Source organism: Notothenia rossii, assembly GCF_949606895.1.
Source record: "Notothenia rossii genome assembly, chromosome: 2".
Lineage (NCBI taxonomy): Eukaryota > Metazoa > Chordata > Actinopteri > Perciformes > Nototheniidae > Notothenia > Notothenia rossii.
Window position 1 is genome coordinate 18,782,258 of NC_136904.1, and position 144,179 is coordinate 18,926,436.

Genomic DNA, 144,179 nt, shown 5'->3' on the forward strand with positions numbered 1-144,179 from the left:
CATTTAGCTAACACAAGACATGTTTTCCGACAGTTTTCGCTTGGATGTCTTATTTGTTTCAAACCGTAACACCTGGATTTATGCTGTGTCTCTTACTACAGTCTCTCATCTGAGATAGACCTTAACCTGTCAGTGTGCATCATCATGGCAAAAGTAAGTGTCTCTATATTTGCATACATGTATTCTATTTAAAATGCAAATAAATAAAAACTCAGACGGACAGATGAAATCACTTTCTGTGATATATTCGCAGAGCAGAATAATCAGTCTTGCAGTAAAGCATTCCTGAACTCCTCACACTGCCTCCGAAGAAGGCCCAGATTTACTTCTGCTGTCATGAGCAGCAGGGGCCCACTGTCACTGATTTAACCTGACTGAGTATGTGATTACGACGCTAATCCTGTCAGCTCAGGTTATCAGGGTACTTACAGACTTGTCAACAGAAGATTGTCTCTTAGCTGTGAGTCTGTATCATTTTGATTGACAGCAGTATTGTCAAACTAAATAATTATCTTTCTATGTCTCCACTCGACAATAAAAATGTAAACAGCGGGACAATAAGCAGTGCCATAAATTGTGTAAATAAGGAGTGCCCAGGTAGCTAACCTGGTGGAGCACTTTTGCAGTGGCCCGGGTTTGAATCCGACCTAAGGCCCTTCCCCTCTCGCTTACACTTTTCATGTCTGTTTTAAGCTTTTCTATACAGTGTCATGGTAACCAATTTAATTATAGTCAAACCCAAAAAAAATCTGATTCTAAAAAGTCAATAGAAAGTATCTAACAATTTATATAAAAAATAATAATAATTCCTGATGGTTATTTCCCAGTTGTTCCTCACAATCCCTTTTCACCTTGGTATCTTAGCGCACTTCCTACCAAAAAAGAGCAGGTCTTAAACAATGATCTCCATGGTTGTGTGAATACAGCAGTGGAAATGACTTGGCGTAAAGGTACAGCATATGTTTTGGGAATTGGGTATTTTGTTAAACCTCGTTACCCACATTGATCAGTTTATTGACGCTACCATCACAACACTGGCGTCAGCAGCTGATTGGCTTACTCAAGCAGGGACAGCCTGACAGAGTTAGAGAGTACATTGAGTTAACCAGATCTAGATCCATTCAATCTATTTTTAGAGGGCTTTTATTAATGGGGGAAACACTGGCCATGTTTTTGTTTACCATATTTTTGTGTACAAAATAAATCCCTATTCAAAAATGTAGAAATACATTTCATTTAAAAAACCACTAGATGGGATATTGTTCTTTATTTTGAAATATTTGCAATGGCTTCGTGCCTTTCAGTAATTTGTTGGGCAGGTGACGTGTTACTAACATATTGTAGCTATTGTTAGGCAAAGAAAATAATGTAAATTGGCTTTTAAGAAAGACTAATGTCCCAATGATTAACATATTTTTATTGAAGTGCAAGCATGATTCTGGTTCACCTTTCTGTTTTAGGCTTACAATAAGACCAAGTGAAGTATCCAAGTGAAAAACGGCTCATAGCCTGCATAATCAATTGCCATTTGCCACACTGTTCAAGTAAAATCATTTAATCTTAAAGTCACATTTTAAAATTGAATATTCATTCATATTCAAGACATTGTGAACAGGATTGGTAATTCCTAAAAAGGTGCCTGAATTCACAGTTTCTTATGATTTTATTTCTGAATGTCAGAACCTAAAGCCTAATAGCATAATTGCCCATGTCATATTTGAATGTTGTTGGAAAACAAGAAAAAACTAAACTTTTAGCAAGCACATTGGTATTTTTTATTGATTTTGTAACAGTAAGTTCAACCAGATGTGTGAACAAATTTGCACACAAAAAAAGACACAACATCAATTGCATAACAAATAAAAATGACTTAGGCAGAATGTGCCATGACTTAGGCCATTTTTCTTACACAACTTTATTTACACATTTATACAAACATAACATAGAAAAGTAGTTTTACTTTCCTAAATATAACCAAGTTGTGTTACCTGTCTAACCTTAACCAAGTTGTTCTAAATGTCTGACCTTAACCAAGTTGTTTTACTTGTTTAACTTTAACCATATCCTACTCAGGTGCTGTGTGAACTCGTTTTCTATTGATGAGGGAGGTTGTCGTAGTACTGGTGGGCCACTCTTGGTAGTACTGGTTTCATTAGCTGCAAGTCATTGTATTTCCTGAGAGTAATTGGCAATTGGGCAGGAAAGAGTGACCCAGTGGACCGGTTCTTCGAGGATGCTGAGTCGCTGAGGTAGGTCCTCCCAGTCAGACTCAAAATCCAACTTGTGCCGGATTTGACCATCTGCCAAGTACTGGAGAGCCCGAAGGTCATGGACTGTGGGGTTGCCAACTTTTCTGCCTGGTCGAATTTTGGTGACATAGGCCCCAGATAACTTCATGAAGTCACTGTGGTATAGCTGGGTCACCTTGTATGCCGATGGGTGCAAACGTGCAGTCTCAAAGGTGACAATGTAATCACGTGGAGTGTGAATATCTTTGATGGTACGCCGTTCAATGAGGCTATGCATGGAGTCACACTCCATTTGTGTGTGCCCTGCAACCAGAAACTTTTGTTCTATGGTGACACCATGCTTCATGGCCAGATCTAGGTACGCATTTGTGATGGTACAACATCGATATTGATAGCCGCAGCCATCACTCCAGACTGACCTTTTCGATGTTTCGGTTGGCATCTAGGACTGACTCAAAGTGCTTGTACTGCAGATGGGCAAAAACCTCGCTGCTGAGGGAGCCCTCATGCTCCTCCCAGGCGTAACAATACCCATCTTTGTTACCCAGGTTGAAGCAAGTAAAGTTGTGCATCTGTAATTTAGTTTTGTAATACATCTTGCTAGCTTTTGTTTTGGGACACAGAAGAACGCTCTGAAGGTCCATTGTCCACACTGAGACCTAGTCACTGGATTCCTGTTTATCCTTAGCTTTTTCAGCTTGAGCTTGAGCCTTTAATTTCATGTGAGTAGTAAGGGTATCCTGATCTATATTTCCCACCTTGGCGCCGATACATACATCACACTGGTCTTTTTTTGGTACGAACACAGAGTATTTCTGCTCACTGAACACTTTTCGGAAATATGTCTCACTCACAACACGTGCTCCACTTTTACCAGCAGCTTTCTGGTATTCCTTGTGAAGGTCACTTAGAACTGTTCCCGGCTCCACAAACGTCTTATCCTGATAAGAGGGAACCTGACGGCAGTAATGGGATGGAACAGTAGGCAGCCCAGAGAGCCATTCTTTCAGGAAGGTCTGGTCAGCATCTGATATGGGCATATGTGGACCAGTCTTATTGATCTTGGGTTTGGGCGGATCAGTTTTGGTTTTCATGTCCACAGTTAACCATGATCCGATGGTTCTGGGGGCAATGCCAAGGGTTGAACAGAAAATAATCTCACACACAGGTAGTTTACATCTATCTGCCAGTTGCAGGTGGTATGATAAGGACGTTTTTCTCCTTGATGCAACACCACCTTTCTTCTGCTTTATAGGCACATTTTCCACTAAAGTCTGCATATACAGCGTGCGTGTCTCCCAGGAGGGCATGGACCAGAAATGGTTGAAGATATCCGTTCTCTCTTCTTCACTCAGCAGTTCACAACTTCGTTTCTCCGACCTTAAGCAGTGCTGTGATGTGCAGGGTGGGCCCATGGTCTTTGGCTGCCTCTCCTGTCGCGTTGCATTCTTGTAATTCTCCCCCTTAAGGCGCTTCTCTTTTATCACCTGTCGCTTCCACATATGTGACCTTGGACGCTTATGACGTTTAACAGCGGGAGCTTCAAGTGCAGCCTCTTCTTCACTATGTTGAGCCGTGTCTGCATCACTATCATCATCTGGGCGGTCATCTTTCTTAGGTCTATAGTCCTCATCCAAGACAGAGTCATCGTGTTCACTTTCTGACCATGAATCAGGATCAGAATCAGCTCTGGAGGCTTCATCGGCTGTTTCTTCTTCAATCCGTTGCCCGGTGTCTATGTCATTTCCTTCTTTCTCACATCTACTGTCATCTAAATCCTTCTCTGAGTCCTTCTCTAAATTGGTATCAAGTTCATTTCCTGACCCTGAAGCAGAAGAAAATAAAGTTGCTGAGTGTTGCTACTTCATCATACCTTGTCGCAGAAATGTGATTAAAATTTTAAACACACAGTTCCTAATCCCTTTGATTGACTGAAAGTACATTTAGTGTCTAAAAAGTTGAAGAAATATGAACTAGCTCACCAGATGAATCAAAAAGAAGAGCTAATGCTTCACTTGTGGTCAGCAGAGCCCTCTGTCTCATGCGGTCCGCCATCTTTGTATGTAGCGTCAAAAATGCCCAAGTCAAAGAGATGAATTAGGCAGATAGTGATTTTGGACTCTAAAATGTGTTCTGATAGGCTGAGGACATAGGCAATAAGGCAGGGTGATGCAGCAGTGGTAGGAGAGTAAAGTTAGGCAGATATCACAATTTGGCCAAAAAATGACTTAGGCAATTATGCTATTAGGCTAACGATATGTAACCAAACAGTATACATAAATAAATAGTCCAATTTCTCATCCATCACTTTTATTTCCTTTTAAAACATTTTTGAAAAAATCTGTCTGATCTATTTGAACACGTTTTTCAAATGATTCAATTCATACAGCCATGAAACCAATCTTTGCAGTTGTACCCATATTATCTCACTAGATGGCAATAGAGTTTCAGAAATACACTACAAGTTTTGGACTGCAGTAATTGGCTTGTCCAGTCAAATTAAAAGAAAAGCAGTATCCAGTCAACAACATTTTAAATACTAGTGGTCACACTTTTACTCAATATGAAGTGCTGTTACTTCAACGGAAAAGTTAATCATGATTTCATTCAGTTTCAAGCTTCTCTTACAAGTCCTGAATGTTTTCACTCACATTTTTTGTAAAAGAACATCCAGTTTAATGATTTGAGTACAGGCGACACCAAACAAGATGCAATTAATGTCTTACTGTACACTAAGGATACAGTTATTCTGACTTAAAACCATTCAATACATTTCTGATTTGATCTATTGTAGTTTAATTTGTTTATGTGATATGTTTAAACATTAAACATGTAAATATATGCAATAGGGAACAAACTAAGTTGTTGGATAAGATGCCAAGTCTGGACTATCCTCATGGTCCATCATTCTTCATTTTATCTCATACTACATTCCCAAAGTGACAAGTGCACTTGTGTCAGTTTGAACCCTTTGCATTGTGGGAATGGTCTGAATGAAAAAATGGAAAAGGAAAACAGCCAAAATAGCAATCTGCTATATATATGTCTTAGGTTGAGAGGTCTGAACTTCTAATAAATGTAAAGGAAGTGGGGATAATTTGTAAAGTAGAGAGGTCTGCAATCTGTCAGTGCTGTTCATTCTCGAGGGGGCTCTGCTTGAATGTGAAGGTCAGGATCACTGCTTTAAAGGAGAAGTTTTTGTGATGCTCTCGCAGGAATGTAAGCCCGGAACCCCCCGCATCGGCCTTCTCGTGTCCAAACCATTGAATACAGATGGAGCTAAGCCTCAGCCTCTTCTGATGGCTTTAGGGCTGCTCTGTGGCGAGGGGTGAGACAACAAATATGAGCTGAACCAAGCAGGAATGCGCCTGGCACCCTGTCTGCCCTTTTTTTTTTTGACAGGGGGGGGGGCGCTCATAACTAGGGGAATGTAGTGAGAGGCGGGGAAGCTCTAATGAGACCCTGTAATCACTTAACAGAGACCAGGTGCTGTGTCTTGCTGTAGCCGTGCACTCCAGACAATAGAAAGCCACTTTCAATGTATAAGACACATGAGCAAGAAATCTCTGGACAAGGTATAGATTTTGTATGCAAAAATGTTTATTGAATAGCAATGTTATTGCTTTGACACAAATAAGATAAAACTGATTTACAAATATATAATATACATATAAAACAAATATCCTATTACCACAGTTTACAAAAGAATAATGGCAAATAGCTACAATGCCCATATATATATTTCTTCCTGTACAAAAATAGTTCTATCCTCATAAGTACTTTAATGTAACCTCTATATAAAATTTAAATAAAGGAATTCATATATACATATACCTGCAATAAAAAACTATATATAGATTGCACATGTTTTTGTACATACAATAACAATTTCAAGTATATTTCAATCCATTGTGGACTGGCACATATCTCACAGAATCCAAGGCATTTTCCCTTATACAGTGTCCAAAACTTGATATAAACTGAGAGCTTCAGAGCTCCGTAGCCTATCTTCCTGTTTGGCATTGTGATGAAGATGTTTTTTCCTGATGATTCATTTGACTTTAAGTCCAAATGGAAAAGTGCAGACAAGTACTGACAGTTTGGAACATGGTATAATCCTTAGAGGATAGCACTTATCAGAGTTCTGGCCTTGAGGAAGAAATGTGTAAAGTCCCAGAATGAAAGAAGAGGGATCCCTCTTAAGCCAGAGGATGCGTCCACTTTGCCAGCTATTGGCACTCTTCAGTTCCCTCTGCCAAGCAGAAAGCAGCACCTGTAGTTAGCTCCACGCTGTGCCATCCAGTGTCTGTTCGCCAGCTGCAGCTGTTTGCACGCTCCACATCGCAGAGCTGCAAGGCTCAGCCTTTAGAGAAGCTCAGTGCAGCCAGTCTTGCTCTGACTCAGTTCTCATGCCTTAAAAGTAAGTGCCTGGAAATATTTGGCATACATATTAAGGCATTTGGAGAATTTTAGAACAGAGAGAGGGCACTATCTCCCTTGGTTTTGTTCCCAACTCCTCTTACAAAGTCCGGCTCATGTCCGTCTGAGGAGAGCCTCGAGCTTGTGAACTTGTGAGTCCTTTATGCTCCACATGGGCCTCAGCCTGCCCTGCTCCAGCCGGAGTGAGACTCTGCGCACTGGAAGAGAGCGACGCCTCCGTCCATATCCGTGCGCGCTGATCTTCTGACGAGGGGCAGTCCCAATCTTCGACTTGTTGTTGAGCATGTGCAGGCGATGTGCGAGGTCGTGCACAGTGCAGGTGACAAGAGAACAACCTTGTCCTTTTGAATGGTTGGATGAGTTCTTAGACCTCTTGGTTCGGACATTGGTGTGAGTGCTGGAGGACAGAGGGAAAGAGAAGAGGAAATTAATCCATGATGTTCAATCTATGACAATCAGAATATGATGCAATAGTTTGTAGAATTAGATTGCATTTTTAGTGTCATACCTGGAATGTGGCAGCAAAGTATCCCTGATATCCTCTGGTCTGACAAAGTACTCCGCTGTCTTCTCCACTGATACACTGTTAAGATCCCGTCTCAATCTGCTTCCAAGCCATGTGCTTAACCTTTGAAGGGAAGAAAAAGGTCCATTAGTCTTAGGTAGATAATTCAATAAAAGGGTAAAAGCTGTCACAGAGTTGCCTGAGTGTCAGATGTTATATCAAGCATTTAGATTACTCAGTGAATCACTCACTTTTTTTTCAACTCTGGATTCACTTCAAGTTCCACACAGTGTACTACTGTCGCCAGCAGACAGCAAGAGAGGAAGGACTGGAAGATCAATTGCATTTTGACTCCTGTAGAGAAGAAATTAAACATTTGTCAGTTGTTTATTCATGCCATAAATTCATATTGAACTTTTAACATGCATTTCATATTGTCCCTAAAAGTATGTAAACTCACTCAAACAGTATTCCTACAAGTGCCACACTGCTGCTGGCTTACACAAGAGTCCAAAAGCCAAGTAATTTGCACTTATCATTCATTTATTTAAAAAGTTAAGCTAAGGTCAGATTTTGCTCGGTTAAGTAAACCTACGACCATGCTTTGGGCCCCTGGCCAACGATCCGAAGGACAGTCTACCCATGAGGGGTCCGAAATTGGCTCAGCTCAGAAGTCAAACAAAAACTAAAATGCTATTCAACTCAGTCACCTAATTAAAAATACACCAATCAATTGCAACTAATTAACAATTTGTGAGGTACTGTCAGATGCTTTTCTACACCTTCAAGCAGTTCCTTCTCAGACGCACACATTAAGAGCTGAACTGCTTATATAATGAGACAGATAACCTGTCCTTGTCTCTACACTTGCTCTGACCTCAAAAAAGAAAGGATAGAGCCATCAACTGGCAGCAGAGCAAACCACAATACAAATCATATTTAAAAGTAAGTGCACATACCTGTCATTATCTGGTACTTCAGTTGGATGAGAAAGCGCTTCTTGTCAGCTGTAAAGAATACTCCACAGGTTTCTTGAGTTTGCCACTGTAAGGCAGCTGTGTCACTCTGCTAATAGCTCCTACACACCAGACTGGGAGGCTTTATACAGGAGGTGGGAGGGGCTCATTGACTGACACACACAGTCTCTCATCCTTTCCCCCCACCCCATCCCGTACACTGCTGTCGTGCTGCTGCTCATTCAGTACAACAACGCAATACAGTAAAAAGATAAGGAATGAAAATAAAAGTAAAAATGATGAAAGGAAAGTAATTTTAGAATAGTTGCAATGCAGCCAGTTTGTCATGCCTTGACAATCATATTGAGATAAAACATTACCTTTTTTCCACATCAGTAAAAATTATACATTAACAAAAAATGTAAATTGGTATAATATGTTGTTTTGATTTATTTCAGTATGTGAATATAATGGCAACACATCGATGGTTGTCAGTTATGCAAGTCCCATTGTGCACTCATTGTCTCAGTAAGAGAAAAATGTGTTCATCTCAGCCGGCTGCTTTCTATAGGGGTATTATAAATCTTAATAATGGCAAAAGAAAAGATTTAAACATTCATCTTGTTTTATTTGATCTTTAAGGTCAGTTAAGTATAGTTTTGTCAACGTTCCTTTCAGTCCAACTAATTAATTGTGTAAAATGAAATTTGAGGAATGTTTCCACAGTCTGCTTTTCAGGGCACTCCCTGACACAGTGAAGTTCCATGTCCACTTGAAAGTACACTGGATGATGAATATGATATTTTGAAAAAGACAAGCATTGAGTAACTGATTAAATATAGTCAGTGTGCCCAACTGTTAACACAATATACTCAAAGTATTTGTTTGTACAAGGCAAATATTTGACTCCGGACTTACCTTGTCATTTATTTTGATATTTTGATAAATGTGAAATGGAATTTTACAATTTATCTAAAAATAAATCAAGAGTCATGAAATGAACTTGAACAACAATCAATGACGTACAGTATGAACGATATTGGCTTAGGCATTTCCTTTAAATTGTTCAGCTGATTTGTTGCTATTATAATTTACAAGTAATATGACTTCACTTTTGCCTCAGGAATGCAAGAATCCACTAGGATATAATAGAAGAGCCGTTGAGTCTGCCTGATTGTCTCTCCCTCTCCCTTTATTGGACTTCATCGGGTGGTGAGTCACTCTAAACCTGCATGCCGCACGTTTCACATGGCCACACATGTCCATGTTTAGGATCAAACTTAATAAGTGACAGCAATACAGAAATACAATTATATATATTTTTTTATGATTAGTCTGTAAGGCTCAAAACAACAACAGTGCCAGTGGGGTTTATGAGGCAGATGTTGATAACAAGACCCTAGGGGGTAAGGAAAAGGAGGAAAAAAACATCACATAAAACACATTGAGGAGCTTACAACTTCTTGTTTATCACAGTTCTCCTTTTTCCATAGAAACTATAGATATATGTCCGTTTTATATGAGCATATTGTTATGAAGACATAATCTACGCCTCAGAATTACTGAGTATGTAATGTCAAACAATTTTAAATCATAAGCCAAGTGTATGAAATTCTGTATATACCAAAGAAACCCCATCTCATTTTTTTTCTGCACAAAAATTCCACTGCAGAAATTTCCTAAATTAGTTTTGTGTAGGAAGAAATGCTTTCACTTTTGATTTTGTTTCAGTTTCGACAATTGGGGAAACGATCCCTTGAGTTATTTAAACATATTTTTAGAAATACTTAAAACTTGACATTCCACTCTGACATTATCGGCATCCTATAATTCATAACTTATTGTTTTTAGCCCACACAGAACCTTCCTGTGTGTATTTATATCTCATGCGACCCAACTCAAAGAACACAAAAATGTCAAACACATGTGTCGTAAACCAGCAAATGTTTTGTAAGCACTTTGTAATGATAATTGCCTCCGGTGGACAAGTAATCCCCTTAGTTTACAACAGGAGATTGTGCAATCACGGCAACAAAAATTCTGCCGTTTCTTTTTGGCTCCTTATATAGAAATTGTTTGCTCGTCCTCAATACATTTGATAGTCGTAGTATGACTGACAGTGTGACTGACAGTTTTTGAACAACCTTATACTGGTATAAGCAAGTTTGTGTGACAGGAAACCTGAGCAATAATGCCAGGAAATAGAGTGTCAACCCCAAGGGCACGACTGATGATTCATAATAATTATAAAGCCATGATAACAGCATGGTTTGGCACCTGAAAATGTTTGATTCAGGTGCCATGATTTCCCCATCACTTTTTGGTGTGATTCACACTTTTTAATGTTTACCTTAATGACTACCTGGGTTTTTGCCTTTCTTTTACTGTTAAACAAAAAAGAAAAATTAAAGAGATGTTGATAAAATAGAAAAATAATTCCAGTAAAAATGGCTTGCAGTGTTCCTACTATCCTTGACAGTAACAGTGTTTACGCGATCCTGACCCTCTGATTAGCTAGAGACTGATTTCCCTGTGCTCTTCCATGAGAGCTTTCTTTTTTTCATAAATTCAAAATTGTGCACACACCCCATGAGTTTACCCTGCCCCTCACGTAGTATATCAAATTCCAACCACATTCATCTCAATAGTGACTTCAGAACAAGATATTTGTCTGCGGCAGTAACTATATTGATTTTTCTTTTGTTGCTCTAAACACAAAATTGAAGTGAAATGCGTATTAAAAAAAGTGCTGATGTGTCCCAGGCAGGTTATCGCTTTGTTTAATCAAAATGTTCATACTGAAAAATAGGATGGCATATAAAAAAAGGGTAGGCTATATATATTTTGCCTTCTGAATTTAATACTTCATTTTCCAAGTTGCTTTTACATTTATTTATTTATTAAAAGTTTATTTATCTACCTGTTAATCGTCATTGACCAAACTTGATGGAGATTTAGCTTCTGAGGTGTGTCTAAACAAATGTGGTAGATTTCCTTTCAATTGCATTAACCAGGCAGTATTCACATGAAAAGATATGTTGTCAATACATTTCCTACAGATGCAGTGAAATACAGTATTTTCTGGTGTGGGGCTGTAAAAAAGTTTGGACCCCCTGCTGTGGAGCCTGGAAAAGCCTCTGTTGGGGGACACAGAGCTGTATTTGTAAACTCGAGGGCCCACGCCCATGGATGTCTCCCGCTACTGCACGCAAGCGCAGTGACACTCCTTCTGTCAAACATGGCTGTGCTTGGGAAGCAGGAAAAATGCTGAATTGTGTTGGTATATCTCGGGAAAAGCAGCAGACATGGCTAGATTTGCTGACTATTTTATTGTCGTGGGATACGATCATGAGAAAGCCGGTAAGTGTTGTGGTCGATGTGTGTGCGCAGGCCGACAGTCAGTGTGTGATGATGTTGATGCTACATAGCTTTGCGCTTAGCTTTAACGTTAGCCACACAGCTACCAGGCGAGAGTAGAAACACTTTCCTTCCCCCCCCCTCATAATCCGGCCAGATAGTGAATACGATCTGGCGGACATGTGTTTACAGATCAAACACACTTCTGATGGCAGGTCATCAGTGGATATTTACCCACGACAGGTTGCGATATTTGACTTGGATCAATCGAAACTTTTCAGGGATTCAAAATCTGTCACATCCTGTCCCTGTTGATCGTGCTCCTGTCAGGTTTAACTGCCAATGTAAGGGACACAGTCGCTGAATAATGCTCACATAAGCTCATTTAAGATCCAAATATTGTGCCTCCTTAATCATATTAGTTTTACTGACACACGTAATGACAGTATTGGTAGCCAGTGTTTGCATCCACGTTTTGTTATTTGTTACTCCATGTTTTGTATTTTTGCTACTCTTGCTCTGCTTTGGGTCTATTTGTACCCACAACAGCCGCACTTGTCTGTGATTTGTTGTGTTATTTATGTTTTTGCCGGAAGAGTGCACTTTTTCATGATGGGCGTAACGTTATACAGCTGCGAGGAAAGGCAGTCCTTCTTATGCTCAGCGAGATCCTCTTCCCTCTTCTTCCTCTCCAGTTGTTCTTCCTCACTGGGAGCTTCCCATGCTTCCTCTCCCATGTTATGCCCGAGGCCCAGCTTCACAACCTCTTTTCATCTAAGAGAAGGGTGTTGTTACACATTACATACATCAATAAGCAGACACAACCCTTTTGTCATTGCACATATGTTTACTCATCACATGATCCATAGGATAAATGCTTCTTTGTACATACCACAAACCTCTGCACTGTTGCTCAGCGAGCAGCATGGAGAAAGCTAAAGTATTCGCCTAATCTGCCATAAGGGGACAAACAAAGTTCTTAGCCTCTTTCAGTGGCGTCCATCCAGCACCATGTAAGTCAAGAGCAGCTGAATCCTCTTAAGTCACCACAGTTTGCTATGCACAATCGGTAAACAGTGTATTTCATTAGCTCTGCACATCTCAGGACCATCTGCAAATTCATTTTTTATTTTTCAGATACAAAATATTCCTGGCGTCCCCAGATAGGTCTAAATGTTTAGCCAGTCTCACCACAAAAATACACTAGTTATTATTCTCCACTGGTTATGATAATGAAGTTGATTGTTGAGAGCAAGCAGTACAAGTTTGCCATCTCAGATTGTGGTTTATTTAGGTGCTATGAGAGGCATTTGTCTCATCAACATGAGACCCTTGTTGTAGGACACAACTCCTTGTTGAATTATACTTACGAGTGTAGTGCATACATTGTTTCGTTTTTTGTTCGAGGCATGCAGAGATACAGTGTTTGTAAGTAAGTGAAATAGATTTTCTCACAACTTGAAAATGAAAATAATTGTATATCTGATATCAAGAGGATAATAAAATGATGTGCAGTGAAGTTGGCTCATAGAAAAAAGTCTGATCACAGCATGCAGGTCAAGACATCAGATTTTCCCGTACACTTTGCATGTTATTAACGAAACCAGGGATCCCTGCACTGGCTTTTGCTCCACTTGCCTAACCCAATTCTTCTTCTTCTTAGATTTCTATGGGATTTCTATGTTGAAAATAATGCTAAGCATGCAATCTGTTGAGCAATAGGCTGAGTTCCACTAGAATAATAATATCACTGCGGAAAGTAAATCAGTCCCAGTAGTTCCACATCTATTCTTTTTGATTGTTAACACAGAAAGTCGAGTATTGTTAATGTAAAATCTAAATGTTTGCAATAATCAAAGCATTGCTTTTATACTCGGTAAAATAACCGTATATTTTGAATACTGCGCCTAGTAAAGGAAACAGTATAAAATAGTGTTGTAAACTTCCTCTCTGGTTATGCACCCAGCTTCATTGATTTGTTTACATTGGTCTTTGCAATGTAATACTTTTGTCCTATTCCCTCCCTATTAGAATGAGTAGAAATCTACAGTATGTATAATCACCAAAACACTGATGACATTTCAACAGTATTTCACATTGTGCCTGTTTTCAGTCCTTTTAGTGCTTTACATAAGTACAAATTGTGAAAATGGTAAAAGTGCATGACCCTTAAGGCAGACTCCTCCATTAGAAATTGGACATGCTTCCCTGGGGGCCAATGTCATGAACCACAAATGTTGGAATTATTTTCATGAATAATACTGAAATGTAAAAATTCTGCTTTAGATGGATGCAGTCTGTATTGAGCCTGCACTCTATTCTGTATTTTCATTTTGCAGTAGGATGGCATTTCTCTTTATCTGTAATGGGTTATATATTGTCTGGCGTGCCGTTTGCCATAAAATGTTGTTTGCCAAGTGAAAAAAAGGAATTTGCCCAGCTGCTTTCCTCAAACAGTTTATTGGATGGATATCATCAGTCTTTAATGATTCAAACTGCTTTTGGAGAGTCTTGTGGACGTGTCTCTACTATCTGTAACTTTATGGTCTTCATTTCCTGGTCTGGAATCCAGAAACCGTGTATTCCTTTCAAAATAACAAAAATAATTCTACGAAATGTCCAAGGGCAATAGTTTTCCATCTGCAGATACCTTTTGGCTATGTGATATTGTCACAAGATGTCCAACTGAGATGCAAGTATGAAAGCTTTAAATGTGGGGTTATTTCGTTATCAGATTAAATGAATAATGCCTTTTTAGGCATACTTGTAAAAGCTGTACCAAGAATCCTCCACACAAGGTTTTAACCCTGAAACCTTCATGAATTGACTTTCTGTTAAAACTTCTCAAAGAGTGTTTGTTTTTATGCTGCCTCTCTTGGCACACCCACAAGGAAAACACCCTTTCTTAAACAGCAAAACCAGCATTTGGACGTGTAAAAGTTCATGTTTGTGTCTGCTATTTTTTGCTTACTTATTACATCTGTGTGGAAATACTATGGAATTTGGTGTTTCTGAGGTTTGTTTTGATGGTAGTCTCCCTTCTTACTCTTGGCTTTAAATTGGTTTTGAGCGTGTGTTTTATTCTCGTTCCACACATAATGAAGGTCATACTTACATTTACCAGATCCTTTTGCTTAGTTTCAAGTTCTTTTAAAATCACAATTGTTTTTGCTTTGGGCTGGCTTCTGGCCATTTGCAATGGTCTCTTCATTTACATGTAAGGGACTGCCTACATAGCACAGATTGTATGACATATTGGGCTATTTCTTGCATTTTCAGATGGCAACATAAGATTGCATTTGAGATTCTTAACTTTTGTTTAAACCAGAAGTTTCAGAATATACTTTTTATTTTGTTCAGTTTGATAGAACGATCCAACTCGGTTTGATAACACCACACAACTCCTTTGTCTAAAATGTATGAAATAGCCAGAACGTGTTCACAAGATAATAAAGTGTTGTTTATGATGATGCCTGGAACCTGAGGCTGCATTCTTGTATTTAGAAACTCTGTAAACCTTTATCTAAAATATGTTGCATAAACAAGATTTAACAAATCCTTAACTCCTGATTAACAATCCGAGATTATATTTGCCAACTGTTTATCTCTGCTATTTTAGTAAGTACTACATTTGTCAAAATAATTCCATAAAGTAAATATTGTTTGCTTACACTGACTTGGAAAACCAGCCCTTCCAACAGCTGGAGATTTATTTTTGTATATCTTGAATTGCTGCCTTGTGCTGTGGTTTGTTTTCTAAATCATTAGTTATTCAAGTTGTATAGTTTGTTTGGTTTTATTGGCAGTCATATAAACATGTTGTACATTTAGTTTACTTAGTGAATAAGATTATTAGCTGAATCCATAAATCATACAACAATTCATAGGCTATATTTCTATCAGCTGTTCTATACTTTAATATTGCATTTTTAGCCATAGACTGTGTTGATAAAAACAAATCTTTAAGATTTCAATCCAAGATTTCTGGCGATGTATCATTTACAAAACGATATTAAAGTACAATGATAACCTTGGTTATTCACACTTGTAATATTAACCATTTCTATAATTTACTTCAAAATTACAATATAAGTACATCTATGATTTTAAAGGCAAAGAGGTGAAAATTAATGTAGTGAATAACAAGTGTACTTAGTCGGCTGATTAAAATGCTTCGCCCCTTTTTTGTGTTTGCATTTAAACTCTTCATACTGCAAAACATGGATTGTCACTTTATAACAGCCACTGCAAATCCATTATTCTTTTTAAGTTATCCAACAGTGAAAAACGTTTAGTTTTGCACATCTATCTATTCAGCCCTGTATTTCATTTATCATGATTCAGATGTTGATGTCAATCCTGGTTGAGGTCAATCCTGTTCCAAGTCCTGGTATTACTCCAGCACAAAAAGGCTACATTAAAGTTGTTTCTGTGAGTAAGATGGCAGATGTTGAATTGTTTCGCCTTTATTTTACATCTTGGATTTTCCGCCTCCATTGATTGTTTTCTTTTGAACTTGGCAGCTTCTAGTTTGGATTCAGACTGTGGTGAAAGGCATCCTGACCACAATGGAGGAGTTCCTTCCTCCCTGTTGTAGAGTTTAAAACCGATATGTAGGGAAACTCCACTGGCAACAGTTACTTTTCCAGAGTGTTGATAAGGTGTTATACTATCAGAGCTTTGAGATTTCTGTGGTTATGCAAAATATGCTAAAGTTCATGTCAGGAAACATTTAAGTCATAACACTTTAGGAGGCAAGAATACAATTACAGATGGGATTAGTTGGTGGAATTCAATAGGGACAAATCCAAATAGTCCTGTTCTCTGAAACCATTTCTTTAATCTGATGAGACTTAATGACTGCAATATCTAAAGACTGATAAAGAGTTGGACACGGATATTGTTCTGAACTCTGAATATCACTTATACGAATATAATGTAACCAGATCTGTAAAATAAATTGCATTTAATCAATTGCTGACCAAGGGAGATTCATTTTTTGGATGAACTGTGAGCCAATATATGCACAGTTGCAGCTGAGGTTCACAAAGCGGTGCAGACGTTTTAAACCCTCTGACCGAGTGATGACTATATGGCATCAATAGTGAGCAGCGCAGGTTTTGTTTTTCCTTGAGTTAAGAGAAAGAAAAAGTGATGAAAAGATGATTGATTTGTTTGTTTAAAGATATTAAAGTTGATCATGGAAACCCACTTGAGAAGTCAGTGAAATGTCAAAATGTGTTTAATTTATTGTTTTCAATGGAAAACTATTTTAGGGGCGGCTGAAAAAAGGTCTGCCTTGTCTGTGATATGTTCATTTTGTGAAGCTCTTCTGGCTGATATGTTTTATTTTCTTCAACATTATGACCTGGCCATGACCTTAGGGTATTGTCCATTATTTTACATATGTTTCTGCCCTGCCGCAGTCTTAGGAGAGTGGAAAGCTTCCCGAATTTGACACAAAAGGCTTTGCTTATCTTTGATAACCTTTTGGCATGCAAACCTTTCTTTGCATATCATAAGAACAGCCAGAACAGGCATGCTTCCTGACAATGGTGACCCATGAGCCTAACTGGGATTGACTATGCTTAAAGATGAAAGGCAAAAGGTCATCTGACATAGAATTTACATAATGTCTTCTAAATTTGTGAATTTGAAACAGTCCTTTAACTCAGCACCAGAGTGAGGGACTGGAGTGATGATAACAATGAGACAAATGGAGCTGCTCCAACGTTATATAATCGACAGCTGGAAGCTCTGCATTCAACTCCATGTGGATTTATATCTTAAAAAAATTTCTATGATTACAAAAGGAGGGTCACTAATTTGGTGTCAGCAGATGTGAAGGCATCTTCCATGTCCTAATGGCTGAATTGGCTTTATTACTTCAGTTTTTTGGTGGATTTTCCCTTTTAACTTGGGTCTTAATATTGGCGTGGAGGAGAGTGTATAAGCTCTATCCGTTAACTTGTTTCCAGAACAGTCCACCTGTGTGTACAACTGGGCCAAAACCATGCTTAAGGCTGACGTGAATGTTACGTCAGCTCCACTGGTGGCCTGCCCATACTTGGTAAAAATGAGCATTTTGCTGCGTTAATCAACAGAAACAGCAGGCAAATAAATCAGGAAGATGAACAGAGATTTATTTGTATTCCAAGAGGAGAAACATCTGCTCTAATCAAGAAAGACTAACAACTTTTCCTCTGGTTTTTACATTTTTGATGAGATGCTATGCTAAATCACACCACTCAGCAATAAATTATTAAGCTCATTCAATCTTTCAAAGTAGAAGTCAGATATTTTTCTGTGTGTTCAGACGGTCCCAGTTGGGTTTCTATGACGGGGAAACGATAAATTCAGAATGCATCAAAAACTTTCAAAAAACTTTCTTTCTTTTTTTGTTTCTTTGTTTCTTTATTTTAGTATTTTATTAGCTTGTGACATTTGCTTTTGTAGGGGAGGCACTTATTCCGCTATTGTGTTGAAACCAGATGCTGCCAGCTTATATAGGCATAGTTTGTTTTACATATTTACCAAATACTTTCTTTATTTTCAAAGCAAACAAATCAAAACTTGTAAAAAAGATTGTCTTGTTATGTTCTTTATGCCATCATCTCATATTAACCAAATCTATGGACAGTTTTCTTAAACACTAGAACAAACCACTAGGTTAAAAGGTGCTACTAATGCAGTCAGAATGTTTTATATCCGACTCATGTTTCCCAAAGGTTGTGTTTTTATAAGCTGTTTCATGACATAGAACAAGCCGCAAACCTCAGCAAGAATTTATGTTATCAGTTCAAAATTGGTCCTGGACCCTTGTAAATGAACCTTTCTTATTTTAGTAATAAGAGAACATTTATGAAATGCATAGCAGTTCACAAAAATGTGTGCAATACACTGTATTTACTAATAAAATAAAGTTAAGTCTGTGCATACAACACTTCATACTGTAAAGGAAACCCAGTGTTTGTACTGGACTCTGCAAATCTCTAACGGCATATATTAAAGGCTGAAGATTAGCCAATAGCTATTGTGCCTGAAAAAGATGTCCCTGAAGCCATTTCAGGAAAAAACTTCAATATGTACATTTATATATATCGAATTTCATTAGAAAGCTGGAGATACAGATCCATTGTCCAGCTGAACGAGACACAGGTTTTTCTCCATTCAGCTGGAAATGAGCCGCGCTCTTAAACATTTACACGCTTGCCGTGGGGTTGAACAGGTTTGATCCTGCTGTTGAAATTGCCTCTGCCAAAAAATAAATAAATAAATAAACTTGATTTAGGACTTTTTCCCCCTCCCATATTGCTAGCGGATGCCCAAATTAGCATGTTCCTCTTCAGGCCTGGGTTCTATTATCCCCTTTGATGGGGCTCTTTATAGCCATCAGGGGGGTAGTGTTTGGAAGCATGGCTTGTTTTAATATAACACTGTAGCCTTGTGGAATGAGAGGAATTCTGTCATTTATTTTCATTCGCGGCTGAAAAATTGAACTTGGAGCAGTTGGAGCATGTGATTTCAATTAGAGGAGCTGTAAAGACCTGAGGACACGTAAGACAGAATGGTTTCCTACTACCACCACGCACACGCTCTGCTTGCCTCTACAGGTAAACAACGGCAAACATATAACCAGCAGCCAGCTCCCTTCTGTGTAAACAAACAAACATGCAGTCCCACAACAAGCCTTAGAGCCTCATCATGCTTACCTCATGAGTACTTTTCCCAGGAATAGATCCGATAGTTCATGGGATTTTGCATTCACACCAAAACCTTTTCACCCCTTTTCAGTCCCTACTAGAGAGGTGGTACTTTCCTGGGGAGGAACAGGTTCTAATTTGCAAACCACGCCCCGTAAAACTCTGAAAAGTGTTTTGAAGCCGCCATTTTATTTGCTCGCATTAGCATTATTAGCGTTAGCCCAGCGCACCAACGGAGTGAGACTAACTTATGGCAACACAAAATAAAACGTGGGAGTGGTGGAGTGATGAGGAGGTGTCGGTTCTTCTGGCGATTTACCTGTGACTTCAGGTGGCAGTATACGCCGTGAAGTTGTTTGCGGCCTGCCAGTAAACCCAAAGCAGCAGAAGAAGAAGAAGTGACATCAGCGGCTTCATTTGCGTAATCCTCCCTCAGGGACTTCGGTGTGAAAGCGATCTACTAGATAGTTCCGGAACTAAAGAGTTCCGGAACTAAAGAGTTCCAGGGAATCATGTTCCGGAAACTATTCCTGGGAAAAGTACTTGGTGTGAAAGCGCCTCTTGTCTCACTTTGACAGAGGTTTCAAGGAGTTGTTGACAGCAGGCTTAAGGCAGTTGGTGCAGGAGGGCTGCAGCTGACCCTGAGGACCTCCTGTCATTATGATGATGTGAAGAACTTCATTCTCCTGTATCTCTGAAGCAATTCACCTTCCTTGTGCATGGCCTCTGACCTCCACACTGTGAAATAGGGGTTCTTATATCTGCTAACTACTTTACTGAGTGATGGCTTTTGCCTGTGTTGAGATATAGGACTGCTGACATGGAGTGATTAGCAAAAACTTAAGTAACAATTACAAGTGCCACAATATTTTAAGTTATTTGAATTAAAAATGACATCTCCTGCTAGCAACGTTAACAAGCGCTCAAAAGCGCCAGTGAAGATTACTTTGTGAGTCTTCTAGATATTAAGGGCAAGCTTACGTACAGTAATATCAGCCTAACCTTTCACTGGCTTTTCCCAAAGAGACAAACACAAATTATGTTGCCTCACAATAATGAGTCAGTTTTAAACTATCATCTATTGATAAACTATTATTATTAACTTTCTATTCTAAAATTGACAGGTATCCAATAAAAGGATTGTAGGATGGTTGAGATTTCTGCTAATCATAAACTCTTAACACTAACTCCTACATTTAAAAAAGCCATTGTGTGCTTCTAATGACGACCAGTCTCACTGTCTTCTTGACAGAACAGTTTCTGTTCAGGGTTTTAGTTTAGTCCAGCACCGCAGGAATTAACCTTGCTATTCATGCTAGGCTGTGCGGCCCTGTGTTTCCTCACACTTTGCCCCTGATATAGAATATCCTTACAAGCGTCTCTGCATGCCTTTTAATAATGGAGAAGGTATTTATAGTTTTGAGCCAAAGCTTTAGGTTACAAATGATATTTTACAGGCACAGGAGGTTATGAGTATGTTGATTTTAATTTCTCTGACCAATAAAGCAATTTGACCTGGGTTGAGTACCAGAGCTAAAACATGTGTAGAGTAAATCAAATATGCAGTTTTTTCAGATGGTAAAATTCACATGAATTCCAAATATTTTTGAATGCGGTATTTGATACAAACAGATGATTAAGACTCCTCAAAGGCTGAACATATTGGCAGCATGCAGTATGTGATTCTTCAACAAAGGTCATATGTAATCAAAATGCTTAGAAATCGAAAGTTGTGCTTTCATTGATTGCGTAAACAAAATCCCCATATCATTATTTATCCAAATGACTTCAATGATTCCAAGAAATGAGCCACATGTATTCAATATGTGTCTCTTACTTTCTTTATTAGAGAACATTCCCTTGGCAGATTAATAGAAAGTGTGTCCTAGCTGTCAAAGAGTGACTAAGCGTTTAAAAATAACGTTGAGATGAAGTCATTGCGACAGACATCAAAAGAGCATATTGTGAAATGGATATTAAAATGTAGTTTTTGGCATGTTAAATTATGGCATTCTTTCCTAAATTAGATAGAGTTTCCATTTATTAGCTATACAGGTTGCTAAATAAGAATGTTGCAGTCATATATCAACTCCTAAATAGATATTGTGTTGTGTTTGCACTCATTCGACATGAATTATTACTGCCAATTTGGGCTTTTTTTGAGTTTTGCAAGAAACAGCCATATGGGGTCTTGAGGGAAATAACTGAGGGATTTATTTTGCTGGAAAAGCTTTCGATGGTTAACCTCGAAAATCTGTGTTCGCTACACCTGCTATACATCAGTATCCAGCTGTCTTTCTCTCACTAACTACATACTGTCAGTGTGCACGCCTTTGTGTTACACATACTATACATACATAACATGTGTATGACGCATAATAAATACTTTGTAGTAAGGCTATTTAGATTGCCCTTGTCCTGTTTGGTTTACTTTGACTCTGTATCCCCTCGGTAATCGCTCGTCAGAGGGTTCTCACAAAAAAAGAAAATGTTTTCTCTCTACTCCAGTGGGGTTTTTGTTTTAGTAGTGTTGGTCCTTTATCTCACACTTTGGGCCACATTCCTTTTGGTCCAGCTTGAGTTAATCATTCCCACCAGGATTCTACCGAGATTTTTTTTTTCTTCTATTGTGGCAATTCACTTACTGACAAATCTCCTTGTCTTTTTATCTGCAGGTTCAGGGGAGGGATGCGGAAAAATTATTCAGCGATTCCCCAAAAAGGACTGGGATGGAACTGCATTTCCTCAGGGGGTGGAGATGGTAAGTGATAACAGCCTCTTATAAACTCATAACAACTAAACTGAAGAAAGATTGGTTCCTGGGTATTTCAAAGAACACAACAGGAGCACAAAGATGTTGCTGTCAGGTGACATTAAAATGCTTTTAATCAAAATATAGTTGTAACATGTTGGATATGATTCAGACTGGTTCAGAATACCAGGGGTTTTTACCTGACAGTGTTACAGCCTTTTATCAAATGAGAAATACAAACATCATTACTTCCTCGTTATAAAAAGTGGATCGGTCAATCATTCATAATTACTAAGACATTTTTTGCTTCTCCTTACAAAAGTACTACATTTAAATCATTTAATTAAGAACTTTGTAATATTTAACCTGCCTATCTTTTTGCATTATTTGATTGGTTAAAATTCTAAAACTCTAAGTATTATTGACAGACTGGCGTTTGACAGGTTGAAACATTATTGTATCTTTGGCCTTTCTGCGGCTGTATTGACCGATATCACATCACCCAAACATCCTTTTTCATAACAGGAGGGCAGACAACATCTCTGGAACAAGTACATTTTTGATGTGCCCAGGTTGTACAGTGTTTTTCTGGTTAGTGAGTGAGTGTCCTTGTCTATGTTTCCCTTACCCATCACCAGCTTCCTGATATGTTAGTTGAGAATGTTTTTTGCGTAAAATAGGAAATATTTGTCTCAGAAAAATGGCTGGCTTTTTCAGTGTTGGTGACAAAATGACAGATTATTCCCCCGGGAATGTTCATGTTTTTAAACCCATTTGCCCCAGCAGATATTGGCATTTCCTGTTTCAGATAAATGCATAATGATTGTTTACTCAAAGGTTTGTTTGAAATACTTTACATCTTCCCTAATTGGGGACCCTCGTCCACAGAATCTTTTTTTACGTCACATTGAGCGTACTATCTGGTCTCTTATCTTCCTCTTCAGGAGTATTAAGGGAATATTTGCTTCTCTTGCTGCCTGGAGGGCGACCCCATGGGGTCTTTTGGCCTTATATGGACAGTGCAATGGATGGCCAAATATTTGCTTATCAGGACTGGGAAAAACTGTCAATCTCTTGGGCAACATTAGCAGTTAACAGTGTCATACTGCACAGAACATTAGCGCCTGCGTTGTATCTGTTTTTATTAATTTATGTTGGCTTCTGCAGATAAGCTTTTAATGACTAAGCAGAAGGGTTTTGGCAAATGACAAGAAGAGAAAACAGCAGAGTGGCTTGAGATCCCAACACAGTGCTTGAACATTTGGAAGACCTATCCAGCACATACTTCTGTAGAATTACATTTACATTCTGCTCTTCTCATTACAGCACTAAAAATGACACTCAAAAATCCGCAAACAGGGAATTAGGGATGTCCCGATCACCTTTTTTTGCTCCCGATCCGATTCCGATCATTTGATTTTGACAATTTGCCGATACCGATTTTTCCCGGTCCGATCTTTATGCAATGCATTAAGAGAAAAAAAAGCATTCAAGTTGTCCCTTAAGGTTATTTTTGTATTTAAATTGGATATTCTATCCAACATGGATATAGCTTCTTTCTTTCACAGCAGCATTGGATCTGTTCAGTTGTGCAGCATTGGATCAAAACAAAATAAAGCTTTCAGTACTCGTTAGCTTACTGCTACAATTAGACACAGCGCCCTGCCCACACTGTTGCCAGATTTGAGAGAAATAAGCAACCAGGTCTATGAAAACAAGCCCCAAAGAAGCAACACATACACGATGTTCTGTAATTTGAAACCAAAACTAAGGCCTCAGGATGACTTTAAGACTTGAACATGGTCATTTTTGTTTTGTAACATTGAATACAACATTTAAAAAAAGGTATTTAAAAAAAAAAAATCCCGATCCCCGATTTTTTTCCTCCCGATTCCGATCTTTTGAAAATGACGTGATCGGCTCCGATCCCCGATCACGTGATCGGATCGGGACATCTCTACGGGGAATATTTACAGCATCCATACTGTAGCTGTAGAGGATTGTAAATGCGGTGCCAAAACAAATGCACATCTTCTTTTTTGCAGTTGATTGTATGTTTTGTGTTTGGTGAAGTTCATAGGTAGATATTTGGGAGCCAAGTGATACAGAGCACAAGCAGGTGTAGAGGCCAACTTGTTGCATAATATGGGTCAGATATCTAAGCCAAGATAAATGTGAAGAGTTGATCTAAATAACAGACAATCCTCAACATCTCTTATGAGGTAATTGTTTCACAAAGACAGGATACTTTAAAGAAAAGACAAATATAATCTATATTTCAGTATTTGCAAATGTAGAAGTTTAACATTAAACCATTTAACATGGTTTGGAAATATGTTTTTTTTAATGAATTCTGTATAAGGTTTTGTTTGCCTTTTTTATAACTGATTAACACTAGAACCGCCAACGGGTCAATTTTACCCGCAGCTGTTTCTTGATTGTATGCAACTTTCTTTCAACAAAATATTCAAGTCTCCCAGTCTGTGACTTTTCCTGAAAGTGTTATGTAGCACCCTCTGTTGTTAAAAATGGTCAATATGAAGTCAGATTGAAAAAATTAATAACAATATTGCCATTTATACCCATCAGCGCCGGCGGGGTAATATTTACCTTGTAGAAAATGCAGTGATTTTCACACTATTGACTCGCGCGTAGACATAAACATGACGTGTTGCTATAGCAACGCCTGTTGTTTACTGTGGTTCCTTATAGATAGATAGATAGATAGATAGAGAGACACTTTGCACATAACTCACATTATGTGCACAAACTAGATATACTATGAAAGCTGAGAGTCCACAGATTCTATTGGTATACGTTTCATCCCTGTGCGATCAAAACTCACTGTTAACTCTGTGTTCTAGTATGATAAATAAAATAACATTGTACCTTGAAAATCAATGCATTCTAATGGCGGGTCAATTTTACCCGTTGGCGGTTTTAGGTATACAGCGACCCCTGGCAGTTCTAGTGTTAAGAATGGCCAAGTGTAATTCTAAATGTAGCCGAATGATTTTGCCTGGTGCAGAAACAGTCCAAAAACGACTATTATACAATGACCCTTGTTTGTGGTATTAATAAGGCAATTCTTCTGTATGAGGACGCAAGAGTCAAGAGTATCTTTTAGACTTTTAGAGATGAGCAGTATTTCTATAGAAGGTATAACATAGTGTACCGCAAAGCCAACAAACTGTACTTGTGAATGCTTAAATAAAAAATCAAAGTATATCCTGTCTAGATAAACTGTTGTCTAGAGTTTTGGAGATTGAATGTGTTGTTGATATGAGGCGGAAACCCTAGCGTTGATCTTTGATCTTGCAGTGACTCTGAAGGATGAGCCATGGTGGCTGTACTCTCTCAGCATCATCCCTCAAGTATCCTGTTGTGGTTTTATAGAGTTTAAATATAGAAACACCACCACAAGTTTCGCTAATTCTATTAGGTTAGTGTTTCCAGATGTCATTTATGTCCTGCATAGCATTTGTATTTCTGCCTGTGTGGGTGTGTGTGAGTGTGTGCATTCTTTGTATTCCATCCCACTGAAGTTAGAGCTTCATCATTATGTGTCAGCCTAGAATGAAATTGAGACATGCTGCAATCCCAAGAGTACAGAGAAAGCACAATGCATGATGGTTCTCATTGAAACAGTAAAACTAAGTTGAAACGAGAGGATGCATTCAATGCTACGTGTTTTTTGGCCAAAACCCCACATATTTGTTAAAACTGTTCCTCTGAGATACAACTATATGGACAGTATAGAATATTGGATAACATTGAGTTTTCTCTATGATAAAGCACCCAGAAGACTGAGCAAGGACAGGAAAGAGGGGGTTGTTCTTGACATTTTTGCTTTCCTACTATGCTGTGTGACTAACTTTGGTCTATAGCCAAATTACTGAAATTCCAGCTTTGAAGCTTTAATGAAGATACACCATAGTGTTTAACAGACCCACTAAGCAATTAGCATTTCGGCTTTGTCTTGCTCTGGTATGTAAACCATTATTATTTGCAGATTTTCTCTACTCCATGAAAAATAAAATGACTCATTTACAAACACTAAGCCACACATCTGTAGAAAACAGTGGATGAAGCTGAGCACGAAAAGCATTTTGCGGTCACAACAGGCCCCCAGCAAACTAAATAACCACAGATGAGGAATGCACCAAGAAAAAGCGTTTACAACTTGTGCCAGGAAAAATGTGTTTCTAATCTTTTCAGGCAAGTGATGATGATAGGAACCAGCTCAAATCCTCATCTGTTATGGATGAGCCAGGTCTGTAAATGTAGATGGAGGTCAGTAAGTTTTGCCCCCAGTATATTTCCATCACCTCTCCCCCAGTATCAAGACACAGTCCTCGTGATATACTGTAAACAGACAGCGGCACTTTAGATAGTACTAGGGATGTAACTATATATCGAATATCGCGGTAAATAAATGTCTCAATACCGTCGTGAGACTGACAAAATCTACCGCGATTTACATTTTTGATATATATATTTTTGAATTTAATTTTTTTTTTTAAACCTTTATTCAACCAGATGGTCCCATTGAGATCATTGATCTCTTTTTCAAGGGAGACCTGTCTAACATGGCAGCAAGTATAACACAAAAGGACATCGTATTTATAGGGCTACATGTACATACCTAGAGACATTGACAAGTACCAACAGTATATTTATATCTCGCCCTGTCAATAAGCCTCACCTTCTTGGCAAAAACTGTATTGTTTTTGAAGTGGTGGAGAGACAATGCACAGTTTTACCCACTGCTGTCACCCATGGCCAAAGCATATCTCTCTGTTGCAGCAACATCAGTACCAAGCGAGAGTTTTATATACTCACTAATTTTTTATATATAGATAAGACACATTTCAGAAAGGAAGTTATTTAAAAAAGCTTACCAACTAAATGGAAGTAAAATATTCCAAACTATGGTTAGAGAATGGTACTTACTCCCTAATCCTGTGCAAGGTTTCCCTTTATTCCGTCTTGTATTGTTCTTTTTAGTTATTTCAGTTTTTCCTATGACTCGCAGCAGGACACGGTTTATGTGACAGACAAAAGTAGCTGAGCTCTGGTTTTCTAAAATGATTAACGACAAAGACAAAAAGGTTGACCTAAACATGAATCAGAGTTATTGAGGCTGTTTGTATTTTATAATTATTTTCTTAGCTTATTGTACTCAAGAGTACAATAGTCAAAAATAGTATGGTGATCTCTCTTTCTGTAGTGAGGAGAGTTTTAATTTTGGTTTAATTGCATGGGCAGTTGTGTCTGCTTTTTTTGCCTTACAACAAACGTTTTATAGTTTGCAACTAGCCCACCAATGCCTTGAGTTAACACTGACCGGTCATGCTCGTTTGACTTTAGACTTTTAGCTTTAAGCCTACGTTATTGAGCTAGCAAAGCCATGAAATGTGCCACACAAATGGCAAAGGAATTCCTGGAATTACTTTAGTGTTCACTGTTTAATTGCAGAGTCTGCTTGTTTAATTACAACACCATCTGTTTAATGCTTTAAGTATGTGACTGTTCATAACATCCGCTGTTTGTAGACAACATATTGGTGTCAAATGTAACTTTGTGAGTTGTAGACTCATCCTTTGTTATTACTTAATCTCTCGAGCGTTTGTTTCAAGGATTATACTCCTTCATATTTAATGGGGGTTATAAATTGCATTGCAAGTATAAAGTCCACATTCTAAGACAACCAGATGAACATAAGGTTTTTGAATCTATCCAGCGTAATTCCAGTGTTGGTTGCGGTTTATAGAAACAAACACCAGGTTTTTTGTTTAAGCTTTTTCACAATGCTTACCAGCAAGCTGAATAACACATTTGACCGTCAACTTCCCCTCAATGAAACCTTCATGCTTCTTATTTATACACAGTTGGAGCAATATGGGTCAAATCTATGCCAGAAAATATTTTGTTGAATTGTGTTCCAACAGACATATTTACAAACAGAAATTGATAGCTGTTTATGTTTATGCTTGGCTTGGCCTTCAGTCTGTACGTATATATATGTTTGTTTGTGTGTTGGGTGAAAATATATGCCTTGACGTCAATGCCCGAGAGGTTACACACATTCAAAAGAAAGGTCCAGTGTGCACATGAGGGTCAGACCATTACAAGTAGCCTACAGACAGTCAGCAGACCCATTACTGCTGTCTCCACTATAGTCATGTTCCTCAGCAGGTTAGCAACTCTGTGTTCAAAGCCTACGGCCTTAAAAATGTGAAATGGATTTCAGTTGCTACATTACAATCAGCTGGGATCAGCTTCGCTAAAGTGTTAAAGACAAGTGCACAGTGTACAGTAAGATGCCATGTATCTAGACAGGAAGTTAAAGATGGGAAGCTGCTTTAATGACAAAAAACACTTTGACGAAAGCTAAGGGTTGTGCATTTTATATTTGCTGGTTCTATCTCTGCCACTTGAGGATTTGCTGCTTTTTGTATGCATCTATACCAGCAACAGCCGTGCCCCGAAGCATTATGTTTAGGGGTGTCCGAAGTTTGAAGTCGACCTGACCTCACCTTGTACTGTAGGTCACCAAGTCATCTCACCAGGCTTGTAGCATTTACAATCATGTGACAGTGAAAACAGTGGGAGGCTCATCCTAATAATCAGACTATCTCTTTCTCACATGTTGTGGCTGTGGGCGAGACGCTGCCCCGTTGAACAATAGTAATCCTGTGCTGCTCCAGTCCGACACACAGTATGCGGTGTGGGTTTTCTGTTCCACTCAGTCAGCTCGGCAGGCAGAGTTGTTTCTCTGACCGCATACCAGGCCGGTCATTTGCTTTTTTGTCCCACAGCATGCTCAAATATATACAGATAAACATAATTGTTACTGAGAGAAAGACATTTAGACATGTAGACACCACAATGGCCAAAAACGAACGCAAATATGGAAGTGCCCTAAGTGCCCTTCTCTAATAATAGCCACTGCTTGCTTCCCTCTTCCCTTTTTGATTAAAAGACATTTAAAATGTAACTTTTTTTGAAACTTTTTCACAAAATACTTAGTTTACAATAGATGTCTTGGTGCTCTGTAAAAGAAGAGGGTGATGTTTTTGAGTGTTTCATTAGATACCTTACTTACTGCTCTCTCATCCGTCCAGAGTTCCTCTGAGACTCTCCGCTTTTCACCCAAATTAGAATTGTCAGACATCGACATCTGCCAAAGATGGTGGTCGGTGGTTAACCCAAATCAAGTTTTTAAAACAATCTTCCAAAACCAGGCTGACAACATGGGCACAATCTATCATTTGTATAGGGATATGTCTCACTACGGTAAAAAATGTGTAGATACTGTTAAAAAAGAAAACCCAAAGGCTACTTTTCATGGATTTTCTCCCATTTTCCCTTTTCCTACTTTAGCTGTGTAGCTAGTCAGTTAGCAGTCGGCTACACCCGAGTTAAAGCGTTTTTTATATGACTTCCAAGCGTAATTATCCATTTAATCCTCAATGTGCATTTGATAAGTCAGAAACTAACGATTGCAGCAATATATGTATGATGCCAATGTGAATGTTGACATCATCTATTTCCTGATGAAGTTTGTTGGCTTTTGTTAATTGCCTCTTCCAATTCAAACTTTTGAACAGCAATGGAAACGCCCATTCACCATCCAATCAAACACAGCAGGTAGAAATAAATCACATTTGCACCATGCTAACCCGAGGACAGTCTAAAGTTTGTTCAGTTTATAGTAGGCATAGTTTGCCTGCAGTACATAAAGAAAAATAATTCAATTTCATATACTGTAATTGTAACATCTGATACTGTATAATACTCCTTGTTTCTCTCTGACCAAATAGTTGTTTTTCAAAAATGTCCTCTTGGGTCCCAACTTCCTCTGATAAAAGAATTTCACCCGACTTGACCCGACTCTAAACATTTTTGTAATTTCTCTTGTCTGGAAATGTGACTTCTTGAACTCCTCCATTTTCCCCCAATTCCTGTAATGCGGAACGTGGCTGAGCACTTCCGGGAAGGATGTCTGAGTAATTCAAAAAATGTGTAAACCGTTGGTGTCATGTAGGTAGTCAATATGACTGCTGAAAATTTAAATAGGAATTTTTTCAAGACGTATTGTCTCAAAACTAGAATATTTCAGGGCTCCAGTATGACCTTAGCCTCTGGACCTAGGTCAGTTTCAGTTCACTTGAGAAAGAATATCACTTATTGCTGCGAGGAGTCATTTATCTGACCTTGTTCTTGCAACAGGTTGAAAAAGCAAATCATGACAAAGCTTAACTGCAGTGTTCATAATCAACATTCTTGATTACTCAGTGCGAGGCTCTGGGCCAAACGACAAACGGATGAAAGAATGTTGCCTAATTATATCACTTGATGGATTAACCCAAGCGACCATGACTTGACATGTCACACTGCACGTCGTTCTTATGATGTTTGTTAAACTATAAGGGAACATCTAAACAGTGCATTCCAGCAGGATGCCGTCCCAGCCTGGGGGGTGGAGAATGTGATCATGTGTTTGTCAGGAAGATCCACACATGAGTAATCAATGCTTGTGTGCCAGTGGAACTAAACACATCAAGAAACAAAGCTGGAGATGTCAAGCCAGCAGGACTTTCCACACTGAAAAGCACTGAGAGCTCACCAGGAAATGGGAATTCACTGGATGAAATTGAAGCTGCATTAAGCTACATATTCACACTTTTGGATGAAGTACATTAGAAGCTTTTTTTGTTTATGGTCTGTTGTTTATATGTCATTTTCTGGGGGGGATTAAATGTTTTTCCCTTGTTATTCTCTCATATACACACAAATAATGTTATTTCCTGTTAGACCAAATTCTTGAGAGTACAAAGAAACAAAACACCAAAGGTGCGATGACAAGTGATAAGTTATACTGTGGCCATCCAGGAGTTATGCAAAAATATGTAGTTGTGAACCATTGCCGGTATATGGGAACACGTCCAATAGCAGGTTTTGGGATGCTCTCCTGTACCTTTCCTTCCTCCCATTTAGAGAACTGGCTGCTTCCAGACATCCCTCTAGCCGGCTACTGATGAAAGCCAATGTTTCTCATATAAAGTGAAGGACTGCTACTGACACCAGGGCCAGAGACTTCTTACACCTACATACATACAGTATATATGAGTAGTAATGCAAATACTAATTATCTCCATGTAATAAATCTCAAATGTAATCTTTCCCATTTATGTTGGCATTCGTGAAATATGGTCTAAACTGCATGCTGAATGCTGAACTTGCTAATCCTCACCTAACAATAAGTACTTTATTGATATGAGCTGGTGGTTTGAAGTTGGGAAATAGTCAGATTTGTTAAAGCCGTGTTAGCCACAGACAGCATATTTCTATGATGCTGTTATACATTACATTGCTGTAATCCATTGACATTTGTACCCATGATAGTAAGAGTGAGTGTCTCTTTAGATGGCAGTGTTGGTCAGTGTTGGTTACTTGTCAAACCCTATACTTTTTTAGTTTTTGAGGAGCTTTATGACCTCTTGAGGACGGATGTGCTCTGTGGAGTCTTACACTATTTACCACTAAAGAAACAAATGGATGTATATATTTAAAATTATACATTTAAAAAAAAGAGTGATATGGTTATGGGTAACCAGTTACAGATTGAAATGTGATGTGATGTACATCTGTGTTAATTTATGAGAAATAACAGTTGAGTAGGAACCATTCACAGTATACATGTAAGTAACCACTTCTCTTTTTCTTCTAACTTTGACATATTTTTAAGGACAAGCAATGTTACTATAGAGCCCCTGAAAAAATAAAAGAAATATAGTTGCTCAGAGTGGCCCACACAGAGGTCCAGCTGCATCGTTTTACTTTGATAGTTTTCAAATGTCCTCTGTAAATCTTTAAAGAAGTTGTTACCATGAGGATGTTGCATATTAAGACATGTTACCATCAAGGAGCTTACTGTGTGGACAAGCAGGCAATCTTAAGTTAACATATTCATTACTGAATAAACAAAGTGTCTCATCACAGACAATTGTTTGAGGGTTAAGGGCGTGAAGCTTTCGGTTAGTGTTTTCCTCTGCATTAACACACTCTCTCAACACACTGACACGTACTGCACTTACCGACATTTACTCCTCACACTGCATTAGCCTATTTTCAGTAGAGGAACAAACCTTATTGTGGTTTGAACTGAGCTCGTTAAGGGCAAAAGTGAGACTGAAACCTGAACTGAATACTGTAACTGATCAAGGGCCCCCACAATGTGGCAGAGGAAGCACCTGTTGCACAGCCAGGTCATTACCAGTTATTATCTGACTGTTCTCTAAAGGCCAGGGCTTTGTACTGATCTACAACCTCAGGACAAAGCTGTTTACCTTGTTCTTTCATTCTTCACGCCATGTGCTCAGAAATGTGTTTACTTCTAACAGAATAGATGAAAATAACAACCATGTTTACCTTCCGTCAGCTGATAAAAGTAAAACAAATTGTCACAATGTGGTAAAAGATAAATAAAAACAATGGCAGGAGCTCAGTCGATAGTGATGTTCAAGTCCCCAAACAGACAAAGTACTGCCCTTTATTATTGTGTTAAAGGTCCTCGATTATACTGTTTTTCATCAATATATAATAGGTCTCAGATGTATACAAAACATGTCTCTGAGGTGGGCGGGCGTTACCTTGGTTGGTTATTGGCTAATGGCTACACAAGCCAAAAAATCGTTATGACATCATAAAGTGGCCAAAATCTGATCAGCTCGTTTTCAGAGAGGTTTTTATATAAATGGATCAGGACAACAAGTGGGTGAATCTTTTTTCTTGAAACGTTCAGAATCTCTTTACATAGAGGGGACACATGTTGATGTATAAAGAAAAAGTGGATTTTGCATAATAGGTGACCTTTAAAGTGGACCTATCATGCTATATTTGAATAATATAGTGTAGTACCATACCTATATAAGGCATATTTATACTTTTTATTTTTCAAAATACCAAACAGATCATGCATTTTAGCCATTCCTCATTTCGCTCAATTTAACACTGTCTTTGCACGGGCTGATTCTGTGAGAAAGGCACCATCTACAGGCCAGGCATATGTACTACAGCGTCTCCAGCGCTTTCGAAAGGCAATGTCCGTGGCTGTCTCCTCCTGATTGGTGGAGTTGGCCCAATAGCCGTAACGCCACTTCTGTGACGTCACAGAAGTGTTCAAATCTGGATCAGTCTGTATCCGATCCGTTGCAGCCCCTTTTTAAGAGATTTGGGTATGGAGGAAAATAGAGAGGGTTGTGTTTTCGGACACTTGGTGAGTTCCCTGGAACACCGGGGACACATATTCATGAATAAAAGACGTACAAAAGTGCATTCTGCATGATAGGTCACCTTTAAGTTAAATGAAGGGTCAAAATGTCCTGTCCTGGGCACTGCCAACGGGACCCTTGAGCAAGGCACTTGACCAACACACTGCAACCAGAGCACTGTATATATATTAAAGCTTCCCACTGCTCTTTGTGTGTGTTAAATGCAGAGCCTACATTTCACTTTGCTGTGAATGTGTGACACTAAAAAGAGGATTCAAATTTCCATTCCTTTCAATAACCAGAATACTGCATTAAAAATAACTTGGACCTCCCAAGTGTATAATGCATATTAAACTTAATATATCTGTAAATAGAGCCAATGTGTTAAATTAAACAATTTCTGAATTTTCTGGCGCCCCCTCTGTTTATATATTAATTGTAGCAGACAGGAATGCCGCTTACCCCCCAAGGTTCTAACCTGCACTGCATTCAGTCTGCACTCAGCGCTAGGTACCTCTCATTGTTCTCTGAGCTGCAGGAGTACAGCTCCACAGACATGCAGAAGCAGGTGAAGGTCGAGCTGCAGGGTGTCTAGGGTTGGAGGCCAGATGTGACCCTGCAGCAGGTCCCGGGAGGCGTCATGGTACTTATTGTAGTGCAAAAGGGCACACTTAAAGCCGTCAGAGCTTATCGCCTTTTCAAAAACGTAGTTATTAGGAGAGGCACAAGCACAGACAAAGATAATGGTCGGTAATACTGTTAAGGGGTCAATTATATAAGCTGCACTAATGGAAAAAAAGTTAATTGTACCATTGGATTCATTACCACTTCAATTTGCTTGCTGTTTATCATTCAAAAGTGATGACTGTATTTCAATTGGATTAACTTTTGTAGTTGTTATTTAGGTGTATATTCTTGGCATATTAATTAAATTCTGACAAAGCGTTGATTGTTTTATTTAATAATATTTAGTCTAGCAAACAGTTATTAACAGGTGTTGTTGAGTCAAACTACCAGTTTTGCTCAAAGTCTCCATCCTTCACTTTCATGCCTTTTTAAATGTTAGAGGAAGGATGCAACCACAATGTGTGTGTTTCATTTTCCAAGATCAGAAAAAGGTCTGTTGGAGAAATAGTACCTGGCCTGTTATTCTTTACATCAGCGGTTGTCAAAGTTTGAGGCACGCCTCCCCTGGGGGGCGCCAGAGAGCTTCAGGGGAGGCGCAGCGTGAGAAAAAAATAACGAGAAACAGTGAAGTCTAGCTAGTTAACTTCAGCTAACTTTATGCGAGCGGCAACATGGATCAACTTTTAGTGAAGTTACCGAAAGTGAATGAGGAGACAGCGTCTGGCAGAAAATGCAGCTTTGTTTTGAAATAAAAGTTGTGGCTCATCAGACATTTATGAGAGAAAGTCTCTAATGTCCGAGTGCAAGTGAAGGCAGCACAAGACGCGAGCCGCCTTGTAACCCCTCCCCCGGCCCTGGCGCGAGAGAGGAAATGTGATTGGCGGCGATTTCATTTGAAGGGGGCGGCGCATTCGGACCAAGTAGGCTACACAGAAGGAATGAGGTATTTGCGGTTTACAATGACAGAGAAGAGACTGTCAGTGTAGCTGTACTCAGCATTGAATCAAAACGCACTAAAGCTTTAGATCTTAATAAGTTTGTGAAGCGTTTTGCTGAACAAGATCGTAATCGCCGCATTCAGCTGTAATAGGCATGCCAAATTGATGCTCTGATCACGGATGACACGATGAGCATAACAAACTGTTAAGATGATGACCTCGGACCTTACGTGTGTAAATATATGTTTTTCTTTGTGGGGGTCTTCCCCCCAAAAAAATGTTTAAGTCCTGAGAAAGTCAAATAAGACGGTGTGTAAAACTACACTGCCCAGCCAAACAAAAGTACCGGTAACCACTTTGATTTAACTAGGCTAGTACGTAAGGGCATTCCACTGGATAATAATACCCCTGCATTGTAGCAACAACAACAATAATAATAATAATAATAATAATAATAGCAATAATAATTGGGAGGGGGGGCGGGGCTGTTCTTATGTTCTCTGAGGGGAGGCTCACCTTCCCACATCTTGAAAACCCCTGCTTTACATTCCTTTGGACACTTGCTTGAACTTGTTATTCCACTTGTCACAGTGTAAGATCTTACAAAGTTTTTTATTTCTCTTCGTGTAACATGACATGTGTTATTCTCAATAGTCATTGTCACTTATCTACTTTAGCTAAATTCATAATGGCTTACTTTGCAAAGCCTACTGTGCCTTCTTGCCAGAATTCCAGTTTAATATAACTCACCTCGCATGAATTGTGAAACTCTGTAGTTAATACTTTTAACATTTAAAAAAAAATGTTGTTGTTAAACTCTCAGGCTATGATTAACGCAGTTATATAAGCATGCAAATTCACACATGACAGACCGTGTCCTTCAATAATCTTTACACAGTTTATATTACCACTCCAGTAATTTATTGGATTTGGCTTGTTTTTATTATATACAAGTGTTTTTAATATCAGTGTTACCTCAAGAAAGCTGTTGACAGTGCTGGGAAAATCCATGGACTTTTCCTTGGATTCTTAAAGGGAATTGTTATACTCTTGTATTCCACACCAGATCCTTACCTAACTATTATCCAATTTGGAAGGTATGGTGTTTGTGAACCTACTTTTCACAAAACAAAGACATAATAAAAATCCATTTGATGTTTGGGACGGCCGTGAACATCACATTGACGCTCTGGGTTAAATGTAAGGGTTAAAGCTGAGAGAATGAATGTGACAGGATAGATTTTAGAAAAGGAATGTCCCATTCTCTGGAGGGTCCTTTTTATTGGCCTCTTTATGCATTTCTGTTATCCAAGTTGCATGTGGCGAACTGTCCGTATGTTTTTAATCAATGCTGTGTTTTGAAATAAGCCCAAGTATTCGGCCTGGAATGAACACATCTTCCTGAGGGACGTTTGGGGTTCAGGGGAGTTGTCCTTCTCAGTTTGTATCTTGACTTTTCGTGACCAAAACAAATGTTTGAACTAAAAATACATCTTGTAGTAGGTCCTTTTATCAGGTGTTACATTTCCTACACATGTGGCATTTATGAGGCTCAAAATCTTGAATAGGGAAGTTTGCAAATGTTCAACCCTTTCCTGTTTCACTAGACTTTTTCTTTTAAATTACTATGGTCTATCATAGTCATCTAAAAATATCTATCTCTAAAATGAACCATATGTGTCAGGTATTGCATAACAGACCGGCAAAGTGGAACAAGAAGTGTTGGTGACAGTGGGGAAGCAGTGTTGAGGAATGGGATTTTAGGGGAGATTCCACCTCAGCCGAGTGCCGAGTGACGGAGCCACGCTTTGACTCAGTACAATCAATCACTGCAACCACTAAATGTTATTTGGATTACAGCACTATTATGGTTATTTTGTTGACAGTTTTGTTTCTTGTATTCATCACACTGACCTTGAGCTAAGGAGATGGTTGAGAGGATGAGGTGGGGGAGAGGGGGGGGGGGATGTTTGTGCGCCAAACCGCTCCACTGGACGGCCGTCTCTGGTTGTTTTGTCCGCCGCTCATCCTGCAGACCTGATAAATTAGGAGCTCTGGGCAGGCGGCACACCATTGACCTTCTCACCTTTTAGCCGGTTCCTCTGCTCCCTGACACCTCACTCTCCGTCATTGTGTTGTCTTCCTGGAATGCGTCTCATCCACATGAATGGGGACAAGGAAGAGGAACATTGAAGTGCACGTGTACTGCACATCTGTTGCAAAGTTTTCCAGTCCACATTGTTTTTGCCCTCAGCCGTTGCTCCATGTTTTCGTCTTACGGTCACTATTATTGTCTAGAAGTTTAGATGAGGATATAGGTGGATTTAGAATTTGTGTTTCTATTATCTGCTTTACATTTTGAGATTGTCATTTTATGTATGTATTTTTTTTTTTTTTTGATATATTATTTATTTGATGAACATTTACCAAACAGAAAGCTGTACATTATAGTCAGGAGAGTGTGGATAGAGTTCTGTTTTCCTGTCCTTCACTTTAGATCATCCTTTCTCAGATCCGAGTAAAACTGCTAAGTCTACGCACATTTTATTACTGTAGAGCGAAAACATGGAACAGCTTTGTGGCTGATTTTATTGGTGTTTTTAACCCAACCAAATTATTAAGTAAGCTCCTCTCCAAAAGGATTTGCGGGATTCAGCTCAATTGTGGTAGCGGGAACACTTTAAAGGTTTTATGATCTTTTGAAATGGGTTTGCATTCCCTAAGTACTCGACTTTAATGTTTGGGTCATAATAAAAACAAAGAATTCCTGTTTCCAGTCATGTTTCAGCTGCATAAAACATGACTGACACAACAGAAAGACCAAGCTGACTTTAAAGAGACTGTCCGTCTATTTCTCCTGAGTCATCTTCGGTAATGCTGCTCCAGTTATATCTGGCCTGCGGCAGCGTGACCGGGCATTAATCTCTCATCACGGCGTAAGAATGCAGCAATGTTCTGATCAGGCAAAGCCTTTGTGTTTGGAGTTTGTTTCTTTTCTTTTTATTGGTGCTGCGCTTCTGCTGTGACGATGCTCAGCAGGTCAGGCTGCAGATCCAGTGTCAGTGGCTGAGGAGGTGAAGAGTGCAGTTGGTTGGGAGTCAGTCATACCAGGGTGCAGCACATGATGGGATGCAGAGGGTTTTCTCGCCTCTGACATTAATAGAGCAAGTGTGTCCCAGAGTTCCTTTGTCACTTGACTACGATCTTTTTTAGGAACAGGAGATGTCCTTTCTCTCTGCTGAGAGTGTGTGTGTCCTGTATAATAGTGTTGACCTTTGCACCACAGTGGATTTCCGTCATGATAAAGCTGAATGTTCAATACAGCTTGTTTCTGCCACTGGTTTTCACATCTTTGTTCGAATTGCTAAAACGACATCTAAAACGTCACATCTTTATCCATTCTGCCTCCTAGGAGTAGTCATGTCACTAATGTGTTTATATTCACTCTAAATTCTGTGTTTGACTGAATTGCAAATGACATAATTTTACAAGTTTAATATCTCTGTTTACAGAAGGTTGTGCACAGTTACATTCAACATGATAAACAACATTTGCAGAGAGCTGCAGGGATTTTCCTGCTTTTGCAAAAGTTATAGAAACTGCAGTGCAGATTCTTTCAAATATTAACACGTTAACGGCGGTAATTAATTTTTTGAATTAATTGCGTCAAAATATTTAACGCATGTGCAGAATGACCCGCCCCATACATCCAACCAGTGGCAGCGCCAGGGTATGGGGTAGGCTACAGCCATACCAAGAAATTGCTTAGCCCCACCATGAAAAATGATGTTAAAGTAAGCAAAATAAAGTCCGCCAACTCGCGCCGAGTAAATTGCACAGACGGCAGTTAGTAAGATTGATTTCAGTAGCCACTTGTCTGGAAATACCGAAGACTAGAAACGGTTCTGAAAACCTTTCTCACGTAGTGATCCAAATAAGATCACGATAACGGCGTGGTGTTGTTGCAGGAAGTCCCGACGGAGAATACTTTTGCTGTAGTACATCTCTATACATCAATACAACATTAGGTGTTGATAGAAATCAACACGTAATGAAATAAGACCCCACGGTTTGATGATTGATAGGTGTGTGGGCTGTCTTTCATTTTGACACACAGAACAATGTTATAATAAACATACATACATACTGTAAGTTAAATGGATATATCCGCCTTCTTTCATTTATCTTTCCATTCCCACAACAATATACATAAAGAAATGGCATATTTTGGACATAGTTCGAATGGTGATTAATCATGATTAATTAATTTTTAAGCTGTGATTAATCTGATTGAAAATGTTTATCGTTTGACAGCTCTAATATATATATATATATATATATATATATATATATATATATATATATTCTCTTTTTTCCTTTTTTTTTCTCACTCAAATGAATAATTATAACAAAGTACAAAAGAAAAATAATAATAAAAAAAAAATAATAATAATTCTCAAATAGTCTCTGTCATGTTCAACAGGGGCAAGAAGAAGTTTTAAAAAATTGTCCTACCCCCTCTAGCATATATTTTTCTTATAAATAAAATATTAGGTCATCGTCATCAGCGACATGTTTGTCTTGTTCATTTGTTTGCTTTTTGTTTTTTTAAAAAACAATCAGAAAGAAATTACTTTTACAATTACAAGAAATAACAACAAATGGGATTTTACACGTCCTGTTCATAACCATTAATGATTTGGTTCCTCAATAATACTTTCAGTTTAGATAGACTTGTGCATCATTACAGTTATTCCACAAACTAACACCTTTTGATGAGGTGCAATGAAGTTTGGCATTTGTTCGTACGGGTGGTTTTTTGAATATAGTTTATTCACAAGCAAAACCCCAGACATGAATAAACACATTTGTGCAGATTATGTTGCATAAGGATTCATTTTTTCCTTATTAGATCTGGCTAGACCAATTGAGTCAATCATTCATGTTTTTGTTAGACAGGTGTAAGTTGTGTGTAAAGTGATGTCAGAAGTCTGGATGCAAAGGTCCCTGAATAAAGTGAAGTTTACTCGACACTGAAGTGTCTTTGAACCTGCGCCAGCCCTCAAGTGTTTCTCAGCAGACCTACAGGCGAGACAGCCGCTTAAAGGAAACACTGATTTAATATTGGGGAAGTCAATTAATTCAACCCTCACGTGCATACACACACACACACAGAAAAACAACAGAAACACACACAGGATATTATATCTCCTGTGATCGCCATTGGTATACAGGCCCAAAGGTGTTTATCTCTGTTTTTAACAACAATGAATGGCATAGTTGGAATAGTTTGGGACAGGATCACGGTTATCTACACTCGTCCTTGAGTCCTGTACCAATACACACGTGCACACACACACCTCCCCACAAAGCACGTTTAACAGCTTTCCTGCAAGCTATTGTGTCTGCTGGAAGATGGGGCATCCTGGTCCGAACCACCAGGTTAAACAAGCCACCATCCCTCTTTCCTCCCCCCCTGTTTCTCTCTTCCTCTTACATACATATCTCCCTCTCTCTTTCTCTTCTTCTACTTCTCTCTTCCCATCTCTGTTTCTGCTCAAGAGACGCTAAATAGTATATTTGTCTTTGGCTTCAGACGGATCCATCTGTCCATCAATCCATCTGTTTTTGCCCTCACCTAGTCTCCTCTCTTCCTCCATGTGTCTGGTGATCCCCGAGTAACCCCTGAGGAGCGTTCTGAAAACTGTTTTCCGAGCTCAGTTGGGCCTCCAGCAAAAGCAGAATGAGACGAGACACAAACACCCATCCCTCTCACCAAATGCCTGCCAGCCGCCAGTGTCTTGTCTCCCAGCTAATTAATAACGTATTCATTTCTTCACACTTGCCATTTTCTTTCTTTGTTCTAAACCCATCCTGCAGAGGTTTATTTTATTAGTGGCTTTTAAAGTCAAATGTGTATAGGAAAACAATATTGTTTTTGTTCTGGTTGTGAATTAGGACATATTTGTGAAACTATAACATCTATTTATTGATAAACTACATGTGTAAGAGAACATTGTGACAGCTGTTCTTTTTTTCCACACATGCAGATGTTGTGTCAGGATTGATTATCATGACTCACGCTGGTCCTTTGAGACTTTAACTCGTTAGACATGCTTTTTCTTATGGTAACAATCCCTCTGAATGCAGACAGTGTGCACACAATTTGCTAAAAATGGCTCATTTTGTCCTGCATCATTAATTGTTGTTTTGTGCACTTCTTGGTTTCTGAACAAACAGTGCTTTGAAACATGAATAATACGTTTCACCAGGAATATTTTGGATTTTCTAGGTTGTGGAAAATCACAATTGTTTAAAAAATAAATAACGTCTACTTCTATCATTTGTCAAAGTTCAGCCAATTAGTGTGAAAAACAATCTTTAATTCAGCCAATTAGAATTTAGAAAATGTCTGTTCATGGTTCCGTTCTTCCTCAAGTTTCTCCCACTTGTTTCCCCTTAAAGGGTTTCCCAGTGTTTTTCCAGATCTGAAGCGAGGGTCTAAGGACAGATGGTGTTGTATGCGGCACAGATTGTAAAGCTCCATGAGGCTGTTTTATCCTTGGGATATTGGGCTACATAACAAAACTGTCTTTGGTTGATTTACATTCCAATTCGGCAGGATATATTACTTTATGATTCTCTCAGTTAACCTTTATTTGTTCTCCTGTACCAAATTGTAATCAGCTGGTATGTAGATTTAATCCGTTTTTCCTTTTTTGTCTCATTTAAGAGGTTTCCTTTCCGATTTGACCGTTAACGAGCTCAAGCAGTTTGTCCTGGCACCTCCGCTGATGACTTTCAAGGAAAATAAATACTGAAAATGTCACTTCCTGCTCTGATGAGCAGATGTAATTACCCCACTGAAACAGGACATCCTGTCCACGCTCTCTACGGGGGAATTAGGATTAGACCAGTTACAGTAATGTGCTGTCGATGCCCTTTCCATTTAAGGTTTGAATGTGTTAGCAGCAGAAAGTCTCAGGGGACATAACAAACCACACGGCTTTTAACATATTCAAATCTTTGACCATCAAAATGGAAATGTTTTAGATTTTAGAGCTTAGGTCACAGTAACACCAGACTTTGTTTGGTGAGTTGCCCTGAATGATTTTGTAATGCATATTTTCAAATCAAATCAAATCCAGTTTTATTTATATAGGACATAAAACGATTTTTGGCCGAGCCAAACTGTCGAGCCACTGCACATACAGTAAAAACACTTTGCAATAAGGAAACTTTACAACAAATATAACAGCAAAGTTTGTGCAGAATATCAGTATGAGAAAACGACATATATATAAAACATATTTGAGGATGAGGAGCCTGCAAAAAACAAAAACGTATTTTGTTTTAAATCTTTTCAGTTCAGCCAGCCTGGAGGTTGGAGGCTGTCGAGGGATCGGAAAGCACCCACCTTCTTCACCGTTGTGCTGACAGATATCGAATCAGACCGGCACTACTGCTCCTGCCTCACTTTCTACGAGGCTGAGGTCAATCTGCAGGTAAGACTGCAACACACACACACACACACACACACACACACACACACACACACACACACACACACACACACACACACACACACACACACACACACACACACACACACACACACACACACACACACACACACACACACACACACACACACACACACACACACACACACACACACACACACACACACACACACACACACACACACACACAACGGCTCATTCGCAGGTGAATACTTTCGAGAAGTGAACTGTTCTTGAACATCTTTGTGCGAGTGAATATTTTGCTCTTGTTGTGCATTTTTTGCTCATGTATTGATTTATTTGATCATTCTCTAAAAGCTTCATCCTTTCCAGTATCACATTGAGCTGTAGCTTCTCCCAGAATTCAGAGGTTCAAATGTTTCCGTTGATCACAGGGCCAACGCATACAATCACAGCCATAAGAGTCCCCAGTCCCCCTGATGTACAGCTGCTTTAGTACTGTTTGAGTAAACCACATGAAAACCCACAGGAACGTACTAATGTGTAAACTGTACACAGGACGGATCACTGCGAGGGAACATGGCTAAGCACTGAGCCACCATGCATTACTCATTAATCCTGATGTAGTGAGCCTGAATGCACAAATACAGTATAATAGTTTGTAAAACAGTTGTGCATCACATCAGTGTGTGCAGCAGGCTCCTCATCCTCAATAAGAGGCTCCTCATCCTCAATAAGAGGCTCCTCAGATCATCATAATGATAATCCTGCCTGTGTTTCTCAAAATGATTCTTAGAAGCCATCAGGATCTCTCAGTTGTGGTGGCTGGTATTTTCTGTTTTCCATGTTCAGTAAATTGTTCTTTGGCAGTTTATTTTGTAACTTGTAGGAAATGTAATTCGTCTTCAAAATGTGTAGGCACTAGTAGAAAACAAAGGCTGCTAATAAATTGTGAGCTGGCTGAGTGATGCGTTTATAAAGGAGAGGAAGGGCATCTTCTCCCCCCCCCCCCCCAGGGCTTTTCATTTGATTTACTCATGCATAAAACATTGTGTTTGATTTCACATTAGTGGTCAAGGCACAATGTTCAGAAATCCCATAAATTATTCGCAACAACACATTTATTTGGATGGAATAATTGTTATACCTATGAATGATCCCGTTAATGTCCCTCCCTGCCAAAAGCTCACAGAATACCAGGCTAATTGTTTCACTGTGTTCTCCTTTGTTAGAGGCCTTAAATGACTCCTGTCGCTCTGCCCGCCGTGACTTCACATCCTTTAGCATATGAAAGGCAATATGCGTCAACCTTCAGAGGCACTTTGGTGAACTTTCAGAATCAGTGTTGTATAGTTGATCCGTTCATCATTACTTCCCCATCTCGGCTTGTTGTGTGAATAATGACACAAACATTCCTCTGATTGCACAATTTATTTTATATAAACTAGTCAGAGGAGAAGGAATTTAGAACAAAGTGTTCATCAAAGAAAGAAATGAACTGTAGCTGTGTGTATTTGTTGTGATGTTTTAGTTTTGATGGCACCTTTTAAAAGCGAGAAGCTTTTCTTTCTTTCACTGTACATTTATAATGACATTAAATGATTATATTATATTCTTAACCAAAAATAGCTGGTCGGTGCCTCAGCTCTAGACCTGTGTATGGAGGCAATCTGGTGTTGCAATACGTATCATGATACAGATGTAATTACTTAGTATATTGAGATACTGAAAGAAGGGCTACATGCAATTTAATAACATCTAATTTAAGTTAAAATGTCCTAATATAAATAACACTATGCCAAATAAAAAGAAAACTACTTTTTATTAAATCAGAAAGTGGGATCTGTGTTCCCTGGTCGATTTTCTTTCCTCACACAGGCTCATCCGAGAGAATATGAGTTATCAATAGCCGTGTTCACACCGGAGTACTTTTCCCACAATAGTTCACCAGAACTACCATATATTTGCGCTCACACCAAAAAGCCCCAGGAACTAAATTAGTTCATGAGAACCTTTTTACCCCCTTTTCAGTCCCTGCTAGAGAGCAGAGACTTTCGTGGGAGAAAAAGGTTCCTATTTCTGATTGGCTGGGCGGATTGCAAACCACGCCCCGTCAAACTCCCAAACACTTTTGTGAAGCCGCTATTTTATTATCCTCGCGTTGCATTATTAGCATTAGCCCAGCGTAGAAACGCAGAGAGGCTAACTTATGGCAACACAAAAGAAAACATGGGAGCGGTGGAGATGAGGAGGTGTCGGCGTTCTGGCGATTTACTCGGAAGGCTTCAGTAGAAGCTCCGGGGACTTTCGGCCGGGGACTTCGGGTGGCAGTATACGCCGTGAAGTTGTTTGCAGCCTGCCAGTAAACCCAAAGCAGAAGAAGAAGAAGTGACGTCAGTGGCTTCATTTGCCTAATCCTCCCTCAGGGACTTATTCCGGTGTGAACGCGATCTGTACTTAGTTCATGAGGACTAAAGAGTTCTGATGAACTAAAGTGGGAAAAGTACTCCGGTGTGAACGCGCCTAATAACACCAGATTTAGATTATGGGCCTAATGTTTTTGTTTTTGTGTCCTTCTTGACTGTTAACACATTGTAACATAAGTTTAAAGACACTTGTTTCATATTTTAATGAAAAAAATGTTGCCTCAATAAGAAACACTAAATATACTCTTCTTTTTTCTTTTTTTTTTACTAATGTTTGTTGTATTTCTACTTCGTCCTTTTGTTAGTGTAAACAGTCTTGGGCTTTCACTCGCTCCTGGTTTATAAAACAAGAAGATTATCCCTGGCTCTGGCACTGCATCATACTTAGATGAATACATCTGGAGAATATGTATTGTGTTTTGAGATACATAGTTGTGTTTGTGTTATGGTTCAAATATCTCAGTTTATGATATGTTTGTCTGTACCAAAAACACACTTAACCAACAAACTTGGCAGCTTTTTCTGATTTTAATGCTGTGTTATTAAGAATTATATTTCATAAACGTAATCTTTTTTTTGTCAGCCTCGTTTTAATTATTAGATTAGGGTGTTTCTTCAAAAATAAACACACCTCCTGGTTTCAGTGTATGGAACTGGGGAATCCAGACAGGCAGCAGAGGAATGTATTTAGTCTAATAATTGAACCAAATCCTAAGAATAATGTTAAAATCGGACCAGCATTCTGAATGGGATATTTTGATCCCTGACTCCATGTTTCTGAGATACTGAAGCACTTATGGCATGTTTTTACTGCCTGGGGAAATAAACCAGATTGTGATAAGGGCTTTATTAGGAATGAGCACGGGGAGGTCAGAGTATCAGTGCTCCGATAGCCCCTGAGGATCCACCATAGAGACTATTATAACCAGGTCGAGGCTCCCGGGCGAGAAGCCTGTCTGGATCTGGGGAGACGTAGATAACATGTTAGATTACATTGCAAAAAATACTTTACAGGGTTCCTTTGATGTGGTTTCTAGTCAAATGTGCACTGATAATGCCGGCATTGTAACGCTAAATATCTAAATGCAGTTCTCTTTAAGAGCATAACTCTGCTTTCCTACTGTTCGTTGTTTCTGTTTAAATGTATGCCAACGATTGCAAGCTTTAGAGTACTAATACGTTTAGAATAGAGGTGGTTTTAAGGTCTACAATAAATACACTTGTTTCGACATCACAACGTTTTTTAGCATATTTTGTATTGTCTCAGCATTTATTCGTTTTTTTTATGGGGGAGGAAACAACATGAATCTTCTAAACTCTTTTTGGCTCTTCTCCATTTATACAATGTTGTCTGTTTGTCAGCAAGATCTTGTATTAACCTTATCAAGATTTTAGAAAATCTGTGTTTATTAATGGCTCCAGTAGGATGAACAGCAGTCCTACAGGGGACAGATGGTGAAATGAGATAAAGGATAATCCAACTTTTAATAATGTGTTTCCCCTCTGGAGACAGAAGATTTTTTTTGTTTCGTTTGATGCTGTGACCTTTTTCTTCAAGAGTTTCACCCTGAATGTTTTTGTTTTGTATGACGAATTACTTTCAGTTCAGCCCTTTTCATGAACCACCTCTCAAGTGAAACACAACTGAGTGTAAGGAATTGGGTGTCCATCCATACAAATTTGAGCAACTTTGTTAATTAAACTGTATTCGAGCATACATTACTCTACTGAGCACTATGTTGGAACACATCTTTTATTTTTCCTTGAAGAATAACACATGAGGGTGTTTAGTTCATGCCAGACGCGTGCTGGACAGTGTGATGCGTTTGAGGCACATGATGTATTCACAGGCTAAAGCAGGAGCTCAGGCAGTACATTCACGGTCTCTACTCCACCACGGCACTGTGCTGAACTCTTCAACTGAAATAGCTTATCTTCTTTTTTTCTATGTTTCAGGGATCAAAGAGTATTGAGGCTGATGGGGATGACGATGAAGAGGCGGAGGAGAATGGCCTTATCCAGCCAGCTCAAGTGTTTGCCCCAAAAAGTCTCATTATCGTGTCCAGGCTGGATTATCCCGAAATATTCCGGGTAATAAGACGCCACATGATTCAATCTTGATTAGTTTTATATCTTCTGCAGAAAAAATACTTTACATTTTTGTCAAATCACAGCTTTCATGTTTCAGCTCTGAGATGACGCTTATCTGCTTTGTACTGTCTGCTAAAAAGGCCTGAGTTTGCTAAAGTGTAAGCACACAATTCAGTAAAGTAAATGAGACATAAGCACCTCTGAGCTTTTCATCACAGACTCAGTAGATCACAGTCATGAAGATTCAAGGTCAACCTTGCTATTATTGTTCAAATGTTCTTCTGTAGGTGCTTTTAAAATTAAGCTGCCAGACATTACCTACAGTACATGTTACAGGCCATGTGTTTAAACGAGCTGTAATATTGCCATCTATGAAGAGTACTTATCCTCTGTCGGTTCCCATGTGTAATGTTTTGGTTTTGTCCTTGCAGGGGTGCTTAGGGCTGATCTACACGGTGCACATCGATAGCCTAAGCTTCCCTTTAGAGGGTCTGGTGTCCAACCTTTTCACATTCCAGGTTCCTGTGGCTGGTGGATCTCAGGTGAGTCTTCACTGAGGCGAAGCTTGTCAAAGTACCAGAGTCGGTACTCGCTGCTGCTCGCCTGTATTTAACGGCGCGACAGGTCAAGGTCAGATGTCCAAAATAGTTATGTCAGTGCTGCCTGACTGTGACCTGCCTGACAATGATTGTTAGTGGAGGCTCGATGTTGCAGATACTAAAGTGATTTATGTTGTCTGCGTGCAGCCAATCAAGACAGTCGTGTTCAGACGGTGCCAGAGATTGTTGTCTAGCCACAGGCAGTGATTTTTGTCTAAAACATACTTGTCATTTTTTCCATCACTTTGCGTGGAGCAAAACACCTCGGCCTAGATTAGGACATCAGCGCCTTTAAATTGTTTTTATGACAGATTAAAGAAATGTATATTTAAAATGATTGACATAGCTTTGGTCGGAAATAGTCAGAAGATGAGGCTTTAAATGCTGTGATTACTTACTTACACCACATGAAAAAGCTACCCGAAGCCAAAATGTGCTTCAATGTTATTAAACTATTAAAGTACATGTACTGCCACTGGGGAGAGGTCCTCATCACTCGGCTATAAATCACACTTTGTTTAAAAGACGGCTAATGTGTTGTAAGAGGGAAGAGTTTTGGCTTGTTCCCCAGCAAGACGCCACTTAGATCGTGTGTCCTTGAGTGTGGCTCCAGACAGATAGCAGTGGAACAGACTCATTTGTCAAAACAGCACCTAGTTAAACACCTGGGTATGTCAAGAATTTAATGATTGGAGACCTTGAGATACCTCTCATTTTTCTCTTGACTAAGGAATTTCACATTTACTACTTGCTACATCCAGAACGTCAGTACCGCCCACTTAAACTTCCCAGTAATAGGGATGGGACAATATAGGATTGGCAAAGATAAGTTGATGGTGATGAATTTCTGTTATTGGGATAATTGTGCATACAAATGCATGCAGGAAGCTGTCAAACTTGCTTTCCTGGTGGAAGAGAGAGAATAGAGAGTAATTCATGACTACCTAATTAAAGAGTGTTTATTTTTCAAACAAAAAGGGACTAAAAAAGATTTGTAGCAAAACAATGATATGTTTCTGTTTAAGTTAGAGTGATTTTGGTTGGTTGTTACCATACAATACCATTTTAATAACATGTAATCAAGGTTTTCTTTGCTCAATGACAAGATTTGGATAATTCAGTCGTGTAGCTGCAGTGTGAAGCACAGAATAGCATGTTCCTTCTTCATGTGATACTGCAACAGCACACGCAGCTATAAATCTCAATGGATGACTTTCAGTCGATGTGCTGCTCGGCTCTTTAGAAGCGAAGGGCCGTAGACAATTTCCACAACTGACCTTTCCTGCTTTTGTTTCTCTTTACAGAAGCTGTTCAGCCTGGGCGCGGGGGACCGGCAGCTCATCCAGACGCCTCTGAACGACACACTGCCCGTCACAAGCAAAAGTGTTGCTCTCCTCTTCCAGCAGCTGGGTGGGTCCACGGCTCTTTAAAAAAACTGCTAAGTAGTGATCATGAGCAAGGCAGATTTATTCAGGCCATGACTTGTTTGTGAATCTTTAACTGTATCCCAGCCCTTGCTGCAGTTTGTCACGTCTACATAAAGTCCTACTTTGGTGTTCAGACATTTTGTGTTGTTATAATCTGACAGTTCTGACGCTCAGAGAGCATTATTCTTATTCATACTAGCAGCATCATCGTCTTAGTTGCTTTAATTAATCCTGTCTTAATCCGTTCTGGTTTATTGAGGCTTTGTTGTACTTTGCTAATCATGTGGTGATAAACACAAGCACTATAGGACTCCTCCCAACAGGGGAATTTCGCAATGAGCCTTTAAGAACTTGGATTAATTCTACACTAAATGTGTTTAAGGAACGATTATGTGGTTTTCTCTTTGCCCTGTAGAGTTTCTGTAGTTTTATCTGGGCTGGAAAGAGCGCATGATGAAGATTTGATTCAGTTTACTGGTTTCACGTTGCCTTGTTTGCCCAATATGTTTACAGTTAAGACCGTAAACCATTTGCTAAGGCCATACGTGCTTTGTCCAAGATTTAACATGCCTGATTGATCATGACTCATGGTGTCATTGTACCTATCACTTTCCTCAGACTTTCAAAATCACAGTTTGGCATAAATAATAATATGAGCTATTGTGCAAATTATATACTTTTAAATGGAATATAATTCACCTGAAATGTGATTTGTAATGGAAAGTTGGCCCTCATTTATCCTCATTTGATTAGAAGAATGTGATTCAAACCAGAATGGATTTTATTCCCTGAGTGTATTAACACCATCCTCTGTTTGTTTGGACAATGTGGTGAGCATGCACATGGGGGGTACTCGCACGATACACATGTGATCAGGGTTATGTGGAAGTCATAGACTTGTTGCCAAACTGGATACACAAAACAAAGCAAACTCGACACAAAACCCAGCCATGGGTCAGCCTGTCAGTACACATAAGACTTTAGTTTAGTGCATTCTGTTTTAAGGATCTTTTATTATCATTCTTCTAAAAGGCATCACAACAGCAGGCAGTTTTGGCCTGGTCCATGTATGCTACAAGAAAAAAACATGACAATTCTTAACAAAACAAACGGTACATAACAACAGTCTCTGATCCCCTATTATCTTATCTTGTTCTTCTGCAACCGGACGACAAAAGTGCTCAAAATGCGACAATATTGTTAAACAATGCAGTGCAAAACAAGAAAACACAACTTACCCTTTTACTCATTTGTGTACACAATGGATTTTAACAACCAAAAAAATATATTACGTAGCTTCTTAATTAATATTCAAAAGATTTCTTTAACTTTCTTTTTCCTTTTGACCGAGCCCTTTTTGAACAAGCCAAGCTACTGTATGCTTATCAACTCCTGGCTATAAGGCTTATATTAAGTTTACAATAATGACACTGGTATCATTCTTCTCATCTAAGTCTTGGCAAACAAAACTCTATACGCATACTGCAGAGGGTTGAATCAGGACCGTAGATTTGAAATGGCTCAGTCTATCTTCTGATGGTGTGTAGTTCTCTGTCTGTTGTCAGTGCTCCTGCTGTTTGAGCAACATGTAGCAGATGGTAATATCTTGCTGTTGGCTTTGTCCTTCATTCCACTTTAATGAAATGTGCACATATTTGTTTTGCACTGTGTGGAAAAACAAATGTCAGCAGGTGTCTCTGATTGAGAGTCAGGCCATCATGGTGAAAGTGACCGACGGAGTTAATCATTTCTCCACCCTTAAAACATGTTCCTATACACGCTGACAGGAAGGTAAATAGCTACATGTTAGCGTAGACAACAAGTGCATCGTTTCCACTCATTAGGTCATCCTCATGACCAAATAAGGAAAGGCCAGTAGCTGTACAGGTCTGAAGATCACTGTGTGTGTGCACAGGTCAGCCAAATCACCAGACAGGAATGTGTGTTAAACATGTCGCACTACACAGGAAGTACATCCCACCCCCGCGATAAAACCGGCCATCAACAGCCCTGTTGTTTGTTGTTTGTCGCCTTTGTCTCTTCTGTTGTCCGGGGATGTTGCTGTCACTTTTTATTTAGAGCTCGGAAGTGCGTTGCTGTTTCCATAAGATAAGTAAACACCTGAACCTGAGGTGTGATTGCAAAACAGTGAAAAGAGCGCTCTAATTTACAGAGCATTTTTACAGAATTTGAAGTTTCCATGTCTGTAAAAGATGAAAGAACTCATTTAGTTTGACAAGCCTGTTTACCCTGAAAACTGAGATTTTGTTGAGGCTGGTGTTCGGTTTCCTGTTTATCACTGTGTGCTTCACGCAGGCAAACATCCAGACCCAGCGCCCCCAGTGGTGCGGATGTGTCTGCCAGGGTTCCTCTCTCTTTATCACTCCAATGTGCGATGAATTGCTCAGTTGCTTGATGGGAAACAATAACAGGAACTTTAAACTTAGAATTCTTTCTGATTGGAATTTGAAATATTATCTTTATACCTACCGTATGAGAGTATAATTTCCTTTGTTTTCACAGATACGTTTCCTTTAGGTTTATAGTCGGTGTTTAACATAAACTGAACCGTTTTAAAGTGGAAATGTCTTGTTTTTGTCATCATGAGCCAGGAGGTTTTAAGGGGACACATGGCAACTTAGGTCAAATCATTCTCACTCTAACTTTTTAGACCCCAGTGGTGATCAGTGGAAGAATACACTGTAATAGATTGAATTAATCTAAATCTTAAGAAAACTGAACAAATTTGAAGGAGCCAACATAATTTTGTTGGAATTTCTCAAAAATGCGTAAACTGTTTAGTATTCCTGAAGACATGTTTTTGCCATGAACTGTGTAGAACAGAAAGGCAAAGCAGGCCTCACCTTTTACAAACAAAGATCACACTACAGAGGAATAATTTACAATGAAACTGAATGCAATACATTTAGTATTTATGCTCTCAAATAAAGGGTTATTTTCTGCCGCAATTTCGGAACAGACTTCATAAATCAATCCAAGTAGCACTGCAACCTTCTATATAAGAATTTTTTTATTCTGCATAGCATTGCAAAGAATTAAAAAAACATTTTCACAGAAGATTGTCTTTGAAGCTGGTTTGGATATGAACAGAACTCCCAAATGAACATTGTGTGATGTAACGTGTGTTTGAAGTTTGAAATCCTCCACGAATAGAAACAAATGTTTGATGGATGATCTGGAACAATGGGGCTGTCACATTCCAACAAATACCTCATCAGTTTTGTTCTGTGTTGTTTTTCGTTTCAGGAATCCAAAACGTTCTGAGCCTTTTTTGTGCCGTTCTGACAGAACACAAGATTCTGTTCCACTCCACCAGCTACCAGAGGCTCGGAGAGGCGTGTCGCGCCCTGGAAGCACTCATGTTCCCCCTCAAATACAGGTAAACGTGTGTTCGAGCCCCGAAGTTGGGAAGAAATTGTCATGTGTTTCTAACAAAAACTTGGCTGGTGTCATGCCTTCCATCATGGCATGATATTGGGTCAGTGTATGTTTTGGTCATTGGATTTTCTTTTCACAAATAGATATTCAAAAACAAAAAACTACTGGATATTTAATTTTCGTTTTAAAATTGAAAAACCAAAGTTGAAGAAAAAAAACTACAGTTTTTTCATATTCTGCTACCGGAAGTTACCTTACAAAATAAGAGCGCAGACGAAACTCACGGAAGTGATTTCAAAAAGGTAGTTTTTTTTGTTTCTGTGTTCTAGTGATTTTATTTTTTGTTTTGAGAAGTAGAAAATGAAAATCTTCCAGTTTTTTAAATTTAGTAAATCTTTTTTTGACCATGATAAAGAAAAACGCCTTGTAATTCAATTTTGGTTTTTCAATTTGAAAACGAAAATCAAATATCCAGTCGTTTTTTGTTTTTGAATATCCATTTGTGAAAAGAAAATCCAATGACCAAAACATACACTAACCTAGATTAATAGACTTTGTTGATCATTGTATTAATTTCTAGAAACGGATATACAGTATCTGTTGGATAAGATTAAGATTAACCTCAAAGGGTTTTTCCACCCAATTTTCAGTGTGCCTGAGCAGTGGTTAACTTCCTTCCCCTATTGAAACTGATTTGAGGAGAAGTAATTTTTCTCCCCTTTATGACTTTTTTTCTTCATACAAATTGCTTGACACATTTACATTAGCTTTGCTAAATGACTCGACTAGTGAGACATGACAAACAAGAAAGACAGGTGAATAAACGGTGTCAAACTGTGAGGCACACACGTTGAGACAATAGCCTGTTTCCAAAGCAGCCCTGTCATGTAGAAAGAGCACAGGCATGAGTTTGTGTTACATCATTTTGATAAGAAGCACATCCAAGAGTTTTTCTGACTTTTGTAGTGCAAGAGTTGTAGCAGTTCTCTTGACTAACAATCAGCATTTCTTTTATGCGTTCACATCCTGTGAAAAGAGGAACTGCAGTAGTCATCATTATGCTGTAAAAGTATTGTGTAGTCATTCTTATTTTGTCCATGTTGCACAGTTGTATTTACGGGAAGATGATGATTATAACTTTCCAAAGCTTGTAAATGATATCGTTGCAAAATGTATGAATGTCATGAGAATGCCGCGTGCCGTTCTTATCTTTATTGCTAATGTTTGTTTTCATCATTTTAGATATGACATTTCATAATAAAGTACATTTTGAAGTACCATTTTTGTTGCCCACTCATTTTCCCCCTTTCTTCCCCATCCGTCTTTCCAGTCTTATTTTTCATACATATTTATACTTGTGGTTATGTCTTCTTGTGTGTTTAGTTACCCGTACATCCCTATTCTTCCCTCGCGGCTGCTGGAGGTGTTGAGCTCGCCCACTCCCTTCATCATCGGAGTGCACTCCATGTTTCAGACTGAAATCCAGGATCTGGTGAGTGCAGATGAACTTGCGGATCATAAATTGTTGAATTCTGTCAAACACCTGTGAATCATTACCGAATATTGGAGCCTTTACAGTTATTTTATGTTCTAAAATTAAGGTTGCATTGTGATAGACTGGGACCTTCTACTAATCAGAGAGCCTCTTGGTTTCAGGATGTGTTAACACACAAACATTAAGTAATCTGCCCTTCAACAAGATGTTTATTTAACTGGTTTCGGCTGAACTTGGTCAGGCGCACGTGTCATGCCTCACAGTACTCCCTCCAGCTGCAAACTCAACACTTGACCTGTCTGTGTTTTATGTGTGTGCAACCAGTTGGATGTTATTATTGCTGACCTGGACGGAGGAACAATAAAGATTCCTGAATGCATCCACTTGTCCCCGCTCCCTGAACCTCTGCTACACCAAACACAGACTTCCCTCTCCCTGGTAAGCAACAACATGCACACACGCCCACAGTCATTCCACCATGTTATTCAAATAATCAAAGTATGATGACATTCATTTCATTTCAATCTTTATTTCGAACAGATTAAAAAAATAACATATACAAAATAACAAATGTGAAAAACAGAATACCGTATTGTTAAAATACAGTATTTATCCACATTCATGATATAAAAACTCTTCATATTAATAATATTAATACAAAAATCATATGTGTCCGAAAGGGAGTAGGAGGAAGCAAATGCTCATGAATTCCCACTCCTTACTGGATCAATGATCATCCTTTAAATCATTATGCAAGTTATTCCTACTTACATTTACATTTACACATACATAATATAATTTCTCCTCTCTTCATTCTCATAGTTTTCCAAAAAAGTGTCCTTTTAAACTGAATTATGCTTGTGCTTCGTTTGAACTCCTCTCCAAACCATTCCATAAAATCACCCCACAGATTGTTATACTCATACTTCTCAGAGTTGTTCTGACCTTGAGTTGTTTAAAATGTAAATTTCCTCTCAAATGATACCCACCATCTCTGTCTATGAACAATGTTTTTAATTTCCTAGGAAGTAGATTATGTCTGGCTCTGTACATGATTTGTGCCGTTTAAATGTAACCAGATCAGTGAACTTCAATATGTGTGACTTCAAAAATAACAACAAGATAACAAGATATCCAACATTATTGATAACTCTCATAGCCCTTTTTTGTAATGTGCATAACGGCTGTAGGTTGGTTTTGTACGTGTTTCCCCAAATCTCCACACAGTAAATCAGATATGGCAATATTAGTGTGTTATATAGAGTATACAATAAGTTGTAGTCCAGAATGTGTCTGGCTTTCCCCAATATTGCGATAGTCTTAGCCAGTTTTGCTTTTACATTGGAAGTGAGCAAGCAAAAGTTAATTAATTCATGAAATAATTTAACTTTGAACAGTGCACAAATCTGAAAGTAATATAGGGTTTTTCATAATCATGCTAGGCGACTGCTGGTAGAATTAAAATTCCTGCTTTCCTTTCTTAAGGAATTTAAATAGAAAACATTTTAGGAAAAAAATATATGTGCCCCCTTTTTTCTGAATTACCGGTAAATAGATTATTATCACAGGATTTTTCATGTGGGAAAAATCTGCTTTTGTTTTTCTGATACAAAATCCCTTCAAAATTCCTAATTTACTTAAGAGCTCGATTTTAATTGAAGCAAACATGTCCCTACTGTTTAGTTTTACACACTTTTCAGCAAAACCATTACTGTCTCCTGAGTCCATGTGGACTGCCTGAATTCATATCAGATGCATTATCATATTCTGTGTCCATGTAACATGCCCTGTCAGTTCAAATCATCCTGGAGAAATATGTCCAGCAGATTAGAATGGACTTTACAAAAAAGCTTTCCTAAATCACAAACAATTGAATCTGTATTAATAAAAGATACATGTAATTCTATCTTCAAATGTTAACCAAAACAAAACTGTATTAAATTAAAGATGCAGGACATCAAGCTCTCAAGTAAATAAGAGCTTATCATTGGATTTTACAGCATCTTTGTTCCTTCAGAAAAATAAAGCAGGATGTTTTTATTTTTGAGAAAACGTTTCTCAGAATTCTTTAATTAATGATCTTGTTTTGACTTTCTTTATTATTAAATTATTTCACACCTTTTATTGTATGCTGTATAGTGAGGTCACTCATAGTAGACAAGGCATGTTCACTTAAGTTGTTGTTGCAATTATTTCAATTTGCTCCACATAAAAGTGTTTGTTGAATCACCTCGAGAAAATCATCTGGAAACGTATTTTTCTCCGTAGGTTTTGCACCCTGATCTGGAGATAGCAGACAATGCATTCCCTCCGCCTCGCACTGCCCCCTCCAACCTCAAGTTGTTGGTAAGTCAGCATCACTATCACATGCCCTCCTTTCATTTGTGACTCTCCGGGTGAAGGCAATAATGTCCTCCTTATGTGGGAGAAGGGCATGACTTCCTTTACCAACAAACAGGCTCTTATCACCTAAAGGGTAGCGTTGGAGTGACGGTTACCTTGTATACCCTCAAGACAAAACAACATAGCAGTTGCATAATTAACTTATCAGACTGCATTTGTGGCATAGTTGTTTGATGAGTCGTGTGTGTGTGTGTATTCCAGGACAAGGAGGTGCGGGCCGTGTTCCTCAGGCTGTTTGCACAACTCTTCCAGGGCTACAGGTCCTGCCTGCAGCTCATCCGCATCCATTCTGAACCCGTTATTCACTTTCACAAGGTAAGATAACGACATGATGGAATTCCCAGTGGTGAAATTAACATATTTCCAAAACCCTTTACTTTCCAATATGTGACCTTAGATTAAACCCTGTTTGGCAATTGCTCCAGAGCAAACATATTGTTCTTTTTTATCTGCCAAAAATGTTTAAACCCGGAGTCCAGAATTGCGTAGGAAGACTTGACGGATAAACCTGTCAGGGGCGTACAGAGTGTGTGTTTGTGTGTGAGCATGCTTGTTGTTTTAGATGTGTTATTGAGGCCCCCATGAGTCTTCCTGGATGTGATCCTTTTGTTTATGCAATCTTCAGACACAGTCCCATTACCTTAGGCAAGGCACGACAAATAGCCATATGAAACGTATTAGGTTTACATTTTTGTTTTGTGCCGAGGTTTTTGTTTGTTCTTGTCTGTGGTGTCTCCGTGGTAACCCCTCTGCACATCATCCTCAAAGTACCCCACATGGATCACATTATAAACAAACGCTCAGCTTAGTCGCCTGGAGTGGGGGAAGGCTGGAGTGAACTGCGTTTTATCTCCTCTTCCCACAGGCACAAATAATTATGCGTAAAGTAAATTAAATTCATTTGCATGCGATTGTTTGTAACAAGATTTATATCCCTTTTTCTACATGCTTAAGAACTAACTTATGATTTGAACAATAAAAGATGCCGAAGTCAGGCCCCCCTGCAGAGATATTTTTAAACTTGTTCTAAAAATGACTGAGATCACTCAGCTTGTTTTTCAGTCTGCAGCATTTCCATATGCCCAGGATTACATTGCTCCCATCTGTGTGGGGTTGTAACTGATCTATTTCTGACATTCTCCAGACTGCCTTCCTGGGCCAGCGAGGCCTCATCGAGAATGATTTTCTGACCAAGGTTTTGGATGGCATGGCCTTCGCTGGCTTTGTCTCGGAGAGAGGTCCGCCTTACAGAGCCTGCGATCTCTTTGATGAGGTACAGTACCATGATGCTCCACTTAGCTTTTCAGTTGAGAAAATCATACACACACTAAAGCCACTACGGAAGAGTTTTAAATGTGACTACTCTATCAGTTGTGATTGTGTCCTCATTATGCTGCTTGGATACTTTTGAATGTATTTTCCCGATTATCCACCCCGTTAAAAGTGCATATTACTGTTTTGTTGTGTGTCTTGTAGCTGGTGGCCTTACACACTGACAGCTTTAAAGAAGAAGAGATCACCCCTGCCAAACTGCAGAAGCACATCAGATCGTTCTCTGAGCAGCTATACAGAAATGTAAGACTTCATGCCAATAACTACATCTCCTCTTTTGTATTGTTGTTGTACCGTATTAGACTTAAGCAACTCTGCACGTGTTTTGCTGTATCCACTGTATGTACAGCTGTGAATCCTATTAATGCATGTTTTTCTCTGGTGGGTGTACTATAGGAAAACCCAAACCCCCACATGGCATTCCAGAAAGTGCCTCGGCCGTCGGAGGGGTCCCACCTGCGGGTGCACCAGGTACCCTTCCCCGTGTTGGATGACGAAAAGGTGGAGAAGATGCTGCAGGAGGCCGTGGTGAAGCACAGCAGCGCACCTCCTTCTATACGGCTGGAGAAGAAGTGTGTTGTACCTGCCGGACCCCCTGTCGGTACGGCCCACCCTGAACTGCTGTGATAAACAATACTTACTGATCTGAGGAGGCTTAACATACACGCAGGGTTTTGTTTACTTTAAGTCTCTCGCAGTGTTTAATATAACAGGTTTTTGAAGCAACGTAAAAAATGGAGTCTGAGGTTTGCATCAGCGGTAGCTTCAATGAATTTCCTGTTCTTCTGTAAAAATATCGTTTTTTTTAATTTAGTTTATTACGTCTGGTTCTAATAGGTTTGCATCACTTATATTAAGTCATATTATTTTATGTTCTCTATACCAGCGGTTTTCAAAGTGTGAGGCGCGCCTCCCTGGGGGGGCGCCAGAGAGCTTCAGGGGAGGCGCAGCGTGAGAAAAAAATAACGAGAAACAGTGAAATTTGTTGCAAGTGGCAACATGGATCGTTTTTTATTTTATCGTCTGCGAGCCGTTAACGGCCGGCTCGGTTCGCTGACGGCCGGCACCGCCCTTTATTTTAATTTTAATAACACTTACTTTGACCAAAAGCAAGTACCGGTCAAGGCTGCAGCCAGAGGATGATCTGCTTTTATTCCTGTCTACATTGCATCCCCGCATCATCCACCTATGCGCATCAAAGACGCAGACTCATTGTTCCCACTAAAGCAGGGGTGAGTGTAATAAGGAGGCAAAGTTGATGTTCAGTGTGTTGCCGGGAGCATATAAGGATTTATCCACGATGTTGAAAATGTTAAAAATGTTTTAAAAAGTTGTTGTTTAATGTTTTAAGGAGGTGACGCTACTCAGCCAATCAAATCGGTGCAGTCAGTGAGTCAGCATGATAGATTCAAACAAACACACAGAGACGAGACAAGAAGAGAGAAACAGTCGAGTCATTTCAAATGGTGTGCTCCAAAAAGACTTACTGGACCTCTTTGAAATGCAATTAAATACCCCTGCATTATAGCAACAACAACAATAATAATAATAGCAATAATAATTGGGAAGGGGGGCGCGGCTGTTCTTATGTTCTCTGCGGGGAGGCTCACCTTCCCACACTTTGAAAACCCCTGCTCTATACCACTGTAAACCTTTAGGAGTATTTGATGGAGGCTTTGAATGAGCCCAGCGGGTTTTTCTGCCTCTTCCTGCACTGTATATAAATTGTAATCTGTAATGTTTTTTTAATTGTTCAAATAATCTGTTTTTCTGTATTCCAGTGTCCATTATGGGCAAGATGGGCTCCGTGTTTAACAGCGCTCGCAGGCTAGAGGTGGTGCGGGGCTGCATTTCCTTCATCTTTGAAAACAAGACCCTGGAGACTGAAAAGGTGATGCTTTATGTCTTTCATCAGGGGAGCTCATCAACCTTTAAACCAGCACATGATCTGGGGGCATCTCAGTGTTACTTCCCCCCCCCCAGCAGACCGTTATGGAGCTGTGGATCTCTCCACACCTTCATCATCCTAATATCTCACAGCTGCCACACAGAAATAGATAAGGCCTGTAATCAAACACTCATGGAGGCAAATCAGTTAATGTCACTTGTTTATCGCCTCTTTAAGCATCTGCACTACACAAAGATGTCCTTCATTGTGGCCCCATGTTCGTGATTCTACACAATATGCGTACAATGCGTTTAAAATGGGATCCTTGCCAGTTACTTCTTGTATCCCGCTGGCTTCATATCTGTATATAATTCAAACCTGCATCTCTGTGCAAAGAATGCATAGCATGTATCCTCTGAACCCCCCGTGAGTCTGTAAATCATTCGCTGCCAAATGGTCATCTACCATACAGCAGGTCAGAGCAGTTCCTTGAACCACTATCTTGGTGCATAGTGTTAATGTAAAAAGTGAATGGATAACCAAATCAAATTACCCCAGTGTTTTTTCAAAGTTTCATAAAACAAGGGCCTGAAAATCTCAGGAAGCAAAGTTGTTTCCCATTCTTCACCCTCACTCACAAATTGCCCATTGTCTTCTTTCTGTCTCTCAGGTCAGGTCAGTGGTCTTATTTTGGATCTTTTGTATGCCAGTATCAGCAATGGCGATAGACATGATCTTTTCAGGTGGTCTGAACGTACGTAGGGTGGCATCCTACTCTCTAGAACTCAATATTTCAGGGAATTTTTTCAAATTCTACACAAATGTTCACTTGGACTTGATGGTCAATAATCATGGTCACTGCAACTTCACAAAAAGATGTGGCCATTACTCAAGAATCTATACATATATATATCTATATATATATTTAGACAGAGATGGATGTAAACTGCAGATGTGTTCCACAGCAGGGGGGTTATTCTGTTTTATTTTCTAAGACCTCCTTCGTTCCACCTTCACAGACGCTGCCGGCTGCTCTGCGCGCCCTGAAAAGCAAGGCAGCTCGTCTGTGTCTGACGGAGGAACTGAGTCTTCACGTTCAGCAGAATCGCGCCATATTGGACCACCAACAGTTCGATTACATCATTCGTATGATGAACTGTGCCCTCCAGGTGAGTCACACGACAGAAAGACACAGACCTTTTCCTCTGAATCAGTACTGTAAACTGAAACATGTACAAAACTCCATGCAGCTATGTGTATATCATTGTTAGTACTTTAGAGAGAGAGACAATTTTTTTTCGATAATCAAACTTAAAATATATGTATCAAGCATACATTGTTTGTAGCTCCAGCTTTTTAAATGATATATTTCCTCCTCTTCTTTGTTTTATATCAATTTAATTTGATAGCTTTGGGTTTTGGACTGTTTTTTAGGATGTCCCCTTAGACTCTAGAAAACGCTGATGTCTCTGACTTATGGCAGATTCAATTGATTAATATATTTTTTTATAAAGAATCGAACTATAAACCCATCCAATGCAAAACAAGCATGTAATTGCATCATACCTTAGCATCCGCAATTTCTAAGTAACCGTGTCCTTCCTGTCAAATGACACGGGTTTCATAATGTTGATAAAAAAAATGGAAACTTCAAATCTTCTGATCCAAACAGGAATTTCACTAAATTATTGCAGCCCAGTGTGCTTAACCCAACGGTCAATCTTATTTCTTATTGTGCGATTCTTATAAGCATAGCAATGTGTAAGCGTGACAGTAGTACACGTGAACATGTATTGGAAAAACCTGTCCATCCTCTTCAACTTCTTTATTTATTTAAACTATCTGGCAGCATGTGGTAAGACTCAGCCCCATATCAGTCAATATGTTTGTCTCTTGCTGGTGTCCTCATGCCTCAGCTACTTGTCAAAGTGAGTAAGTAATGTGTTTTGGTGCAGCTCATAAAAAGTCAGCGAGGCTTCACTCGACCAGCCAGCTCTTTATTGGTAGTTCCTCATGTTTTACTACCTTAAATCAGCCCTTTCTAAGGATTTAAATAATTTTAAGCGGTCCTCAAAGAGTGCAGCTTTTTATGGACTGACTTTAGATTCCAATCATTCCCCTGAAAGAAAGAAAATAAAGCTAATTAATCCCACCGTATGCCAAGGACATTTGACGTGTCATTGACAAAATGAAGACATGTGCCACTGTAAGGTCTACCTGGCAACGATGCTGGTTAGATTATTTCATGCAGGAAGACGTGAAAATGAGAGCTTGTTCCCTTTTATGTTGCGAGATGACTGACTTTGTTTCCAGGAACATAAATGATGAGCTCTGCGCAGTCAGTGGTTTGTCTGTGATGTGCTTTTGTTGAAAGCCAAAAAGTGTCGAGATGTCTGCATAAAAGCACCATCTCCTTTGCATGACCTATTTATTCAACCCTTGAATTATATTTGAAGTCTAAACTAATGCAAAGATATTTTCTGTTTTGTTGTTGCATTGTCGTGCACACAGCTGATACCCAGGCCATCAGTGCGTCTTTCTGTCTTAAAATGTAATCCTGGTGGGATGTGTTTGAACCTTTTTTGAAACAGATTGGGGAGACTTTTTTTTAAATATTCAAAATTCTGTATAACAGGTCATTGTCATGCACATCTGGAAAAATGAAAAGAAAAAAGTGTGTGAGGGTTGTTTAATTTTGACAATTGTTTTTTTGGTTTGATCAGAATATAAATTCCTGATAACATAGCATCTTAACTTTCATATTTCTACAACACAAGATGAGTCCCTTGATTTCCTCTGGCGTTCAGCTAAAAAGCAAATGATCCACAGCCACACACCGGGAAAATGATAATAATTGTACACATGGAGAAGAGATTTAAAGTGGAGTGCACTTTTGTCACAACTTGGGGTAAAATATAGTCAGCCTTTTTCCAATTGCTTTTTTTTTGTGTGTGTGTGTGTGTGTGTGTGTGTGTGTGTGTGTGTGTGTGTGTGTGTGTGTGTGTGTGTGTGTGTGTGTGTGTGTGTGTGTGTGTGTGTGTGTGTGTGTGTGTGTGTGTGTGTGTGTGTGTGTGTGTGTGTGTGTGTGTGTGTGTGTGTGTGTGTGTGTGTGTGTGTGTGTGTGTGTGTGTGTGTGTGTGTGTGTGTCATCCTTAAGGCTTAAAGCCAAGGTGACCTACTCAGTAAAAAATGTTTCATGTGCTCTTTATAAGTGACAGCATGATGCATCATTAGGATTGCTGGCGCCCATGTTGCTGTGCACATTGATTTTCAATGACATCATCATTATGAGGCCAATTACAGCATTTATCGTCTAACTGTCAACTTCAGGCTAAGTGACAGTTCGGTTGTCTGGTTGTAATCAGTGTTCGCAGGGGAGCCTGCAGGAAGGGCTATGTAATGCAGAAATGTGCAATAGGTGAAAGGTTAGCACATTAGAATCAGGTGGTACTGTACACTGTTAGTGCGTGCTCATTCTTTCTTGTTTTTTGAGTTAAAAATGTTGATACATTCTTTGAAATTATTTGGAACGTTTACAGTGCCTTTTTTTTTAAACATCTGTTGTAATCCTTATCTGTTTTGTTTTCTGCCCTGAATCACACACAGTAACGACCCTCATAAAGGTATTTGTGTTAATTGCGCATTTATTTAGTGTGAGTGTATATGTGCAGTGGTTAGCACTGCAGCTTTTAGAAGTAAAAGTAGCGCAAGCCATGTGGGGGAATGAGCCCTGCTGTGGATGTATCCTGGCATCCCAACCATTTCCTGTCCGATTATGAGCCCTCTGTGCTCGGCTCACTCATTGCCGAGGGCCTCATGATGGTGCTCAAAAATACTCTGAATGGCAGTTTACTGTGAGAGGGGATTAAGGCGGGGGGTCCATGGGAAGCGGCCGCAGCGGCATGGAGTCCATGAGTTCCGCATGAGCTTGATGTGCAGAAACACACGTTACACACAGATGTTGGAGAGTACGAGGCTCTTTATCTGACATGTCTGAATCATACAACTCCTGAGTCTGTTCTCTGTCCCTCTTAAAGGCTGCCTGCTGCACTTTAATCAGTCTAAACATCTCCTGCTTAAGCTAAACAATCAATCTAAACGTTATTAAACACTTGGTGACCAGATAAAATACATTTTATAGAATGCATTACAGTACGTAAAAACGGCCAATAAAAACTTGTGGTTTTAGAAGGAAAATAAATCAGTTTCACATAAAGAGATATCCATACCAATGTCTCCACAGCTGGAGAACCTCATGGTTTGATAAGCGCAAGATGCATTTTAGGAGTCATTAAGCCCGCCATAAATGCATACATGAGATTCCTTAGGAGAATTTGCAGTAGTGACTCCTGCAGCCACAAATATTTCACTTGCACTACAGAATCAAGGTCTCTTCATCATTATACTGCAACTACACGGAGTCTCTGTACATGACTTTTCTACATTTTTAGATTTTTCTAGATCATAAATTAGTTTCTTACTGTGAGAACATGGCCTCTGTCTGCCTTTGATGGACTGCCTTACATAACGTGGCCACTGGGAATCTTAGCTGGGTATCATTCCCATGTTCAGTTTCTCTAGGAAGTCCAGCAGTTTGAGCAGGTAGACAGCACAGAAATCAACTATGAGGCTTATTTGTGATTCAAGCCGTGATTGACATTAATAGAGTTGAGACTTTCTTTGTTTTGTCTCTAGATAAACAAATATCCATAAGGGCCACAAGTGGCAGTTCATTCCCTCCTGGAAAGCGTTAACACAAACACACAGGATGCTGCTGTTTGTTCACATCCTCCAGTGTTTCTGTCACATGCTCATGTTTTTTGTTTTTGCCCGCTGTATACGTGTCTGAAACAGAATAGCAGTGTGAGTCATCACAGCTATGATAGCTCCTGCCGCTTCAAGAACTAGGGAGAATTGGTAAGACTTACTGTAAATAACAGGAGGAAAGGAAAACAGCAGGGTATCATTTCAAAACAAATGTGGGGATACACAACACCCTCCTTTACCCAATTCTTGAAATCCAAAATACAGAATTTCCCCTCACTCTGCTCCATGTGGCTTTGTTCAGCTTACAATGATAGAGGCCTAAATACAATAATACAGACCCTTAAAGCGTCTCATGTGATGCTGATGGACAAGAAACAGCTCAGCTCGACTCATCAGGTCTCACTTGTCATGTCTAATCCCAGGCCTGCTGCAGATTTCACTGCTTATCGGTTCCCTTTGTGAGTTGACGTGTATGCTTTTGTAGCTGTCACTCAGCCTATCAGTCTGCTAACAGGAGATTAAGTGTTTACAGGTGATATCAAGTGTGGCTTAAGTAAACCTGACACTATATGAGATATGAAGCGATGATGCAGCCGAGGGACAAAGCTTCTCTTCACCCGACGCATGAAAAAATGCATTTCGTTATAAGTTTCTGTTTCAAAGAACCAATGGTTATGCTTCGCTGAGTGTTGGAATAATACCGGTTTGTCAATTATTCACTCTTTTTCTGCCAGTGCTTTTTCACTTGTTGTTGTATTTTGACTGGGGTCCATGAACTCCTCTGACCCGCTGGATTGTTAGGGATGCTTCTAAACAATGCTTTGGTGCAGCTCCAAGCTTGGACGTTTCACCACAGCCCAAATAACTTCAAGAAGAAACACAAGTGACAAGAGAAATAAAACCGAAACTATGTTGCTTATTCAGTGGGGGGCCAGGCTTTCATGTGTTGCTGTGGAACTTGTGTTTTGCATTTTCTCCCCTCTTCGCATTCTTGTGTTGAGGCCCCCATCTCGAACCACTATAAAAAAAAATTACGTCTTTTCTCCCATCTCTCCCGCCAAAACTACTACTCTGATAAGACTGTTAAAGTTGCATAGTTTCAGTCGTAAATGTAAGACTTCTGTTCAGGTGTTTCGGTTTTCACAGAGAGAAGTGTGTTGTTTACACATTTTCTGGGTTTGAGGTCCCACTGAGGGTCTTGGCAGAATCAGTGTCCATGTTTTTACTTGGTCTTAAATCGAGTTTCCCCGAGCCATTCTCATTTACAGAGTCCCGCAAATAAATCCCAACAAAGCCCACATGAGACAAGTACCAATTTCCTGTGAATCAAGTACTTTTACTCCAAATTGCGTCCTTTTCTTCTATTCTCCTGTTCTCATCATTCTTGGTGATCTCTGCAAGAAGAGTTTTCTTTGGGCCCCTAAGTCCCCCACTTTAAGCCTCCTAATGTACTATTCACCTTAATACCGTCCTCTAGAAAGCGCCATTATGCGTCGCCTCTTTGACCTGGAACAATCCCATACACAAAGATTCTTTGGCATGGTGAGTAAATGTTAAAGCGGGAATATTTAGACTCAATATAAAAAGAGAATTAAAGGCTAGTTGTGGCTTATGATAAGTGGCAGCATGAGCATGTTATGGCCAAAAAGACTGGAACTTTTTGCGTTGCTCTGCTATTCACTTGCAATTTATAATAATAGCTAATACATTGGAGGCCGGAGTGCTCTGATGTTTATGTCAAGGCAGGGATTATATAAGAGTATTGAAAGCACATGTCCTAATATTGAAGCAGAGCAGAGTCTGTGGTTGTTTCTTTTTTTGCTTCTCCTGACATTTTGCAGGACAGCAGTGTCTTTATGTAACAGGAAGCTACATCTGAAGATTGACTCTTTGGTTGTCTCCAGGTCACATCTCTGCATTGCAAGTTCATCAGTCATGCAATAAAGTTATTTCTTATTGTTTGTTAAAAACTAGATACGGTATTGCAGTAAAACGATGTTACCCTTTGGCCTTTTGGAGTGTGTGACCTCTCTGTTGAACGCCTGTGCTGCTTGTTTTGGGACTCCTGTGAAAAAGAGCTGTGTAACATGTCTCCTGCTGTGTCTGCACGGGGCTCACTTCTCTCCTGTTGTTTGGCCCTCAGGACTGCTCCAGCTCAGAGGAATACACCGTGGCTTCTGCACTGCTGCCCCTGTCCACAGCCTTTTACAGGGTAAGGAAATCAATGAAAACAACACTGTATGTGAGCTCAAAATTATGCTTCTGTTTCTCATATTTTCATTTGTATATAAACCACCGCTTAATCAGGTGTACAATGCAAATGTAAGATCTACCTGAACACCTGTGGTTATAGCTAAGCAGTTTGAGCTGCTAAATCTAATGTCACACTGAGGTAACTCGCTCAACTAGGACTTTATGGACCTAAATTGAAACAGCTACCTCCATAATCATCTTTTAAAACATTGTATCCAGCTTAAATTTTGCCTGAAATACAGCAAGAAATACTGCTAAAAATGTCCAAATATTTCTATATAGAAATAGTTGTGTGTGTGCTGGTTGATCTAAAGAAATGAATATTTGCCAACATATTGTTGTTAGATTTGTGTAACTCTCATATCAATAGTGCTTGTCGGCCTAAAGTCCAGTTATATTGCTGCTCCAATAAAAAGGCACTATAGGCAGGGCATAACATTCTCAGTGAGGTACTCAGATGAGTGCCTGGAGTCAGTGTTTGGTACTCCAACTTCTGGCTCCACTCAAAGTTAGTTGATGAAGCCCTCTGTATCGCAAACGTCAACGGGGGCGGGGCTGCTAGTGGAGTACTTCAGGAAAGTCGACGGGGGGGGCGCTGTGATCAGCTGTTTTAGCGCAGTTCTCCAGTGAAGGGGGGGAGTCTCCCTCCGCAGCCGGTTGGCGTAGTTTTGGCACAATTCCGTTGTACAGACCGACGTTAACAGCAGCCCTGTCTGTGCACATGGAGACCGACTCTGTCGTCCGGTGATCTAACCGCCTTCTGGAAAAGCTTCACAGGTAGGCCTACGTCGGTACGCAAATGCGCTTTGTGACACAAGTGACGGTACGCATTTCAGATTGTTGCTGCGCATGCGTACCTGCGTACCAGTTATGTGCACCCCTGACTATAGGGCAGGTTGTATGCACAGAATAGCCATAAAAAGGACAACATTATCAACCTTTTAACTTCAGTTGATCCCTCAGTAATCACATCCACAGAACATGTGGTAAACCTCCATAGTTAGAGCGCGGGCCATGGCCTTAAGTTTCCTCACCACATTGTCAACACATGGTAGCTACATTATTCACCACAACAATTCAACAACAGCCTGGTTGTTGCTATGGGGACAGACACAACTGTCCACACTGGCTTCTTGTTGAGTACCAGTGCCATACCCTAATGGGCTGCAATGGGACCTGGCCCGCTGTTCACCACCACATGAGTCATCCTGTTAACATGGCACAGGCTCAGAACCTCAGATAAGCCCTGTTTTCTTGTTTGTCTTCAGGGCCACCAGTATTAATATTCATCAATCTTGTGAAGTTCTGTAGTTTAGTGCATTTGTGTTCAACCATGCAACAAGAATATACCACTAAAGAGAAACCTATGATTTATATCCATCCATTGTCCGTCACAATTCTGAAGCAATGTAGTGATATCCAGCTAAATGAGTTTGAAGATTATAAATGATTTCATTGTCTAACACTGGCAACTCATTATAGGAAAGAATATTTTGAGAAAACACCCAATTTATTTACAGATTATTGGAACTGCTGACATGCTCCAGCTCTGCTTCAGCCAAAGGGAGACAAAGTAAAGTGAGGTCAGGAGGGAATCTGCCAAAATCATTCTGTAATTTCTCTTTTAGTGGCGCAAGGAACATGCAGTGAAATAGTTAGAAAAACAAAGCTCGCTGATGGAGCGTCCCAGCAGCTGTCATCATGGGGATCGAGAGGCATTACAAAAGAGAGCCTTACAAGTTTGATGGAAGGGGTTGCCTTGGTTTTTGCAAAGAACAAAATGTACCATGACACTGAAGCATACATGCCCATCTCATCTTTCAGAGGCCCCTCTGCAGCCGTCCATCTCTATAGGAACATGAAACCCATAGATCGACCTTTGCTCGCATGGTCGCTCAAACTATGCTTTCACATTACAGTAGCTATTTATTCTAACAGTTGTGAATACATACATACAGTTAATGACCAATATGTCCTTGAATCTGACCTGAAAAGGAAAGTCATTGACAAACAATGTGAGAGTGATTAAAGATGGGTGATTTTGATCTTGTAGCTGTTTTTAAATTACCTCTGCAGAACTTGGTAGGATGTTGTTGAACATGCTGCTGAGAGGTCAGTTCTTCTCTCACTGTTTTAAACCTTATTGTGAATGGAACATAAACTTAAAATGGTTTGTATAATAAAAGCTGAGAGCCCTATACTCTAAATGGGAGTTGATGGTACTGAGATGCCGTTGTTAAACTTTTCCAAGTTTGATTTGTGACGAGGTATTCACCTTTTGATTTCCTCCACTTTGTCATGTTGTGCAGAACTTTTTAAATAACTCAAATTCTGAATAAATAAATTTTTAGTTGAGATGAGTAAGAGATGGTAATGTTCATGCATGTACACTATGAAAACAGTAGTACATTTTTATTCTCATAAGATATACAGTACATTGTTTATTTCTACTGCTATTGCATGAAAAACATTTGCCACTGGGATGATGTACAGAGGGTGGATCATTATTGTGAAATAAACGGGGTTGATGCAGGACTTGAATTAGTCAAGCTCATTTAGCAATTTGCGAGGAAGACCATGGTGCTCGAAACGTCAGGAGCTATTTTATGTTTGGATACAGTATATCTGCTTCAACTCTGATACGTACACAGAAATAACAGACTGTAGAATGCCCTAATTGAATAATCGGAATCTAGTGTTCAACAAATCGCGTATCTGTGACTGTTTGAGTTGAGTAGTCCGACAATGGTGAAGTTCTTGTTTGGTTTTCTTGGCCAGACTTTAGTCGGCTCACTCTGTGATCAGCTAACAGTGTAACCGTCCCCATGGCCCCTAAAGTGTCCAGGTCAGGAAAAGTGGAAAGCTCAGCTCGCTCCACAACGGTCTGCTCCCGGATTCTGCCGGATGGAGTCAGGCGGTGTTTAGTTTTATTCTTGTTCATGTGTTGACACTGAACAGTTTATGCAAGTGAGCTTCAATCTACAGTATGTTTAAGTTGTTTTACCTCTCCATGTCTTTGCTTACCCCTCAACTTGACCTTTCTTTGATATTTATGTCAAACTTATCCAGCAGTATTGATAGACATATGCATGCACATATATCAGATAAAAGGAAGATATGCAAAATATATTTTGGCCTGGATCATGTGTGGATGGTGTCATTTGGCCCGTGAAGGTGAAGTTTATTCAAATGCCACACAACCTTTGCACAGTGGCCCTTTGTTAGAGTTTAGGTTGTACATTTTGTTGTGGTTCTAATCTGTGTGGAAAGTTCCTCTGGCATTCATTATCTATAGTGCTGGGGTGGTTTGTCAGGAGATCAACAGGTGTCGTTGACGTCCTTTGGATTGCGTCTCTGGAGTAAATACCTCTGTTCGGGGAAAACACAGATTGGATACAGCAGCAAGAAAAAAAAAAAAACACCATTCTGGAAGACTTCCACATCAGCAAGAGCACTTGACTGTTAGCATTCTTTAAAGCCAAAGTTTATTCATAGGGGGGATTTGGCAGCCTGCTCTCTGAAAACGCTCTCCACGAAAGTGACGTCCTGCCTGACCCTTGTATATCTCAGAAATGTCCAGCCCTTTACTTACCGTAGCTATGTTTACTTTGTTTTGGAACATTTATGTTACTTGTACATGGTGTTTTTACACAGTTTTGGCCTATGGGTGCCATGATGGGTTTGTATTAGTCTGATTTTCAACATGCCTTTTTCTCTGTTTGTTTTACGTGACTGGAGACTGTAAATACATTGTTTGAACAGAAAATGTTTCATGGTTCCAGGATGCGAAGACTTTCCTCGCAACACACTGACTCACGTAGAATTGCAATAATGAGGATAGATTTTGTTCAGGTCAAGAATGCATTCCCGCAGATGAACTGTTTTTGTATCTGCTGTTCAGGAATGCTATGAATTCTTACAAAACACTTGTAAATGATGTTGCTGCCCCCAGGCTGGTGACATATCATAAACAGTGGTCAACACTAAGTGTCTACAAAGAAGTTTACACACCTTTCATTGACAACCTGTCTCGTTTCTCAGTCACAGTTGACATGTGGGATGCTGCTTAGATGTCGTAGTCAGTCATATTGTGAACCTTGGGATCATGTCCTAGAGTTCAAAACAAGATCCCAAATCCTGATAACCTCAATCCTTTGACCTGTGCACAACATTGTTTCCCTTCTGTCTTCCCCTTGTGTTTTCTTTGCTTGTTTTTCACCCTCAACCCTGCATTCCTCTTCACGAGTCACACGGGCAGATGGGTCTGATAGTGCTATACTCCCTCCTTCCCCTTTGTCTACACTTCCTACTTTTCTTTTTCGTCCTCTCTTTCCTCTCCATTCCCCTCTCATTCCCTGTCCTCCTCCTTGCCCATTCATCTTGTAGATGTCTCTTTAAGCTCCCTGTATTATCATATTCACAGAAGTGATGACCTCGGTCAAGATGACCTGCACATATCTGACAAGTCGAAAAAGGACAGCCATGCTGAGAATGGACTGCGTAGTCAAATCACGTAGAGACAAACACACCCACCCACCGAAACAACATCTGCTGCAAGACACGTCCCACGCGCCTGTGATAGAAAGGTGTTACCATGTAAATACCAAAAGGGCTTGACTCCTCCTATTGTATTTTTCCCCATTTATTTATGGTTTTGTGTAATGCAGATCCATCCCTAAAATCTGACTCCTTTGCAATCAGCCTGGTGACCATGTGCTCAAAGGACCAGTGCTACACATTTTAGCCTCTTGCCAAAGTGTTTTTGGCAGCAGATTTGGCATTTCATCCAAAGTTTTCCTGGCCTAATTCCCATACTCAATGTAAGGTGGTGTGCACACATTCTCTGACGGCAAAGTACATTTGATCATCTCTATTTCTGCAGAGACAACAGTCCATCTAAACTCAAAATTGCTTTTAATGTCAGCCTTACTTTTCTACATAATCTATTGCAAAGCTGAACAAACTGTCTAAAAACGCCCTTAATCTTCATAATTCTCAACCAATTATATTGGCGTTGTTTATATTTGATTTGTCAACGTTTAAGTGTAAAAGCCTTTGTTGGCTTTGTGACTAATTTAAAAACCAGTGGTTACCTTTTATTTTCTGCATGTATGCCTTCAAGTCCCTCAGACATGTGTCCAACATTCCCTTTCTAAATTGAGACCTATTGTATCCATTTCATGTTGGCATCCTTCATTAGCCAACATGATATAGTTATCTTAAAAACCTGTTAAAGTCTGCTGATCTGAGCAGTAAAAAGTTCCCCGAAAAATCTAATATTAGAGAGAGGAGCAACAAGAGCCTGCTTTAACATTTGTGTAAGAACAAGTGAGAGCATGTATTCAAGATGTCTTTTTACTTGCATTACACACATCTTTATGAATTCATTCAGTTGTAAATGTAAATAAAATAAATCTGAATCATTATAAAGCACACTGAAAACACTGTTAACTGTGGATGGGCATGAGCTCTGTGTTCACCGCCAGCTCTCCTCTGTGTTGGCTCCTGGCCCACCACACTGGGAATAGAGCTGTTCTTGTTCTGTCCGTTGTAATTACAGTAACCCCTCTAGTTCTCATCCTTCAAAGGCAAACTGTGAAGTGATAATGGGAACCAGTGTGCATGTGTCAGGCTCAGGGGAGAGAAATCAGAAGCTAATTAAATAACAGGCCTGAGCCTTACGCGTGGCCTGCAGTCTCTACTGGGAGATGGACGCTTGGCGAATGCTGGGATCTGTCCTGTCTTCTCTTGAGTTTATTTGCAGTGTAACGTTGTTTCTCTGCGGTGTGCACCATGTGTGCTATAGAGTACAGTATGGGCCAGCGTTAATGCCTTTAGCTGAACACTGTACATTCCCTTTAGTAGCTGTTTTTGCAAGCAGCAGGTGCTTTGCTCTTCAGCCCTCACTAATGAAAAACAACGCAACGCTTCCAAATATATCCAGACACAGAAGGAGTGAGGGAGGGGGTCTAATTTCCTTTAGGGTTGTTGTCTGTTAAAAAGTTACGACTCACAAGGAATGATTGATTTCACTTTAAATCCCATGGATCACTTTTTTTTTGTGGTGTTTTTCCACTTCTCCCCAGCATTTTGGCAAACCCCCTTTACAAGGGGCACTTTCTGCAGCCCAAATTCTTTCTTGATGCAAATACCCATCGAGAAATAAACTTGACTGCCTCCATGTAGAGGGCTGCATTGCAATGATTAGGATTCTGGGAGCAACGAAGGACTAAACACAAATACTGCAAGGTATATTTATTCAAGGCAGCAGCAGTAAAAGTAAATTGAATATACAAATATAAGAGTCTATTATAAAAGCCTATACAAGAGATTGTTATTAAAGTACCGTATTACTTAACTGTTTTAGCAGCTTTAGGTTCACATTAAGCCAAAACAACTTTCCAGTAAAGCTGGATAATTTTGTGAAAAATAAACCAAATACTCTTTTTTAAGGTTTTACATTTTAGTTTCAACACTGTTTTGAGTTTCATTTTATACACATTTACACACAATTCTGCATGACATATTTTGTTTTTTTAGGAAACTTTGGATAGGATATAAGATTTTTTGTGGTTTTCCACAGAGTTTGGCTGAGTTCCATGTTTTTGCACTGACCGGGGTTAACAAGGTTTTGCATGTGAAGTTATAATTCAGATCATCTGTCTCTCTATTTAGAATTCTCGTTTATTCAATACATAAACGTCATTTTTAACATCCGTATCATGAAAAAAAAAATCCGTTCGAATCTGAATCTAAACTGTAGACAATAACATTGTCAATGCGTGACAATGCGACATCTGGTTTGTATCTGTTGCTAGGTGAGATTACATAAACTATCAGAGAAACAGGGATGAGTTCAGCTTGTATAACACTGCATGTTGTCGTTTCTTTGAAGGCATTTAATGCGCTCATCTCATTTCAGTTATATTCCCTAATGTTGACTCATAAAACAGTTCACTCAAAGGCATAGTCAGCTGTTAAGTGTACTTCTTTACGTCGTCCTGACTCTGAATTATATTTTTTCTTGCAGAAATTGGTTGCCGGTGTGAACCAGTTTGCCTACACCTGCATCCAAGACCATCCAATCTGGACCAACCAGCAGTTCTGGGAAGCCACTTTCTACAGCGAGGTCCAGAGTCAGATCCGAACCCTTTACCTGAACACCCTGGAGGGGAAAGACAGCATCACTGCCAGGCTAAAGGTTAGACTGGAAAAGTGACCAATATAAGTTGTGGGATAAATCATATGAATTCCACTGACATAAAGAGCATATTGATTATTCAAGCAAAATGCTGGCTTCTTAATTGCTACTGTTTTCTTGCCTACTGAGATCACTAGGACTTGTATTGGTTTTTCTTTGTGTCAATAGTGTTCTTTATTTAGAAAATAGAGAGAAAAAAGTTTAAAAAAAAAAAAATTAAAAACATACTTGAGAAAATGGTCCTCTGACACACTCAGCAGGCACCATTGCGTTTCAAGGGGTCAAGTTTAAATAAGTTAAGATAAGATAAAGATAAGAGGTACTTTATTGATCCCAATTTGGGAAATGTTTGCATTGTAGCAGCATAAAAAAACAACATAACAAAACAAGGCATTGCACATAAGTAGAATTAAAGAGTAGAAATAAACAAAACTAGATTTTAAACATCTCAAAATAGAATTAAAGCAGCATTAAAAAGTCGAAAATATACAGTAGGCCGTGAAGATACAACATCTATAAACTCGGACAATAAAACACCATTGAAGGGCTTTAGACACAATATAAAGCAGGATATTATTTACATTAAGAGTGTAGGGAATGGAGTAGTAGTATGTATGGAGCCGAGAGTTCTCTTCCAGTTTTGTCAAACTCGAACTGTTTCCTGTGACCTCTCCAGGATGCGGGCTCCGAGGCTGCGGCGGGCCGAGAGGAGGAGCACACGGCCATGGACCTGGCCGCGGAGCAGCTGCGTTTGTGGCCCAGCCTGAGCAAGGAGAAGCAGCACGAGCTGGTGAAGAACGAGGAGAGCACTGTGTTCAGCCAGGCCATCCACTACGCCAGCCTCATGGTGTACCTGCTGGTTCCTCTGGACACTAGCAAGCTCAAGCTGCTCCGCAACCCCCCCGTCGCAGACTGGGAGAGCGGCAGCAACAGCATAGTCACAAACAGGTCAGGCTGATATCTAAGAAGATAAATAATTTAAAGGTCACCTATTATGCAAAATCCACTTTTTCATGTTTTTTATACATAAAAAACCTTATCGCCTGAATCTCCTCCTAGAGCACCATTGTGTTCTTTTTAACCAAATATCTCTCAGAGGGACGTGGGGAGTGGGTCCTTATTTTCATCTAAAGCAGGGGAGTCAAACTCACAGTGGGCCAAAATACAAAAATCGGTACTCGTCGGAGAGGGGTCTGCCTGCAGACCTGCACTCTCAGGACAGTTCCGGTGTAGGCTGCACTCTCAGGACACCTGCACTGTCAGTACAGGAAGTAACGATTCTGAAGAACACGTTTTTTCCCCGCCCCCCGAAAGACTCGTTTGATGGAAGTTTTCAAATCACAATGGAGACTCATCACGGAGGTGATGAGTCCGCCCACCGTGCACTTTGGGTCGGCCTTGGTCAAGCCCTTTTGACCCACCCAGCCTGGTTCTCGTAAAAGTTGACTTAGCCATTTTTCGCTCAAATGACACCATGGAGGAATGTAACGGGAGTTGACAGGGGACTCTGCCCGCCTCACTTTTTTTCACTTTACCCCCTATTTTCCCCGGTTTTATTATTTGTTTATTTTTTGGCTATTTCACTCATCCATAGATTAACGGATTTTGACCATTTTTGTTGCATTTTTCTCCTCTCCTCTCACTGATCGAATGGCAAACGCGACCCACTGTCGGAGGGCCTCCACGCCGGCCCGGCCTAGTGCCGGTGCTCTGGCGGTCGCTTCCTCCGAACTGCGGGTTCGACTCTGATGGCCGGGAGGGTGTGCTGCGTTGGGGTGGGGGACTTCCCCCACTCAGCGTGTCTCTTCCTTCCCGGGCCGGCCGATATGAAGCGTGACCAAGACACACCATCTGACTCAGGGGTCCCACAGGTCCGCAATGGGGTGGAGGTTCCCAGCTGGAACCTCCGCCGCGGTGCACCCGGCAAACACGGTTGTTTCTCGAACCCTCCACTGTTGTCTAGCGGGTGTAACTAAAATACAAGATGTTGTATTTATATAAATAAATATATATCAATATACATATGTATATCATAAGTGTCAGCGCTGCGGCTGTACTGATAGTAACTACAATACAAGGTGTCCGTATATATCTATATACGTATATTCATATGTATATAATAAGTGTCACGATATGATTTTATTTTGTATTTGCGTGCATTTCCTGATGGAAAGTGGCGCCGTACTGATAGTGGCGATTTTATTTGGGAATTCTTAGCGTGCACTTCCTGTCCTAAGAGTGGAGGTGTCCTCAGAGTGCAGGTGTCCTGAGACTGCTGCCTGCAGGCAGGCTCCCATGACTCGTCGAGGGCCAGACTGGTTCAATGTTTATTGTAAAACTTATTGAAATGAACTTATTGCACATATTAAACCTGGAACTAACAAAGCAAATTATTGACTATAAAAACAACATTAAATAATCAGTTGCATTCATTTCTTATGGATGTATCTGCAGCTTTTCCGGAGTCATTTCTTATGATTCCATTTTTCCACAGGCCAACAACAGCTTCAAAAAAAAATATGCCCTGTTGTCGCAAGAAAAAAAGTGCAGAAGGAAACATCCATTGAAACTCAGTTTGCTGCTCTGTGTGTCTGTGTACTTGGCATCTCCTCTTGGGTGCAAGTTCAACAACGTTTGGGCTCAGGCTCTGAGCTGAGGAAACCCTCAGGATTGAGTGAAGGTGTGCATGCAAATATACCGGCTTGGAAGAGACTCAAAGTTAAGGTTTTATGATTTGGGAGTATTTGTTCCTCTCTTATTAAGCTGATGATAGGTATGTGGGCGTTTGTGGCGTTGCTCACAGTCTACAATATGATACCTTCTCATTCAGCCAAATTGAACACAGTACCTCTCCTGTTTCCGGCCCACTTTCCATCCTGTGGGCTTACATCACTGCTGCACAAAACAGAGTGAGGATCATTTACTTTAGAGAAGTTCAAAACCCTTAGGGTGTCTTTAATGGAAGCTACACTGTACTCACCCAAACCAAACAAAATAGCAGTGGAAGTGATTTCCCGGGCTCTTCAGTGACTGTGGAGTGAAATAAATCCTGGAAGTTCTGGAATTTAAAGACATACAGCCAAAGATAATTTGTTTAGAATTTCATCCATTGGAACTGAATATTCAAAAGAACACGATGTTAATGTACATTTTTTTAGTTTTGAAAAGCATTTATGCTTTATTAAACTTATTTTTTAAATGTCCTGCAAGAACACAATTGTACTGTTTACTTGTGTTATGTTTCTTCACTGTTGAGAAGGCAGAAACATTGCAGCCAAGAAGTTGTTTGTGTGGACATTTTTGTCTCTTTTTTTTCCTTGCAATTTTGCCCAAGACTTGCTTGTTTTTAACAGATGACAGTTGGATCTCACCACTAACTATGAATCCAGAGCATAGCTTGCATCACTGTCTCATGTGAGACATTCTTCTGGACCGCAGAGTCCGAGCCATTGATCAGGGCATCAACACTAAACTGCTGCAGATCACTTTCGCTCTCACTGCTCTTTATCACAGTGCAAATCCATTTCTGTCAACAGAAACTCTCTTCTCAAATCTCCTCCTGGGACATACTGGTTAACTCTTTCTCATCATCATTGTGTCATCATGTGTGTTTTACAGCATTGCCGGAAGCGTGGCAGAGAGCTTTGACACAGAAAGCGGGTTTGAGGACTCAGAAAACAGCGATGTGGCTAACTCTGTGGTCAGGTTCGTCGCCCGCTTCATCGACAAGGTGTGCACCGAGAGCGGAGTAACCCAGGAACACATCAAGAGCCTGCACAGCATGATCCCAGGTACAGCACTCACAGCGTTCATTCAAACGGTGCCACTGTCCTGATTCCCTCACCTTTACGCAGTATAACCCCTTCACGTGAGTGTATTCACAGCAACAGACGTCTGAGCTGATTAACCCCTGACATTGCAAATCTCTGAATACACAGTCTGGTTGTAAGACCGTGTAGGCATACATGTGTTTCTCTGGTCCGTGTGTGCACTTGTGTATGAACATGTGGTTGGTGACGTCCACTTGTGAACCCACAGGCATCGTTGCTATGCAGATGGAGGCTCTGGATGCAGTTCACAGAGAGAGCAGGAGATTACCTCCCATTCAGAAGGTGAGTGTCGCTCTTTTCTTGGCTGCTAGGACTTTAGAAACACGTCCAACTCTGACATGCCCCTTAAGGGGAAAACAACCTCCAGGAGATGAAGAGCTGCAAATTAGCCTGCATGACGTGACTCTACTGTATGCAAAAGGAAGTCCGCTTTGTATTGTAGTCTATGAGCAAATCACCCTGCTTTTCACATGATTTAGGACCTAAATTATATTTTAGATATTTATGTTGGAACGTATGGTCCCTTTAAGAAAAACAAGCATGCTTTGGGGCATGGCTACCTTGTGACTGGTAGGTTGCTACCACGGTGATTAACCAGCATTTTGATACACTATATCACAAAGTGCATATTGTCTAAATACTTTAGCTTAACTTACAGAAAAGGGTGTTGAAGTGAAAGTGTAAGTAGTGAAGTATTGAATTGGCAGCTTCTAAGACTTAGACTTCTAAGACTTAGTTCTCTGTTCTTAACCCTATTAGTGGTGCACAACACAGCAGTTTTAAGGCATTTTTCTGTTTTGCTAATAGAGAAATATGAAAGAAAGTCAATGGAGATCAATTAACTTGTTTCTTCTTCCGGACTTAACTGTACCCTGTCTCTATGTACAGTGTATATACAATTATAATGGTTAGACTTATACAAATCAAGACCAACAAGTCCAAAACTGTCATAAGTTAAGTATCATCAGCTTGAGAGTCGTCTCTATTTTTTTCCAGTCACTGGAATCGCACTTTTATTTTTACCAGTTGGTCTTTTGGAGCTTGCTTTGCAATATGTTGGCTGGCTCTTGGTAATTCCTCTTGCACACACTCATGCATACAGACAAGCACCGTGCCAGTACTACCAAGGGAGCAACCTGGAGACCTCGGTGAGCAGTCTGGGCAGATCGTCTGCTGTTCTTTGTGGCTAACCTCTCAACATTTATGTATTGGACTAAGCTTCCCTCCTGGCCTGCTACTAGCTGCGAGCAGCATGCCAAACAGTACTAAAAAGTGTGAAAACAACACTGACATTGGATTCATAACAAGTCTGAATAGTAGTAGTAGTAGTAGTAAAAGTAGTAGTAGAGAAAAACACATAAAAAAAATTCTAACAATGCAATAAGGTGCGGGTCATGAAGTAGCCGCACTTCAGCCGTAATGAGGAAAGGACCTCTCGTTGTATTGAAGGATGTATTCAGGAAGCTCTTATTAACTCCTGACCAGAGCTGAACTCCTCCAGGTTGGCTGTGGTCTAAATGGGAAGTGCTATAACGGATCTAAATACCCTCCTCTTTCCTAATTTGTGGCTGTGGAACAACTGAGTGTTTCTCTACCAGAGGGAGAAAAACCATATGCAAACCCACACAGTGTCAAAGTGTTTTTCTCGAAAAGCATCTCATGAGTTTAGCTAGAGGGTTGAGTGGTGAATGGGTCCCTACGGAGAAAATATATCAGTTTTTTTGGCAAGCTTGCTTTTTTAGAATGATATCTAGTGTGTGTGAGTCCCCTTCTCTGTCTGTGTCTGTGTGTGTTTGTGATAGTGACGTGCATGTGATGCTTGCAAAAACACGGTCTGTGATTAGAAATAATAATGGTTTATTGATTTACCTGGCTTTTCTGGAATCTGATTCTCTGACGTCAATGCTTTGTGCTGAGTCCCTCATTATAAAGCACTTAACTTCTGAAGAAAAATACCTTATACGTTCTTTACAGACAGGTAAAATGTAGCATCTGTCCTTGAGTATAATGTGTTTATTTTTCCCCCATCAGCCTAAGATTCTGCGTCCAGCACTGCTCCCTGGAGAGGAGTTTGTGTCAGAGGGGTTGCGGGTTCTTCTGGACCCTGACGGCAGAGAGGAGGCCACCGGGGGTCTTCTGGGGGGCCCCCACATCCTGCCAGCAGAGGGAGCCCTCTTTCTCACCACATATCGCATCATCTTTAAAGGCACCCCCCATGATCCACTCGGTAAAAACTGAACAACACCAACATTAGCTTTTAGTTTTAAGCTACATTTCTAGGTTTATGGAAACAAATTATGCTTTTGATTAAATGAAATGTATTTCAATTTTTAGAACTAAGTACAACATTTTCCTTGGACTTCAGTGCATTCTTAAGTCTCACATAGCAGCAGACTCAACCCTCTTCATTAACGAATGACCTTTCAAAACCATTAGAGTTATTAGTAGATCTGGTGCCTTGGTGACATCACAAGTTCATGTCTGACCCTCAAATAAACGTCCTCTTTGTGTCCAGTAGGGGAGCAGGCAGTGATCCGAGCTTTCCCAGTGTCCTCGCTGACCAAAGAGAAGAAGATCAGCATCCAGAACCAGCTGCAGCAGAACATGCAGGAAGGCCTGCAGCTCCGCTCCGCGTCCTTCCAGGTAATAAACGAAACACACTGCAATCTGATCTTAGTCCTGGGTGGACAAACTAAGTTTCCCTAAGATTTTAAATGGATGGGTGGACATGGTGCTCAAATGGTTACATAATCTATGGTTCTGTTTCTCAAATAATAAATATATGTTATTATATCATCTGAAGTGCAGGTTACCACACAATCAAGAGTCCATCATTTCCTCATGTGTGAATATTTATGCTTTTATCTGGATAATTTGTGTCTGTGTGGCCCAAAACAATACATTTGAAAAACCCAACAGGTCTCTTTCCAGGAATCTTGACATAGATCCTCAAAATAACTGATTCTAAGAATCAACGAGAAAAGCTAATTTCAGCCAAGCATGTGTTTCTTTAGGATTTATATATCCTGCTGTAAAAGTTTTTATGGTTCATTCCTATCTTTTTATTAACATGAATGATGCAAGTGTCAACTCTTAACCCTTGAGATGTTTTCTACATTTAAGATAGCCTCAACCCACGTTGCTTGGGCTGGACTGATACAAATTCAGTGATTTATCAAATGTTGCGTGTTTCGTTAAATAATCATTTTCATGAATACCTCTTACAGCTGATAAAGGTGGCTTTTGATGAGGAGGTGAGCTCGGAGATGGTGGAGATCTTCAGAAAGCACCTGCAGAGGATCCGCTACCCCCAGTCCATCTTCAGCTGCTTTGCTTTCGCAGCCGGACAAACAGCTCCTCTGCTCATCCTCCCAAAACAGAAAGAGAGGAACACTGGCTTCAGGTGTGTGGTGCAGCTTTACAGCAACAAGAGGATGTAGATCTGGTTAATTTACCAAACATCACTGCGGGGTGACCCCAGCAGGGTTTCAAGCTTCATTTATAAAAGCTTTCAAATTTAAAATCAACATATGAATGCTGTGTAGCTTCTTTTTTTGCAATACTATTTATTTGTGTGGTATATTTGATTGACTGCATAGCTTTATATAAATAATAGGCTACACTTGTCATATTAGTATTATATTATTTGTAGAATACGAGTGCATTGTGGAAGCTTCTAGAAAATATCAGCGGTTTGGGAGGGCGGGTGACTGAGCAGCATTCTGAGTAAGTTATTAATAACTTACATCATGTGCAATTGTCCACTTTCTCTTTCCCTCTCTCTTGAAGACGTGCACAGAAAGAGTCACTTATAGGGTTCGTACGGGTGCTTGAAATCCTTGAAAATGCTTGAAATTTGACGTGGTGTTTTCAAGGTTGGGAAAGTGCTTGAATTTTGGGAATGGTGCTTGAAATTGAGATAAAGTGCTTGAAAATGTAAATGCTTTACTTTTACAATAAAGGGCTGTCTGACTGAATAGTTCGCTTTTTAGATTAAAAGAAAAGAATTGCTTCGCTTCTACATAAAACAGCTCCGCTGCGGCCTTCCCGCGCTATGCGCGCGACCTGCAAGTGTTTGTGTTACGTGTGACCTGGGCATTCTGATGAGAGTGATAGATGACAGTGTGCCAGGAGGTTGCAGTTTCAACGAGCGTTGGCCATCAGAAGACAAATACAAGCCATGGCTAAGACGAGGGTCAAGCCCACGAGTAGCCTCCTGCAAAGTTTGCAAAAATAACGATGCGAGAGTCTGCGCTGACGAGCCACATGAAAGATACGCCGTAGTAGAGCATTTTAGATTAGGCTAACGTTACATGTTACGTTTGTTTAAGCTAACGTTAGCGAGCTGAATAGCGAACTCGATTGAGGGATAATAATAATTGCAGGGGACAATCATTTCAGAGGAGCGTACCTATGTTAATATGTGCGTTACAGTCGCCATCCTGTGGTGTTCAGAGGATGAAGCACTCGCGGCATTTCGTGTTATAGTCACGAAATATAATCTATTGATTCGACACAGAGCGATTTTGAAAGCAATGTATTTCTACTGGTAGTATGTTTCGTGCCTAAACCAAATGTGACTTGCTCTATCGAAATCAGTCACATTGACCCGAAGACACATTTTCGTTTGTAAACTGTTCTGGGGGAAGCTCACGAGTGTGTTTGTGTATTTTTGCGTTTGTGTACCGGGGAAACACTTACAAGAAACAACGGCTGTTATGCTTGCTGTGATGTTACATTAGTCCGTTCTCTGCTTGTAATTATGCCGTTACAAGCTTCAAAGTTGTATTTATCATCTGAATTTGCCGAAACAAGTTTAATATTCTGAAAGCCATTACTTTGTTTATTTGAAAACAGATGAAACAAACTGTCTTTTATATAAAATTGAAGTATTATACAAGTAAAACTACATTTTACTTTAATCCCATGTAATTGTAGAATGAACACAGTCTTCCTTTGAAGATGTATAAGTCAGGTGTCTTGAGTAGTCAAAATTACCTAGAAATCATTGTACACATTTGTCCACTTGTTACCATTGTGAGTCTATTTTTATGCAGCTCTGTGTGATTTTGTGGCTACAATTCAGGCTAATACACTACCAGAGGTGGAATAAGTACTCAGATCTTGTACTTGAGTGAAAGTAGAAGTACTCAGATCTTGTACTTGAGTGAAAGTAGAAGTACTCAGATCTTTTACTTGAGTAAAAGTAGAAGTACTCAGATCTTGTACTCGAGTAAAAGTAGAAGTACCAGAGTGTAGGAATACTCTGTTACAGTAAAAGTCCTGCATTCAAAATGTTCCTCAAGTGAAAGTAGAAAAGTATTCTCATCAAAATATAGTTAAAGTATTGACAGTAAAAGTAGTCATTGTGCAGATTGGTCCATTTCAGAATAATAGATATGATATGTTTTATAATGATTGATCATTAAAGTGTTCTCAAAGCTGGTAAACATGCAGCTAGTTTGAATGACTTTGTATACTGCAGGGTAGCTTGTGGATTTACTCCAGGTGGAACTAAAGTCTGATTTAACACTTGATTATATTTCACATCATTCATACAGATCTGTGAAGTAACTAAAGGTATTAAATACATGTAGTGGAGCAAAAGTACACCATTTACCTCTGCCTTATGTTTACTGCCAACCTAAAAGTACCTCAAAAATAGTAATCAATAATGTATTGAAAAGTTATTTGGCTGATTGTTTTATATTGGCTCAGACAGGTTATATGGGATGCCCAGTCTACGTACAGATCACTCATTTTGAAATATTAAATGTAGTTTTCTTTTCTTTAATTTTTCATCCTCGTGTCGAAGGCTATCACGAAACACACATTTGGTTGTTTATAGCATAAAGAACATCTGATTTAATGTGAGGTAGGGAAATAATCATTTGAGTACAGGGTTTCCCACACATATACTATACTTGGGCGGGCCGCCCAGGTATATTAACGGCCGCCCGCCCAGGTATATTAACGGCCACCCGCCCAGGTATATTAACGGCCGCCCAAGTATATTTCGCCACCCATTTAGGTTTTTCTTTTTTTATATAATTTTTTTTTTATATAATTTTTTTTTTATTCTTTCGTGACCATGAAGCCATCTGCGATCAATTAACTTGTGGACAATGATCCCTCGCTCCCTTGCTCTGATCTCGCTTCCTTCTGGTCTGTTAAGTGGCCTGCCTCACACAGGGTGACTGGCTGTCCACATGTTTTGGCCTGCCGACATGGCCACTGTCATACAGATCATAAATCAAAGCCCTTGATTGGTCTCTGTGTGTCATTCAAGCTCGGGATAACCTCAGCTCAGGTGAGGTAAAGGACTCTCTGAGTGTTTAGATAGTTAACTTAGTCTAAGTTCTCAGTGGGTCTCACACGGTGTGGTCACCATTTATGTAAACACATATTTCCATTTGAGAGGGTAGTGATTGGTCTAATGGATAGTGAGGTGGGCTGAAGATCGGAAGGCTGTGAGTTCAAATCCCGCCAGGAACACCACCACTAGTGTGCCCTTGAGTAAGGCACTTAGACCTTAGTTACTCCAGGGAGAATGTCCCTGTAATCGGTCATTATAAGTCGCTTTGGATAAAAGTGTCAGCTAAATGTAATGTAATGCAATGTGATTAGTAAAATATGCATGAATAAATAAATAAAAAGTTAACTAGGTGAAAAAAGGTAAGATACACTTTTAAAACTTGTTGAGAGCTAAAACTAGTCTTTGAGGCTGCCTCAAAGAGGAGCAGGGGGGAGAGGAGGGAGACGGGTGAGGCTGATTCAGGAGCACAGACACACTCACAACTATAAATGAACCAAAAATAAATTAATAAACAAGTTTCAGTGTTTTTTTCATATTGGAAATGGTATGTTATTGGTTATGGCCATGATTTTATGATTATTGAAATTGTATACAGTTCTGTTTCACATAGGTGTTCCCATAGATCTAGTCTCTTTATTTCCCCCTCAAAATGCACCAGATTGATGCATTTAACTCCAAAATAAGAATAAAAATCTTACCGGGAGAGCATGCCCCCGGACCCCCCTAGAGGATTTGAGGTCGACCTAAATACATTTATAAATACATTTATTTTTTAAAATAGTAACCCATTTCCATATGTTTATGTGTGGGTAGTAGTCAATAAATAAACATGTTGTTAAAACTCACGCGTTGTTTTTTTTTTGTTTTTTTTCGCGCACCCGCCCAAGTATATTTCAGATCTGTGGGAAACAGTGGAGTATGTGTATATAAATATGTAATTTACAACAGCTGTAAGATGCTTGAAAAGCTGGAAAATGCACCTTGAAAATGCTTGAAAAGTGCTTGACTTCGGAAAAGGTGTAAGAACCCTCCACTTGGTTATAAGTCAGCATTCTCATAAATGTACGTTGACAATACTGAAGCGATTTCATAAAGAAAAATATTATAAAATATGGCAACAAACATTTAATGCTTCTTTTTAAAAACATCAATAGTAGTTTTGAATTTCGCCTGAATTATAAGTGCATATAATGTCATGCCTCAGAAGTTTGTCCTCTTTAGGAAATATTGAAAAAGTTTTAATACTGATTAAAAAAATGCTCACAGTAAAATATGTTGCGATATTAATAATAATAATAATAATAACTTCATTTATACAGCACTTTTCAAAACAACGTCACAAAGTGCTTTACAGGGAATTAAAAAACTGAAATTCCCCACCCAACAGCAATTCATCAATAGCAGCAGTAATACAAAAAAAGAAAGAAAGTAAAACCAATAATACATGGATGTCGAGTAAAACCGAGTGGTGTCATCATTAGTTAAAACCTCTCCTATATTCTGCACTCCTCACAGAACCCTGTCCAAAACCATTGTCAAAGGAGCGAAGAGGGCAGGGATGATCACCATGGGCCGCGGCAGCCAGACCACACTGAAGAAGAGCGACAGAGGCAGCAGGATGACCTGGCATGAAGACGACGACATTTCAAGTGAGAGGAAGGACACATTCATCATGGTGCGGAGCGAGATGGGAGAATAAATGTAAACCCCTATGAATGTCTGTGTGTTTCAGTATCAGACGACGGTGAGCCGCCGCCCAGCAGCACCCTGAGAGCCTCGGAGAAATCCACCATGGAGCAGCTGGTGGAGCAATCCTGTTTCCGTGACTACCAGCGTATGGGCCTGGGCACCATCACCGCCAGCTCGTCTCGGTCCAAGTCGGGCGAGCAGTTCAGGATCACGGCCGTAAACAGACTGTACTCCCTCTGCCGCAGGTACACACTCCACAGGCTGGATACCTTTTAAAGTTACATTTCTCTAACGTCAGCACTGACCACATTAGTTTCCAGGTTTTAAAGATTTATTGTCATTTGCACATTGGCTACAGTGTAGATATGGCAATGAAAAACTTAAGTCGCAGGCTCCTCCAACAGTGCAACATGAATATATATATAGGACATAGAACAAATAAAACAGATAAAATAGTGCCAGAGATTGTTTTGAGATGTGCAAGTAAATACAAATAAAATAGAAATAGTGCAAGAAGAGTCTATATACAAGTCATCATTGAATATGATATATTCGATAAATAATGTCCAAGATGCAAAGAGGAAGCTTTGTAAGCCTCAATATTTCAAATTAGCCAGTAGGGATTCACTCCGTTACCTGGCAGACAGATGTTAGACATATGAATTGAGACAGCTAGGTTCGAATTCCTCCTGGTGTACAAAAACAAACGCACTGTAACTAATACAGTCCTAATCCCACTCAGACGTTTAATATAAATTCAGCAAGAAGCCCCCTATTCATCTGCGTCTCTGTGTATAAACAAATGGCTTTGCAGTGTTTTATTCCTGGAAGACCATGTTTTTCCTAATATGTGTGTTTCTCTCTCTCTCTCCGTCAGTTACCCGGGGCTGTTGGTGGTTCCTCAGGCCGTGCAGGACAGCAGTTTACACAAAGTGGCGCGCTGCTACAGACACAACCGTCTGCCCGCGGTGTGTTGGAAACATCCTCGCACTAAAGCCGTGCTGCTCCGCTCGGGAGGCTTCCACGGCAAGAGTGTCGTGGGACTGTTCAAGTCGCAGAACCCCTCCTCAACAGGTGGGCTTTCACGAGTTTAGGAGGTCTTGTTTAATTTTTCTCCGTTTTTCACTTGCTTCTTAGGCTAACAGATCTCCAGGAATAACAGCAAACTAAAATGAACTAGCTTGTAATATAATCTCAACTGTTTACATCAGTTATTAAGCCTGTAGAAAAAGCCTATAAAACATTTCCTGTCCTAATCAAGTGTTGTGTTGTGCTTTTAGCTCCTGCCTCGTCTTCAGATTCTTCCAGTAGTCTCGAACAAGAGAAGTACCTGCAAGCCATCCTCGCCTCCATCCCTATTCACTTCAAAATGAACGGAAACAACACCCTGTCCAACCGCTCCCTCATAGGCCTCTCACCAGGTACGCTGATCCTGATGTTCATATCGTAGTTTTATTTACTGTGTGAATACCACCGTTATATGTGCTGCTTGAAAAAGTCTCTTTTTAAAATTATTTAAATATCTCTAGATTATAAACCCATTATATCTAGGTCTTTTACATTCCTGCACAGTTGGAGATGAGGTCTGGCTACATTTATATTATTATGATTATTATACAATTTACACTATAATATTAGATTCAGGTAGTGGCTGCATAGATCCAAGCAATTCCAAAAACTCCAATGTTGTCAAAAAGATAGCTGTAATAATTTAAGGAATTTAAAAATATATATTTATCCAAAGAATATTGTGATTGAATTCTCATTTGTGAGTCTTTGAAAAAACAAGATTGGTGAAAGATATGCTCCTGTATGAAAAGGGCGGTCCTGCAGCAATTTAACTGCGCCATCAATTTCATTTAGCCAGAATAATGACAAATCTGTTTAGGCACTCACACTATTTTGGTAAATGACTTCATTAAACAACAACAGATATGTAGGGCCATTTGAAATATCTCATAAGAGTTTTCAAAAGTAAAATAAAAAACTAGATTTAAGATGTGAAACAAATTCATGTGTTGTATTGTTATGACTTTTGAGTGTTTAGATCTCACGTCAGTTGGACCTGAAAACAGGAAGGCCCAGGTTAAAGTAAAACATTAATGGCGCTCTTCCCACGGCCCTGATAAGCTTTCCCATTGAGCGGGATTGACACCTAAATCAAATGCAGCTCTCTATGTTAACATTGACTGAATTTTGGGCGTGAGAGAGGGCAGGAGACTTTGCTGCCCTGAGCTCAGACTCTCAGGCTGCACATTCAACAGGACTGGATGACCTAATGCTGCATTCATTTGGGAAGTTACCATAGTCATTAAGTCTCCAATGCTCGCTTTGATTCAATAACAAGGCAAACATAAGTGGTTACTTCCATTAGCTCACATCAGAAATAATATTTGTTGCTAACTTGGTAAAGTGGATATGCCTTGTTCACATTATGTGGGACAGAGATATATTCAACTCCCATCACAAAATGCAGTCATTAGATTTATCAAAAACAAATAATGCATTTGCAACACAGCATTGGATTGGTGGAGTCTGCAGGGAGTCAGTAAGCAGTGCCTGTGAGCCTGAACGCTGGGATCAAAGCTCCGTCACCTGGCTGCCTGCAACATGACCTGAATTTGCGATGCAATGGCCTCGGCTCTGGCGTGGGAAAAAGCGTAGTTTGTTTGCGAGGAACAAGAGGCCACGGAGAGTTCATGTCTTCTGATAAAGAAAAAACTGCAGAGTTGCACTCTTTATTTTTGTTCACTCCAGCTCTGTTTTCTGCCAAAAGGCGATCCCTCTCTTCCCTTCTGTGTTTGCGCTGCTCCAAAGCTATTTTTCACCTTCTTATCTTTGTGTGTGTGTATTTGTGACTGAGAGAATAAGAGACTGTGTGGGAGAAATACTGTATCAGATATTTGGTAACATTTGGAAGGAAATGTGTACAATAAAAGGTTATGTAGGAATCACAGGGCAACCCGGGGTCACTGACCAGCACATCCATCTCCTCTGACTTCACCTCCTCCTGCCTGTATCCTGAACACACAGGACAACACACACTACAGTACACAGTACACTACAGTGTGCTGTGCTGAAGCTGCTCCGGGATGCTCACATAAATGCAAACGCATGCTTTTCACTCATTTAATCATCATGTATCTTTATGTTTAAGGCACTCAGATCAGGGGGTTTAATAGGAAATTGTATTCATCTCAATTCTGCAGTGTCACTGAGTTCAAACTGAGTCCAAAGGCGTAATGATTATTTGGTATCAGATTTGTTTTCGGCTGTAACGCGAGGCAAAGCAAGTTTATTTATATAGCACATTTCAACACAAGGCAATTCAAAGTGCTTTACAAAAATGAAATACATTAAGAGCATTAAGAAACTTATTATGAAAAGGCATGTAAAAACACACATTTAAAAGCAACGATATAAAATGACATTTAAAAACACATATTTAAAAGCAACGATATAAAATGACATTTAAAAACACACATTTAAAAGCAACGATATAAAATGACATTTAAAAACACTCATTTAAAAGCAAAGATACATGAATTAAAGTTACAGTGCAGTGTGAGATACACACATCTGAAATGTTTAGGTCTGACTCTCAATCATTGCTAACTTTTTAGCAGCAATAGTTTTCAATGACCTCCCTTTCTTTCTACGTTCTTCTTTAACTTGTCCTTTAGTTATTTCAAGTGTTTCATGCTAAACGAACCCCCCTTTGAAAATTCTAATCTGACCCCATGGTACCTTGTGTTCGCCGAAACTATTCCCCTGTAGTTGATAGGAGTAAACATTTGTCATTTTTGTCTTGATACCATCCTGAACCCCTCCCCTAATCTGAAACTTTTTGTACCGATAGACAGGTTATGTATAAATGTAAGTTCGTTTATATATAGTTACTTTCCTGTTTTGTGTGGCATTGTCTTGTCTTCAGGCAGTGACAGGAGGTCATCCCGGATGCCAAAGATGGCTCCTGTCCATTTAGACCTCCCATTCTCAAACAGCTTCACCAGAGGAGGTGAGTGTCTCCAACACGTCCTCCTCTGTCCTCCTTCTGCCAGATCAGTAATAAAACATCAGAATGTAGCATCTTTAAGAACAAAGTGTTTTAACATCATATATCTCGTATATTTTGCTGGTTTTCGCTTGTTATAAGAAACAATTAAGTCTCTAAAGTACAGTTTAAACTGTGTTAAATATATGAAAACATTTGAAATATTCTAGGATTTATTTCTGAACTGAGCAACATTAACCTTTCATCCTCCTGTGACCTGTGGTGTTTCTGGAAAATGGAGCATTGCTGTAAACGTAATCTCACAGAAGTTAATGAGCTGTTAACACCACCATGACTGTATTAACTGGAATTTAAACTCTTTGGAGGAAACCATCAGCACTGAGTGTTTTGTCTCGTACAGATGTTGTGCTCGGTGTCGATGCATGTCTGAGGTGTTAGTCAGATGAATGTCAAAGGGGAATGGGTTGCTTAAACTGACTCAGCACTAAAAAAGTATGACACAGCGCTTGTTATTATTTCAAATATGTTTCATCCCCACAGTTGCAACACTGTACAGTTTCTGGATTTCAAAGAATTTTTATTTATTCTTTGGCTCCTTAGAAACAAATGGTAAATTATGAGCTAGATTTCTCAAGAAAGTTGCGCAAATGAAGACGTGATTATCTGAGATGAAGTAAGAAAATATGTGATATTTTGAAGATCTTTATTCCAAAACATTTACTTTATGAAGTGACGACACTCCTACAATCATTCAATATTGTTCTAATCATATTAATAATGCATCTATTAACAAATTCAATAGAAGATACAGATTATTAATACAAAGTCATCCTCTGCGATAATGTCTTCCCCTAAGGAGAGAACAAATGACATGCGAGCTGAGTGTCCGATACACCTGTCATGTGACGTCTGTTCGTGATAGAGAGGAACAACACGCACTGTTTTATCTCTCTCAATCATAACTATGGACAATCATATTCATGCATGAAATCACAATCATTCTCTTGATCATCAAACATTAAACTCACGTGGACCGGTCCAGTCTTTGACCTTCAACTGAAACTCTTCATTTGCATGTTTCTGTGGTCTGAGACGGTTAACATTAACAGTGGTGATGTCCGTATGATGTTGACATGATTTATTTTTTCCATGCCCCTCTCCCTGCCTTCATCCTCCATCTCTACCTCCTGTACAAACAACCACCCAGTGCTTGAGTACAGAGATAAACTATTCACACAGTCAAACCAAAAGCCTGCCAGTAAGGAGAGAATGCAGCAGCAAGGTATAGTCAAACTGTCTCCTCCCCAGCAGTCCTCTTAAATCGCCCCTTTCTTTCTAATGCATCCAAAGCTCATGCTTATTCCTCGCTCTAACCTCCTCACTAACCAGGTCACTTCACAGCGCTCCAAACCCCTCACAGAGACCTTGCGAGACATTGTACTAATCATGGCTGACTTTGTGGGCACTCCTCTGGGAGCTGTGGTTTTTCGCAAACCAGAGTGCCGGCTCTGATTAGGCCTATCCATTGTTAATGTGTTGACTCAGCCAACTGTGGTCAGTTATGAGCCGGGTCCAGGATGAGGAGGAAAGGAAACTGTTTTTCATGGCAGACAAGCCATGAATCAAATGAAATGAGACCCCTCTGATCACGTAGATTTATAAAGACAGACTTAAGTATTCTGTAAATGGGATTCAAAGCAAAAAGGATTTAGTTTATATTACAAAATGATATGAATGTTCTGATATTTTGTGTTTTTTAATGCCTTTTACCCGGCCTAAAAGCTAACAACAGTTATCGATCTGTTGTTAAGTGTTACCAACAGCATTAGACTTAAAGGGGGGAGGTAAGTTTGAGAAACCGGCTCGAGATACACTTTTTGTTATATTCCATGGAATGCCGGCCCGGCTAAAATAACTGGATGGCCTACCTGCCTGTCAGCCTTCCATCTGTGCACAAACTTATCTCGTGCCCTCATTGGTCATGTGCGTGTTCATGTGTGTTGGAGGAGGGGCTCTGTAAGGAAGTGGCAGATTTTTTCCAGCTGTGTATTTTCAAATTATAGCGCACTCAAGCTGGTTTCTCCAAAATTACCTACCCCACCTTTAAGGATAAGGAGTTTTTGGAGTTTTTACCCCCAATGATTGTAAGATTTTTGTCTGTGGGTTAAAGGCCACATTATAACTGCCCTGATTGCAGAAGTGCAACAGAAAGGGCTGAAAGTGATTACTGTGAAAAATCATGTCCTTCCCGATAGTTATTCATGATGTCTGGAAGATATTGCATGCTGGTTTTCAGAGAAATGTGCCTCAAGACTTGTCCTGCTAAAAAAAGACTTCTGCTTCTAATATCTCAACACCCCGATTCACAGAGGCTTTGTTAGTGGACTGAAAGAATGAAGGTCTACATGCACTTGTACTGCTGTGCATGTAAAACGTAGTCCGCATGTCATGTGTTCATCATTCAGTGTCAGTTTGTTTGACAGCTTGTGACAGCAGTGGCATTCCAGCAGGCCAGCTCCTGTGTGTGTGTGTGACTGTTGTTTGTGTGTGTGTGTGTTTGCAGGCGTGTGGGCCAGCCTGCGCTCCAGCAGCAGACTCGGCCATCACCCGCTGACCGCAGATGTTGGCGCCAGACTGGCAGGGAAGGATCTGGCGCCCCCTGCAGGGAGCAGCAGTCTGCAGGCGCAGCTCCTGAAGCAGCAAGCGGCCCTCTACGTCTTCGGAGAAAAGTCCCATTTACGGGTGAGGATGAAAGAAAAGCTGCTCTCAGGAGGCGAGGGGAAAACAACCACTAACCTCGCAGTTATAGTTAATGGGTTGCACTGGAATGCATTATATCAATGTGTCTGTATGATTCTAACCCATGCATTTCAGGCCATGTCACCAAAAACTGAACGTTATAATCTTTATAAAAGAAGGATTATTGTAAATGTGTTCCTCGTTCACTTGTCTAAATGAGTTGGGGAAAAAACACCTTTCAGTAAAGTCTGATCATTAAATCAACACTTCAACATATCATCACATTTTGAGAAACATTGTATTCATTTCAGGAATGTGTTTTGCACTGTACACATGTTTGTATTTTGTGGTAACTCTGTTTAGTTTTCTTTAATTAGAACTGTTGATGTTTGTTTTTTCATAGAAAGCAGTGTTGATACTGACTGGATTACCTTAGTTTCACGTGCTGTATTTCTCTCTGTGTCCGGACAGGGCCTCAGAGTGGACTCCTCTCTGAACTGTGAGCTGGTGCCGGTGGACTTTGCCGACACGCGGCAGGTGAAAGCCTCTTTTAAAAAGCTTCTGCGAGCCTGCGCTCCCAGCGCCACCTCGTCCGACTCAGAGGACTCCTTCCTCAAAACCTTGGAGGACTCTGAATGGATCTTGCAGGTGAACAAACAAACACACATAACACAGTGGTTGTGTTCTATAATGATTCACACTTAAATAATACAGTGACGGCTCGTCTACACAGCAGCGTTAAAAAAATCTTCCAACGCTTCTGCCCATTCACTTTGAATGGGGTGACGTCACTTTGCCTCGCTTTTCGCCGAACTGCATTGTGGGGAAGCAAAGCGAAGATTTCCAGGATTTCCAGGATTTTCAGGATTCGAAAGTTGAGCAATGTTCAACTTTTGAAGCTGAGCTGGAAGCGTCAGCCAATCAAACCCCGTTTATGCAAATCTGACAGTACAAGCGCTAGCCAATCAAACCGCGTGTAAGCTGGGAGAGCCAGACCGCAGTATTTACTCATATTCCAAACAAGAAATTACGGTAGCAAATCACCCGGTTCTTTACGACCAGAACTATTTACCGGGATACAAACCGGAGGAACCACGCATGGAGGGAGGTGGCAGAGACAGTGGGTGACTGGTAGGTTTTCGCCCGTTTGGGGAGTATATATATATATATTGCTCGCATAAAATCCCTGGGGTTTTTTGCTTTGTATGTCGGGGGCAGGAGATTCATGTGATTGGTTGTTGGTCGCGTTGCTCGCAAAAAAAAAATCCCCAAGCTTTCAGACACGCCCACCTCCAAGATTTTCAAGATTTTTTTAACGCTGCTGCGTGGACGGGCCGTGACCCCGAGACAGGCTCAAAAGACTTTGTGAAAACGACCCAGCAGTGCTCTTTCTGCTCCTCCTGTGTATCAGATTCACACAATGAATACAAGCCATTTTCCCAAGGGAAGCAGATTCACAACAGTTGTTATCACGCTGGATATCTCATTGACCCCCAGCAGCCTTTGACGCACATTGACCATATCATATTAAAACCCACTCAGCAAGCAGCACTCAAGAAGCAATTTACCTGTCGACCAAACATGGTCTCATATGCACAGCGAGGATTAATTGAGTGTGTGTGTGTGTGTATACGTGTTCACATGCACATATGTTGATCTCCCACAGCTTCACAAGATCCTGCAGCTGGCTCTGATTCTGGTGGAGCTTCTGGACAGCGGCTCATCTGTTCTGCTCAGCCTGGAGGACGGCTGGGACATCACTACACAAGTGAGGAAAATCACAGAAATAACATTTGGGAATTAAAAAACAATTAAAACAATATCTAGTCAAGAGGAACAATAGACATATGTTCAGTTTGTATGTAAAATACCTGAGGGATAAGAAGAAAGAGTTAATATTTTTAAAATACTCAAGGCACTTAGTGCAGAAAGGGAAATGTTGCATGATAAAAAAAGTTGGTGGTGTAAATGCTGATGAGGGAAATCAGTCACTCACAGTGAAATGCCTCCACAGCACATACATGCATGAATCAGAAGAAGGGGGTTGTTGAGTGTACAGTATGTAACCACAACTTCCCTGTCCAGATGGGGGTCCTTATTACATTTCACTTCCCTCTTTATAATCATAGCAGTTTATAAAAAACACCACAGGGAACACATGGATCAAAAGAAAAACATTAAATCATTAAAAAAAACAACTGGCATCCGGAGCTGGAAGCACTCATTAAATGCCACAATATATATATATATATTTAAAAAACTAACAAGTCAAATCAAGCAATCTGATTGGTTCTTTATACCACGGGTAGAATTGTAAGTTACTTTTCACGACAAGTCAGTATCCCTCCGCGCCTGAGAAAAACAGTATACAGTTGGGCTGAAAAGCAAGCTGCCTGCGTAGGAGGTAGAACCCACACTGATTCACATATTCTCACACATTAGGCTTAAACTTAAAAACGTTTGCAGCATTTTACCGAATGCATAACTTGCATGTCTAAGCTGTAATTTGTTAAAGATGTTTTTTAGATAGTAAATAGCTGACTGTTCATAAAACACTTATTACATTATGAGTACTTTTTAACAAGGTTTCATTACTAAAAGTCATAAAAACTATCCAGGTGCAGCAGTACAACCGTTCAACAAGAGAGTATCGCACATAAAGAGTTATTATAAACAGCTGGGTGTAAGTCAACTGTTGAGACCGTTGCCTCGTCGTCCTTCATTATCATTATCCATATATGTTATATACTGAGCTCGAAAAAAATAAGTTTTACATTAGATTTGTAGGGATTCTCCAGAGAGTTGGACTGCACTCTAACGGCCAATGTTTCAATACATGCTTTCTTTTGTTCTCCTGCTCATCTTCAGCTCTTTTACTGATGATCCAATCATGCAGAGAAAGATAATGAACAGGTCTTGATGCGTCACTGATATGAGCTGATTTAGAAAGTTGAGTTTTGGTTTAAAGCACATAAACAACAAAGTCTGTTTCGGTCCTGATCAATTGTCGGTATCAATTTGCTGCTGCGTCCAGCATTTCATAACATATTTGTGTTCTGAGCTCATATTTTCCATGTTGACCTGTTAAAGTCCACATGTTTGTGTTGCAAGCGCGTGTCCTTCACAATGTGTTTACGGGTTTAGAAAGCCCTGGGCTGCTGTTTAAAAGCACACTTTGTGGACCCCTAATGCCAGGCACGTGTTCCGCCCGGAGCATCTCTCTCCACGGGCCACCGGCTCCATCACGCCAGGCCCGATCAGCCGCACAGCCAAATGGGCTCCACATGTTCTATGTCTCCTGCGTACACCGCGCAGAGACACCCAGCAGACAGGAAGCAGAACTGTCTTTACTTTCTGTTTTTCCGTCCTTCTCTCTCATATCCTCTCTCCTCTTTCATGCCTTGTTTCTTTCTTAAATCCACTGTAGTCTCACAAATAATCTGAGGGGTTTATTTCATTGCCGGGGTTTGTGGGGGGGCTTTCTCTACCACTCAGTCCTGGATGTCCTCACGGGGAAGCCATTAACTGTTCTCCCCGCTCATTCCTCACGTCAGGGCTCATTAGATGTGTTGCAGGAGACGCGGGTAGGATAGCAGGCCAAGCATTCTGCATGTGCAGACAAGTGGTGCTCAACTGGTGTTCTGTGGAGCGAGCTCCAGTCTGCTGCGCTGTTATATAATGTAATTGATTGCAGATGATCAGTTTGACGTTGTGTTGTCAGAAGATGTTCATTTTTTGAAGGGATGTAAAACATAGTGAGTCAATGCAATCGTAATCAAGCTTGACAAACTTACAAAATCTGCTGAGTCACGGTGAAACCGCTGCCACTTCCTTTTAGTGGTAAACCACTTATTGCCCAAAATATCAGGGATTTTCAACCTTTAATGAAGAGTAATGTATTGAGTAGGTCTCAGTGGCTTTGACAGTGGATTGTTGATTATACTAACACTAAATTAGCTCATCACAGATACACTTGTGTCAGCATACATGTTAGCAGCATGGTTAGCAGATACTGTGAGTAATAGGAAGCAGAAGAGAACACGTGTTTTTAGTCATTTGGAAAGGGTGTCTCTATTAGCTTTCCCATCAGAGCACACGGACCATTTTATTATCTCCAGCAGGTGTAAATCCTGTAGGGAGAACATGACCTCGCGGTTGTGTATATGTATAGCTGTCTGCTTGTCTGTGCAGGGCTAATCTTGCAGAAAAGTGCACTCATCAGCCAGATTAGTTTGTTCTCTCTATTCAATGTTGATTTGTCACAATTTAAACTTTTCTGTTGTTTAGTTTTTTACAGAAGGCTATAAAGGACCAAACACACCACAGTCGACTCTAGGGGAAACATACCTAGTAAAATCATATTTTTCAGTTTTTTTTTTATTTGACCCGTATCTTCTGACTCACCTTTCTCTCTCTTCCTCTCTGCAGGTGGTGTCTTTGGTGCAGCTGCTGAGCGACCCTTTCTACCGGACACTGGAGGGTTTCCAGGTGCTGCTGGAGAAAGAGTGGCTGTCTTTCGGCCACAAGTTCAGCCTGCGGAGCAACCTGAGTCCCAGCAGCCAGGGCGGGGGCTTCACACCCGTTTTCCTGCAGTTCCTGGACTGTGTGCACCAGGTGAGGTTCACAGTCATTTCAACAGGTTTCTCTCAAGCATCTCCTGAACCCTGTTTGAGACCTCTCTCCACTTTTACCCCCTCATGACTTAACACCATTCATACCGTCTTCATGAGCTCATCACATTCCTGAAAAGTGTACAGGCCAGAGGTCGTGGAAGGCGAGAAATTCAGCTGTTATTATCTATACATTTGGTTTAGTTTTGCACTTTGCATTCCCAACACTGGAAGTGTAATTTCAACAATGCGTTGCACCAGGGGGGGGGGCCGTCCAGGGGGGTTGCTGCAGGCCAGATGGGCTGTGAACCCAGTGTTCAGCGCAGAGCTGTCTGCACTCGCGTGTTTCAGCCTCCCCTCACATTTCAGTGCGTGTTTAGGGGTGCAGTTTTGGGGATTGAGAGTCTCTAGGAAGGTTTGGATGGGCTTCAGGATTTCAGGGGGGGGTTAAGAATGAAGCTCATGCAGCTGAGGGGGCTGTGTCCGCTCTGAAATGCTAACTGGTGTTTTTTTTGTGTGTCTCCTGGGGTCCCACTCCCATACACTTACATCAACACATAGTTTCTGCATTTGTCTTTTGAAACTGTAGGCCTGGCAGTTAGGGCAGTTTGGCGGGGGGCTGGGGGTCTAGAGAGCTGTAAACAAGGAGGAGAGGGGATTCGGACGAGGGCTGAAAATAGAAGTGCCTCATCTCCAAAACAGCTGTTGTTTTTGCCAGCAGACCCAGGTGGCTTCAAATATTCAGCATCTCTCTCTCATTGGCCGCCTCGCAGCGCTGCATGGGAACAATGGAGCTGCAGTCCCTCTGTCTGGACTGTGTCTGGCGGTGATGATATCACTGACCTTTGCCCCCCCCGAGGACAGGAGACCTTCTTTCCTGTTTCTAATTGGTCACTTGTGCAACGCAGGGATGTGAAGCTGGACATGAGGACATGATACAGCTGTCACAAACACACACACACACACACACACACACACACACACACACACACACACACACACACACACACACACACACACACACACACAAACTGACCTTCCTTCTCTGTCTCCTATGTCTAATCTCTGTTCTTATTTTCATGTCTTTGCAGATTTTGGAGCAACATCCTCTGGAGTTTGAGTTTAATCAGTATTATCTGAAGTTCCTGGCCTATCATCACATCTCTAACCGCTTCAAGAACTTCCTGTTGGATTCCGACTATGAGCGGCTGGAACATGGTCAGTGTCCTTGTGTAGTGTACGATTAAAACCAGGGGGATGAGTTTTTTATTTTATTTTATTATCTTCTTATGGTCTAAGGACATTTTGCCTGTATGTTACTGTCATATAACCTGGTACATTATGATAATGATGATTCCCTTAAAATTAATACAATAAAATGTCCTTGTTATAAACAAAATAAATATCTACAATAGATCCCCAAACTAAATACTAAACATTCATTCCTTTCATTTTGGATGCACAATATCCAGACTCAAGTGGGTTGAATACAATTGTCAAAAAACAACTTTTGCTAAAAAAAAATATGAAAATACTCACCAAGGCAATTCCAATGACTCTTATCTACACTCAATATCCCTATCATGTTATTAATAAACACTTAATAGCCTCTTAAATCATTTCCGGTTCTTCCCAAACACCAAACACAAAAATACTGTAATTAATTGGCCCCAGAAAATTAAACCAAATGCACGAAAATTCAAATGAAAACAGATCCATATATGTGATCGTGATAATAATATTATTCATAGATATATAGCACGCAATATTTGTGTAGTAAAAAATAAGATATTTTGACAGCATTATACTCGCCAAATATCCTCTATATTTAATATAACCAGTTTATGAGGTGAGATGTTGGGGTTAAGTGTGTGCTTGAAGATGACGTGTGTAAATCTCTCATGATGATCGTAGCCCGCCAAAATGTCCCCTCATATCCTGTAATATAACACATCTGTTGAATTACCACTTTTATGACCTGAGTGTTGCATCGGCCAAAACTATCTGAGGTGAAATGGCCCCTGTGCTCAGCAGCTTCTCCTCTGGGTTTCAGGCACGTTGTTCGACGATAAAGGCGACAAACAGGCCCGGAGAGGCGTCTGTATCTGGGAGTGCGTCAACAGGATGCACCGGAGGAGTCCCATCTTCTTCAACTACCTGTACAGCCCGTCAGAGAGCGACGTGAGTCTCCTGCCCCCCCTCTGTCCTTTAATAGAGCTTCCTCTGTGTCTCACAATGACAGTTCATACATATGTACTGGTACATTGATATTTGACTTGTGCACTTATTCCATCTACTTGATTTAAGACAGAGGAGCATTCTTAAAGGTCTCAGATATATAAAGACATGTCTATGAAGTGATTTGCTCCAAATACCAAACAGATCACCCATTGCCATGCCTCATTGCCATGCCTCATTGCCATGCCTCATTGCCATGCCTCATTGCCATGCCTCATTGCCATGCCTCATTGCCCTGCCTCATTCCCATGCCTCATTGCCATGCCTCATTGCCATGCCTCATTGCCATGCCTCATTCCCATGCCTCATTGCCATGCCTCATTCCCATGCCTCATTGCCATGCCTCATTGCCCTGCCTCATTCCCATGCCTCATTGCCATGCCTCATTGCCATGCCTCATTCCCATGCCTCATTGCCATGCCTCATTGCCATGCCTCATTGCCATGCCTCATTGCCCTGCCTCATTCCCATGCCTCATTGCCATGCCTCATTGCCATGCCTCATTGCCATGCCTCATTCCCATGCCTCATTGCCATGCCTCATTGCCATGCCTCATTGCCATGCCTCATTGTCATGCCTCATTGCCATGCCTCATTGCCCTGCCTCATTCCCATGCCTCATTCCCATGCCTCATTGCCATGCCTCATTGCCATGCCTCATTGCCATGCCTCATTCCCATGCCTCATTGCCATGCCTCATTGCCATGCCTCATTGCCCTGCCTCATTCCCATGCCTCATTGCCATGCCTCATTGCCCTGCCTCATTGCCCTGCCTCATTGCCCTGCCTCATTCCCATGCCTCATTCCCATGCCTCATTGCCATGCCTCATTGCCATGCCTCATTCCCATGCCTCATTGCCATGCCTCATTGCCATGCCTCATTGCCCTGCCTCATTCCCATGCCTCATTGCCCTGCCTCATTCCCATGCCTCATTCCCATGCCTCATTCCCATGCCTCATTGCCCTGCCTCATTCCCATGCCTCATTCCCATGCCTCATTCCCATGCCTCATTCCCATGCCTCACTGCCCTGCCTCATTGCCCTGCCTCATTGCCCTGCCTCATTCCCATGCCTCATTACCATGCCTCATTGCCATGCCTCATTGCCATGCCTCATTCCCCTCTATTTCCGCCCTGTTAGAGAAAAAAAATAATAATAATATCAAACATTTCCGATATTACGTAATATCGGCCGCAAATCTGGATTGGCTCCGTTGTATCCACGTTTTTAGAGATGTGGGTAAGGAGGGAAAAGAGAGAGGGTTCTATTTTCGGAAACTGTGAGACACACCGGGGACATATATTTATGTATAAAAGACATGAAAAAGTGCATTTTGCATGATATAAGTGTTTCAAAAGAATGATTTGTATTTAATTTATATTTCATGTTTAATAAAGAATTTTTTTTTCAAATACATTACCCAAGATGAATTAAAGAAATGTCTCAGGAGATCAAGTTTATTCTCTGGTTTCACATTTAGTTAATTCTGGTGATTTGGCATGCCTGTGTTCTTCCTGACAGACACGTCCTCCTCATTATGTCAGCCCAACTTACTTTAGATTCTCATTCAACCTTTTCTGATCCGTAGGTGATCCTGAAGCCCTCGATAGGCATCCCCAGCCTGAACAAATGGGACTTCTTCACGGACGAGACCCTCTCCACCGGCCCGTGTTACGACTGGAGAATGATGGCTGGGAGCTCGGACTGCTCCGAGGAGGTGCACACGCTCTCCAACAGCAAAAGGAGGATCGTGTGGCCGTGCTACAGCAGCGTGACGCGCGCCCAGCCCGACGCCATCACCAAACTCCTCGCTGTAAGAATCACTACCAAACTTTGGTCTGAAGTTTTTATCTTTTTTGTTCTTGTATTCAACATTTGTGGTCTCTCCCGGCCGTTGTTGGTGCTGCAGGATGTTGGGAGGCTGGAGGGAGAGCTGAACCAGTCCTCTGAGAAATGGCAGACAACTCTGGAGAGAGTGCGCATCAGTATTCAGGAAGACCTCGCGCAGGAAGGAAATGTACGTATTATTTTATTTACATGAGCAATGTACGCTAGAGGGGGTAGGACCGGAAACTTGTTTAAGCTTCTTCTTGCCCCTTTTGAACATGACAGAAACTATTTGAGAATTTATTTTTTTATACCTTGAACGTTTATTTATTTTTATTTTTTTGCTTCTCTTTGTTATAATTATTATTATTATTATTGTATTTATTATTATTATTGTTTAGAATAGAATCGGAGGGATGAAACCCTCTTTAATGGTCACACATACATGCGTGAAGCTAGACCTCTGCATTTAACCCATCCTAGCTTTAGGAGCAGTATTTTGTGTTTTTGTTTCTAACATGTTCAATAAATGGACTAATAATAAATGATGATTCAAAAGCTAGTCATATACTTCACATGTTAGATAAAGGAACTGTTCTTCTCCCACTCATGCCGTGTTATCTGGTATGTTTGCAGCTCCGTAAACAGTCCATGGTTTCCATCTCCGGCCTCATTCCCACGTCCAGCATGCAGGCGTTCCAGCGGCGCTCCATGCTGCACCTGCCAGACAGCGGACTGGGCGAAGACCGCAGCACCGCCGCAGCCAATGGGATCAACCGCCGTGCCGCTACACTCTACAACCAGTTCACCCCCAAGAGCGAGGAGAACAGGTGGGTCGTGAACTTCCTGAGTCCTGGAACAAATAAGAAGCCAACATTTGATTCCCTTAAAACTGCTGTCCAGGGGCCTGTCCCGTTTTAGATGATGAGTCAGCGCTGTGCTATGTGTGTGTGTCATGTTTGTGGGGATTGTCTGTACTCTGTTAAAGTCGTGGTGTGTAATTTAACAATTACCGAGAGGTTAAAGTACAGGCTCTTGGCTCAAATATCTGGACATTTTCCCGTGTTGGCTAACAAAGGATAAAATCTCTCTCTCTGTAAATAATGTTAGCGCTCTTAAAGTATCAAATCGTGTGTGATGGGCCAAAATCTTTCACAGATGAAGTGAAACACCTGAACCAGTGTCATAATATCCATAAATGACATAACCCTCAAAATGATTCTTATTACCTGTAAAATACTAAATCATGTTAACTTCTCAGTCCTACAGCTACTGTATATGAAGGATGCTGATAACTTTGACATTTTTGTGTTGAAGCTTTATACAGGTTGTTAATAAAACATATTAAAGGATTTCCCAGCTAAAATGAGAGAAGATGTGACTTATGGATTTTATCATTAGTAATAACTACCCACCGCTGGCCTCTTTACACAACAGGAACGTAATGTACAGAGGTTCAGGGAAATGTGGAGAACACGATCGTCAGGCGTTGTCAGGGGTCGTATTGTTTTTTAACAGCAAAATTCAACTTCTCCTAATCAAAGACTTCCAGACTCTCTTAGCCTTCATCATCATATCCACACTTTTTGCACTAAATTAACTATAAAATAAGGTTAACAGCTGTTCAATAATCAATTAAAGGGTACGTTTTGATTATGATAACTAAACTCATTAACAGAGTAAGGGATCAACTTATCTATATCATTTGTTTCCATCTTTAATGGTGTCATAGAAACAGACAGCCTTTAAATCGTTTAAACTACTTCAGTTCTCCTTGCACACTCATGACAACAAACATATATGCAAGAGGATCATTTCATTTCAAATATTATATATGTTTAGTATACGTAACATCAGATTATGTTAAAGATCAAGCTTTTCTCAAAGGATATCTTTAAATGCAAGCATATCCCTAACCTTCGAATCATAATAATTCAAATCAACCATATTTCAAGCCCTGGAGATGTAACATCCTGTGCTTTGCGTCCCATGTGCTCTTCAGGTCTTACGAGGGGATCCTGTATAAACGTGGAGCGCTGCTGAAAGGCTGGAAGCCTCGCTGGTTTGTATTGGACATTACGAAGCACCAGGTGAGCCGATCTGCAACAAGTTTCAGAAACTGTAAAGCCTCACCTGAGTGTCGGCTGCAGGCTAACACTCCCCTCTCCACAGATGAGGTACTACGACACCGGGGAGGACACGAACTGCAGAGGCCACATCGACCTGGCCGAGGTGGAGTCTGTGATCCTCGCTGCTCCCACTATAGGAGCTCCCAAACACATCAGTGAAAAGGCTTTCTTTGACGTGAGTTCATGTCAACACAGATATTCACTGAGCATTACTTTCTCAGCAGTCACATTTCCTATATCGTTAAGCGCTGTTTTGATCATGTATTCTGTGTTTTACAAGTATTTTGAAAATAAGTTTGCTACATATTATACATGGGGTGACCTGTATCTGTGGCTTTAAGTTACTGTATGCAGTGAACACCATCTTATGGACATTTTGTTGGCCGGCAGGTGATCAACAACTGACTTTTTGCTAATTGGCTAAAAACAAGCCTTACAGAGTCTGTTTCAGGAAACCTATTTTGCTGTTCTAAAAAGTGACAGTCATGGAAAAGCTTAGTGTCCTTTTAAACCTGAGCCTCAGCAGATTACTTCCATACATGTTGGGATCCACAAACCACCCACAACACGGGTCCTTCAAAGTTTGTAAATGTAGGGTTTAGAAATTGAAGTTTTTGAGGTCATTGAAAGTGCCTAAATGTATCTCGTATGGCATACTACAGTATCACTTTTTTACTACATGACTATGACATTGTTATGAATTACATCCTTATGGCATACTTTACTATAACTTTATGTGACTTGTTTTTATAGACTACTATTCTATCTATACTTGTTATGACATGACTATGTTTTGCTATATATTTGTATGCCCTTTAAAAACCTATACTAAGGCATACACTCTACTATAGTTGAACTTTTTAGGACACACCATAATATGACATTTTGATAACATTCAGTCCTTAGATTTGATGTTTAAAATGTTCCGGTGCATCCTGACTAAAGTAAGGCACATTACGAGATGCAAAGAAATTCTGTTGTAGTTACCTTTGCCGCCATCTTGCTTGAAAAGTAGCCTTTTTAGCAGAAGAGTAACCGTCGCTTCCCTCCGCTTCACAAACTGTGGAAGAGAGGTAAAACACAATGTGACATTAGAGATGAACCTTTGTGTCAGGAAAAAAGTCTGGATTTGAGCTGTTTTATTGAGTTACACATTAAAGCCTGTCCCTTCTGTTCTGCATTTAACCCTTGTTGTCTGATACCTGTTCAGCTGAAGACCAGCAAGCGCGTCTACAACTTCTGCGCCTCTGACGCTCCGAGCGCTCAGCTGTGGATGGACAAGATCCAGAACTGCATCTCTGACGCCTGAGCAGCGACGACGTTCAGACCAGGAACACAAGAGGTGGCGGAGAGCAGAGCCGTGACAACCGCTCCACTCAGCTCTTAGATGTTTTTAATTTGTGACCGCGGTGAACTAAGTGCCTGGTAGTGGAGGATGAAAACTGCCTGTCACTTCTCAGCTGGTCGTCAAACACACTCGTATGCTCCCTCCTCCGCGTCGCCAACAGGGACGAAGTGAAGATAAGCTGGTGTTTTAGGGGTCTGCACTACAAAGGACATGATATCCTACTTAAGCTGTAAATAGATCAAAGCAATATCACTGGCCATTCAAACTGTGGGTTCAATTTTAGACTTTAAAAAAATGTAGAAAATAGCCTTTAAAGTGATTTCTATCGGATATTTTACTACCATGAAAAGGTTATTGCTGCTTAAAGAGACGTATGAACCGCCAAAAACTCAGAAATCTTAAATGCACAACATGAAAAAGCAATTTGTTTGCACTTAGCTCTTAAGTATGCACTCCTTATCAAATAAAGATTTTCTAACGGATGCAGACAGCGAGGCTAAAGGCATTACTTTACAATGTACATACGTTTCCTCAAGACAGATAAGATAAAAAGAATTTGCACAGTGAGTTCAAAAAGAGTTACCTGACATTTTTCTATTTAAATACGTGACGTTTTCTCTATTTTGTTGAATGTTTTATTGACTTTTGCATAACACGTGTCTCATGTCGTGTAAATTATTATTTTGTATTAAAAGTGTAACTGTGTTCGTGTGGTGGTTCCATGTTGTTCTGTAAATACGTGTGACATTTCATTTTATATACTGTATGATGTTCTGAACATAAGTATACTTTTCTAACCTTAATTCTAATGTGACCAAAAAGTCTTTTTTAATGTGTCGTTGCAAATACCTGAGTGGCCTGTTCCCTTTTTGTGATGAACCATTGTTCTGAAAGTCTTTTTTTTCTTGTCGTACAAATTGTCCAGGCAGGCTGTGTGTCTTTTTAAGGGCTTTTAAATAAGTACTTAAATACATCCTTGTGGTTTTCAGAGATCCTTGTCTTGTTCGTTCTGTTTGTGCAACCCATTCTAAAGTTTTAGTCAAAAAGAAAAAGAAATCACACATGAAAATACTCAAAGATGTTAAAGGCTTTTTTTTTTTTATGTATCTTTGTACCAGGTTTTGTGGTGATACTAATTTTTTGGAAATAAACAAAACATACTTGAAAAATACCTGTTGTTTGTGTTCTTGTTTAGATGAGCGAATATCAAAGGCTTTGTTTATGTTTAAAAGTTCAAATCGGTTTGGAGTACAAGTCCTGCATTTAAGGTTAATTGAAGTGGCAGTACAGAAGATTTGTAAATTATTTAAAATAAAGGAATTATGATTAAGCACTTAATAAAAGTGATGATCATTTAAATATGTTATATAATTACTGATGCACTAAATTAACCATACTGCTCTTGTTGCTTTGTGTTTTAGCCAATTGACAATAAATCAACTGAACCAGTTTCTTACATCACACCTTTCACTTTTCTTTTTAGAAATATTCTATTTATGTTTTTCCTTCCGGGCATTTATTGATCTCCGATAATGAACATACCAAAGGAAAATCTAAAAGGAGACTCTCGGAAGTTGCTAGAGTTATTGAATTAATCGCAGTAAAATAAAAGTCTACTTTTTAAAACTAAGTTATAGTTATGCAATAATCTTGCTGTGGATAAAATGCATTATGTATAAACCACAATTAAAATGAGATCAAGAACCAAGAGTGCACATTTATTTTCAATAACTTTATTGGAATCAGTCAAAACGACAGACCCCTGGAATTGTTGGACGAATAGGCCGACCTCTGCATAGAAAGCCTTTAACATGATAAGGATGCAGGTTCTGTAGAGCAGGGGTTCCCAACCTTTTTTCCCAAGAGCCCCCCCAAATGACTCCTGTTGGAAGTTGCGCCCACCCCCCGCACACACACACACACACACACACGGGGGGGGGAAACAGCGGTAATCAAAGTCTCAAAAATGCTACAACTACTGTCACAAACTGGATGAATGGGAAGTATTTAGTTAAAGGAGGATGAAGGCGTAATTAAGGAGCACTATTGGAGTGACTTTGATGGTTATTGGACTCAGCATTCATTCATTTGGATTCCCGCTGTATGAAGAAATTAAAGGACGGCGCAAGTGGAAACAATTCACAAAGGGATTAAACTGTTTAAAACACATGTTCAAAGTAAGCCGGAGTTTGCCGATGTGTTTATGTGGATTCAAAAGTCGTAAATAATCTACAAAATGGAGGAGACCGATCTGATCAGAGAAACTGTGACAAATAATCCAACTGAAACCGGCATGGACAATGCGCTTATCCAGACAAGCCTGGTTTGGACACTTTACAGGCAGAAGAAACATTTCTATTAAAGAAAGAATTATACATTTCTTTCTTTTTATGTCTTTAACACTAACTTGAATTTTATTTTAATTAATTAATCAATTATTTTTTAGATTTTATTGTAATGTAGAGACAAGGCTTTTAGTGACAATCATGTATTGCCTTACAATTATATGCTAAAAAAAAAAGTCTAAATATGATATTTGGCCTCAAATCATCTGAGGCCTGGCGACCCCCCTGCGATCGCGCCCCCCCAGGTTGGGAACCACTGCTATAGAGGACGTACAAAGCAGTGGCGTAACTGGATTTAAGGCAGCTTGTTGAAGTGAACCCACCATTAACTTTATAAGCTGTTATGTTGATCTATAAGGATATGTCGTATGTTAAGACGGACCATGTGGGATTTATGTGACAAGTAGTAAACCTGCTCTGTGCGGTCACTGTTTTACGGTGGGAGGGCTTTTGCCCTTTGGATAAGGATACATCAATTAGGATACAAAAATCACGCAAAAACTCCACAGCACTCTTTTTAAACAATAAAGTTCCTTTTTTGAAATGGCATAGTCACGTTGAGACAATGTTTATACTGTGCTGTTGATGCAGTAGGGCCACAAAGTGCCAATATCATATGATGTCCAACTTTCAATTGATTCAATATGTTGATCATTGACAAGTACCTACAAAACTAATAACATAGTTATTACCTACTCTTTTCCCTCAACCTATCCTAAGGGAGTGCATATAGGCCAACGTAGATACATTGTGCCTCTCCACCTCTGTTCCTTAATTCTTCTCAACCTATCCTAAGGGAGTGCATGTACGTAGACACGTTGTGCCTCTCCACTTCTGTTCCTTAATTCTTCTCAACCTATCCTAAGGGAGTGCATGTATGTAGACACGTTAGTTAAGCTGCTATAGGCTTGGACTGTCGGGGGACACCTTACTTCTTCCTTCCGTCTGTCTGTACCTGTGTACTCTCATGTTCCGAATAACCCAGCTTCCCCAACATTTATTTTTGTGTCTATATCTACGCCGGGATCCTGAGTCGAGGCTGATCCTGTTGCTGTGGTCGTGTGTCCTGGATCCTCTATCCTGAGCACTGGATCTGAGTCCTGGACTTCGAGTCGTGTCTGAACCTGTCTCTGCGGTCCTGCCTGACTCTCACCATACTACTTCCCTGATGGCTCCCACAAGATTGCTGACATCCTCATGGATTCATCTTGTTATTATAGACACATGCATTTCCAAACATTTGGTCTACCTATGCTGTAAAATGTATTATCTCTTCGATTTACACACGGCATCTATTGCACCTCTGTCCGTCCTGGGAGAGGGATCCCTCCTCTGTTGCTCTCCCTGAGGTTTCTCCCATTTTTCCGTTTAAACTGTGGGTTTCTCTGGAAGTTTTTCCTTGTACGATGTGAGGGTCTAAGGATAGAGGGTGCCGATTGTCATACTGATATTCTGTACAAACTGTAAAGTCCACTGAGACAAATATAACATTTGTGATATTGGGCTATATAAATAAACATTGATTGATTGATTATTCAGTTATTATTTGTACTCAGGCTAATATAGAGTATAATGATGCAGAGCACAAAGCACCGCTGTGTCTCACAGAATTGATAACGTGACTCGTATCTTTATAAAACAATGGCTCATTGGATACAGGAGGTACAACTTTTTTGGAACACCTTGTCTTTATTACAGAATTGACTCAATGAAAGGTAATCAGACACGGCTGCTGCTCGTGTTTTGCTTTTGCTCACAGCCAACAGGGCCTGAAGAGGACGATGATGATGATGATGATGATGATGATGATGATGATGATTATAATGGGTGTCTCACTTGCCAGCAATGAATATGGGCCCGAGCACGAGCCCCAGCTCACTCTTTGGCGCCTGGTTGGCGCTCTGAACGGGACTCCTGTGGTCCAAAGAGGGTTTGTGTCTGAGAGGAAGCGGGGGGTCAGAAGAAGGGGGCTGTTTTTGGGAAAGCAGAGTTTGGTTGTTTGTCCCTCAGTACGATCTCCCAGCTTGCAGAGCAGGTGCACAGCTGCAGCAGGCCAACATCTGGGCAAATCCCTTGGCAGTCCTCTCCATTTTTAGCCTCTTGCTTTGGGCACGGAGATTAGGACCCCTGCCCACGAACAGAGGGAGCAGCGGAAGTTATCCAGCGGGATTGTTAGGAGTGGCATGATAGGAATGCTTTCCTCCGGAGCCAGAAATACTCAAGAGCCATTTTACACATTGAATCCACAAAGCTGTTTGTCCTCTCAGTGGATCTTTGCAGATTCATGCAAATTAGCTGTTTAAAACTTTAGGAGGGAAACATCTTGCTGTTACATAAGTATGGCGTGAGTTGGCTCATGACTGCCTCTGACTTCTTCTCTGAAACTTAAGACACATTACTGATGAAAGCATCTATTTTCCCTGAGAGCAGCGGTGTTCTAGAATGCAGTGCTGTGTCTTTGGGATCTTGTGTAACTATGCTAGATGTTGTTTCCTGAGTTCAGTGTGGTTAGAGAACCGTGCTGCTCTCACATTAAAAGACAAATCAAAAGCAGTCTAAATTCAAAATGGCATATTGTTGGATTTTGGGTCCCGTATGCTTCGTGAACAGGCACAGCTGCAGTGCATCTTTTCTTAGAAGAATGCTTATTAGCCTTTCAAATGAGCCCAAAAATACTCTAGTGACAGATGATACTGATTTGTTTTATCGGCCCTCGAAATCCTGATTTCCATGAAGCCCTATGGTTGCTATGAATGTGAACTATGTCTCAGTTTCTATTTCCTGGGTGCCTCTGCAATGTGGGCAATGAAGGGGCTGATAACTGACTGCTCAGGGGCCTCGCAGTCTTAAAAATATATGTTACCTAAAGGGAAACCAACTAAAACCAGCAATGAAAAATACTAAACAAGGTATAAGACCTGCATTCACATTTAAAAAAAAAAAAAATGCATACAATGGGACTTGAGTGATTATCATGATACATACCCTGGTAATGTCTGTAGTACCATTTGAACACTCTATGGAGTACCAGTTATCTGAGGTACCGCGGCACGTACTATAGTATCGGAGGTACCATGGTACGTACCATGGTAACAGCTGTGGTACAACGGTATGTACCAGGGTTATACCATGGCATGCATCATGGTAACATCTGAGGTACCATGGTACGTACTATGGTACACTATGCATCTGAGGTACCATGGTACGTACTATGGCACACTATGGTAACATCTGAGGTACCATGGTACGTACTATGGCACACTATGGTAACATCTGAGGTACCATGGTACGTACTATGGCACACTATGGTAACATCTGAGGTACCATGGTACGTACTATGGCACACTATGGTAACATCTGAGGTACTATGGTACGTACTATGGCACACTATGGTAACATCTGAGGTACCATGGTACGTACTATGGCACACTATGGTAACATCTGAGGTACCATGGTATGTACTATGGTACACTATGGTAACATCTGAGGTACCATGGTACGGTACGTACTATGGCACACTCTGGTCAAATGTATTATGGGTTGTGGCCCTTGCCGAGGGCACCTGCTCCAAATGTTGATCTCACCGTCTAGTCACTCATCACGAGTCCCACCCTAGAAACCAGGATGATGTCAGCTGCCTGCAGCACATGGGGGTCAGATTGGGAGATGATCAAACGCATGATTCAACTGAGCTCCAGATGATCTTATCCGGACACTGCCCGCTCATCCATGAGCAGAAAAGGACAATTACACATTTGATTTATAACTTTAAGGGTGGGGTTTACTCAAGTTGATGATGTTTCCTTGACCCACTTTGAGGTGTTTGTCTGAAGCCCTGATGTTGTTCTCTGTCCAGGGTAAGTGATCCACGGTTTTTCTGTGCAGCGAAACTCAGAGTCCATTCAGCTGTGTGAAATGCTCGAGGCTGTGAAGTCACTGTGGGAAGTCATCTAACCCTGAAAAGAGGCATCTGCCAGGCATTTCTTCGCCAGCAGACAATCTCCCCCAAAAAATGTTCCTGTTTCAAATCAGTTTCGATGAGGATATTTTGGAAAGGATTCAGATGAATTGGTCAGGGGCATTAGGGTGATTTTGGGACACATGTGGCGAGGGTGAGACAGCGGGGGATATCCTTATTTTTGGAATGTCGGGGCGGGGGCTTGTGCAATTTAGTAACGCAGATTAGAAACTCAATTCTGAGAATGGGAGGGGAAAAAACGCCAGATACTTTTTGAGAGTCTGAGATATAAATATCTCTTAGAAGAAATGTGAGCAGCTAATCCATTTATCATACACCAGATTAACAACTCAAGACAAATAATGCATGGAAAATCCTGAAACCTATCAATCATTAGCTCTTCATTTAACATGTTTTAATCTTTGTATTTCCTTATGAGAACTGTTACTAACAAAATGTCCTTAAAAGGAGAAGCTATTTGCAAAACGTCTTTAATGGCAGTACAAAAAACCAACTTCTAGCAATAGTGTTAGCTCAGAGATTCCTGCAATCCATGTCTCTGTCTGATCTTATCAGTGACCCACCGGTAGAGAGAGATCTGCATGCTGCTGACTGTCAGATCAGCGAATGAATGCAGGCTCTTATCTCTTCTCCCGCTCTGACAACTCTGAACTCAACATGAACTGACTCTTTCCCTCCAACAAATTAAGATTGAGAGTTTTTACAACAGAAAGTAAAGAGGATCTTTGTGTGGGCTGGTAGACACGAGACACACAAGTACCCACGGATAGATTCTGTAACTTAGTTTCTTTCATTACCGAAACATGAGGGTTGAAAGACAAAGGTGAGGTGTACCTGCAGAACAGAGATCCTTTGTTGCACCAAATGATTTGTTTTGACACAGACGCAGAAGAACGGAGCCTTTGCTGCTGCCAGTCGCGTGCATCAGGTGTGATTTATCTGTTTACATGATAACTGGAACAATGAAGTAATATTAAGCAGTACAGACCTGTAACACAAACAGGCTGGTTACTAGGGAAGCACACATTTGGCTTTGTCCACCTGAAGTTTCTGATACCGTGACTCAATTTGCAAATACCGAGAATAAACATCTGATACCAGTCCCTCGCCAAAGTAAAATACTCCATTTACCTTACTGTGTGACAATATTTGGAAAGGCAAGCTGTTGCTGTGGTACCAAAAACTGTGAATGAACAAATGTAACATAAACGGGAAACACTGAGTTTTATAATAACAAAATCCTGGCTGATACCCATCAGGCAAATCGGATAACAACGGAAATGCCTTTTGAAAAATAAAAATAAAATGAACTTTCAACTTTCCTGACTTATAAGATAAGGCTTGCAATATTAGAAATGTTTCTTATTGTTAGCAAATCCCAAGAAAAGGCCCAAACCAACAATGAGTTGACTCTACAAACAAGTGTCTCTATACAGGAAGTCCTTGGTGCCACAGATTTGAATAATTGGCTGAAACTAGTCCCCAACAAAACTGCTGAGAACAAGACCCATACTTTCTTTAATTCAAGAAAATAAGACACTCTCTTCAAAGAAGGTAAAAACTCTCTGCGCCCCCTTTTCTATTGTATTCAGAATTCTACTTTTTCAGATATTCTAAACCAGGGGTGGGGAACCTTTTTCCTCTCAAGGGCCATTTCAATTTTTTCAACATCCTCCGAGGGCCCTACAAATTATTGACCTCTGCTTAAAAATACTAAAATCACAGCCCATTAATTTCGTCTTTCTTTCATTCCGTGCAAAGAAAAAGCAACCTCTCAATCCAGATATCTTACCATGACTCGTGCATGCATGCACGTGCACGGTGTGGCATGACCACCAAAACAGAAAGTATATTGGACACAAGATGTGTGCAAATGTGTTTAGTTTCCTATCCATGTGGACATGATTTAAGTGGGGGGGGGACCTAACCTCCTATAGGGGGGTACTCACCTCCTCCAGGGGGGTCTGGGGGGCATGCTCCCCCTGGAAGATTTTTTTTTAAATGTTGAAGTTGTAAGCATCAATCTGGTGCACTTTGAGAGCAACATTAGGAGATCTGTGGATACATCTCTCAACATCCATATGAAACAGAACTGTAAGCAGATTTATTTTTCTTTATGGATATTTAACAAATCACTCCCCTTTCAAACTGTATTCTTGTTTATTAATAACAACTTGTATTTACTGTCATATAGTATTTTATACCTGTTTACTTTATTCTCTTGTTTTTTTATAACTATAATGATCATATAAAGTTGTGTCTTTACCTCACTGGTTGTAGAAAACCCTTCTTATATTCGTTAGCATAGCTAGCTAACCAGATGCTAATAACAACAAAGTTATTGACTGTATGATCAGTATGACAGATGAACAGATCGCCACTGGGCTTTCAACTAAAGACACAGCTACGCAAAAACTGCGGCATGTGTACGGCTCCTTATGGGTACTGCAATTTTTGGAAGTGCCGAAGCGACGTTCTGGTGCTCTCCGTCAGAACTGCACCCCTGTCAGACGAGACATATACCACGTGATGACACGTTCGGCTCGTTCAAGGACCCTGACCTTGGCCAGGAAAAACAGGCACTCGCTTGTTTAATTTTTTTGCGGTCTACATTTCTTTAATTTTTTTCTTTTTTACGTCTGTTTATAAATTACTTCGAGGGCCGTACCAAATGATATACGGCCCGGGGGTCGGAGGTTCCCCACCCCTGTTCTAAACAAATAAATGTTTGTTGTAAAGTTGGCAATGTACAGAGCCCCTAAAGGGACATGGGAAGAAAAAAAAATGGAGAGAAAAAAAAAATAAAGTCAGGAAAACGGATTCGTTTCTCGTGCGCACGAGAAACAAATCCGTTTTCCTGACTTTATTTTTTTTGAGAAAGTTACCGATGCACTAAGGAGGAAGTGGAACACACATTAGACAACCATTTCATTGCAGACTGTTATGTTTACGAGGGCAAATGAAAGAGCATACATTATTTGAGATAGACTATATTTTGAAGTCAGACTTAATTTTATGGACATTTCGGCCAGGGGTGTAGAGCTATTGGTTTAAACGCCGGATTGGCAAAACAGGAGAGTTTGTAAACCAGTCTGCTTTGATATATGAATTAACGTCCGTGACTTGCAGAGTACCTGCTTTCCCCGCAGCTTTTTTATAGGGGAACAAACACTCAGAACACACACACAGAGCCAGTGGCGGACTGCCCCCCCCCCCCCCCCCCCCCGTTGACAGTTTACGTCGGCTGGGCAGGGTGAGATTCCCGGGCTGATTTTTAGTCCCAGTCCGCCCATCACGCGTCCTGATGACCGGCGATCTCCTCCATAAAACTAATAAAAGGGGGAGTAATCGGGCAGTTCGGTGTGTGTGTGTAGAGGTGTGTGTGGTTAAAACGGCCTGTGGTCACTCTTCATAGCTGTTCAATGAAGCTAAACACAGGAGGCGGTGCGTAAAAGCTCTTTGAGCGCTGGTGCTGCTCTTCTCTGAGTTACACGTCCCGCTGCCTATAACAGTCTGCAATGAAATGGTTGTGTCCTGTGCGCTTCACTTCCTCCTTGGCGCACCGGTAACTTTCTCCCCAAAAACCAGTCAGGATAACGGGTTAGTGCACGAGATACTTTCACGTGCGCACGAGAAACTAACGAGATACTAACCCGTTATCCTGACTTTTTTTTTCTCTCTGTTTTTTTTTTTTTTTTTTCATGTCCCTTTAGGGGCTCCGTAGCAATGGAAGTCTTTCTTTTAAATAAATGAATGATTTCTATGATGTGATAATGTGCTGTTGAATGCTCTTGTTATTATGTATTTTGATTTGCTTTTATCCTTGCTGGTATTTGCGTGTTATTGCTCAGGGTCTAGAGGGGTCGGTGACCACTTCCTTATAAAAACACATGTCTTTGTGATAATAATAAGAAATTGGTTTGAATCCTACTTAAAGGACAGAAAAAACTTTGTTTCTATAGGTAAATACACATCTGAGTTGACAAATATGACATGTGGGGTACCTCAAGGCTCCATCTTGGGGCCTCTTCTCTTTAACATCTACATGCTACCACTGGCTCAGATAATGAAAAACAACAAAATAAGTTACCATAGCTATGCGGATGACACACACATTTACGTAACAATTTCACCAGGAGACTGCTCCAATTCAAACACTGAGTAAGTGGATTGAACAAATCAATGACTGGATGTGTCAGAACTTTCTCCAATTAAACAAAGATAAAACTGAGGTAATGGTCCGCTGCAACTCTTACTACTTTTAAATCCAGGCTGAAGACTTTTCTTTTTGCCGCTGCTTTTAATTGAACTATTCACCTCTTAAACTACATTGTAACTTTTATCCATGTATTTTTTCTTTTAATGTTTATTTTATTATCTTTTCTTTTTAATGATTTTAAATGCCATTTTCTTAAAACCTCTTAGGCCCCACGGACCCGGTTCCGGGGCTGAAATTGCGTCATTGGCAGGAAACAACGTCTAAGGAACTTTAATATTTAATAAACTATGAATATTTTATATCCATATAATGGGAAAAAACTCATTTAACTGATCTTTTTCATTTTTTTTCCTAAAAATAACACACAATGCTAACAGAGAGCCTCTGAATTAGCCCTGAGCGAAAAATGCTAACCTATTACTGCACCGAAAATCACTCCTAGCTCCCTTATTACTTATCCTAGCTCCAACACATCGTTTATGATCATAAAGACACAGAATCTAACGGAGCCGGCCTCAACACTGAAAGATACAAACTCGCGACGTTATCAACAAAAACGTACATCAAAACAAGTGGCGCTAGGTAGCCCACAACGCTAACATGGCCTACCTTCGTCTTTGTCTTGTCTAAACTGGTCTTCAATGGCATTAAAACGATAACAACGATGATGTAGTTAATCCATAGGTTAATATCCAATGTGGCTGTGTCCCCTTTGAAATGTTCTGATAATCTATAAGCAATAAAACTGCAATTCCGTTTTAAAATAGTAGATTTTTTGCTAAATCTGTCTAAAAAGGTCAAATATCACTTGTTTTGCATCAATCTTGATACAGGGTACTTATATGTTGTACTCTGGATTCCTAAAGCTTTTAGTCTACTGACCCATCATTCAAGGTTAGTTTTCACTATAAGTACAAAATATCTTTTGGACGGACACTATCATTTACAGTTTTTTACCATGTTCAATCTGAATTTTCTTTAAAATAAAAAACATCTATATTGATTCTGACATTCATTTTCTACATCCAACTCACAGGTTTATCATTACTTTGAGAAGAAAGATTTTTTATTTAACCCTTTTAGAAGGGAAGATATGGTCATTTGTTCTGGGATTGTAATTTTCACGCCTGAAACCTGAAAAACAGGCTTGGGGCTTAAGAGGTTTTAATGTGTTTAATTTTTTGTAAAGCACTTTGAATTGCCTTGTGTTGAAAGGTGCTATATAAATAAACTTGCCTTGCCTTGCCTTTGTTCCTTGATGGCACACAATAAAAGCTTTATTTGTATTAGATACAAATGTTGTATAATCCTGCAAAAACCTATGGCAAAAACCCAATGTGAAAAAGAATAAAAATCTCAAACAAAGTCCAGCTGCTTTGCAAAAAGTGAAACAATGTGGGTTTTTTGGCGGGTTTTCTTCAAAATGTACGTCCTGAGTAGGAATAAACAGGCCCCCCACATGGTAGGCAAGGTGTTTGGAGATGAACTTGTTCAGAATAACACCAGACAAGGGAAAAACACATCCACCTTATAACATCTGGACAATATGACAGAAGCCACCTTTATCACTCACTGGTGAAGAAGACACACTTTGGCTCTTTAAAAACATCTTATAAGTATCCACCTTACACTTATTCAGGCACTTAAACAACAGAAGACTGAATGTCAGTATTTTGGGGTTTGTCTTACTGAGGATACCGTTCATATGGTGACATCTAGTGGACACTCTTTGTCATGATCGACCTGCAAAACAGAAAGAACTTGCTGCATTTTGACACATTTAAGAGTCTTAACAGCCTCTCAAACTATGAAATACTGGGACCTCTGAAATAAAATTAGCCATACACTTTTGAAAAAAAAAAGGTGGTGTTTTATTATATGTTTTTCATACAAATTTAAATGTGACAAAGCAATACACATATTAATCTACTGCTATACTCTATTACATGTCAGTAAAATTAATTAAAACACAGGAAGTCAGAAAGCACAAAATAAGAAACTGGATGTATTTCTTTCATAAAATAATAACTAAATATTCACTTATTAGTTGTATTTTTCTGCTATTTCAATTGTATCTCATGATCAGAGTATTTTGGAGAACTGTTTCCTACAATTGCTTGATGAGATTTTTTGTTACAGAAGAAAGTAGGCCAAATCATATCAGTAAATGTTTTATCACTGCAGATGGCTCAGTAAGTGTATGTTATTAAACATTATCAGACCTAGACTGTCCTCCTCAGTGAGGTGTGTTCACTGAGCCGGAGCGCCCTGGTTCTTCCTCTCCTGCCACGACTTCTTCCTCAGCTCCAGCTCAACGTCAGTGAATGAAGCCGGACCCCAGTTAGTGATCCTCTGAGGACCTTTATGACCTAAAAAATCAGATCGCAAACAAGGAGGGGAGGTGTTTTAAAAAAGATGAACTTGCAGAAAGATTCCTCATGATGCTTTCCGTTGTGCTGGTTGTTGAAACTTTGCAAACCTTTCTTATCAAACTATTTTTAATCTGTAGGCACAAGGGACTGCTGTATTTTAATCAAGTATTTAGTTTATTTGAACTCATAGCAGGTTGAACATCAAAGATAAGCCTACATGCAGTGCAAACTCATATTTATTATGAAAGACATTACAAAAAACTGAATATTAGCATATTTTCCTGATATTCAAAATTCCTTAATTACTTCCATACTTGAGTTCAACACATTAGTAAAAAGGTTTTTTCTGATCATTTTAAATAAAGTCACAAACGGATGCGGCAACCCAGTTTTGAGGGCAGCTCCACGGACTTAGCTACTGCCTGCTATTATTGTCACACATGAACAAAGCACAGCACACACAGTGAAATGCAGATTCTGGCTTTAACCCATCATAGTATTAGGAGCAGTGGGCACCTATTATCTTTCATAGGACCCTGGGAGGAGCACAGAAAGCCCCGTTTCAATGAACTTGATGCAAAGAGCTAAATGCCGGTGAAATACACCTGTCTTATGCTGATTTATTTTACAACTGATGTTCATACCTGGCTGGATGAGACGCACCAGACCCTCATGTTTGGCCACCTTGTCCTTCCAAGTCTTTGTCTTGTTAGCTGCTCGTTCAAGCTTCATCGAAACCTCCTTTATTACATAAGCAGGAAGTTAGATCAAATAAATTAGAACATGTTAGTTAAAAAAAGGTTAAATAATCCATTCTGGTGTCAAATTTCTGATCATTTCCCACATGTTGTTTGCTCATATGTATTTCTATGGTCCTGATCTAATAAAGGCAGATCATCTTGAAAAATGTGTATCAATAATCTTCAAATAATACCTTAATAAAAACCTTAATTCTTATACTTGTTATCCTCATAACAGACTGACTGTGGTTCTGTTAGCTCAAGCTTATTTTATTGTTCCATAAACTGAACATTTATAAGAATCTTAAAACCTCAATTAAATAAATGAAACAAATCTGATGTAAAATACAAACATACTTGTTGGCGAATGAAGACAGAAGAATATTGCATTCTGCTTAATGAAATTATTAATAAGGAAATATCTATGTTTGATGCCGAGGGTCAGTTACTACCCTCCTCATGTGGGAGCTGACCTGGTACTGCTCCAGCGCCCCGAGCCGCTCCCTCTCCAGCTTCTCCAGCTGCAGCATGGCCGCCTGCAGCTCTCTCTCTTTGAGCCGCTGCTCGGCCACCAGCTCCTGCTTCTCCGCCTCCGTCTGCGACAGCGCCCTCTGCTGCTGCCGGTAGAATCGCTCCAGCTCGGCCCGCTTCGCTGCTTCCTCCTCCAGCAGACTGTGGGAGTGAACACAGCAATGATGCTTACATTTCATTAGGGTTGAATAGCATAGTTATAAACAAATTCAGCCCTATTCTTAAAAAAAGGGAAATGGGGAGCTTGAGCCATAAAAGGAACAATAGAAAAAATCCAAAACAGTTTGAAAGTTCATTACAGGCAGAGAACAGAGAATCACATTCACTGCAAATCAGTTCTGCTTTAGCAGGACAATAGTAGCATGTGCTGCTCACTGAACATTTGACACAGGCAGGAGGAACAATGCAAGTATCCTTCACCTGGCCTGCAGCTTGTGCATGGCCTCCTCGTCCTGCTTGGCCTGCTTCTCGTCCTCTAAGGCCTCCTCCAGGCGGCGGTACATGTCCTCCAGCTCGCGGACGCGCAGCAGGTACTGCTCCAGCTCACTGGACTTCTGAGCCACCTGCTCCTCCATCTGCTGACGCACCTAAGAGGCAACGCACACATTCACACACAGTTTCTCAGATTCCAATGTGATGTATTTAAACTGCTTGTTTTGTCACATTATGTGTTACAAAATAGAGACAATCAAGAAATCTCATTGTTTGAGAGCTTAAAAAACTTCCTTTCCCGCCATTTTGGCAACGGATACAGCTCATATCAATAAAATCAATAGTGCCATCTTCAAATGTGATGCTCTACTGTGACTGTATTTTGCTATATTGCATGTGCTGTATTTTTTTTTAATTTACACTCCCCAATTGTTTCTCCTATGATGCAATCCAAGCCAACAATTATGTTTTTTATTATAAAAGGCATTTGTCTGTTAAGTCTCTTGAGTAAGAAGATGATTCATACTCTGTGCATGTGACACGCAGACCACTGACTCATCATCATGTGATGTATCAACTTAACTTTTAGTTTGTGTTTCCTTAAAGAACAGAACCACAGACGGGTGACTAGACAGTCTTAGTTTACCAGACTTTTCTCTGTTTAGTTTTAAGACCATGTTTGTGGAGTCAGATTCAGACACCGTGGTTACCATTTTCTCTCTCTCCAGGTCCAGTCTGTAACGATCCTGCTGGTCTAACTGCATCTGCTTCCTCCTGTGATCTTCTTCTGCTGCTGTGGCTGCAGCCTCTTCCATTTTCTGTCAAGCCAGAAAAAGAGGGAAGAGCTCTTACTTCTCTTTATTGGAGATATTTCTAAAGAGTATTAGGTCGGTTGAATTAAAAAGTAATCTGTAGTTCAGTGTGCTCTTCTCTCTCGAAATAACATTGTATTTGGTAAATCCAAGGTGAATTCAGAAGAAGATCAATGTATTCTAAAACCTTATGTGACATGATCAGTAATTGGCTTTTCACAGAAAAAAGAGGGTTTGACATTTGAAGAGTCATCTCGCAGAAAAAACAGAAGTGGGAAGCCATCAATAAACTGCTGCAGCTCTGAAATAAGTTAATACGCCCGGATGCACACTCACTGCAGGTGTCTGTGACAGACATATCATTTCATTTGCATAGCAGGTTTTACTTCCCCTTTCTTTCTGAAAGATCTGCTGCATGATGTCCGGGTCTTTTGGCTGTCGGCTGGGATTTATTTCACACAACAATATGCTCAAATAAAGGGAAGTGGACTAAAAACTCACAAAACTAACAGAACTACATAGATTAACATCAAATAGTTTGAAAAATGTTAAGTCTAGTTTGTAGTCTTGTTGGATTAAAAAAAAAGAATTCAGTTTGAACTGATTTTCTATTTTCTTGGCCTACTTGTTGTGTTTCTTTTGCACTTTTTCGCTATGATTTTGACCTTTTGTATGACGCACTCTGTTTGTTGCTGACGTGCTATATATAAATACACCTGACTTTATATCTAGAAAAAAGTTTTCAACACGACTTGACACATTCTGGTTTTGAACATTAGAGCTGTGCAGATGGTAACTGGACACGACGAGGTGTGGCAGCCTCCTTATCAGTCAGGGTTCAGGTTTGAAGGGCTGAGCAGGGAGCAGTACCTTCCTCATTCCCTCCAGCTGTCTCTGTTTGTTCTCATTGGCCGCCTGCAGATGCTTCATCCTCTCCGCCAGGTCGTCCTCCTCCGTCTGCTGCCTCTGCCGGAGCTCCCTGCGCCTCAGCCGGGCCTCGCGGTGAGGGGACGGCAGCCCCAACCTCAGCAGCTGGAGGCACGTCTGGATAGCTGCCACAAGAGGAAGATATGGATGCACTGTTGAGTCAACGATGACATTTAGAGTCAATGATGAAGAAAATAAAGAGACAATGATGACAGGACTCTTACCTTGAAGCCATTCCTGCTTTTTCTTTTTGTCTGAGGCGCTGATCTCGAAGCTTTTATCAGTGCACTTGATAATGAACATGCATTTCTTCCCTTCTTTATCCGGGAGAGACTGCAGGACAGAGAAAACATCACTTCAGTCCCACCATACTAAATACACAAAACCATGTAGGAACAATTCAACAATGCTTAATCTATTTCTGATCTATATCACTATCCGTCAGTAAATATCAGTTATAATGTCACTTCAAATATTTTAATCAATACAACCTCCATCAATCATCAATCCAATTTGATTTATATAGCCCAACATAATAGGAAATTACAAATAGCACATTTGTCTTGAGTGGCGTTACGGTGTGTACAGGAAATGACACCCTTAGAACCTCTCCTACTTAACAGCATTACTTCAATATGATATGTTATTTACTAGAAAAGGGTATCAACACACCTCCACACAGCAGGTTCGGTCCAGAATGATGTCTCCTTTCTTCTCCACAAGGTCTTCACAGGCGTAGTATGACAGTGAGTTGGGTCGAAGGACAAACCACCTCTCGGTCCAGTTCTTCCTTTTGTGACCCTTTTTCATCATGTATCCCTTCCAAACACAGTTGAGCCGTTAACAGAGACACCTGATTCACACTGACATAATCACTGTGACATATAAACAAAACAAGTAATGCCACCTTGATAATTCATAAAGCAAATAACTGATCATTGAGAAAACACATGGAATATATATGTACAAGTATACAGTAGATGTATCATATAGTTGTATACTGCAGAATTAGAGTTGAGTTATTTTTAATAAATACATTGAATATTTGTCCGTTTAGGTTATGAATGTGTTTGATTGTGTTTACGTTATCATTAATACCACAAGGGATGTGAGGAGATGAGCTACTGTTATGCGGTGTTGCAATATATATAAGACATCTATTGTTGTCATAACTGTACAATTTTAGAGTTTTAAGGAACTTTAAGAAAAAACAGAACAAGCAAAATCTTTATGGAAAACTATACTTGTGTTTCTTTTCAACCAAATAATACTTGACTGATTTTTATCTTTATTTCCAAAAAAAAGGTATTCTTATATATAGGAATACAGTAATTTATTTAAATATCTGGGTTTCTTTCTACTTTGTGAACAAAGCAGAACAAATGTAAGTGTGTGTGGGTTACAAATAATAAATTAGATGAATGTCCTGTCTAACCTGCTTGAGCACATCCAGTATGAGCTCCTGGAAGACCTCCCCGATGCCCATGGAGAGGGTCTGCCGGGTCATGCCCTTAGTGAAGCGACCCAGCCCCAGCAGCTCGATCAGCTCCCAGGCACTCAGGCGGTTATTCTTTGCGTGCAACTGCAGCTTGTAATCGCAAAACTTCTCCTCACTCCATCCACTCCCCATGGCCTCCATCAGCTTTCGAAGGAAGTACTCAATCTAAGGAGACAAAATAACTTGAACCATGTATGGAGAAGGGGGAGGTTGAAGTGTCTTTGCTTCATTATTAACTTGCAGGAAAGAAATCCCAAAGAAAACAAGGATTCTCCCTCACCTCCTCAGTAACCATGACCAGTGGGTATTTCTCTTCTGACAGAAAGTTGAAAATGCACCAGACTTTGAAAGCATCATCATCTGAGATGAGTAGGTGTTTAGTGGAGATATTTTTCTTGTAACACAGTGTCCAGCACATCTTGTTGAATTCAAGTACATCAAATTCCTCCTGCACCTGAGAATGAAAACACACCATTCAGTCAGTCAGAAGGGGCGGCAGCACCAGTGAAGGCATGTTTACAAATGCTAAGCAGGAGACTGGTGTTAGTCTCCTTTCAGAACCTCCATTCTGCAGGATGGGAGGTACAAACCTGATGTAATTAAATGCCTCATTTTGATTCAAGTCAGAGCCCTCAAGAAAAAGGCAAGAAAACAGCTTCCAAGTACAAAGAGTGAAACTCAAGCAGTTACTGACTGACATGAGACTTTATCAGATGTGTTATTGCACAGAGTTCGCATAGCTACAGGGAGAACAAATCTACCCCCCCCTTTTGCTAAGATTGTATAAGGATGTAGCCCTTTGTATGTACTCGTTGTTTGTACTACCAAAGAATAAATAATAGAAAAAGCACATTCTTCCTGTTGGCAAAGCATAGAAGTGGTTGCTACCATTTCCTCTACCACAGAGCAAAACAGGTCATGATTAGTCATGCTAATCTGTGTCATGTACTCTTCAACAGAGAAGAAGAGTGCTTTATTTAATCCTACTGTTACTATTTATGTAACTGTCTGATTATTTCTTTAAACTGTTTTTATTTAACTTAAAAAGCTTTCCATGGCAAAGTTCAAACAGTGTAAGTGAGAGTGTTGGTACCACTAGGGCTACATCATTCCTTTTGGACTTAAATGTGATTATGTTTATATACAGTTTATATACAGCTGTACAACCACCACGGTCCCTGGTAGACCCCCCCCCCCCCCACACACACACACACACACACACACACACACACACACACACACACACACACACACACACACACACACACACACACACACACACACACACACACACACACACACACACACACACACACACACACACACACACACACACACACACACACACACACACACACACACACACACACACACACAGCAAAACCCCTGATCAAACTGTCTGTAAATATAAAACTTTGTGGAATATACCGTCCTGCAATTCCTCTTCATTTATTTGTTTCTCTCAATGTATTTACAATTGGCACACAGTACCAGCTACCTCTTTAAAGTTATATGGTGACTTTAAAACAAAACAAATATACTGCTTATTGTTTACCATTGTATGATATTTGCTATTAGTTATTTACTTATTGTGTTCTTTTATTTTTAATTATGTAAGTAAACTTAGTTATTTTATATTTTTTATTATGTAAGTCTATTTTCCTCACTTCTGCTGTTGTAATAATGTAAATAGGCCCATTGCGGGACAAATAATGGAATTTAAATTCTGATTCTGATTAGGAACCTATGGATGAGCTAAGTGCAACTGAGGAACAATTGCCTATTTTCACTTGAGTCATCTAGGAAGGACATTTTCTCAGTTCATTGATATCAATCTTGTTCTTTCAGGAAATGGGGCATATGTTTGTGAATGCATTACGCTTCTATAGTGTTACATTTGTATTGTTAACGTGTTTAGATCGCTAGATTGTTGAGCACCTACACAAATAGACAGGAGAGGTGTAAACAAATAAATACAGTTTTGCTATCGTTACCAAAACTAAGATATATTAATAGCACTAGCATAAAATATAAACAATCCTTGCCCTGGTTCTCATCATTGCAAATGAAAGTTGATTGACTGGATTTTAGACTCCCTTTATTCTGCAACTGCTTCTGCATTGTTGTCCCCACCTTGTCGAGGATAAACCTGTTGAGGTAAGGCATGTAGCCTTGGTTGGACAGCGGCCCTTTATCGTCATCTTTGAAATGCTCTTCAAGGGCCACAGGGTCATGAGGGATCCTCATCACTGTGCACAGACTGTGGGACAGCACCTAAAGAAACACAATTTAAATGGGAATTAGACACTACCGTAAGACATGCAGGTAAGGGGAAATGCATGTCGTCAAGAGACATAAATATGCAGTTATACATTCTTTCCAAATGAACATATGTTTGTAAGTCAAAGAGCTGATGATCAGTCTCACAGTTTTCAAGTTTTGCTATCATACTGTACATTCAAAAACCTTTGCTGACACTTACAAGCATCGCTAGCCAAGCGTTACTGCTTCCCTTGAAATTGAACTTTTTTACACTTTTACCCAGAAGTGACTCATGCCCTGTAGCTTTGTATCAACAAGGATCAAAACTAGATTCTAAAATCATCTACTTTGAGTCTCCTCTGTTCTCTCTCAATCTGTGGCAGTAGATAGATAGTGGACAATGAGCTTTATACTGGTCATCACAATAATATGAAGACCAGAAAAAACATCTTAAGTAATAGGGAAATATTTTTGTCAATCTGGACATTGACATCAAACCCAGAAGGCCAACTAAATGTGGCCCAGCTGTCTCTCTGTCTTTTAAATTCAGTCAAACAGCCTGTATATTTTTCAAAGGGGTTTATTATGTGAATTATTCTTCAATCTTACAAAATCCCTGTATAACAGGACATGTGAATAAGGTAGGATAAATAATCAAATCTGACAAGGCCAATATACTGGCATTTCTGCAGTAGGCATATAGTGAAATACATAATGATTGTATAATTCACTTGTTTACTGTATTAATTAAAAGTTGCAATGTTGCAATACAAGGGTGTCCACTTAAAAAACAACCACGAAGGGTTCACAGCAGTTTGAAGTTTAGTATTATTGCATGTGTTTAAAAAATGTACTATTAGTACTGCCATATTAATGTTGAAGCACTATTTAAATGTATATATGGCCAAGGGGAAGCTGAACTAGACAATAGGGTTGAACTTAGCAATGATGTTGTCTAAGTTCAACTTTAGCTATAGACAATATCATAGTTTATCATAATTTAGCTTATTCAAAAGTCTGCAAAACAGCTCAATGCATTGATAGGTTACGAAGTTCAATATGTTCCCCTGAAAGAGCTAATTAGCATAACATAAATATACACTGTTTGCTAAGTAAAGTTCCTTTAAAAATCGCAAAAAAGTGTAGGATACTTATGGTATGATGTGAAGGTCTTATGTATCTTACTTACGGTCTATTCATACCTAAAGAAACGTTACGCAGTTCACAGATAGTTTGGGTTTCTATTCACCTCAAGTAAAAAACAGAACTGAAACGCACCTTCAACTGAGACTTGGACACTTTTCCACGTTGATCCACGTCCAGGGCCGTGAAGGCGTGCCATATGGATTTTAAAATCTCGTCTCGAAGCCACATGTCGTCCCTCAGCAGCAGGAGCAGCAGCAGTCTGTCTATGTGTGTCTCGGTAGTTTCTCCGTCCTGTCGAACAAGTGCAGTGGTGATGGCGCAGCAGCAGAATGAGGCGATAGCGCCACATAACGTTTCATTTATTATCATCACTCACTCGCTGCGAAAATAACCGACCATTTAGGGCAGTTTTTCCCATTGTAAAAAAGCATGTTGACTGCCATGAGCGGTGGAAAGTACATTGTATCTTCAATTGAGTATTTCCTAGTTATGCTTCTTTTTAACTACACTACATTTCAGAGGGAAATTTACCTTTTACTTCACTAAATGCATTTCAAATCTATTGTCACTTTTCTTATGCTGAAATGGGCCATTCCCCATAATGAATGATTTCACATCTGTTAATTTAATTATATATTTTTACAATATAGCTTTCTCCTTTCACCATTGACTGCAAGTATTATGTACACAGTAGAGGTTTCTCAATACTCTAATTCTCTAAACGTAACACAATCAGAGACTGGATATATCCCCCCCCCTCTCTCTGGTCACTGAAATGGGGAATTGAAATTACGGGCCAAAAGTTGTATTTACAAGTATTAAAAGTAAGCAGAGGACACCAAACCAACTGAGACCTGTCTGTCCGCCACATCTACACACTGTACCACACACTACAGCTCCTAAAGCATAATCAGGCTACAGCCGTTGTGTATTTTAGTAGCCATGTGAAGCATTAAATGGTCTTCGAAAAATATCGACGAAATATATATCACTCAGTATAACAAGCCTACATTACTCAGTAATTGTATGCTGTAGTTTAGTAGATATCTACTAGTGATATATATTTTACACACTGCTCTGCTTTCTGCACGGACCTCACAGCTGTTCTCACTGTAAACATTGCCTCGCGATGAAAGAAGTTTCTAAAATAATATCCAGGAGATGCATGCAGAGCTGTCATTGGCTGAGATAAATCCGTCCGTGCGTAACGCCTCCATCCCGGAAATGCGTCCGCGGAGGAGCCGTGGAGGAACCATCAGTGTCTCCTCGGTTATAGCTCCTCCAGAGAGCCTCCTCGATGCTCGATCCTCGAAGTGCATTTAGAGAAATGAGATGTCCTTCAACATGGCGAGCTGAAATCCATTTCCGGGTCACTACCGGAGGACCGAGGAGTCGAAATTTGAGTATTGAGAAACCTCTAGTGTATTCACTTCTACTTCTATGAACCGACTTTTTTAACAATATATAGCTTAATGAATTGACCACATTAAAATATTACATAGATCATAGAGCCAGTTATAAATTGGGCCCAAATACACTTCGAGTAAAAAAATAAAGGGCCCTTGAATGATGGAAACAAGCATGATCCACCTGAAGGAATCATGGTGACAGATCAGATCTGCAATTTTCTTCCCCCAGAAAAAAAATACAGTAGGCTATTTGGAATTTGAAAATTCTTCATTAATAAAAGGCTATCCAGCCTGGATTATGGTCCCAATTTAATTGCAATGGCGTTTTTATAATGTGATTAAAGGGCCCGTTTCATCTTTCTATATGTAGCTATACAGTTAACTTGTCTCTGATACAAGAGAAATGTTAGAATCAAGTTTCCCAAAGTGAGTCTTTGATTATATTGGTGGCTGTATGGAGGTCGGAACAGCTCATCTCGTCCGCTGTTATTGTAAAATATTCTGCAGCTCTGTGAATAGACAGCGATGTGCAAATGTAAATTTACCTGGAAGAAAGCATTCACGAAACAAACATTCATAAATCAGGAAATCAGATCCCTGTATAAGGAAACACTCCATCAATGACTCCCTTAACTTTTTTTTTTTTTTTAATATGTTGTTGTATATATAGATGGTTTATCCATACACCAACCAAAAGCTTGAGACCTTCACGATAAGTCCAATTGAACATGCTTCAATGTTGTATTCAATTGTTCTTTCAGTGTTCACAAACACAAGTCCTGTAGCCATACTGAACACCAAGAGCATTCTCTTTTTTCCTGAAATCATTTAGTTTCTGAGTTGCCCACTGATCCACTCTGTAAGCAGATGTGTATCAACCAGCCATTACAGAAGTCGCTTGCAAAGTAACAAAGTTACAGCCGTTTGCCTTTTAAATAGTCTTCAATTTAAAAAATTTGCAGTCTGATACAGAAGGCTAGGAGACCTGAACAATATGAAAGTGCTAGTCATTAATTTACAGAGATCAGGCATCACATAGTGCTATGAAGTATCCAATATGCTACATATGAATACAACTGTTAACACCTTACAAATGCCTCTGGTCGTTTTTCAAGGATACTTGAAAAATCAATAACCTTGGCTTGTATGTACATAAACATGAGTGTTTATGCAGAAAATAACGTTGCTATCACCACTACCAGAGGTATAATCTTATTACGGCCGTTTGGCCACAACAGTGATAATGAAATATTAAGTCCCATTATCAATTTCTAACTGTTAATCCCCCAATTTTATTTAAGTGGGAAAGAAAACGAAAGAGTTGCCGTCATGGTATCCCCTCCAAACTAGGGCTCCAGAAGACAACGTTGTTCAGAGCTTCTTCTCTTGCATCGTGCTCAAGTTCTTGGTTTGTTTTCCCCAGCCATTGGTCGCATTTTAGTTGCTTTCCCACATCTTCTGGTACAATTTCCCATTTGACAGATTGAAGAATGACTGAGAAGAACCAGTTCTGGAACCACTACTTAAGGGAACAACACAAGCTTTTTTTCACTTCACTACAATCAGTCACAGAGTAATAAAAAGTAGAACAGAGGATTCAATTCATTCCTGGAGCAGTGCCTCCAAAGTTGAAAGTAGATGGCACCACTGGCGCTGTGAACTTGTATCCGCCGTGTTTCTCGATCATCTTGGATTCTGTAATATAATAAGCAACAGTGCATCAAAATTACAAACGTGAGGAAAATAAAAAAAGTTGTTTCCTGAAGTAAGTGTTGCCCATATAGTACACAGCTGATGGTGGACCATAGAAAGGCAGTTAACAAGACGTGATCTGAAGAATTATTTAACATTTCCGTGCATTCGCGAGTGTTTTTTTTATTACACCGACTAATGCTTTACGCTTGAATCCTGCCATGACCCAAAAGTCCTTCCCCCTCCACTTCCAATCCCCTGAATGCACCTCAAGGATACAAAGAGCAAGGAGGCTTCTGGATGAGCTGGTATCAAGGAAGCAGATGTCACCTTGACGTGTGGCACCGCTGTGCAGAAGTGCCAAGTCTCTGATGTTGCTTCACAGTGCACTGAGCTAACACCACACATCATTTATATTCCATTGAAAAATATGTACTTTTATTCAATAATCCCAGACTCGTTTTTTTCGTATAATAAAAAAGGCACAAAGGCAGTTAGTTGCAACGTGCTAGATTGTAGTTTAATGGGGAAGAAGCTATGAATACTTTAATACATTTAAATGTGGAGACGACATGGACATGAAAACACAACAAAAATCAATAACAAAAAAAGCAGGAAATAAGAGCATGTAAAAACAAAGTTGCTTTATTGTCAGAAGTGCCGCATCAGAGTTTAATTGGGATATTGCTTTGCAGTCTCAGCAGGCGCTCACCATGTGCTGCCCGTCTCTGGTCTGCAAGTGTGCCAATGTCCTGAAGGTGTTTGCCCTGATCTTCGTCGAGGCCCTGTGTTAGTGCCTGGTACCATGTTGGGTCACGGTTCTGGATATCTGAATCACAGATAACAAAGATCAATTATTGGTTTCACTCGACACTTTCTTATTGCTTTGCAAGTGATTAACACAACGGGTTGTTTTCTTACTTTGTAGTATGGCTTTGAAGATCTGATACTCGTCCACTAAATTGTCTTCATCATCTACAGATGTAGTGTAGCCCTCAAGTGCTGTCTCCTCCGCATCGTCCTCATCCCAGTCATCATCGTCTCCGTCCTCTCCCGCCTGCTTCGCCAGCATCTCCAGGTACTCTGCGCTTTCCTCATCAATGTCATCCTCGTCACTGCCCAACTCAGCTGTATTCCATGAGAAAACGTAAGGGAACACGGTTCAGCATCACTTAAATCATCTGACATAGTAATGGTGATCTTGAATGATGCAACACTGAATCAGGGTATATGCAGGAATCCTGAGGTCAAATTTAATACCTTTTAAGACCTTTTTTAAGACCCTTTCCATACATTTTAAGACTTCATCGCAACTTTGAGTTCTAACCGGTTACACTGGCTACACACTTTACCTCACATTTACTATATTGATAGTAAGATAGCAAAACTAAACAGAGTGCAGACAGACTACTGAAGCCTCCTCTCCACATGAACTTCAACCTCTCTGTGAAGGTCAGGTTTAATGCAGTATGCTGCTTTGTTGCTTCTGTAGACTCTGTTCTTTCATTCCAGTAAAACTCCTCAGAAAACATTAGAAACCAGTATTTGACCAATAAACAAAACAATTGACAAAACTTTGAACTATGAAATATATTAAACTTTGGTGAGCTTCAGCGGGGTAATGCCATAGGAGCTCCCTCACAAATACCCAGGGGTTAAATTGGGCTGGGGCTGTCCGGGGCTAAGACCTGGCACATAGGACGATGCTCTGACGTCATCACCCTCACACATTTGTCATATGTTTACAAAAAAGGATATATATGTTAAGACTTTTCTCGTTCTTAATATAGACTATATTAGGGTCGATATGTGTTGACTTTACTTTAAAATAGCAGATCTCTGTGACCGGATATAGTTTGGCTTAGACCCCGGCCCCACGAGGACGCATACGGTAAAACGCATACGCAAATGCAAAAAAGTCTTCCGTTCACACACACACATTCGATTCATTAATGTGTCCGTTCACACTAGATCGCTGGAAATGCTGGAAACGATGTAGTACATATGTCAGGCCTGTAAGTGGCGCTGCTACCGCCACAAAATACACCAAAAGCAGCGAAGAAGACCCCGGAGCATGGTTGCCATGGTTGCCCTTCTGTTTATTCTCCGCGGTGGACGGCGTGTTCTCCTGCTGTATATCTCTCCGGTAGTCCACAGCAGATGAAAAACACCCACCTCTCCGCCTCTTCCAAGGGACGAGGGAACCGTGCGGCAGAGTTTCCGTTAAAAACAATGTTCCGTCGGTCAACATGTCCGTTAAAGTTTAAATCTTCCGTACAAAATTAGAAAAGTGCCGATCAGAGGTCTTCTTTGTTATTTATTGAGCTTTAAAACAAATTGATAAAGACTCTGTTCTCTTTATAATAACATTTAATAAATGGTGCCTGCCTCTCTTTTCCTCCCCCTCTTCTGACAGCCCAACAGCAGCAGGAGAAGTGGGGAGAGGGAGGCGGGCTATTTCATCGTTAGAGCAGAGCAAGGCAACGAAACTTAAAATAAGAAGCAGCATTTTACGGCGCGCTATGCATGGGGCCGCCTTGAGGGGGTTTCCCGACATGTCATTTCAGTAAATTAAAGGGTGTTTCATGTTGTCGTTGCTGTGGGACTTCTTAATAGCTTGGAAAATGCCGTTTAATACTTTTTAATAGCCTTAATTTTTGCTAAATTGATTTATCAACTTTTAATACTTTTTAAGACCCCGCGGACACCCTGTGAATGCATCATACTTCAGAAATGAAATTAGTATAATTTCAAATTCAAGGACCCAACCCAGATTAAGGGTTAACAAATGTTAGAGTGTTTTAATAATTAGAAACTTTGCAGAACCTCGTAGGCATAAATTCAAACTATGAATATGAGGCAACTGCGAGCATCACTCATGCAGACGGCAAAAGGAAGGCTCTTTATGAAGACTAAGTATAAAAAAAGAAATCTCACAAGATCTTCAAGGTCTATCAAATAAACATTCAAGCACTTTCAAGACCCATGTCATTTACAAAAACTTTGAAGACCTGGATTATTTTCACACAACGTATGCAAAACTTTCACATGTGGGAACAATGCCAAACACCGATGCCTTACCGTTATCGTCATCTTCTTCACCATCTTCATCATCATCATCCTCGTCATTCTCATGCTCTGCTCGACAGGCGTACGCCCTCTTGAGGCCGTTGAACAGAAGGATGGCTGCTGGAATCAGCTGGACGGCCGCCTGGTTCACAACCTGAGGCCTGTGCTCGAGGTCAATGAGAGCACAGATTCCAAGAATACACATCTTCCTGTCGTGAAGGCTGCGAGGGGAAAGCAGGGAACAAAAAGTCAATAGGATTTCTCAGAACTGTTCCAAAATTATTGTTACTAGTTGATTGATCAACTAAATGAATTCACTACGTGTTTGTTTAGCTGATGGTTGAAGTATCACCCGTATTTAAGATCTCCCATTAAAAGATTGAAACTTGCAGCCATACTACAAACACTTGACAGGTATGACATTTTTCAATTTTTCTGTCACACAGAATAAACGTCAAATTGCCCAAAGTTTCCATGGTGCTAATTTAGAATTTCCTAAAACTCTTACCCAAGGAAGCAGTCGACATCTTTGAGCCATTGTGTGATAAAGTGGTTTGTGATGGGCTCAGTGTTGTTAGGAAAGCGCAGGTTCTCCAGAGTGTTGAGCAGAAGCGGGGGACTGTAGTAAAGTCCAGCGATGGCCACCTGCAGACACATGGTCCTCAGCTCGCTGGTCTTCACCTCCCGCGTCAAACGCTCCAATGCAGCAGCAACAAACAACGGAACAACCTGCAACAGCAGATCATCCTCAATAAAGCAATACTGTTCGTTACCTATATTCAGTGATGCAAACACAGGTATGGTGAAAAAAGAGATAACTATTCGAAGCAGGAAAAAAACAGCGTAATATACCATCTGACAAAGGCCTGTGCTATAATGCTTCAATTAACTGGCTATTCTTTAGAATATACTCAGATCAATAGGAGAGAGAGATGTTACGTTATAAATCAAGGGTTTTTATTAATATTTACAGCAGGGGTGGGGAACCTTTTTCCTTTCAATTTTTACAACATCCTCCGAGGTCCGTACAAATGATTGAACTCAACCTCTGCTTAAAAAAATAAAATCACAGACAATTCATTTGGCCTTTCTTTCATGCTGTGCAAAGAAAACGCAACCTCTTAATCCAGATATCTTACCATGACTCGTGCATGCATGCATGTGCACGGTGCGGCATGACCACCAAAACAGAAAGATATGGACGCAAGATGTGTGCAAATGTATTTAGTATCCATGTGAACATGATTTAAGTGGGGGGGACCTAACCTTCTCTAGGGGGGTCCGGGGGCATGCTCGCCCGGGAAGATTTTTTTTTAAATATTGAGGTTAAAAGCATGAATCTGGTGCACTTTGGGAGCAACATGAGGAGATCTATGGGTACATCTTTCAACACCCATTTGAAACAGAACTGTAAGCAGATTCTTCTTTTTGGATATTTTACAAATCTCTCCCCTTTTAAACTCTATTCTTGTTATTTTTAACTTTTTTTTTTTTTACTGTCATAGTATTTTATACCTGTTTTTCATTTAGTCTCTAATGACTCATTAATAATTATAATGATCATATCAAGGTGTGCCTTAACCTCACTGAGCTGAGGTTATTTGAGCCTCTCAGGAGAGAGCTCTCTTCCACCTGGTAGTAGAAAAGCTCTTTAAATTCGTTAGCATAGCTAGCTAACCAGATGCTAATAACAACAGATCGCCACTGTGCTTACAACTAAAGACACAGCCACGCTAACACTGCGGTGTGTTCGGCTCCTTATGGGTACTGCAATATTTGAAGAGCTGGAGCGGCGTTATGGTGCTCTCCGTAAGCACTCAAGTCTAGTCTACACTCCTTTCAGACGAGACATAAACAAGTGAAGACACGTTACGCTCGTGTTGTGTTCAAGGAACCTGTCCTTGGCCAAGAAAAACAGGCACTCGCTTGTTTAATTATTTTGCGATCTAGATTTCTCCATCTTTTTTGAAGTGAGAAGTTGTCCGTCCGTCAGTCAGTCGGACGGACTAACGGACGGACCGACCCCCCCCCCCCAAACGAAAACTCTTCGGTTCTCCACGAATTACACAAGTCACCCAAAGCAGCGTTAAAAAAGCGGGAGGCGCCGAAAAGCGACTAATTTGCATCACTGTATATTACTACAGACATTGGAATCAATCGATTAAATATCAAGAGTGTCTCCAGTTGGATACTGACCTGGTCAATGCCACGACCTTTGCACTGCAGAATGATCACCTCCAGCAGCTTGGCTGCATGGCACTCTGGGTCCTCGCCGGGATCGCCTGTCAGGACCTGTGTGAGTGACAGGCTCTGTTCAGTCTTCTAACCCACTAACCATCACAAATAGTTTGGAAGTGCCGTCTGTTACATTATGCATAATCATTTGACGTTTTACCTTCTTGCACATTGCATAGATGATCTCCAGGTATTTGGTGTCAGATAGGAGTGTGTCTGTGTCCACTGTGACATAGTTGTGAAGAAGTGGCATCATATCTAAAACAAACAACACATTTACTTTTCACACAGAGTTTAACACAGTTTGAAAACTTTATACCCACAGAAAGCAACCTATGTGAATGCAAGCTCCATTCTTTAGCCAAACACACACCTGTGAAGTAGTCAAATCCATCTTGCTGGAAGACTTCATACACCAGTGGAAGGAGCTGCCACATCTGTGCTGACACCTGCTGGCAGGTCAGGCTGTGAGCCAGGGAAAGGATCTCTTCATAAAACTCTGAAAGAAAAGAAAGAAAAGTTAGTCTGGAGGTAAAACATAGTCTGTTTATTATCAAAGGATAATATTGCAGGCAGGCAGGCAGACAATGGTTAAGTGCAACCTGCAGGTGGAATGTGGTGGAACAGAAAGGACCGGCTTACCCAGTACATGTTGCTGCAGCACAGTGCCGATCACCTGCAGACAGATGCCTTCCAGCTGCTGGGTGATCTGAGGAATTAAAGACAAAGCTGCTGTGATCAAAGCTGTGTATTATTTTATCTCGACAGCATGGTCCTTTTTATACAAATAATCAGATGTAGATACAAGGCACTGAGTGAAATAATATTTAGTACTATGACATAATAACCTAACCCAATATGTTTTAGCTCCTGTAATGACCCTTGAAGCCAAACATCGTGTACAAATCATAACAGCGATTATGGGTTAAAGAAATTGCTTTAAATGTGCATCCATATTTAGACTGATTATAGGAATGTTCAACTACCGTAATTTTCGGACTATAAGGCGCACCTGAATATAAGCCGCAGCAGCTAAATTGAATGATGTGTACATATATAAGCCGCACTGGACTATAAGCCGCAGGTGTTTTAATGTTTAATTACCATATGTAAGGGTTCGTGCACAGAGGGGATTGTCGGGAAAGAGATGGCTGTTTGAGGAAGCTCCCATTTATTAACATTTCAACAAACAAGTTGCATATTTGCATAACGTATTCAAGTGTTACCATCTGGTGCAATAGTAGCTACAGAACATGTACTGTGCTGTGTAAACTGTACTGTATCACATAGCGTTTCAGACACACAAACTTTTCAACTTTCAAACTTAAACGGTGCGCTCCCAGCGCACGTACCGGCAGTGATCTACAGCAGTGGTTTTCAACCAGTGGTACAGGGACAAACTGTCTCGCTCTCGTAATGTCTGTCTGTCTTGCTCTCGTTCTGTCTCTCGTACCACTCTCGGTTCCACTTTTACGCGCTACCTGTCTCGCTCTTTTCCGGCCTCCAGCTTTTCCTGCTGGAGCCCGCCGCTTAAAGGTGGGGGGCGCGGACCGGCCATAGAGCCCATAGAGTTAAAGGTGGTGGACTGTAACCTGTAAAATCCATAGATTTAGGAGGTCCCCTAGTGGCCGTTAGCTGTAGAAATCCATAGATTAGCCGCACCGTTATATAAGCCGCAGCGTCGAAAAATGGGGAAAAAGGCACGGCTTATAGTCCGAAAATTACGGTACTCTTGCTACATCAGTCTAAAGTAAGGAACAACCTATAACCTTTGTGAATGAGTACCCTTTTTTGGGATGAAATCAACAAGGATAGGAGCCTCTTCATCATTAACGTTATCTGGTGTTCAGTCCTGTAATGTTTAATGCGTCAAGTGAACCGGTTAAGTTGCCCTGTATATTGATTTGTCAAAAACTCACTCTTATTTTTGGCATCAAGGTAACGTATACTGAGGATCAGTGAAACCTGAACTGTGATGAAATCAAAAAAAATGTCAGTGCACCGCAAGGCTTATTCGAATCTAATGGCTCCTTGGCTTTAAGCACGGGCAGTCCCATGTTTCAGCAGACATGGTGGCAAAGTGCCCTGGCACTATTTCTAGCCGCTTCCTCAGCCTCTGAGTCATTTTGAACACGGTGAGAACACAGTGTGTTCCCAGGAGTTGGTGGGCGGCTAAAGTGTGTTGGCAGGAAAGCTACAGCCGACCCAATCTGCTTGTGCAGAGGAAGTGGCTCTCAGATGAGTGATGAGCCTGGACTGTGTGTGGGCAGTGTGCTTAGGGGCTTTGCTGCTAACCTCTTTGTGGTCCTCCACCACACTTAGCAATGTGTCAATGGTGTTGAGGATGCCCATGGCCGTCACTGCCTTGTCATCTCCTCCCTCCTCATCAGGGCCCGTCTGAATCACCTGGTTGAACGTCATAGCCTGACAAAGAGCAAACAAAGAGACTGTTATTATGAGTGTGTTTGTGGAATATTAGTATCTATACATTTCACTATAAGGCAGGAAGTCCAAGTGATTCCTATCTTCATAATCTTAAATGAAAAGAACAGGACACCTAATTTAACCAGAGCTTTTTCTTAAAAGCATTACACAGGATTGCATGTGACATCACAATGCATTATGCTTGGCACCATTAATAATGAGGTGAGAGAGCGAGAAAACTATAAACTTGGTTCCTTATCATTGATATGAGAATGCCCTTTATGGATAAACATCTGATTATTTGGGTTAATGACTTTTATCCGGGTTGCTGCGCTCAAACCTGAATGAATTCAGTTTTCCTTGTAAGTAGTATGAATCATTTGCGATATTTGGTTTTCTTCTTGGTACGGCAGCTCTCCTCACTCCTCGAAGCCATAGGGGGAGTTTATTGAACCACTCGGTGAAATGAAGACATCAACATGTAGCTTTTTAACTGATAGCACTTACCAAGTGCTGCGTCATCTCCACTGCAATTGGAGTCACCTCCTCGCTGTATTCACAGATCATCTTCTGAATGACATTCGTGAGGTCGTCGTTCTCCGTCTCCCTGACGATGTGCAGGAGCGCCTGCATCACTGGCCGGATGAAGGGGGAGATGTATTCTTTGGCTGAAGGAAAGAAAAAAAAGGTCTCAAGTTCAGACACTCAAAGAAAACCAGTTAATAACATTCCTGAAGAAAATATGAATATAGAGTGCAGTCAGGTAAACGTTAAGGGCATGACTTCACTTGCTCACCTTTCTCCTGGTTGCTGATGAGAACCTGCAGGGCAATAGCAGCCTCCACCTTGACTGGCATCTCGTTGTCATTGATGAGACAAAGGCGAGTCAGCTCAAGAGCAGTCTGCAGGTTCTGGTCACTTTTGAACTTCACCTCGCAGAAGTAGTGCAGCACCCAGCAGGCCTGTGTGAAAACAGAGGTTGAGAAAATGTGGCAGAAACCATTTTATACTGTATATAAGAGAAACAAACGCAAAGCACTAAGCCAGTAAAACAAGCTGGTCCCAATTCAAAGCCACCTCATTCCGTAATGTTAAAGACACATATCTTGGGACTGCCTGTTGGGAAATGATCACTTACTCTTGCTCTCATGTAGCCCAGCTCACTGCGGAACAGGGGGAAGACGTGATTCTGCAGCATGAACTCCATCTGGTCCTTATAAATCTTTTTCTGTGTGGAGAAAGAAAAACCGTGTCACAAAGTAGCGGGGAACAACACTTCTCCTGTACATGTCCAACTTTTTTTTTTTTAAATCCTCAATGACCAGTCTAATACCTTCTAAATATAATCTTAATAGTGATTTTTGGCAAATGGGTTGTTGGCAACTCTTAGCATCAACATTTGAATAATTGGTCCACAGCCAGAAATATTTAACATGTTTTTAACGTCCTGCCAAGCTACAATTAAATTGGCTTAGCTTTCACCATTTCTTCGAGCACAAATCCAATCTTGCCAAATTTCTAGACCATCATTTCCAACTGATGCTATTCAGGCCAAACATGGGGTAAGAAAAGAAGAGAATCCCTTAAAGAACCCACACAAAAAGCTTGGAGACCTCTCCCCTTTCTACACTGTGCTCTGTCTTTTTAATCTGTGTGTAGAAACGAGGATCTATGAAAGAAGAAGGGCTAACATGCCAGCGGAGAGGAGTTTACCTTCAGCAGGACTTCAGCCAAAGAGCCGATCATGTGTAGGGCACCGTCCTTTTTCCTCGGGTCAGTGGAGGGATCAGTTAGAATCTGGTAGCAGAAGCCCATCGTCTTTTGCAGCACCTAAAAAAAAGACAAGAGATCCAATTAGGCCTCATGACATATCAAATCTGTGGGCCGAGCCCGAATCTGTAAGAACAAAATAACAACAATGGAAAAAGTCTCACCGCCACAAAATCAAAGCCTCAAAGAAATAAATGACAAAATAATAATTTCAACTAACCTCTTTCCTCTTGTTGCAAGCCGTGAAGAGGAGTGTCTGGGCTGCTGTTGTTGGAGAGATAAAGTCCTCGAACACATCTAAGGGGGACAGTGGAGACCGGGTAAAAGGTTAGTCATCACACATGCACAGAAATCCTTTTAGATTACAGGCACTGACTTTCTCTGCTTACCAAACTTCATGCGGATGTACTCGTATGGATCTTCCTGCCACAGTTCCTCATCACTGTCTGTGTAACACATGAGGGGGAAGACCACGTCCTGAATGATGCCCTGGAAAAACCAAATTAAGTTTAATCTGATGGTTCAATCAAGATAGGCAGCGCTTTAGCTTTAAAGCTTCTACAAGTTACAACCAGTCCATCAAAAACAAGTACTATTTCACAATGTTGTTACTGAAAAACAAACCACTTGGATAATGACTATACAGCTTTAGTTACTTAAATCAAGATGTTTGAAAATGTAGTATTAGTACCTGGATGTGTGGTTTTAGGTTTCTCCACGTCACTGCGTGTGATATGCCCTGGTTGATGTAGTTGAGCGTCTGTTGGAGTACTCTGGGAGCCACGTATTGCTTTTCCTTGTACTGGTATAAGACTTTCAGCAGCACCTAGCAGACAAAATCATTTCCTTAATTAGCGAGATGCACTGCAGCAAAAGACAGTCTGACTGCAGAGCTGCCGTTTACATTCACTTTCTCAAGTTCTTACCTGCTGAGCAGGAACTGCATATTCCTTGAGGAAAAGTTCAGCAAACTCGGCATACTCTTTGGTTGTGTTGCCTGGGCTTCCATACCTGCAAAGAGGGTACAGTAGATGCTATTGTAGAAGAAAAAAATGGTTGTATATTTAAAAGAAAAATACGTTATGGCTGTTGATGGATTTTTACCTCTCAAACAGCCGAGCCAAGATGTGAAGGGCCCACTTCTTACACTTCCACCATGGCAGCTCAGGCCGCTCGTCCTCCTCTATCTGCATCGTCTCCTGCAGAGTAAAAGAAAAGTACATCAGGTGGTGGAGAACTGAAACCTTACATCTCGGAAACCAAAAGTGATGCGAGGACTTTTTAGGGGCCATATTAGTGCGGTGTGAATTCATTTTGTCTCCTTACCGGTGGCACATCTCTATCAACTACTGTCTTCAGGATCTCCATCCACTCCGTCAGGTTCTGTCGGTTGATGAGTTCCAGGGGGAGGTTGTACTGCGGAGAGAGGAGTGAGTCAGTTTCACTTTATAAAACCAGCTATTTGATGATCATAAGAAATAAAACAACTGCCATGAATAACCCATAACTATTTTAACAATGACTAAGCATAATCATAATGTTTAAAAATATGGTGAATGTTAACAAACAGAATCAGAAGATGCCATGAGCTGTGGCGTTACCTGGAAGAGGGCGTAGAGGATTTTAAAGATCTGTTTCTGGATGAGGACAGAGTCGCTGGAGGGGTCAGGGATCAGCTGGATAAAGCGTTCCTTCATCATGGGCATGAAGATGTGCATGGCAGCCACCAGAGGTTGACGTTCTTCTGGTTTCTTGTATCTGTTTTAGCCACACAAGTGCAACGTTAGCCCCATGTCATTTGTTCCGTTACGATATGAAATTAAAATCGAGAACCAAGACTTACTCGTAGTTTTTGACAAGCTGGTAAAGGCAGAGCAAGATGCCCAGCCATCCTGCACTGTTGTCTGACTGCAGGTAGAAGCCGATCTTATCCACGATGGTCGTCCACTTGCCGGGGTAGTCATGCTTGATCATGTGGTGGATACATGTTGTCAACTGGACCCTGAGAAGTCAAGATTTGGAGATGTAGCAAAGTTAGAGAACATTGTATATGAAGTGCAGCTACTGGGAGGTAGCATAGGTGAACACGCACTCCAGTCCACAGCAGGGTGTGTATGGTTACCTGATGCGCTCGGGAGAGTGGATGATGGCCTCCACTATGTTGTCTCGAATGAACTGCCTGTCCTCTTCAGGGATGTTTTTGACAGGTGTCTCTGTGGAACCGTCGCCATCACTCCAGTGCTGCGTTATCATGTTCTTAAGGTAGATCACACCTAAGAGACAGAGAAAACACAGGGTCAGTGCTTTAACATTAAGACATGCATGGATGCTGACAAATATTCTTAAAAAATTTAAATTACATTTTGTATGAAACCATTAAGCTGTACAACATGGAGAAAGTTATATGACCTATAAGCCTCACTTAGAATAAAATATAAGATTCACTTGATTTGTTTGTACAAAAAGCTATACATTTCAGTTTAACAACTTTATGACACATTTTCAAAACGACACATTGGTAAATATCATTTTATTGATGTATTATATCAAATTTGGACTGATGTCGAACATTGAAAGCATTCAGCTATTTATTTCTATAGAAAGATTACTAGGATGTGCAAGTGGTATAAACTCTTCTGTAAAGTAGCCCAAGTCCCAAATATGCACCAGTCCTATTGGCTGCATTTACATCATCACCTGCAGCCATAACCCAGGAAGTCAATTCTTCCATCTGTAGTTCAGTAGTTTTGAATGTGGCACTAGAGTGTCAGCTGGGTTCACATCTACTATGTGGGGCCCTGGTGCCTGTGGCTCACAGGGAAAGGCATCTGAGGGAGTGGAGGAGTGAGGGCTGGGAGGCGGACGTCAGACTGCTGACACAAATGTCTACGCCGCCGGCGAGGCAATCATAATCCAGCCTATCAATGCTGACAGAGCAAAAACCCTGTACCCTCCGTCTATGTCCACCAAACTACACCATCGGCTCACACTGCAGAGCCACGGCGGATTGGCTGTATACATTTGATTCATGTACAGGAGAAAACTGTCTGCCTGAATAAAGCCTAACAAATGGCAATTATAAATATAATTTTCAATATGGTGAATCCCTTCTTTCAGTGTGTTAACAGTCAAGTTTATTATATGTGGTAGTTCCTTTTAACATCAACGCCTAACAACTGATCTTGTTGTTTCACTTCATAACTGCAGCTCCAGCAGGAACATATTATGGAAGTTCTCTTATAAAAAAGGTACCATTGATTTCTAACACCCTTGAGTATGATTGCCATCGATTGACCAAATACCTCTTTATCACTGCAATATTGTACGGTTGACTATTGCTGCTTTCACAAGATAAGGACACAATGAGGTTTTTGCTAAATATTCATCAGTAATGTGAATAAAAAGACTAAAGTAATAGAACAGCTAAACTGTTCACTGTAATGAAGCATAGATATCCAAAAATCTAAGACGATAAATAGACTGAGTCTCATATCACTTTATTTATTTAATAATATATTAAAACCATTACTTTTTACATTTAATAAGGTCAATTTATCAGATCACAAGACTCAATTAACCCTGGGAGCTGTGCAGAATGTATTGCTTGTGTTTTGTTTTAGCTACTACAAGAATATAACTGAGATCAATGTACATTCATTTAAATGCAACAAAAATGTCTGACAGCAGTGTCAGTCTCCAATGCTTTGGCAAACAAACAAAATGTTATTACCTCCTCTGTATATGGTTGGCAGCGAAACTCTTAAAAACTCACCACAGATCTCACATGCTACCAATACAAATTCAACTCATACAGATATTCAATCGGGCTGCCTGATAAACAACTATGATGAATGCATTTGAGGAATCTATTCACTGAAGTTATGTAATAACTGCCAATCAGATCAAATGATCAGGAGAATTATTGTTTTTTATGTTTCCCTGCCTACGAACATGAACCAAACAAGAGCTAAATAAAGAACAATCTTATAAACATACATGGATTGGCTAGGTGCAAATACAATAAGTCAAGACATGGTACATTTATAAACAGCTTCACTGACATCATTTAGACGGCTTCTGTAGTGTGCAGTCAGGAGGAGCTGCTTCTCGTCTATTCTGCTTTAAACACTGTCAGCCGTTTTCCAACAGCTGGAAAAGTAATTTATTGCTCTAAAGCACAGCTATATTTGCGAGAACGACTATGAATACTTGGGGAAGTGCACACAATACCATTCAGATACTATCCGTGTACTTTCCGCAACAAATGTAGTTAAAATGTCTACATTGATCATAACCTCTGCTGACACCTACCTCACAGAACAGCATCTGACTGAAGCAAAACAAGCTATATTTAACCCAAGTCCACGTGTCCACTGCTCTTCAGCATGGCACTTTCGCTTCACAAAAATGTGAATCATGTAACATTGCTAAATTATCTTTTGGAAACCATTATATAAGTTGCCTGGTATAATAGAGAATTTTACTTTATTTGTCATATAATGAAATAGGACAACATAGGAGGAGGGGCGATAAAGTGGTTTGTGACATTGCATTGTATTGACCTCATGTAGATCCAGGGAGAGGGGTAGCACAGACTGCATGTCATAATATTGTTTTAACAATAACTACCTTTCAAGATGCTGAACACTTGCATTGAAGAATTAAAAAGACAATTTAATTTCATAAGCAAGAGATGTTTTTATACAGATTCCCCAACTATTATTTGTATGCTAAAGACTAAAATCCACTATCCTTTACTTAACCAAGTAAAAAGTCTCATTGAGATAAAAAAAAATTCTTAAGAGCGACCTGGCCAAGGGCAGCATGATCAAAGTTACAACAGATAAAAACACAGACAGACGAACGCAGCGGTAGTAAAACAAAAAATTAAATGGCACATTAATCAGTCAATATGCTACTGAAGAAAATAAATTCAGACAGATTTACACAACTATTTTTATATGGAAAAATGTTGACTCACCTGCTTGCCTGACAGGCAAGTCCAGCTGATCTGACATGGTGACACGCAGCAGAGTGGACACAAAGTTTACCTGGGTGTGACCCTGGGAATTAGAATTGAAAACAGATGTACAAAAATTATTAAAACACAGGATCAAGATTGGTTAATTTATTTGTAATACCGTTTTGTATGAAGGTAGGTTTTATATTATTTTTGCAAAAACCTACAGTTAATGGTGTTGTACCATAATGTGTTGGGAGGTAGCCATGTCTTAAAGCGACTTGGCATGTGTACATTGTGTTTTGCATGCATGTGCTTCTTCATAAAAATCATTGTTGCCAAGTGGCAGATAAAAACAGATATTGCACTACCCTATGGACTTGATGGATAATATTTGTAAATTATATTTACAAAACAAAGAAATCCCATTGGCTGTGTCATCTTAACAACAACAACTCTGTATACTGTCAGAACAGTACAAACATGTGGTGGACACCATGTCAGAGATTCAAATGAAATAGCCACATAAAACTGGAAGCTCACATTGACCAGCTGTGATCCAGAGTGGTGCAGGTCCTTTTGACATTATAAAGCCAATTTCCAATTTAAAACATGATTAAGTGGCACAGTGGCTTTGGTCAGGTGTCTAGTCTATATATTCCTGGGTTTTTGTGTCCTCCAGAATGAAAGCTGCTAGGTGATCAATTACAAGATGACCACCAGATTTTTTTTTTAATATCCAGTATTTTTTTCAAATAAAATGCTACTTCGAACTGTCAATTTTTTTTTATAATACTCGTGTTAAGAATTTCACCATTTTGCCAAGTCTTATTCAGTTTTTACCTGGCCATTTTCCATGAAAACAAAATCTGAGATATGACTAAGCAAAGCACTGTATTTAGAAACCATGCACTCCCAACAGATTAACTTCATCCTCCTCCAGAAAAAGTGTTTTTTTGCTCTTTCCACAACTCGGATAAATGAATGTGCAACACTCTCAGAGCTATGCTATTCAAGTGAGCCATCACTATCGATGCTGTATATGT

General features: G+C 40.2%; 4 protein-coding genes across 10 annotated transcripts in view; 1 reads left to right on the forward strand and 3 right to left on the reverse strand.

Moving 5' to 3' along the window:
• Positions 1–5,827: 5,827 nt before the first annotated feature.
• adma (adrenomedullin a) lies at positions 5,828–8,254 on the reverse strand. Its single transcript, XM_079665912.1, has 4 exons — positions 8,154–8,254; positions 7,446–7,548; positions 7,198–7,317; positions 5,828–7,086 (listed from the first exon to the last, which is right to left on the reverse strand). Exons 1-4 carry the CDS (start codon positions 8,158–8,160, stop codon positions 6,783–6,785), a joined length of 534 nt encoding a protein of 177 aa, XP_079522038.1. The 5' UTR covers positions 8,161–8,254; the 3' UTR covers positions 5,828–6,782.
• A 3,099-nt stretch (positions 8,255–11,353) lies between these two features.
• Positions 11,354–105,480, forward strand: sbf2 (SET binding factor 2). 4 transcript variants are annotated; one of them, XM_079662430.1, is made up of 42 exons: positions 11,354–11,510; positions 21,886–21,971; positions 42,174–42,311; positions 46,673–46,807; positions 47,239–47,349; positions 48,711–48,816; positions 52,101–52,233; positions 53,616–53,724; positions 54,052–54,165; positions 55,996–56,073; positions 56,332–56,445; positions 57,275–57,403; positions 57,607–57,705; positions 57,859–58,063; positions 59,244–59,353; positions 60,370–60,519; positions 66,261–66,329; positions 73,401–73,571; positions 74,248–74,519; positions 77,190–77,362; positions 77,610–77,683; positions 79,433–79,628; positions 79,917–80,044; positions 80,629–80,804; positions 85,233–85,366; positions 85,450–85,651; positions 86,284–86,480; positions 86,687–86,827; positions 89,341–89,424; positions 90,629–90,703; positions 91,985–92,163; positions 92,632–92,808; positions 93,827–93,928; positions 96,589–96,774; positions 97,862–97,988; positions 98,824–98,951; positions 100,596–100,820; positions 100,917–101,024; positions 101,471–101,664; positions 102,837–102,924; positions 103,007–103,138; positions 104,174–105,480. In XM_079662430.1, exons 1-42 carry the CDS (start codon positions 11,456–11,458, stop codon positions 104,270–104,272), a joined length of 5,709 nt encoding a protein of 1,902 aa, XP_079518556.1. In that variant the 5' UTR covers positions 11,354–11,455; the 3' UTR covers positions 104,273–105,480. The 4 variants fall into 4 exon arrangements, with proteins under 4 accessions (XP_079518556.1, XP_079518557.1, XP_079518558.1 ...); XM_079662431.1 differs by having other exon boundaries at positions 79,920–80,044; XM_079662432.1 differs by lacking the exon at positions 90,629–90,703.
• An 11,221-nt stretch (positions 105,481–116,701) lies between these two features.
• Positions 116,702–126,874, reverse strand: swap70a (switching B cell complex subunit SWAP70a). 4 transcript variants are annotated; one of them, XM_079663241.1, is made up of 13 exons: positions 126,686–126,874; positions 125,707–125,865; positions 124,300–124,440; positions 122,447–122,620; positions 122,104–122,331; positions 121,341–121,487; positions 120,893–121,001; positions 120,612–120,793; positions 119,640–119,747; positions 118,918–119,084; positions 118,440–118,638; positions 117,871–117,967; positions 116,702–117,223 (listed from the first exon to the last, which is right to left on the reverse strand). In XM_079663241.1, exons 1-13 carry the CDS (start codon positions 126,752–126,754, stop codon positions 117,105–117,107), a joined length of 1,899 nt encoding a protein of 632 aa, XP_079519367.1. In that variant the 5' UTR covers positions 126,755–126,874; the 3' UTR covers positions 116,702–117,104. The 4 variants fall into 4 exon arrangements, with proteins under 4 accessions (XP_079519367.1, XP_079519365.1, XP_079519368.1 ...); XM_079663239.1 differs by having other exon boundaries at positions 126,674–126,874; XM_079663242.1 differs by having other exon boundaries at positions 126,669–126,873.
• Positions 126,875–127,612: 738 nt separating this feature from the next.
• Positions 127,613–144,179, reverse strand: part of ipo7 (importin 7) — an 18,099-nt gene continuing 1,532 nt past the window's right edge. Inside the window, exons 2-25 of the mRNA XM_079663729.1 lie at positions 143,155–143,236; positions 140,296–140,446; positions 140,017–140,175; positions 139,775–139,931; positions 139,500–139,589; positions 139,278–139,372; positions 139,100–139,184; positions 138,865–138,999; positions 138,563–138,662; positions 138,394–138,470; positions 138,117–138,233; positions 137,542–137,631; positions 137,200–137,365; positions 136,911–137,071; positions 136,275–136,403; positions 134,622–134,688; positions 134,353–134,478; positions 134,140–134,237; positions 133,941–134,036; positions 132,253–132,473; positions 131,757–131,965; positions 129,597–129,803; positions 129,388–129,504; positions 127,613–128,678 (exon numbers count right to left, since the gene is read on the reverse strand). Of these exons, the coding sequence (XP_079519855.1) occupies positions 128,581–128,678; positions 129,388–129,504; positions 129,597–129,803; positions 131,757–131,965; positions 132,253–132,473; positions 133,941–134,036; positions 134,140–134,237; positions 134,353–134,478; positions 134,622–134,688; positions 136,275–136,403; positions 136,911–137,071; positions 137,200–137,365; positions 137,542–137,631; positions 138,117–138,233; positions 138,394–138,470; positions 138,563–138,662; positions 138,865–138,999; positions 139,100–139,184; positions 139,278–139,372; positions 139,500–139,589; positions 139,775–139,931; positions 140,017–140,175; positions 140,296–140,446; positions 143,155–143,236 (3,033 nt within the window). The 3' untranslated portion in view covers positions 127,613–128,580. The remainder of the gene's footprint in view (positions 128,679–129,387; positions 129,505–129,596; positions 129,804–131,756; positions 131,966–132,252; positions 132,474–133,940; positions 134,037–134,139; positions 134,238–134,352; positions 134,479–134,621; positions 134,689–136,274; positions 136,404–136,910; positions 137,072–137,199; positions 137,366–137,541; positions 137,632–138,116; positions 138,234–138,393; positions 138,471–138,562; positions 138,663–138,864; positions 139,000–139,099; positions 139,185–139,277; positions 139,373–139,499; positions 139,590–139,774; positions 139,932–140,016; positions 140,176–140,295; positions 140,447–143,154; positions 143,237–144,179) is intronic.

What these genes read in the sequence shown, in the direction of transcription:
- adma (XM_079665912.1), bottom strand. An exon ending in AATCCAGAGTTGAAAAAAAA is followed by an intron (nt 7,318 to 7,445) that starts GTGAGTGATTCA and finishes TTCCCTTCAAAG; the next exon opens with GTTAAGCACATGGCTTGGAA. An exon ending in ACTTTGCTGCCACATTCCAG is followed by an intron (nt 7,087 to 7,197) that starts GTATGACACTAA and finishes TCTGTCCTCCAG; the next exon opens with CACTCACACCAATGTCCGAA.
- sbf2 (XM_079662430.1), top strand. Translation starts at nt 11,456, where the DNA reads ATGGCTAGATTTGCTGACTATTTTATTGTCGTGGGATACGATCATGAG. An exon ending in ATACGATCATGAGAAAGCCG is followed by an intron (nt 11,511 to 21,885) that starts GTAAGTGTTGTG and finishes TTTTATCTGCAG; the next exon opens with GTTCAGGGGAGGGATGCGGA. An exon ending in CACCCCCCATGATCCACTCG is followed by an intron (nt 79,629 to 79,916) that starts GTAAAAACTGAA and finishes CTTTGTGTCCAG; the next exon opens with TAGGGGAGCAGGCAGTGATC.
- swap70a (XM_079663239.1), bottom strand. Translation starts at nt 126,754, where the DNA reads ATGACAGCTCTGCATGCATCTCCTGGATATTATTTTAGAAACTTCTTT. An exon ending in TGTCCAAGTCTCAGTTGAAG is followed by an intron (nt 124,441 to 125,706) that starts GTGCGTTTCAGT and finishes GTGTTTCTTTAG; the next exon opens with GTGCTGTCCCACAGTCTGTG. An exon ending in ACAGGTTTATCCTCGACAAG is followed by an intron (nt 122,621 to 124,299) that starts GTGGGGACAACA and finishes TTTCATTCTCAG; the next exon opens with GTGCAGGAGGAATTTGATGT.